This window comes from Meriones unguiculatus, chromosome 1 (genome assembly GCF_030254825.1).
Source record: "Meriones unguiculatus strain TT.TT164.6M chromosome 1, Bangor_MerUng_6.1, whole genome shotgun sequence".
In the NCBI taxonomy this organism is placed as follows: domain Eukaryota; kingdom Metazoa; phylum Chordata; class Mammalia; order Rodentia; family Muridae; genus Meriones; species Meriones unguiculatus.
The window spans coordinates 150022994-150167172 of NC_083349.1; the positions used below are offsets into that span (position 1 = coordinate 150022994).

General features: G+C 42.3%; 1 long non-coding RNA gene, 1 other non-coding gene and 1 pseudogene across 2 annotated transcripts; 2 read left to right on the forward strand and 1 right to left on the reverse strand.

Annotated features, from left to right (window-relative positions):
- Positions 1-3775: 3775 nt before the first annotated feature.
- LOC110552200 (small ribosomal subunit protein uS2-like) lies at positions 3776-5120 on the forward strand (annotated as a pseudogene).
- An 18133-nt stretch (positions 5121-23253) lies between these two features.
- On the forward strand, positions 23254-65212 carry LOC132652160 (uncharacterized). Its single transcript, XR_009589640.1, has 5 exons — positions 23254-23888; positions 43507-43615; positions 45073-45175; positions 45812-46015; positions 64899-65212. It is a non-coding gene; the product is annotated as an uncharacterized LOC132652160 (long non-coding RNA).
- Positions 65213-101553: 36341 nt separating this feature from the next.
- On the reverse strand, positions 101554-101682 carry LOC132651999 (small nucleolar RNA SNORA17). Its single transcript, XR_009589509.1, has one exon. It is a non-coding gene; the product is annotated as a small nucleolar RNA SNORA17 (small nucleolar RNA).
- Between the last annotated feature and the right edge of the window lie 42497 nt (positions 101683-144179).

Genomic DNA, 144179 nt, shown 5'->3' on the forward strand with positions numbered 1-144179 from the left:
ATAAAGAAATACATAAACAAATGTGAGGTGGCCTAACATTTGGAGAAAGTCTCCTGGCAAATGCTAGGATTGTAATTGTGTGTGGCCTCTACTACCCAGTATCGTGTTGACATTTAACTGCCATCACTCTAGTGTTCAGTGGTGAGACATTGTTGAAGTTTGAGTGTGCAGTATCCCCCAAAGTCTCAATGTGTTTGAACATTTGACCTCCAGCTGTTTCTGGAGGCTTTGGGACCTGGGTGGGAGAAGCTCAAGGAAGCTGATAACTGGGGAAAGTTCATAGGTGTTACAACCCAACCTTCCCACTGTGAGATATGTTTATATGTATGTAAATATAACATATATGTATGTATATATCTATTCATATCTCTGTACCATGTGAACAAACAGCATCACATTCCTAGTGATATATCTATGAGCTACCCTGTTGTCATGCCTTCTACTTCCTGACAGATTACATCCTCACTCGGTGAGCTAAAACAATCCTTCCTTCTTTAAGTTCTTTCTTGTCAGGTATTTGGTCCCACCAACAAGCACTACCAGATACAACTGTTAGGACGTGGTGGCATTAACACTGTTACAAAAGGGAAAGCTTGGATCTCTTTCCTTTCTTGAACATGTGCGAAAGTGCTCAAAGCACTGTCTTGGTTCAGAAACTCGGATCTGCCCACATGCCTCAACACTTGACTGTGTGGATTTTCTTTTTCTTTTAGGATTTAGTTATTTATTTTGTGTATGAGTGCTGTATCTTCCGGTGCACCTGCATACCAGAAGAAGGCAGCAGAACCCAGTATAGATGATTATGGGCCACCACATGGTTGCTGGGAATTGAACTCAGGACCTCTGGAAGAGAAGAGGTCTAAACCACTCTAAATGGCCAAGCCATCTCTCCAGCCCAATTTTGTGGATTTTCAGGTGAATAAGTTTCTGCTTACTGTGAGTCACCCAGTCAGCAGCATTCAGCTACACAGTATGGCAGTGATGTCCTTTATGGAGAATCCTGTGTCAGTAGAAGCTCTAATACTTACAAGCTATATGTCTTGAGGAAAACTCCCTGACTGTACTATGTTCAGTTTTCTAAGTCACGAGATGGAAACATTACACATAGAGACCGAATGGTGTGAACTGTTTTATCATAAAGGTTTAGTTTGTGACTCTGGTAAGATGGAGTGAGTCCTAATTAATAGAGTCACCGGGAAAACAAAGCAAGGTTTTCTGAGACACTGCTAGCATACTCAGAGGTAGGTTTAACCTCAGGCCATCAAAGTCTGGTTTCTGGGCTTACCTCTTGGCTTACTTCACCTTGAAGCAATGACTAGAGCTAAGAGGGCCACGCCTGTAATTTCATGTAATCCACGTTGGAACCCTAAACAGATGAGAACATCAGTGTCCCAGCGTGAGTGCCCTCCTGAAGCATTCCTACCAAGCAGGCAGGTTTCCTTTCTCAGAGATGAAGCTTGCCTGGCGAGGCCTCTCCAGCCTCAGATGCTAATCTCTCGCACAGTTCTTTGTTCTCCTCCCCTTTTGGCTGTATGTCGCTCAGGAGGCTTGGTTAGGGTCAGGGTTATATATGTACATTTGAGATTCACAGCTAGATTGGCCTCGAGCTTGCTCTATATCCAAAGCTGGACTCAAACTTGTGATTCCCCTGCCTCTGCCTTCCTGAGTACTGGAATTAATCACATGTACCACCACACCTGGCAATATTTTTTTTTAAGTTAAAAACATTTTTTGAAGGCCTTTATTTAAATCAATTAATTTTTAAAAATCTTTGTCACTCTTTCCTTTTACAATAATCACTGGAGGACTTTCATGGGCTTGTATTAATTATATATGGCTCTGCATACATATATATATACCATAAGTAAATATTTCAAACAGTAAGGGGTATGTTAATCTTTCTCATATGTAAATACAGTGGTGAAGAAAAAGATGATCACATCAAAACTTCATATTGCTAAGAAAATCCATAATTGCTCTAGAAAAAGAGCTGGTTTTAAATTTGTTTGTTCCCTTCCTTCCTTTCTTCCTTCCTTCCTTCCTTCCTTCCTTCCTTCCTTCCTTCCTTCCTTCCTTCCTTCCTTCCTTCCTTCCTTCTTTTTAGTTTTTCAAGACAGGGTTTCTCTGTGTAGCTGTGGCTGTCCTGGTCTGGCTTTGTAGCCCTGGCTGGCCTTCAACTCACAGAGATCTGCCTGCCTCTGCCTCCCAGAGTGCTGCAATTATAGGCGTGTGCCATTGCTACCAGCTATATATTTTTTATTGTGGCAAAAAATAAAATTTCTCTGCTGGGCATAGTAAGGTAGTGTCAATCCCAGCATCCCGGAAGCAGAGGCAGGTAGATGATCCCTGTGAGTTCCAAGCCAGCCTGTGCTACATAGTAACACAACATACTGATGAGCAATTTAGGAAGAAAGATACATTTGGTCCAGCGTTTGAAGGAATCTCAGCAGCAGGAGCTTGGGAGAACTGGTCAGAGAGCAAGAAATATGCTCAGCTCCTTTTCTCCACCTGACACAGTCCCAGATCCTGCTCAAGGACCAGTCCCAAGCACTGTTAAAGAAGGTCTTTCCACATCAAGAACCTGGTCAATACAATCCTTCACTGGTGCACCTAGCTCAGTGGTTCTCAACCTTCCTAATGCCTTTAATACAGTTAGTACTTCAAGCTGTAATTTTGCTACTGTTATGATTGGTAATGTAAATATCTCTGTTTTCTGATAGTCTTGGGCAACCCCTGTGAAAGGATCATTAGGCTCCTTAAGGGGTCAAGACCCACAGGTTGAGAACTGACGTAGATGCTTGTCTCCTGGGTGACTCCAGATCCTGCCAACTTGGCAGCTAACACCAGCCGTCACATCAGCTTAAACATTTCTTTATATTGGGTCAGAGTGATGACTCAGGGATTATAAAGAGCACCTGCTGCTCTTTATACAGGTCTGCTCTTCCCTATACAATCCAGCCATTTTGGTTACCTGCTCTTTTGTACCTTTGCCCTCTTGGCTGCTGCACCTGTTTTCTTGCTCTCCCCTCTTTTTTCTTCACCCTGAGCCGGAGAGTTCAAGGTAGGAGGCAGGGTATGCAAGCCAGGAGACCTTGTCACAGGTAGAGACTAAAGGATGCTGAGAGAACCTGCAGTCCAGGTTCACTTTGATATGTTAAAGTGGATCAGCCATTTTGTCAGCCATTTGTCCCAGGATTTGAGACTTAATACATCATTAACAGGGATAGATCATAGAATGTTACTCAGTTCGTGGTTCTCAAGCTAGAGAGCCCAAGATGAAGGAGTTGTGTTCTAGAGTTCCTTTTTGCAGTGTGTAAGTCATAACATGGTGGGTAGATATTGTATGGACATGGAAGTGAGTAGGACACATACTCACTTCTGTAGCCCACCTCTGTAGTCAAGCCCCATAACCCTTTCCTCCAGAAGGGCAATAGTCCGACAGGTGGAGCCTTCATGACCCAGTTTTAGCTTTGACACCCCTCCTCCACCATCACCGAGGTATATAAATTTTTGAGGATGGTTTTGTTTATATCAGAATTTCTTCTCTGCTCCCCCCTCAACAGGGTTTCTCTGTGTAGCCTTGGCTGTCTTGGACAGATTTTGTAGACCAGGCTGTCCTTGAACTCACAGAGATCTTCTTGCCTCTGCCTCCCGAGAGCTGGGATTAAAGATGTGCCCAACCACGCCAGGCCATCAGAATTTTCATGATGTGCACGGACCAGTCCATATGGCGTTGTTCTTCATGCCTGTCACAACTTAAAGGGAAACTTACATAATGTCCGGAGCCATTGATGTCCTGCAGATGAAGGAAAAGGATGTCCTCGAATTCATTGCCTGAGGAACCCAGTTAAGGGGCACCAACCTTGACTTTGAGATGGAGCAATACAACTACAAAAGGATGAGTGATGGAATCTACATCATAAATCTGAAGAGGACCTGGGAGAAACTGTTGCTTGAGGCTCTGGCTATTTCACCATTGAGAGCCCTGCTGATGTGAGCATCATCTCCTCCAGGAACACTGGTCAGTGAGCTCTGCTGAAGTTTGCTGCTGCCAGTGGAGCCACTCCCAATTGCTGGTGAGAGACCAAAAGATTAAAAATCGGCTATTATTAATCAAGGCGTGAACTAGCTGGGTGGAGAAGTCCGGTAATGCCCTGAGGGGAAGAACTGCCTTACTGCATTCTTTCCCCACCCTCTAGAGTTACAATTGCTAGGAAACTGGCCCATCCCCCTAGGGAGGGACACTAGGTCATTAATGGTCTGGGGACCTTCCTATAGCCAATCAATTCAAAATGTAGCATTTTGACCAATAGATGCTTGCCAGGCAGGAATCGCCCCTGCCTTGGGAATGCTGGGAGGGACCAGAATCTGTAAATCACCCTACTAATCCAAGCACCGGGCAATAGGCTCTCATTGCTTTGGCATTTGGGGGTGTGGGCCCATGCCGAAGCTTGTAATTTACAATAAAAAGAACCTCATGTATTTACAGCGGAGTCTGTTTATTCCTGGTCTTTTGGGGTTCGTGAACTGGGCAGAACACTGGCTGCTTCACACCTGGGACCTTCATGAACCAGATCCAAGCAGCCTTCAGGGAGCCACGGTTTCTAATGGTGACTGGTCCCAGGGCTGACCACCAGCCCCTCACAGGGGCCTCTTATGTCAACCTGCCCACCATCGCTCTGTGCAACACAGATTCTTCTCTGCACTATGTGGACATTGCCATCCATGCAACAACAAGGCAGCTCACTCAGTGGTCTGATGTGGTGGATGCTGGCCCGGAGAGTACTCTGCATGAATGGCGCTATCTTCCATGAGCACCCATGGGAGATTATACCTGATCTTTACTTCTACAGAGACCCAGAGGAGATTGAGGAGGAGGAGTAGGCTGCTGCTGAGAAGTACTTGACCAAGGAGGAATTCCAGGACAAATGGACTGCGCAAGCCCCTGAGTTGACTGCTGCTCAGCCAGAGGTGGCAGACTGGTCTGAGGATGTGCAGGTGCCCTCTGTGTCCATCCAGTACTTCCTACTGAAGACTGGTGTGCCCATCCAGCCACTGAGGACTGGTCAGCAGCTCCCTCAGGGCAGGCCACCGAGTGGGGTGGAGCCACCACCGAGTAGCCCTGAGCTACTCTGCAGACACCCGAGGAAAGGGAAAAAAAGATGGAAGGAAAATAAAGTTCCTAAAAGCTAAAAAGGAAAAAAAAAAAAATGTCTTTACCCACTCATCTATGGATGTTTTGCTTCTGGGGAAATGGAGTACTTTGAGTGTGTGTGTGTGGGGGGGGTTCTTAATCTTTGACATAAAAGAAATAAGACACAGATGGTTTTTTGTTTTTGTTTTTTAAGCATAAGAACAATTTTATTAGACTTTAAGAAAGAAACAATAAAGGAGCTGTAAATTTTGACAGTTGCCTGGAAAAGGGATAATGGAAAATGTTGGGATCTGTAAGCAGGCATCTCTACAGCCAGCCCTAGGGGACCTGACAAACCGTATGTCAGATATCTGTAAAGCCACCTACTGACCACCTGAAACCATCTGCACATGCTTTGGGTCACCTTGTAAGAGAACTCACACTACCTCCAATCTCTCTCTCCTACCCTGCCCAGAGACAGTCTCTGTGACCCCATCCCCCCCTTCCTTTAATAAACCTCCCACATGGAACCAGTTGCATGGCGTGATTTGCGAACCCGCCATGTAACTTTGCTGCACAGTCCTCACAGAAAAGAAAGCCATGCTGCTTGCAGTGGAGGTCCTTAAGGGAGACGTGGACTTTAGGAGTGAGAAAGCCCAGAATTCCAGGGAAAGCATACTCAGACTTTGATATTATCTTCCTTCCTCCACAAAAAAAGGGGGGGTGGATAAAGAAAAGTTACACTTTTTCTGTCAGTCAGTCCACATGGCAGAGGCCCACACCGCTTGCTGCCAGGCAGAACAGGCTACTAGCATGTGCCCTGAGAACGGCCTTCTGGAAAGAAAAACCACAGTATCTCATAAGGGCAGTAATCCCCTCTCCCGTAGCTTGGAATGTCCACCCAGAGCAAGAGATGGAACTCAGGACAAAGCTGAGACAATCAGCCTTTCATATGGTAACGCATATTCCTCGGAATGTCACCAGCTGTTTACATTTCAAGTGGTACCGGCGCGAGGTGGAGCCCAAACCTTCCGGAGCCTGGAGTTACTGTAGCCGCCATTTCTGCTTCCTAGCTGTAAGAGATCCCTCTGCTTCGGATTATTTGGGATGTATGTACTGAGATCAAGCTACCCTAAACTTCATGTAGTAACTGTATTTTTAGCTCCTTGGAGTGGGAAGTGCCCCGCACCGTTTTCTGAATTCTCTGCACTGTAGAGGAAAGCCTGTAAGGCTTTCTGTTGCCCACATCATTCGTTTTGTTTTGTCTTGTTTTGTTTTGTTTTCAGCACAGGGTTTCTCTGTGTAGCCCTGGTTGTCCTGGAACTTGTTCGGTAGAGCAGGCTGGCCTTGAAATCAAAGATTCTCCTGTCCCTGGCTCCCTTTGGAATGCTAGGAGCAAAGGTGTGTGCCACCACCCAGAACATTTCATTTCTCATACTTATTATCTTTTTTCTTTCTGTAGTGGTCAGAATTGAAGGGGCTTTAGCCAGCCCTAGCACTGCAAACATGGCTCTGACAGGCCTTGTCTTTACCCCAGTTTCCTCTCCCATTCCCTCTGCCTTGCTAACAACAGTAGGATTTTATTCCTAATGCTAGGCACTGTTAGGGTCTGGAAGACACTGAAAGAAGGACCCCAGACTAAAGCAGCATGCAAGCAACAATATTTATTCTGCAGAAGACCAGCATGCTGGGGCCACCATCCAGGCAGAATGGTGGCCCTTGACAAAGAAAGGCACACAGGCCTTTTTATAGGAAAGTAGGGGAATTCTAGCAAGGGTATGAGTGCATCCATGATTGGCTAGGGTTAGCTAGGGCTTGATTAGCAATTAAGTCTCTCTAAACTGGTTCAAACTAGCCCAAACTGGTGGGTGCCAGGGAAGTTACAAGGGTCAACTCCTTACTGGTTTGCATCCAGGTGGCTGGTGGGCTGCATTCCTGTGCCAAGAATGTTCTACTACAAGAGAAGGGCTGCCCAGCACAGATGTCCCACCCTGAGATAATGTACCTTTCTAATTTTGTGGTCATCTCCAGGCTATTCCTTGGGTAGAGAGTTTTATGGTCTTGTTCCTGGAACTGGTGACCTATGGCCTAATTCCTGGGACTAATGATTTTTTTTTTTGGGGGGGGGGGTCAGGCCTGGTCCTCTCAGTACCAAGGTGCTGTCTGATGATATTCTTGACCTTTAGGTTAGTAGGATCTAGGGATCTGTGTGGACTTTCCAAAGTAGCTACCTAACGTCACCAGTATGCTAGCTCACGTTCGGTGCAGGGGTTCCCACTTCTACTGTTCTTGGGAGGAGATTTTTGGGGTTGAACGAAGCTCGACCCTATTCCTGCAATGGACTGGCCCCACACCCACCCTTTTTAGAAACTGCTGCTTTGGTCGTATTTTGGAATTTGGAAGTAGGGGGCTTCCACTTTGTCGTCTTTTAAGAAAGTTTTTATTATAGTTTTTGATGTTTTCTTGTTAGATTCTGGGAGGATGATGACGGAAGAGATGCTGTGTTCTCAGGACATCACGTGCTGTCATTCACTTCACTATGGACACTAACTCTGCTGTCTGCTGGGCGTTAGGACTCATCCTTGACAGTTTATTTTTGCTTTTCATGCTTATCCAATCCGTTACTTCCTCTTCTGGATTTCACTCTCTAAATATTTCTCAGCTCCATCTGTTTTTTTCCTCTGTGTCTTTGAACCAACATCCATAAAACATACTGTTCTTTCTCCCAGGAATACAGCTTCTTCTTGACATTGTGGCCCTCAGACTATTTCCATCTTTTTCATTTTTCCACATGTCAGATCAAACATCACCTCTTCCAGGAAGCCACCCCTGACCTTCACAGACAACCGATGGCCTAGCTCCTAGTTCTCACAGTCCTGAGCCTGGCATTCCTACAGCTATCACTATAGTGGATTGGCTTGTGTGGATTCTGGATGGACCTTATTTCTCAATGAATGACAAGCTCCCTAGCATGAAACAGTACCTCCACGTCTGTGTCAGTGTAAAACTGGCTGCAGCATTCAAAACAGTCACATGATAGACAGTCACCCATGGCAGCATGCCTTGTGAGTGCTCATACTTTCCAGCAACTCAGCTAAGTTCTCATCATTTCTTAATAGCTAAGAAAAGAAGTGGGAAGGAAAGGCAGTTCACAAGAACACTGTGCTTGAAAGCCACTGAATTTTCCATTTGTATCATCTCCAAAAACATCTTATGTTCTGTATCTGCTTTTGGTAACTTGCTGCCTGAACAACAACAAAATCACAATAACTCACCTCCCCTCTCCCACAAAGAATCACAATAAAACAGATATAATTCACAGAGATTTTATAAATAATTGCCACTGTCTAAAGTAATGTTGATACAGATGCGACAGGTCCTGACTTTTGTTTGTAAATGGTGTAAGCTCAGATCTCAGGTAGGAGTCTTGTAAATGGAGCTGTGAGCAGCAGAGGACACAGGAAGTAAGAACTATTACCTCATGATGGAACTGTGCAAGCTCTATAATTTTGTTTTGTCGTTGTTGTTGTTTTGTTTAGAGACAGGCTTTCTCTGTGTAGCCCTGGTTGTCCTGGAACTTACTCTGTACACCAGGCCAGCCTCAAACCTACAGAGATCCTCCAGCCTCTGCCTTGGGGGTGCTAGGATTAAAGCTGTGTACCACCACCACCACCACCACCACCACCACCACCACCACCACCGCCCTTCGAGGGCTCAGTATTTTTTAAATGGATGAGGTTGGAGAAAGAAAGAAAGCATACTCAAACTAACTCTAGAAACAGTGTCACCTTTTTATTTTATTTAAAAAAATATCAATGAACTAATTTTAAAATATTTATTTTTATTGGTGTGTGTGTGTGTGTGTGTGTGTGCATGTGCGTGTGTGTTTTCTGTATGAATGTATGCTACATGTGCAGCTGACTACAGAGGCCAGAACTGGCTGTCAGATCCCCTGGAGCTGGAGTTCGAGGTGATTGTGAGCCAACTGATGTGGGTTCTAAGAACTGAACCTTGGTCTTGATTTGATGAGCAACAATTGCTCTGGAATGCTGAGCTGTGTATCTGTCTGTCTATCTAACTCTCTCTTTTTAAAACTACATCAAGTTTGTGTGTGCGTGTACATGTGTATGTTTGCGTGTGTGTGTGTGTGTGTGTGTGTGTGTGTGTGTGTGTACAGCAGTGCCAACTTGGGGAGGTTGGTTTTCTCCTTCCACCATGTGGGTATTTGGAATCAACTCTGGTCATCAGGCTTGGCAGCAAGTGCCTTTATCCAACGAGACGTCTTGCTGGACTGATCCATCAGCTTTTATTGCTCAAGCCCTCTTTTGTGGCTTTTGACTTCCATCACCCAGAATGCATTCTCCGTGGTTTTGTCTGTAGGGAAACACTTGCTTTGTATAAGCTTTAGCAAAAGAAGGAACTGTATTCCATTTATTTACATATTTATCTTTGTTATTTTGAGACAGGGTCTTGATGTGTAGCCCTGGCTGGCTTTAAATTTGAAAGCAAAGATTCTCCTTGCTACAGCTAAGATTTAAATTTATCGTCCACCCGCCTGGTGGTTTATTATTTAACTCAAGGGGCTGAGCGATAACTCAGTGGATAAAAGCACTGGCTTCTTTTCCAAAGGACCAGCGTTTGGTTCTAATCACCTACATTGTGGTTCAAAGCTGTCTGTAACTATAGTTCCAGGGGATCTGAGGCAACGTTTTAGCCTCCATAGACATTACCAGACACATATGCAGTACACATACATTTATGTAAGCACTCATGCACATAAAATAAAAACAAAATAAATCTTTTTTCTTTTTTTTTTTTTTTCCTGTGTAGCCTTGGTGGTCCTGGGACTCACTTTGTAGACCAGGCTGGCCTCAAACTCACAGTGATCCGTCTGCCTCGGCCTCCCTGAGTGCTGGGATTACAGGCATGTGCCACTGTTCCTTGCTCAAATAAATCTTAAAAACAAAATAAAACTGTTTAATTATAATTGGAATGAAAATAACTTTGAGAGGTTTATTTTTTGTTGTTTTGTTTTGTTTACAGTATATCTATTCCCCCTACACACACACACACACACAGTGCTCACACACAGAAGAGTCACTTTGCTTCTCTTGAAACTGTGCCCAGTGGCTGACATTAGCCTGTAAGTTAAGGAATGGTGTCTGTTGCCCGGCTTTGACAGAAAGGGTTGAAATATACATATACTAGGATATTTGGTGAGATCTTCCTGAACTCTTCATCTTCTGGGATGCATGTTTTTTACAGCAGCAGAGCAGTCAGTCTGTCTGCTTAAGTGAGAGGTGCACACATATTTATCTTCTCACAGGGTGGGGTGGCTTTGGAGAGTCCTTATTCTCTTAGGAAAGATTAAGAAGAAACTCAAGTATGCTAGCTCAGGCCTATAATCCCAGCACTTGGGAGGCTGAGGCTGGGGAGTTATGGAGTGGGACTATTACTCAAAAATAAGACACAATTAATGAGATTTTGTCAGTGTGTAGTAACAGTCCTGAGTTCTACAAATCCAAACTCCTAGGGAGGAGGGTGTATTAGTGAATTTGAAACCCCCAGGGGAAAATAGTCTTTCATTTTTTAATCTCACTGAGAAGAATTTATTTTATTTATGTATTTGGGGGAAGGGGCTAGAGGTTGCATCCTCACAAGCCAAACAAGCTCTCTCTGCCGTGCCACGTGACACCCTGAAGTACAGCTCTTGGAGTCTAACTGGAAACGACCCTGAGACCAGTACACTCTCTAGGAAGCACTGCCATTAAAGACAGAGGACACTGTTTTAAAAAAAGAAGCAAAATGTGCTTTTTTTTGAATTATAGAGTTGAATAAATAGTTGAAGTACTGATTTTTCCTTATAAAATTAAAAGCATAAATATGTTCTAGAAAGTACAGAGAATCTGAATATAAACACATTCTTGATAATATTGTCCCAGTTTCTTTACAGATACAGTTATATACATTTCTAAAAACCAAGTATAGAGGCTGCCGAGATTGCTCAGCCGTCAAAAGCATATGCTGCTCTTGCAGAGAACACAGATCAGGTGACTCCCAACTGTCTGTAAACTCCAGTTCCAGGGACTCCGGAAACCTCTTCTGGCCTCCTAGAGTGCCTGGAACACATGGTGCATGTCAGTTCATGTCTGTACACACCACACAAACACACACACACACAGCTCTTACAAGAATAAGATCCAATTTCATGTATTGTGTCCTAAATTGGTTTTGTTAGGAGCTATTGTATCGTGACTAATGAAGATTTTTAATATTCCTCTGTGAGAATTGTTTGATGGCTACTTTTTAAAAGATGGCTGTAGTCGGCTTTTGTATTAGCGTTTAAAAGGCTATAACTATCTGTTAGAAAAGGGACTATAGCTCATACTTTGGTAATCCTGCGGCCCCCATGCAGGTACACGAGTTTTGTAGTGTGTTTCTTATTGTATGAGACTTCCTGAGACGATGTGGCATTGTCATACTCACTAAAGAATGGAGACAAAGAACGGACAGTGTTGGTGTGTGCTGACTAATCAAAGCTGCATCCCAGTGCTCTATGAACAACAGCTGAACAGGTTGGAGACTTCGTTCTGCTCAGCAGGCCTTACTGTTCATGTAACATGGGGAGAGGGGAGCACTGTGCGTCTGATAAGTTTCAGGGACTTCCTGAGACTTCCCGTTTACTTCCTGAGTCACTATGCACCGCTCTTTAGAGACATAAGGGAGATTTAAATTAGGAGGAAACATGCTCCCACATCATTTCAAATGGAAGCACAGTATCCCTCGTAAGACGTAGCATGTTATACAACATGTTCTAGATCTTTAAGTACTACCTTGCTCCAAATGTCTCCTTATTGGGTACCACATTGTAAACATCATCCTTGAAAGCAAATTTACAAGTATGTATCTGATCTCTTTTTTGAGTTCATTCCTTACAAATAGAATTTCCAGTGAGTTCTGCAGTTTTAGACCTTTTTTTTCACGTGGATACCAGTGTCTTAGGAGTAAGTTTGGAGCTCTCAGCTTTGCTGCAACATTGACATACGTGTTCTAGAGCTATGGAAAAAAATGAATTGCTAAGTGAAGAATGTGCTTTACCACAGACAAACGTTGAAAGCATTACGCTTAATGAAATGAGTTAGTCACAAAAGACCACATGTTATATGAACTGTCCAAAACAGGCTAATTCACAGAGACAAAAAATAAATTAGTGGTTTCCAGGAGTTGGGAAGACTTGATAGTGACTCTCAGTGGATGCTGGCTTTCTATGGGGGGCAATAAGATGATTCTAAAATTAGATAGTGGTGAAGCTTGCATAACTCTGTGCATATACTGGAATCACTGAAAAAGAATGAGCTGGAGGGATGGTTCTGCAGCAAAGAGTGCTTACTCTTCTTTCAGAGGACCCAATTTCTGTTCCCAGTACCCACACAGTATCTCATAGCCCCTACAATTTCAAATCCAGGAGACCCAATGCCCTTTTATAGCCTCCATGCAAACCTACTCACATAGGCACACACTCCACACAGAAACATATGCATACATGCAATTAGAGTAAAAACACATCTCCAAAAGGGTGACATAACTCAATAACACTATTTTTTAAAGCTTTAGTCGAAGTCATCTCCAGTGAAACATCACATGATTGTGGTGGTAGTTGGCTTTAATTAGTAGTGATTTGTACTATTCATTTCCCTCAGGTAAGGTATTTATATTTGCTTAGTTTCTGTCATGTCTCTTTTCTCCTTTTGACGACTCATCTTTTTTTTTTTTTTTTGGAATGATTTGTAATAGATAATGATTCCTGGTTTTTATCCATTTGTTTTACTATTTTTATTTTTAATTTAAAGTATTTATTTATGAACTTTGTGTGTGTGCACACGCCTGAGTATGTGTGTGTACTATGTGCATGCAGTGCCTGCAAAGATCAGAAGAGAGTATCAGATCCCCTGGAACTGGATTTGCAGGCAATTGTTGACAGGCATGAAGTTACTGGGAATCAACTCCAGGTCCTCTTAAAGAGCAGCCAATGTGCTTAACCACTGAGCCATCTTTCCAGCCCAAATACATGCTTTTTTTTCCCCAAATATTTAAAGTATTTATTCTCTGTAAGTTACAGATATTAATTATACACTATGGAAAACACTGATACTTGTGACCACTGGAAACTGTGTGTAGATATGTGGCCAACTGAGGGACATACTCTAAAGTACATCACTTTATTAAAGTAAAGTTGTTTAGAATTTTGAGTACTTAAGTGCTTGTACTTACAAAATTTTGTTCTCTTAGATTTTTATTACACAAATCCCAATAGATAATAGACACATTCCTACAGACTGCTACAGACAGAACCATCATTCAAAATTATTAAATTAGTTGCATAGTTTGAACTACTCTTTTTATTAAGTTTTTTTTTTTATTTATTCACTTGAACTACTCTCAATGAAGACAAATGAATTTTAGCATTGATAAGGCAGCAGTGAGTTGGTTTAGCGATTCTCAGCTATTCTATGATGTTGGTGTGGTTATTGGAGATAACCTTCCTTTCAGCAAGACTGTTTATGCTGATGTGATCTGAGTCTAGGTAGCACTGGCAGGCAGTGATGTCCCTTTCGAGAGGTGGTCCTAGCATGGCTAGGTAGATGTCTGCTTATTCATCTCACAGTTGATAAAATCAGTGGGCAAAACTCATTTCAAAGAATAGCAACTCAATCTCTGGAGCCTTCTTCCTGTCATTGATAGCAGCAATCGTGAGACTCCAGTTGGTACACTCAGAACTGTGTACTCACGAGATAGTCCCGGAAGTCCTTGCTTTGGACATAGCCACTTTTCTTACCAGCATTGCAGCCAGGCCCTGAGGTTCATGAGATAGATGACCTGGCTGAACCCTCAGTGCTCTCACCTGGCCTCACAGCACCCTCCAGATATATGTGCCTTTCTACACACAAAGAGAAAAATATTTGAAAAACGTTGACACCATGTTTAAGATTCTGACCACTGCACAACTGTTTCATATCAGTGAGAGGCGAGGATAGAATCACCACACCTGAATTTAATTCTAGACTCTTGGTAACCTTTTTTTCTTTTCCTCTTTCTCAAGACAGGGTTTCTCTGTGTGCTGGCCTCGAAGTCACAGAGAGCCACCGAGTGCTGGGATTAAAAGCGTTAAAGGAATAAAGGCACGTGCCACCACTGCACAGCAGTGACTGTTGGTGATCTGGACGATGGTCTAGAAGATGAAAAGCAGGAGATAAGGATTTGAACTGAGTTAGTTTCAATCTCGCAGGTCACATAGCTTGCTGCTGCTTGTATCTGCTCAACTCCTAAATCACAAACCATGTTAAACGTAGCTTTAGAAAGAATTCGATCCGGCAAGTCTCCTTCGGTATGTAGTTTAGTTTCACTTTGGAAAGTTCGAAAATGCTGAAACATTTGGTAGCATTAGGCGGAAAATGCATCCTTGGGTATTTTAGACTGCACAGACTTACTTCATTTTGTACAAGTATCATCTCCCGTAGCCCAGGCTGGCCTCAGACTCACCGCGTAGCTGAGGATGCCCTTGAATTCTGATCTTCCTGCCTCCCCCTCCTAAGTTCTGGAATGCAAGTGTGCACTGCTATGTGCAGCTCATGATCGTTCTTACTTCCAGAGCATATGAATGAAAGAAGACTGTTGTGATGCACCGAATCCAAAGTCCATGAGGTTCATTCTCTACCTTATTATAGAAAACACTCCTAGTATCTGAGGTGAGAACCAAACCCTCCCACATTAAATATATATGTAAATATCAATTATGAAAGTCATCAGAATTTTAGAAGTGGTTTGTTTTTGTGTTTTTGAGTCAGTCTCCTTCTGTAGCCCAGGCTATCCTAAACCTCACTACATAGCCTAGGCTGACCTCAAACTCTCAGCGGTATTTCTGCCGTAGCTTCCTCAGTCTTAGAGTCACACGCATGTGTCATCAGGCCCAGTTCTATATTTTCAATACACAAAAGTATTATAAATAATCAACCAGCAGGAGACTGTGGGTCCAGGAGAGGAGCTCACATTCTTTGTTTTCTTAGTGTTTGAAAGTCTGTTGTTGGCAGCAGAATCAGGAGATGGCTCATCACATGCAAATGTGATGTTGTAATGAAAGAGCAGAGCTGAAGAGACCAGACTGCAATCTCCATTGTCTACTTTATTGTGAACTTTCTCATCTGGTCAAAACAACGCCTCCGACCTGGTCCCAGAACTAATTAACCCTGAATCAGTACTTGCAAGCGGCTGTGGAGGGAGCTTCTGGGAGTCGCATTGCGAGAGAGACTTGCTCATTGTTCCTGCTCCCCTCCCTGGAAGGAGGGTGCTTAATAAACCTGTTTTTCCATTTGCTTTGGGAGGCTGGAAGAGTTTCCCTCACTGCCAGTGTAGAAAGGGGTGGTCTCCCTGTATCCTGACTACTTACAGATGACTGCGTAGGACTATCGACTGGACATGTTCCAGTAGATTGTAACTGCTCTTATCCCAGACACAAAAGAAGGGTTCACTGTGTGAAATAATGGATTTAATTTGCTTGGTGATGGCAACCATTTTCCTATGTATAAGTATATCAAAATGTCACGTTGGGCATCCAAAATATACACAAGAACCAGCCATCACTAAGGACCTATAGGCAGTTAGTATTTCTGGGGTGTGGAGAGGCATGGTCTTTGTGACGTATCCATTTGTAGGCTGTTCACACTCCTGTAAATAATCCCTCAGCCACGAGCCTGCAAGTAATCCTAATTAAACTCAATGGCCCGCAATGAAAGGCATGAAATTTCAAGGGGACTAGTAATGAAGAGGAAGGAAATAAGGAGTGGGAGGAGGCAAGAGAGAGTAATCCAGGGAGAATATGATCAAAATGTATTATATTGTGAATAAAAATGTCACCATGAAAGCCATTCCCATGCATAAATTAATATGTGCTAGTAAAGCACTTACTAATAGTAGGTACAAGGTAGGGAGAAAGAGTAGGGAAGTTTCAGACCTCGGCGAAAAGATAGGAAGGGATGGAAGACAGGAAATGGGAGACTGCAGAGCAGATGCTGGGCTGGGGGATGGCTGGGGAGGGGGCAGCTCAGGACCTCCAGGTCAGGGGCAGGTCAGCTCTCCCAGATTCACATGAGAGTGGAGACAGCCTTTGCAGTGGGAAAAAGGATGATGCATCACGACGTAAATAAACAAGCCTCCCGGGGATCAAGTCACATGTCCAGAGAGATGAAAAACAAGAGCGGGCAGGCTCTACAGAGAGCCCTGGCTGCGATGAAGGAAGCCTGCGCCCTGGGAATCGGTCAGGATTGTGTAGAAAGTTTGTATGTAAACACATTTTTCAGGCTCATCTAAAGCATGTGTTTACCTAACACCTCTCTTGTTAGTGTTGGGGAGTTTCACAGGCATACGTGTCCATAGCTGTCTTGGATTCCGTGAGACATGAACAGAATTGGTCCCCATGAATGCAACAGAGACCATCAGCTGGACACAGAGGTTACATTAACAAGAGGCAGCAATAAAGAGAGTGGGATATTAGAACCTTTTTAGAACTGAGTTTTATGGGACAATTAGGAAGTGAGCAGGCTGGGCAGAACGATGACTGGGAAGCTCTGCAATGCTCTGGTAGTCAGTGAGATCCATTCTGCACTCAACTCCACAAAGTTTAGCAATACCAGGCACTGTGTAAAATAACTGTGGAATGTCAGCATTTGTTTTCACACAACCAAGTGAGTGAGGGATGGGTTTCTGTGGCCAAATAGGATCTGTTGATTTGGGAAGCAATTTTATAAAATATTACTTGTTCTCTCTGCTTCACATACATGCATGGTGTACACATGCCAGCATACGTGTATATAATTTCTTACTCTAAAGCTGGGCATGATGATGCGCATCTTGAATGCTAGCATTAGAGAGGAAGAGGCAAAAGCAGGAGGTTACTGGTGTGAGGCCAGCTAGCTCTAGGTCAGCCAAGTCTACATGGTGAGACTTTCTCTTTCTCTATCTCCTTTTCCCCACCTTCTGACTCCTTCTCAGAAGCAAACTTCTTCTTACAGTGAATGCGAACAACTAAACACATTTCTTAAAATAGTATTGGAAAAAAGACAGCATCTTCAACAAATGGTGCTGGTTTAACTGGATGTCTACATGCAGAAAAATGAAAATAGATCCATGTTTATCACCCTGCACAAAACTGAAGTCCAAGTGGATCAAAGACCTCAACATAAAACCAGACATGCTAAATTGGTTAGAGTGGGGAAGAGCCTAGAACTCATTGGCACAGGAGATAATTTCCTGAACAGAATACCAACAGCATAGGCTCTAAGAGCAACAATTAATAAATGGGACCTCATGAAACTGAAAAGCTTCTGTAAAGCAAAAGTTATAGTCATCAGAACAAAACGACAGCCTACAGACTGGGAAAGGATCTTCACTAACTCTATATCTGACAGAGGGCTAATATTCAGAACATATAAAGAACTAAAGAAGTTAAAAAGCAACAAATCAGGTAATCCAATTTAAAAAAATGGGATACGGAGCTAAACAGAGAATTCTTTGTAGAGGAATACAGAATGGCAGAGAAATACTTAAAGAAACGCTCAATGCTATTAGCCATCGGGGAGATGCAAATCAAAACGACCCTGAGATTTCACCTTACACCCATCAGAATGGCTAAGATCAAAAACTCAAGTGAGAACACATACTGGAGAGGATGTGGAGAAAGAGGAACCCTCCTCCATTGCTGGTGGGAATGTAAACTTGTACAACCACTTTGGAAATCAATCTGGCATTTTCTCAGACAATTAGGAATACTGCTTCCTCAAGATCCAGCTATACCACTCCTAGGCATATATCCAAAATATGCTCAAGTACACAACAAGGATATTTGCTCAACCATGTTCATATCAGCTTTTTTGTAATAGAACACGGAAATGACCTAGATGTCCCTCAGTGGATACAGAAATTGTGGTACATTTACACAATGGAATACTACTCAGCAAGTAAAAACAAGGAAATCATTAAATTTGCAGGCAAATGGTGGGATCTAGAAAAGATCATTCTGAATGAGGTATCCCAGAAGCAGAAAGACACACACGGTATATACTCACTTAAAGGAGGATACTAGACCTATAAGACAGGATAAACATACTAAGATCTGTACACCTAAAGAAGATAAACAAGGAGGAGGACCCGGGGATGATCAATCCTCACTTAGAAAAACAAATGGGATGGATTGGACATTGGAAGTAGAAGAAAATAAGAAACAGGACAGGAGCCTACCACAGAGGGCCTCTGAAAGACTACCTAGCAGTGTATCAAAGCAGATGCTGAGGCTCATAAGCAAACCTAGGGCAGAGTGCAGGGAATCATATGAAAGAAGAGAAAGTTAGTAAGACCTGGAAAGGACAGGAGCTCCACAAGGACCAAATATATGTGGGCACAGGGGTCTTTTCTGAGACTGATTCTCCAACCAAGAGATTATCTAGAACCCCTGCTTGGACATAGCCCATGGCAGCTCAGTCTCCAAGTGGGTGCCCTAGTAAGGGGAACTGGGACTGTCTCTGACATGAACTCAGTGGCTGACTCTTTGACCTCCCTGAGGGAGGATCAGCCTTGCTAGGACACAGAGGAGGACATTGCAGCCAGTCCTGATGAGACCTGATAAGCTAGGGTCAGAAGGAAGGGGAGGAGGACCTCCCCTATCAGTGGACTTAGAGCGGGGCAGGGAGGAGATGAGAGAGGGAAGATGGGATTGGGAGGAAATGAGGGAGGGAGCTACAGTTGGGATACAAAGTAAATAAACTGTAATTAATATAAAAATAAAAATTTAATAAAAATGTTAGAAAGTAAGAGATAGTCCTCTAAGCTGGGCACAGTGGTATACTCCTGTAATCCCAGCACTCAGGGAAGCCAAAGCAAGTGTAAGATATCTGTGAGTTTGAGGCCAGCCTTGTCTACAAAGCAAGTTCAGGACAGCCAGGCTACACAGAAAAACCCTGCCTAGAAAAACAAACAAACAAAAATCTCCTACTACTCAGTCAAATTTATATAAAAGTTATTTTTTTGGGGGGGTTATATGCAATTTTAACCTTTCTATGTTCTAAATACATTCTAAATAAATGCATTTAATTATAATATAATGACTACTTTACAGTAGGTAATTTGAGATAAAATTTATTATATTTTTATTTGTTTACTTATTTACCTATTTTGTGTGTGTATGTGTGTACGTGTGAACATGCATTTATACCACAATGTGTATGAAAGTCAGAGAACAATTTCCAGAAGTCTGTTCTATTTTTCCACCCCGCACCTCTGGAGGATAGAGCTCACAGCCTCAAGTCTGGCAGCAGGCACCTTTTCCTGCTGAGCCATGTAGAAAAATGTTGTGATGGAATGAATGTATCTGTGTTGTTTTATTAACATAGCTTTCCCATGCAGCGCCGCATCTTACATAGGAGAACGAACCCTCCTGTGTAAAAGCACATTCTTGGGCTATCAGGACATCTGAGAACAACAGATGTCAGAGCAGTGGGAGGGGGCGGATAGGATAAGACAGGGGCTGAGTAGGAGAGGCATGGGACACACATGGGAACTGAGCCGCAAGGGGCCAAAGTGTCCCTGGGGGCACAAGGGAGGCAGACCTTGAGACTTCAGAGACAGCGTGCTTCAAAGCCTGACCTTCTGCAAGCCAGGCAGTCAGGCGACATGTCTGAGGTCACGCAGCCCCAGCGTCGTGCTGCAGTCTTCTCATTTCTTTTTTAGCAACTGTTTTCACAAGCCATGTGGAAGACTCTGCTTCTCCGGCTCAGCGGTCAGAACCCCAAACTGTGCCCTTTTCATAAGAGGAACCCCCATCTAAGACAATCTAAGAATCCTGCGGACAGCGAAGAACCTTGGGGTGTTCAATAAGCGTTAGCAATTATTTTCAGGTGTAATCCTTTGAATGCTGTTGTCTTCTGCACAAACGACCAATTCTACTTCACTTAGCTCCTCTGAAGCATATCCACATCTCCCCACCACCACTTCTCTCCTGCCCATTTGAACTTATACATGTATTCCTAAGAGCCATGAAACTGAGCAGTACAAAATCAAAACAAACAAACAGAAAAAAATCAGACTCACAGTTTAAACCCAAATGATTCAGGGCCACTTCTGCTTAGGGACCATGGCTGAAGCATATCACACTGCTCTCTCTGGAGAAGATAAGGATGGGCCTTGGCGAACAGATTTTCTTTAGTTAAAATGTTGATCACATGTTGGCTAAGGGCCCTGGATGTTCAGAGGTAGACCCTGGTAGGCAGTGCTACCGGAGATGGAGCGTTTTGAGGAATCACACTGCATTGCCATAGGTAGTCTGTCTCTGATGGGAGAAGCCGGCTGGCAGGAGGCAAGGACAGGGAGAATCGAAGGTTCGTGAGGTGGTTGTGAGCGTCTCGACTTAAACACACTCCTCGCAGTCTGTACAAATGCCACCAGTTAATTGATGTATGCCTTGGAGAGAAGGAAACGGTCTGGAGTTTGTAGCTGGGTGTACTGGTGTTGAATCATGGTTCTCCTATAGCATTATCACAACTACTGATGAGACAAAGCCGTGTTTCGTGCTTGCTACAGTAAGGGAACAGACTACTTCCATCAAGCGTTGGCTCCGTCTTGATGCACAGAAAGCAAAATCAGAATTTATCAGGAGTTGAAGCTTGCTCAGGATAGTGAAAAGATCTGTACAGTCAACGAGCAATGCAGCTAGACACTTAGAGAGACAGGTCACTGGGGGCTTGTCAGCAACGCTGGCATGCTCTGAAATACTGGAAGAGATACAAGACTGAACAGGTGGTATTGGACTCAAGGCACTTAAGCCTTCTGCAGTGTGTCTTTTCCCTCCCCACTGACAGGTTAGCAGTGACTTCAATGCTCACACCAGTGTATGCTTACTGGGTGCTCTATTTGCTCCCCGATTGCTGTCAGCAGCTGGAGACTTTCCATCACTCTCCTGAACACCTGCTGCAGTTCCTAGGTGTCCTCTCTCTTCATCAGACATCCTATAACTTGTTCCTGACAGGGCTTCTATTCGGTCATATTACTTGGAAGTGCAAACAATGTACCACTTACAAAGTTTTCTGAGGTCTCTCTACAGCTTTAAGCCGTTCTTGGGCATTGTTACCTCTGCCCTCTCTCGTGGTGTGCTCTGAGTCTTGGCCTTGAGTTTCTACTGTGCAGAGCACCGTCAGCGGGCATTCTCTGCTGGGAGATCTCCCTCTCAGGCTTTCCTCTGGGCTTCCCAATGGAGCTGGCCTTCTAGTTTACTAGTGAGCCCAGAATAAAGACAGAAAGTAGAACAGAGGCAGTCTGATGACTGGGGAAGGATATGGGAAGGCTGATTTTGTTTTGGTATTAAGCTCATTTGCGATGATGAGCACATTTTAGAAATGTATTGTGATGATAGATATTATCCAACATTGTGACTGTCTCGTCTGGAGATGGCTCAGTAGATGAGAGCGTGTATTGCTTTCCCAGAGGACTGAGGTTTGGTTCAGAGCTGCCTCAATTCCAGTATCAGGGATTCTGAAATCTTCTGGCCTCCTCAGGCACTGCACTAATGTTAAACACACACACACACACACACACACACACACACACACACACACACACACACCACACGCACATACACAGGCACATGCACAATTAAATGTTTTTAAAAAATACTTTAAAAGACTTGTCCTATCTGCATGTGGTGGCACACACCTTTAATCCCACCACTTGAGAGGCTGAGGCAGGCGGCTCTCTGTGAGTTTAAGGCTAGCCTGGACTACAAAGAGAGTTCAGGAAAGCCAGGGCTACACACAGAGAAACCCTGTCTTGGAAAAGTAAAAGTTAGTAACTGTGGGCGGTACAGTTCAGACTGCAGAGGGCTTGCCTAGCATGCAGGAAGCCCCAGCTTTGGTCACAGCTCCACATAAAATTGGATGTGCTATCCTGTAGTCCCAGTATTTGCGATGTGGAGGCAGGAGGATCAGAAGTTCAACGACATCTTTGGCGACTTAGTGAGCCTGAAACGAGCCTGGACTAAATTAAACCCTATCTCAAAAAAATATTGTAAGTATGGTTATATTCAGTTGTGTTTTTCCACAATCATGTGGTGTTTATGCTATGCACATTTCAGCACAAATTATTCCTACCAGAAATAGTTTTATAAAAACATAGTACATCAAACCTAGCAGTGTCCTTCCTAAGTATCTTTAAATTTTTATATCACCACCACCATCATCTTCATCACCATGTTCACCATTACGTACATGTATAGAGGCAGATGTACTCATGCCATGGTGTCTGTGTGGTGCTCGGGGCGGGGGGTGGGCAGGTGTCAGCACACCTCTGCCCTCCAGAGTCAGCACTCTTCCTTTCACGTTGGCCTCTGGAGTTGAACTCAGCTGTCCACAGCCAAAGGCTTTACATCCTGAGCCATCATGGCCTGAAAGCACCTGCCCACCTTCCAGTTTCACCCTATGGAGGTAGCTGTTTTTTTTTTTTTCTTCTAATATTCAACTTTGTATGTCCAAACAAGTGTCTGTCTTTCCTTCCTCCTTTTTCTCTCTCTCAAACTCACCCCCACCCCTTTCAGAAATAAGATCTTGCTTTGTGTCCTCAGCTTGCTCGGAACTTTGGAACTTGCTTTTTAGACCATGCTGGCCATGAACTCTGATCTTTCCTCTCTCTCATTTCCTCTCTTCCTCCCTCTTTCTCCAGCATTGGGTGATAAACCCAGGGCTGTTTCCATGCTAGGTCATCACTCTATCAAAAAGTCTCATTCAAAGCTCTCTAATTATTCCTTTTTTTTTTTTTTCCACAAGAACTCTTGGCTTATATTTTGCTCATCTGAATTCCCTATCTTTTCAATATTTTTCTCTGTGTTTCTTTTTTCCCCTTGTGCATTTTGATCAACCTCTGTACATGTTGGAACTTGAACTCTGTATCATGTGTTCTTGGAGTGGATGTTGGCTTCAGGCCCTCACTGAGTGGACAGTCACAGCCTTTGTTTTCCTCCTTGTACCCTTTGCCCAGGTTCAGCTGGCACACTGCTCTGAACACCCTGTCATTTGTCTGAGGTCTGACAGCACACCAAGCTGTGCCAGCTCTCCTCTATGGCTGAACTGGAGTCTGTATGTTCCCAGCTGCCTGCTCTGGCTGGGGGCCTGCTCCCAGAAGACGGAGCTTATAAACCCTGACAATCTACCCATCCTTCTGCTGAAGATGCCTGCTGCCATTCTCTACATGCCAAAATGAGCTCCATGGACACAGCTAGCAGACAGAATCAAGGGCAGGTTCACTATGTCTTTTGTGCCCCACAATTAGGATTGTTGCTTCTCCAGCCCTTGGCACCCTAGTGCATACTTCCTTCCCATGGGCTGTGACCCTGAGGTTCCGAAATGGCTCACAGACATGACTTCCTATGGTTATGACAAAGCAACCCTTGGTAAGAAGCCAAAATAAAGAAAAACACCCGATCTGCAGAGAGCCAGATGGGGAGCTGAGTGGGGTTCCTGGAGGAAGTGGCTGAGAAGAAGAAAAAAGGAAAAAAGAAGAGGAAGTTTAGCAGAGTTCGGGGTTTCACCTAGATTGTTCCGTGCTATACCATCTTCAGCTTCCGCTGTTTCCTCTCGAAACCAGTTGTAACCATACAACCTGCCACACGTTTCCTCACAGACTTGCAATAAGCAACAACTGAACTGCCACACAGGAGCTCCAGGTATGGGGGAGCACATGGGCAGGATAGAGAGAGGGGAGACCAGGAATTCAGGGCCATTCTTAGTTATACAGTAAGCAGGCTAGCCTTGGGTACATTAGAGCTGGCCTCAAAACAGCAGAAAAAAAAAAGAGGAAACCATATATATATTTACATATTAAAGGATTGTAGCAGGTGTGAATCTCAGCCCCAAATGTTAAGACATGGGGCAATACATTCAACTTTTTAAGAAATCGAATTTATTTATTTATGTATTTATGTGTGTGTGTGTGTGTGTGTGTGTGTGTGCGCTTGAGTGTGGAGGTCAGAGTTTAGTCTCTCCTTCTACCATGTAGTTCTTGGGGATTGAACTCAGGTCATCTAGCTTGGCAGCAAGCTCTTTTACCCACTGAGCCATCTTGCCCATTCTTAAATTACATTATATATCTAAAACTATAAAAATATGTATATTTAATATTGAAAGCCTAATTGTCTCCAATAAAAAAAAAAACAACTTGATCTCAATCAGTTTAGAGTTCTTTCCATTTTTCCTTGGTTGCAGCAGCGCTCCTGAAGATTCCTGGCATGAGATACATTAGTATTACCTTGTTGGGTCTGTTTAACAAATATGAAGGCTGACCATGTGCAAGAGGGCTCACTCTGCAAAAGCTTAGGTCCTCCTTTACCAAGCAGCAGATTCCCGCACGGAGACCCAGTTTTCTTTCTTTCTTGAAACTGTATCTTGAGCCTTTCATGTTCATCAGGACACACAACTTCCTCTCCTAGAACATTTCCCACGGTTTCTCTCACAGGCTCTGTTTTTCATAATGCAGTCAGACTCCTTGTACATCAGCTGCAGAGGCTGTGCTGCCGGCCTCATCATTGAACGCCGGCGAGCTGCATGCGATGCACTTTATACTTTAACATGCGTTACGACCTCCATGTATTCTGGCCGGAATGCTATCTTTGGAATGTATGAGACGCTTCACAAATAGGTTTATGACTTATGATTTCTCTCTGCCAGAGGGGAGAAAGAAATAGCATGAAGGAAGCTGGAGGAGCAGCGCTTCCAGCGGCAGCACTCCTCAGTTTCTGTGGCTTGTGTTCTGGGGGTCGGCTTTTAATATTCAGCAAATGTTCACAGAGTGTGTGCATGAATAAAAAGGGGTACAAGAGCGAACCAGGGGAAATTCACATTGGTTAGCTTTGCCATTGAATGGAGAGTGGTGGTTTTAAATGATTCATCTCATGCCTTCCCTACTCTCTGAGCAATCCCCCACTGGCTGTTAACAAAAATTGGCTCGTTCTCAGAGTGTCCGCTCAGAGTTTACTGTGTGGGACACAACGGTATCTCACCCTCTTCTGATTCGTTGCCTAGGCTCGACCGCCTACTGAAACACCTGCCTGGTTACTGCTCCCAGGCTGCCTTTTCCCATTAAAAATCTCTTGGAACTGTTCTACTCCAGATGGGTTAAAACAGGCCAGGAAGAGGAGCCTCCTGGGGACAGCCAGAAGATGCTCACTTAGTCATGAGACGAGTAGAAAGAGGCTCTCCGGAGGACTGAAGAGATTGGAGAATAGCAGAGGGAGGCTTGGGGGTATTGAGTCAGCCATGGTATTACTTAGAAGCCTGTGGCCATTAGCTCAAAGGTGACTGGTAATTTTCTGTGTGGGGTTCTTGTCTGCCTTACCTTTTACTTATAGAGCCACAGCCTGGCTATTTCCACATGCTATTTTTTCTTGTAGCTTAGTATTTCTGTTCCCTTCTATCTTGGTTACTTTTCTACTGTTGTGATTTAACACCATGACCAAAAGTAACTCAGAGAGGAAGGGTTTATTTGGCTTATGTGTCCACATCCCTGTTGATCTTTGAAGGAAGTCAGAGCAGGAACTCAAACAGGGCAGGGTCCTGGAGGCAGGAGCTGATGCAGAGGCCATGGAGGGGTGCTACTTACTGGCTTGCTCCTCATGGTTTTCTAAGCCGGGTATTGCATATGAAGCTGGATATTGTTCTTTCAAGGTCTGTAAAGAATTGTGTTGGATTTTAATGGGAATTGCATTGAATCTGTAGATTTCTTTTGGTAAGATGGCCATGTTTACTATGCTAATTCTACTGATCTATGAGCATGGGAGATCTTTCCATCTCCTGATACCTTTTTCAATTTCTTTCTTCACACACACACACACACACACACACACACACACACACACACACACAGTGTTTCTTTCCAAGACAGGTTTTTATGTGTAACCTTAACTGTCCTGGACTCACTTTGCAGGCTGGCCTTAAACTCACTGAGATCCGTCTACCTCTGCTTGCAGGCCAGAAGGGGGTGCCTTATCTCATTATAGATGGTTGTGAGCTACCATGTGTTTGCTGGAAATTTAATTCAGGACCTCTGGAAGATCAGCCAGTGCTCTTAACCTCTGAGCCACTTCTCCAGACCATCAAATATTTAAAGTTCTTGTCATATAAGTCTTTCACTTGCGTGGGTATAGTTATATCAAGATATTTTATATTGTTTGTGCTATTGTGAAGGGTGTTGTTCCCCTATTTTCTTTCTTGTCCTACTTATCAGTTTAATAAAGGAGGGTTACTATTTTTTTTTTTAGTTCTTTTTTCTTTCAACCACTATGCTAAATGTATTTATCAGTTCTCTGTAAGAAATTTTTTGGGGTCACCTATGTATTGTATCATATCATTTGCAAATACAGATACTTTGACTTCTTCCTTTCCAAATTGTATCTCCTTGATTTCCTTTACTTGTCTTATTACTCTACCTAGAACATCAAATAGTATATTGAATAGATATGGAGAGAGTGGACAACACTGTTTTGTCTGAAGCAATTTTAGTGAAATTGGTTTAACTTTCCATTTAATTTGATGTTGGCTATTGAATTGTTGTGTATTGATTTTATTATGTTTAGGTATGGGCCTTGTAATTTCTGACTTTCCAAAAGTTTATCATGAAGAGGTGTTGGATTTTGTCAAAGGCCTTTTCAGCATCTAATGAGATGATCACGTGATTTTTTTTTTCAGTTTGTTTATATGGTGGATTACATAGATGGGTTTTCATTTGTTGGACCAATCCTGAATCCCTGGGATGAAGCCTATTTGGTCATGGTAGATGATTTTTTTTAGATGATGTTTTTGATGTGTTCTTGGATTCAGCTTGAGAGTATTTTAAGTATTTGTGCATCAATGTTTATAAAATAAATTGATCTGAAATTCTCTTTCTTTGTTAAGTCTTCATGTGATTTAGGAATCAGGGTGACTTGGCTTCAGAAGATGAATTTGGCAATGTCCTTCTGTTTATATTTTGTGGAATAGTTTGAGGACTATTTGTTTGTTTGCTTATTTATTTATTTATCGACACAAGGTCTCTGTATGGAGTGTTGGCTATCCAGGACCGGCTTCGTAGACCAGGCTGCCCTAGAACTCACAGATGTCTTCCTGTCTCTGCCTCCCAGAGTGCTGGGATTACAGGTGTGCACCACCATGCCTGGCTGTGAGGGCTGTTGTTATTAGCTCTTTTTTGAAGGTCTGGTAAATTTCTGTGCTAAACCCATCTGGTCCTGGACATTTTTTTGGTTGTGAGTCTTTTAATAACTGTTTTTATTTTCTTAGGGGTTATAGGTTTATTTAAGCTGTTTACCTAATCTTGATTTAACTTTGTGGTAAGTGGTATCTATCAAGAAAATCATCCATTTCATTTAGATTTTCTAATTTTGTAGAGTACAGGTTTATTTTTTCAAGTAAGACCTAGTGATTATTTGTATTTCCTCAGGGTCTGTTGTTATGGCTCCCTTTTAATTTCTGACTTTGGTAATTTGGACATTGTCTCCCTGCCTTTTAATTAGTTTGGCTAAGGGTTTGTCTATCTTGTTGATTTTCCACAAATAATCAACTCTTGGTTTCATTGATTATTTTTATTATTTTCTTTCTTTCTTTCTTTCTTTCTTTCTTTCTTTCTTTCTTTCTTTCTTTCTTTCTTTCTTTCTTTCTTTCTTTCTTTCTTCTGTCTCCACGATCCCCTCTGTTTTTAATTTGTTTCTTCTACTCCTACTTCCAGGTCTTGAATAGTTTTATTCATTTCTTTAGCTGCTTTCTTTAAGGTATTTATTTATTTACTTTTTAAAGGCCTCTATCATCAGTATAAGAATGGATTTAAGGTCATTTCCTTGTGCTTCAGCTGTGTTAGAATATTTGGGGCTTGTTGTAGTAGGTTAGCTTTGTGGTGCCTGTTATTGATTGTGTTCTTATGCTGGCCTCTAGTCTTCTGGGTTTTGCTGTTATTATAGGTTGTTATAGGTTTAGGTGATGCTTTCAAAGTTTATCTTTGTGGGGTGGGTGTTTTTTTTTTTTTTTGGATGTTCCTCCCGCTTAGGTTTCTGTTTTTTCCTAGTCTTCTAGCCTGAGTGGCCTGAGGTTCTGGTGAGCAGTGAGTCTTCAGTTCCAGTGTGTCGTTTCCACTGGGGTTTTGTGGCCTGGGTGGCCTCTGGGGTTTTGGGTATTAATGCTCTCTCTGGGGGCTTCAGTACCAGCATGGTCTGCTGGACCTGATGCCTGTGTGGGCTCCAGGAAAGCAGGCATTGTTGTGGGCTGAAAACTGGAGTCCAAGCGAATGGGAGGTAGTTTACTGCTGTTGGGTATGCTTTTTTTGGGGGGTGGGGAGTGGGGAAGGGAGTATAATCTTGATGGCATCTGGAACATGGCTTCTGCGTGCGAATTCTGAGGAAATACTTCCTAGGTTGCCGTTGGCCTATCTACCTCTAGAGTGCTAGGAATGTGTGTGCCATCATGTCTGGTCCATTCACTTTAATTTTTGAGACAGAGTTCCTGAGTAGGTGAAGTTAAGTCAGCAAGGCAGATTCTTGAGTCCTGTCCAAGCCCTGAGGCCTTGCACTGACCCACTGAACACAGCCTTCGTGCCCATGAGCCAATGGATCAGTGACCATGCAGAAGACTAGCTAAATTTAAAGTCGACACACATACTTCCTGCATTTCCATGTCCACAGGGAGTAGGGTGCCGCTAAGTATTTAACCAGACTTAAGACATAAACAATCCCAACTTAGGTCATACAACAATTTCTGTGGTATAAATACATCATCCTTGATCCCAAGCCAACCAGCATGACAACCCTGAAAGCAGATGTCATGTAAGCCTTCTTCTTTCACAAAATTTAACTGTGTATTCCAAGTTAAAAAGGCACAGGGCAGTGGCCAACAGCCTCAGTGAGCTTCATGTAATGATAGATTATGATGCTGGGAACTGACATCATAAACTGGTGCACCACATGACAAACACAGAACCTCCCCCTGCTCTGGGTTAATACATGAATCAACACTGTCACCCACCAATCTTTTGCTTCTAATAGCTTCTAGTGGTTCTCAACCTTCCTAATGCAGTGACCCTTTCATACAGTCCCCCATTTGGTGGGGACCTTATTTCATTGTTACTTTAAACTGTAGTTCCACCGTTATGAATCGTCATGTAAATATGATATGCAAGATAGCCAGTATGTGAACCCCCACCGGGCTGAGACCCACAGGTTGAGAACCACTGTAAGCCTTGCCACTTTAGGCCACTTCCCAAGATCCAATTTTTCTTCTCCTTTTCGGTTCTCTCTTGGGTGGCTAATATTGATCTTCACTGATGTACTGCTTTTAATATTTCTGAGCTGCACCTCCAGTCTGGAAAAACCTACGTCATTTAATCAATATGCATTTTGTTCATTTCCCCTTTCTTCTGTTGCAAAAACGCACACACACACACACACACGCACACACACTAAACTCACTCTGTTTAGAAGCCAATGTGCTGCTGTAACTGTCAAACCAGTCTCTATGTTCCAACTTGATCTTTCCATACTTGGCTGACATCTAAGTGCTATGTTTGTGCATTTCATCTTTAGTTCCATTCTCCTTCCCTCAACTCTAGTTTAAACACTTGTGACCCTGTTTCTAATAGGTTTTGAACAATAATTTTCATTTTACTTAAAACGTTTTGTTGTTGTTGTTGTTTTGAGACAGGGTTTCTCTGTGCAGTCCTCGCTGCCCTGGAACTCCCTCTGTAGACCAGGCTGTCTCTACTGTCCATGTGCTGGGATCAAGTTATGTGCTGTTTTTGTTGCTCAGATTCTGTGCGGGAAAATTGTTCCAAGATCCTCACCCCACATGACAATAACAAAATCTATGGGCACTAAAGTGTTTTGACTGGCCAGCTGGCTCAGTAGGTAAAAGTTCTTGCCACACAAGAATGATGCCTGAGTTTGGTTCCAGTAACTTGTGAGAGAAAGAATGATGGCTTTTGATAGGTGTTCTCTGACCCCCACATGTGCATGGTGGGACTCACACATCTACATATAGCACACACACGTACACACACATCCAGAGAGAGAGAGAGAGAGAGAGAGAGAGAGATAATTTAAAAACTAAAAATTAAAAAATTAAAAATTAAAATTAACTATTTAAAACAGTATATTTTCACACACTTATGTCTCCCAATATTTTAAAATATCCGCTGTATTATCTAGAGTACTCTGTACAATACAAATGCCCTGCAGCTGTAACATCTGTACATGTTAAGAGTGTTGCAGCCTTTTCTTAAATAATTTTGATCTATGGTTGGTCAGTTGGAGGCAGAGTCCACGGACATGGAGAGAAAAATCAAGCCAACCAAGCAAGAAGACCCAAAATAAACCCCGAAATTCCACTTCTCAGAGACAATGTTGTTAACATCTTGGCCAGCCTTAGTCTAAATATTTTGTGTATGCATTGTTGGTGTGTGTGTGAATGGAAAATGTTTTCATCGTGTATAAATACAACCCACATAACACAACCATTTATAATATTCATATGTTAAATTAACCAGTCCTTTTCTAGATACACAGGATAGTTACAATTTCCTTTTGGGCTTGGCTATCCATCGCTGACAGCCTTTTCTCTGTGTATACAGGACAATGGGCTTCGTTGTGACATTTTGTGCAGCGTTGTACGCTGTTGTGTTTTGCTCACAGTCAGCCCACACCACCTCCTCTTGTCTCCCATTCCACTTCCCACTAATCTCTTCTTCCCACAAAACTGTTCCTCTTTGTTTCAGTCACATGCTTATACATATGTGTGCATTTATGCATACCAGTCAGCCTTTCATCAGTACAATGATACTACTTCATGTTAAATACATACTTTATAATTATAAGATTACAACATATATACACCACATTTCAATTCAGTAATATGAATATTTTGTTTTCTTATTAATTATTATTGTTTGTATGTATATATGGTGTATGTACGTGATTGTGGGTATACATTTGGAGGTCAGAAGACAGCTTTTGGAAGTCAATTCTCTCCATCGTGGATTCTGAGAATCAAACATTAGGATTAGCAACAAGCGTTTTTACCCAATAAACCATCTCGCTAGCATGAGTATAAATTTTATTTTATTTTTCTACATTTGAGATGGTTCCCACTATGCAGCCCTGGCTAGCCTAGAACTCACTATGTAGACGAGGTGATTTTAAACTCACAGACAGCCACCAGCTTCTGGCTCTCAGGAGCTAACATATAGGGGTGCACTACCATGGTGGTTTATGAGGTGCTAGGGATCAAACCCAGGGCTTCAGGCATGCTACAAAAACATACTACCTCTGCTCCTAATATATCCACAGAATGGCTGTGTATGTTTCATGAATATAAGCTTCAATTAGGTAATATTCAGCTTTTCCCCATTTTGTACTACAAGAAACAAATATTTGTGTGTATATGTCTCCCCATGGATTACCAGAACTTTAAGCTTAGTTAAAAGCTTGAATAGTAAACACACACACACACACCCGACATTGTACTGTTAAATGGAATCAAGAATGGCGTGGGAACCAGGGCTGGGCTATGGCTTTCAGTGTGGGAGCCAGGGTCCAGGTCTCTTGTTGCAAACACAAAGAATGAGATTTCAAAATGCAAGTCTGACCTTCTGGGGCTTACGTGAAGTGATATTTCACAAAGGTCAGAAAAGAAAACAAGAAAGAAGACAGTTTGAGCCCCCAGGCTCTGCTAACCTGAGAATGAATGCGTGCCAGCCCGAGCTCATACTTCTCCTGTTCTACCTTAAATATTTCAGGGCTCAGAACAGATGTGTACCCACATACCTACAGTTCGGCAGCCAATTATAATAAAAAGTTATCTTTTTACTCCTGCTCCACTCCGTCTTCTGAAGTAGTTTGTACTGGTGCATATCACGTCAGCCTGAGAAGGCGAGCTCCATCCATTTCCTTTTCTGGGGATCCCCAGGTCTGGTGCCCACCTTGACATGTCTGTCAGGTGACTGTGAGGAATGATTTGAGGGGCACAGGTATGGATGATTTGATTTCCACCTGGGGAGGGGGGCACCTTTGCAAACAAGGCATTTAAACCACAGACTCCACAGGTGACAGTGGGGAAGAAGGGAGACTGCGTGTGAAGTGCATGTAGCCAGCAGCATGGTGTGTGGGAAGGAAGTTGTCAGAAGGGGGGGGGCACAGACGGACAGGAAGAGCTTCTGTAATGTGGGAGGAGGGACAGATGCTATTCTCTAAGTGATGAGAAGTTGCACAGAGTTTTAGCACATGAACAAATGTGTTTGGTTAGAACTATATTCACAATAACCAAGTTTGGCAGTAAAGTTGACGGTCAAGTGTTCCTGTTTGTAGACCAGTGGAGAAACGGAGTATTCCTCCACGTTTTCTGCCTCCGAACCTTAGCTTATAGTGTTGTCTCAAGGAGCCGGAATGGAAATTATTAGCTTCAACAAAGTCTGTAATGGATTGTAGAGGGACATGTGATGAGCTTAGCTGGCTCCTGGGTCCATCCACAGCACAGAAAGCAAGCTGGTCACTATGTCAGCGAAGACCCCAGATGCCAAAGGCCTTGCCCAGCCTGACCTCAGTGTCGCCAATGATTTTCAGTCTTGGGTTGTATTGGCACTAGGCTTTTTGACGTCTGTGTCTCTCTGTGTGTGGTGTTGATTGCATTGATTTTTGAACATCTGAACCCTTTTTACAGTTAGTAGTTTACATTATTTAGAAAGTAGCAGGGAGCAAAGATCCCATGAATATTTCTAAATATTCCTAAAAAACAAAATAACAAAAACCCAAACTGGTTGAAAGGAGAAAGCAGCATAAAAACATTACTTTTCGTATCTAATTTTGGCATCTGGAAGATATTCAAAACAAAATCAAGTATACATAAGAAAAATAGAGTAAAATAGTGATAATGCTGTGCTACCCAGGCATAATTGTGGACTTTTAAAAGCCCTTGAGGAAAGCTATAATTTTAATCTTCCCACCAAATACACCATTGCCTGGATTTTGTAACAGCGCCTTTGAGGTCATCTGTGGAAGGTCAAATTATTGGTCTAATTTTGGTCTGCTGGTCACAGCATAGAACAGGGTTGGTGGCAATCACACAGGCTGTTAAGCACAAAGTCACACTTGGGCAGAAAACCTGAAGGCATTTTTAGAGTAAAGTTCAAATAGTGTACATCAAACTCTTAAAATAAAAAGAACCGGTTTGGGTGTGCTGTTCTAACTTGGTGACTTTGAATGTGGAGCGTGAGGTCATTTGGGTTTTGTCTCTCGTTAATTCTATTCTTATATTTTGGTGTGTAGGGACACCATCTCCTTTTAAAAATAAATCTATGTATGTGTGTGTGCAGGTGCCCACTGGATCTAGAAAACGGTGTTGGATCCCCTGGATCTGTAGGTACTGGTGCTTGTGAGCCACCCACCTGATGTGTGTGCTAGGAACAGAACTCACGTCCTCTGTAAGAGCGGCCAGCATTGTTAACCTCCGAACCATCTCTGTAGCCCAGCAGTATTTTCTTTTTCCCTTGTCTTGATCCTCTGGACTTCATTCTGTCTCTCAGATTTCACTGCTGGCCTCCTTTGTGCCTCTTGATTCCTATCTGGACAAGTCTTTTAACCTCTCCAGTCTCTGTTCCCCTGATGAGTACAACACAGATGGAGCAGATAGACGACTTCTGCTGTATTCATCACCACTGTCATTTGTGCCTCTCACAAACAGGGGATGTAATTATTGTAATCACAGTAACTGGAGATGTAATTAAAGGAGCACATGCCAAAAATACCAAGTGTTTTTGTGGTCCTGTTGTGGTGACATCACAGATGCTGACAGCATTGTATTTGATGTTCTCATTCTGCCTAGCCCCTCCTCCACAACTGTTTGTCACCGATATTACTGTCTCCTCTTCTTCCTACCTCTCCTCTTTTTTTTCTTCTGTGTTTTCGAGACAGGGCTTCTCTATGTGGTTCTGGCTGGCTTAGAACTCACTAGCTAGACCAAGCTGCACTCAAACTCACAGAGATCCTCCTGCCTCTGACTCTGGAGTGCTGGAATTAAAGGTGTGTACCACCACACCCAGTTCCATTATTGCCTTTAATCAAATATTCATATTTGAAGTTTTCCCACCCACTAAGAATGAGTGTAATCTCTTTCCTTCCTTTCTTTTGCTTCCTCATTTCTTTCTTTTTTCCCTGCCTGTCTCCTCCCCTTTCTCTCTCCCTCTTTTTCTCTTCCTCCCACCTTTTCTTTGTCTTCCTTGCTTGCTCCTTCCACAGCTTTCTATTATTTTTTTCTGTTTGTATTTTTGAGACCAGATTTTACTGTGTAGATTAGGCTGATCTGAAAGCCACAACTCCCCTGCCTCATATCTCAAGTGCTGTGATTCCAGGCATGTGAAACTCTTTTTTTAATCAAAGACTATCCTGAGAGTTGGTTGCTGCTGTGATTACTCAGTCCCCACAGACAGGGTCCAGAACAGATTTGATTTATGCTAGATTCTCTTCCACATCAAACGGTATGAGTCATGGGCAAGAGTTATACAAAAAGTTGGTAGTTAGTAAAAACTGAGATTTGTAGCCTGAAACCTGGATTTTAATACTGATTCAGCAATGAAATTCTACCAAGACTAAAAGATTAATAATGTAAATATCTTGCCACATTTATTGACTTCTCCACAACAAAAATTCTCCAAATTATACATGATGGCAACCTGGGCATGATGGTAGGTCATATGCTTATAATCTCAGAACACATTAAACTGAGGCAGGAGGAGTGCAGGATAGTTTGAGGCTATCCTGGAATACATAGTATGACATCCAGGGATATGTTGGAAGAGGCTATATGAAAAAAAAAGAAAAAAAGAAAAAACAAAACAAAAACAGCATGGCACTGTTGCAGAAACAGGTACAAATAGAACAGGACAAAGAAATAAACCACATGGCCACAGCCATTCAATGTTTGATAAAACTGTCAAAAGAAAGTCCTTATCCTGGGGAAAACAGCTTCTTCAGCAAACGGTACTTAGGAAACCAGATATTCATAGGAGGATGAACTTATACCCATATTCTCACCTTATACAAATATTAATTCAAAATGGATCAAAGACCCTGTAGGTGCAGGGACCAAAGCTAGGTCTTCTGTAAGAAAATCCCTCTTAAGCACTGAACCAGATATCTAGGCCCAAATCCAATTTTATTATGAAAGGCAATGTTTTCCTTGCCTTACTTAAAAATGTTTTATTTTGCAACATTATGGAGTCACAACAATTTACAAAGAAACTACAAAGAATTACTACATACTCACCACCCATATTCCCCCAAAGGCCACATTTTTACAGTTACAGAACAGTCTCAAAAGTAGGAACTCAGTATTGGTATATTTATAATTCTATACCATTTTGCCACAAGTCCATGAATATTTGCATAGAAGCCGTATCAGCGAGGAACAGAACAATTTCTATTCCATGAATACTGCTATCATACTAACACTTTATAATCCCATTTTAATGTCCTTTTTATTGCTGTGTTAATACACTCTGACCAGAAGCAACTTAGGGAGGTTTATTTCATCTTCTAGTTACAGCCTGTTATTGAGGAACACCAAGACAGGAATTGAACGAGGAATTTGAAGTCAGATCAGCCTCTGATTCCACACAGCATTACCTCCCGGCAATGAATTCACATCTCAGCTGAGGAAGTGGAGCTGGGAGCATTAAAGACGCTGCTTGCTAGCTGACAGAATGGCTTATGATCAGGTAGCTTTCTTACCGAGCTCAGCGCTACCTTCCCAGGGGATAGCGCTGCCCACGGTGGCCTGGCTCCTCTCATATGAATTAGCAATCCAGAGAGTCCCCCTACGGACATGCCCACAAACATCCTGAGCGAGGCAATCCTCCGCTGACTCTAGGTTGTGTCAAGTTGACAATTAAAGGTAACGAGGCTGGTCCCAAGAGCTCTGGATAGGAATTCTACTAAGGAGCACCCTACTCCCATTTTCCTTAAGCTTTGGTAGCCACAGCTTTCTTTCCTGTCTCTGTTCACCTGTCTTGAGCAGCTGGAAATTCCTGTCAATAGAATCCTGAAGGTTGAACCTAGAACTGCGCTTCTTTTCAGTCAATATAATGACACTTAGATCAATTCAAGTGGCTGCATGCATCTCTAATGTTGGCGCTTTCCAGGAAGACAGAAAAAACCAAGAAACTATTTCCCATTGATACCTTCTAGGAGAAAGAAAGTTGTCTTCAACAGAGTGACGCTGGTCGTGTCAACCACACTTCAGATTTTAGGCCCCGTGCTCAGGGGTAGTTGACCAACACAAAGTGTCAGTGTGCACACACATCTGGGCGTGTCCTCTCTTTCTCTCTCTGCGTGTTAAGGTTATTTTTATAAAACTGTTTGTTTCTCAGTTTCTTTCTTAACCCAGCTTTCACCCAAACAATTGAGACTCTGCTATATTATTTTAACAAGCTTCACAGCACAAGAACTGAACAGTTTTAACTCTATCCTTAACTCTGCAAACTAATTCCTCCCAGCACGTGTCCCAGAGATACTTGCACTTTGTAGCTTTCTTTGTAGTGTTCTCTATCCAGTCCCTTCTGGAATCTGCCCTTGGCAGAATCCCCTGGATGGCAGGAAGTCCAGCCCTATTCTCCCTTCTGCTCAGCGAGCAGCTTCATTGGCATATCAGGGGACAACTGGGGAGCAGTCTTTATGCAACCTCGAGACAGAAGATTGTCAGAATAAGGATTGCAACCAGATATGGGCGGGTACAGAAATCACCATTTAAACTACACAATAGCCTTGTGTGTATGTGTGTGTTGTATATGCATGTGTGTGTTTAAGAGAGGGAGAAAGAACATGAAGTTGGGTGAGTTAGAGGGTCTTGAAAGTGTTGAAAGAAAAAAAAAGAAATAAAAATATATTGTATGGAAGCATTTTTAAGTAAACTAAAAACAAGTTCCACAAAAAAACATGTGATTCTATCCATTTCTTTTACCACTGCTTTAGCTTCACTGCTTTTGATATAGTATCACCTTATTTATTTATTGGATGTGTGGGGATGTTTGGCCTGCATGTATGTATGTGTTCTACATGTGTACCTGGTGCCCACGATGGCCGGAAGAGGGCAACAGATCCTCTGGAGCTGGAGCTACAGATGATTGTGAACTTTGGGTGCTGGGAACCAAACCTGGGCCCTCTACAAGAGCAGCAAGTGTTCTTAATCTCCAGCTGCTTGATATAGTGTGTTTCATTTTCTTTAGGTTTAATGTATGTTTTAAATTTCTTTTAGACTACTTTAAAATTTTTATTTTTGCTTTTAAGGTCACTTATTTATTTAGAGACAGGATCTCACCACAGAGCTCTGGCCAGCCTGGAAGTTGCTTTGCAGATAAGATTGGCCTTGAATTCACAGTGGTGCACCCGCCTCTGCTCCTTAGTGCTGGGATTAAAGTTGTGTTCAATCACACCCATCTCTTTCTTTCTTAATAAAAAAAAAAAAAAATTATGCATATGTGTGAGCACCTGTGTGTATGTGAATGTGCTCAGAGTTCGAAGGGCTGTGTCAGATGCCTTGGGATTGGAGTTCTGGATTGCTGAGAGCCACCATGCAGATTCTGGGTCTTTTGCGAGAGTAACAATTGCTCTGAACCATTGAGCACAGCCTCAGGTCACATTATTTTCATCTGATCTCTCAAGCTTTACTATTCCCCTTGTTTTGTTTTTTTTTGGGGGGGGGGGGCGAGGGTGTCTTTCAAGACAGGTTGTCTATATAGCCCTGGCTGTCCTGGAACTTGCTTTGTAGACCAGGCTGGCCTCAAACTCTCAAAGATCTGCCTGCCACTGTCTCATGAGTGCTGGGATTATAGGCATGTGTCACTACACCCAGATTTTTCTCTTGCTTTTTGAGAAATTTTTTTTTTGTTCTTTTTGGGTTTTTGAGACAAGGTTTCCCTATGTAGTTTTGTCTGTCTTAGCACTTGCTTTGTAGACCAGGTTGGCCTAGAACTCATAAAGATCTGCCTGCCTTTGCTTTCCAAGTGCTGGAATTAAAGTTGTGTGCCATCACCAAGCTTGAGGTTTTTTTTTTTTTCTCTCTCTCTTTATTCTTCTCTTACACAAAACATCCTGGCTGCAGCCACCCCTCACTCCCCTCCTCCAATATCCTCTACCTCTTTTCTACCCCAGAGCCACTGCTTCCTTCCTTTCAGACAAATGCAGGGCTCCCAGTGGTATCAACCTAAGACTGCATAACAAGATGATAACACTAGGCATAAGCTCTCAGATCAAGGCTGGACAAGACAACGAACACAGTGGGAAGAAAAGGTCCCATGAACAGGCAAAGAGTCAGAGATGTCCCCACACCCACTGCTATGAGTCTCACAGAAATCCCAAGCTACACAACCACAGCATGCATGCTAGCTGTGTAATTGCTATTTCAGTCTCTGTGAGGCTTGATGAGCCCTGTTGGGCTGATTCTGTGGGCCACGTTCTCTTGGTGTCCTCAACCCCTCTGGCTCCTACATTCCTTCCTCTCCCTCTTCTGTGGTTTCCCTGAGCTCTGACTAATGTTTGGCTGTGGGTCTCAGTCTCTGCTGTCATCAGCTGCTGGAGGAAGCCTCTCTGATGATGATTGGATTAGGTACCTATAAAAGAAGAGATTATACATACATACATACATACAGTTGTGGCTCAGCCTCTAGATTATAGGTGAGTGCCACCACACCAGGCCCATCTCTTATCTCTTTATTGGTGTTTTAAAGCTGTACATATTGTCCTGGTTGGGTTGCCAATGCAATGTAACCTAGTTATCTGCAAAGCCTCAAATGCGGAATTTCCTAGGTAATACTGAGTGTGTCCGGTGGAAGGGATATATTGATCATTAATTAGTGCAGGAGGGGGCTCAGCCTGCTGGTGGTGCCATCCCTTGGTAAAGTGCTCCTGGGTTATCTAGCTAAGCATGAGGCTGGGAATGAAAGAACCAGAGAGCAAGCCAGCCAGCAACCTTCCTCCATGGTTCATGCTGGGAGCTCCTACGTGCCTCCCTGACGTCACCCCATGATTGTTACCTGGAAGTGCGAGTTGAAATAAACTCTCTCTTTTGTCTAATTTATTTTTTTGTCAGCAAATGTTTTATCACAGCAACAGAGTGAAATTAGACATATGTGCAATACAATTATCGGTATGTTTGATGGAAGTGTGTTATTTTATTTCGGGTTTCTATTTGTTCTGCTTTTGCAGAAGAGGATTTCTCTAGGGATTAAACCAGTTCATGGGTAAGGTAATCATCTTATCTACCACTGAGCTACAATCCTGAATTTTTAAATTTTTTTAATTTTTTTTAAGGCCATTGCATTGGACAGAGAATTTGGAGGGTGACAGCTCTTCTATTTCAGCCCTTGACAAAAGGGTCAACCGCTGGCCCTCACAGTTCCTAATGAGGAGCCTCCTATATGGATTTCACCGTTTGGATGATGGAATTCCTTCTCTTTGCTTTCAAGGTTGATTTATTTGTTTATGTTCCTGATTTGTGATGTTTGCCTCTAGTGTTAGTTTCTTCAGTATTACAGTATTCGGGTTTTGTTCAGCTTCTTGAATTTGGAAGTTTATCACCTGTGAAACTTGGGGGAAAATTGTCATTATTTCTATGAATATTTTGTTCAACCTTACCCAACTAAGTACCAACTGAGCACCAACTGACTACTTTCCCCCATAAAAGCATTCACATTTTCTTCTTTCCTTCTGATTGAGTCTACCCTGTTCCACACCGTAGTTAAGGAAATGAAAAATGCACATAAATAAGTTTATAATTCTTGGTTAAATAATAATTGTATCTGGGTCTAGCAAGATGCCTCAGAGGCTAAAGGTGACAGCCACTAGCCTTACAACCTGAGCTTAATTCTTGAAACCCAAATGGTGGAAGGAGGGAAATTACTCTCACAAATTGTCCTCTTACCTTCATACCTGCACTATGGCACATGCATGCTGCCCATCCACATTCTCTCTCTCTCTCTCTCTCTCTCTCTCTCTCTCTCTCTGTGTGTGTGTGTGTGTGTGTGTGTGTGTCTGTGTGTGTAAAGGTAAAAACTGAGTTTTTTTTATAATAATGCTCACTTATCATGTTAAGCTGTTTCAGAAGCCTTATAGCTCCCCCACCCATATAGGTACCTTATAGCTCTACAGACTTCCACCATATTTGGTAATGGTGTTGTACTGTGGCCTTCCTGGCAACGTCATCCATGTCAGTTTGCATGTCAGACTCTGTTTACCCTCCCTGGGATGCTCAGAGATCCCCACATCTGCTTGTTTGCCTTTCCTTTTAGCAGTTGGCATGCGGTATGCTTGTCTTGCAGATAAAAGAACATTTGCCATATTCGTTTTGTGCACTGCATCTTCCAGATTATTTTAGAAAGAGCCCACAATTCATGATTATTAAATTACAAGAAGAAAGAGAGAGAGAGAGGAAAGAAAGAGGGAGGGAGGGAGAGACAGAGGGAGGGAAGGAGACAGAGACACAGAGAGACAGAGATTAGGAATCATGATGCCTTCCTCATACTTATCCTTTTCAGAAGTCAGAGTGATTCTCCACATGTGCGCGTGTGAAAGGGTGCTACCGAAGCTGGACACACCTAACAAACATGTCTTCCAACATTTGCATTTCTTTGGAGCACTCTTGCCTGTGACAGTCTTTTCCCATGTCTTAACCACTGCCTCCCACTCTTATCACCGTGGCCATGTTGAACTCATTCACGTAGGTCGGTAAATCTGTTAACTGTTTTTCTATCCAGACTCCAGAAAATCACAGTATTGCAGTCTTGCTTTAGACCTGACCCCCTAGAGGCTCTGAGATATTGCCATTGAGACATGGAACGGAAGAAGTATTAGGATAGGGGTCGAGGAAAACCCTGTTGACTAGCATTCTTCAAATGGAAAGACATATTCTAGACCTTCTTACGTAGCTCTTGCTTGCAGTTAAAAACACTTTCGTAATTACAGGTGTGCACCACCACACTGAGCTCTGATTCTTTTCTGCACGTGACAATAAGCAGGCTAATTGGAGGCAGGTGAGTGACTGTAAATATTCTCAGCACACAGTCATGTTAAGTAAAATGGTTAGTAGACAGTATGGCCTTTACTGAAATATAAATATGATTCAGTAAACATCAGTAAATGAATACCTGCCTCCCTCCCTGCCGTCAACCATGCAAAACATTAAGAGTGAACAATCCACATATGTTATGTGTCATTCTTCATAGTGTGAAGCTTTGTACTTTCCTACCCAAGCCCCTCAAGTCCCAAATCACCCCTTGCACAGTGTATGTATCCATGCTTCATATGTCCCTGGGCTGTTAGTCATGTAGTAGCTGTCTTGGTCATCAGATCAATTTGCAGTGTTTTCAAGCAGCTGTTACCTTACTTAAGATTGGACTTGTAGCTGGGCGTGGTAGTATACTCCTTTAATCCCAGCACTTGAGGAGGCAGAGGCAGGTGGATCTCTGTGAGTTCAAGGCTAGACAGGTCTACAAATCAAGTCCAGGACAGCTAAGGCTACACAGAGAAAAACCAAAACCAAAAACAAACAAAAAAAATTAAGAAAGAATCAAATGGAAGAGAATCTCAGTTGAGTTGATTAGATCAGATTGGCCTTTTGACATGTCTATGGGATTCTCTTGATTGCTAATTGATCAAGGGGGCCCCTCCAATGTGGGAAGTACCTCTCTCTGGGGAGGCAGTCCTAAGCTATAAGGTTCTAAGTATAAAGAAGCTAGCTGAGCATGTACCTGCCATCTGGCAGCCAGCATTCTCCGTGGTCCCTCCTGTGCTACTGTTGCCGTGGAGGGAATTGGTTGAAGGTGAGGCTATGTGGAACAAGGAGGCCATCATCTTCATCTTTCCTGCCCTGAGCTCCTGTCTTGATCTCTCTCAGTGATGGACTGTAACCTCGAAGTGTAAGCTGCAACAAAATTTTCTTCCCTTAAGGTGCTTTTTGTCAAGTTATTTGCCACTGCATCAGAATGAAGGCAGAGTTGGATTCTAGCATAGCAGCTGTAATGCTGGTCATTCAGATGTGCAGAGACAAAGCCATAATTTATTTTCTTTAAGTGAAAAAGTATAAGTTCTTACTTAATAAAAACAAAGAATCTCATTATTGAGGTTACTTAGATTTTTAATAAGGAATCATGAAACTGTGGAGATAAACAAGTGTATCTTAGCTGTAACTCTCAGCTCAGACTGTAGAATCATAGCAATTGTTTGTAGTAAGTGTTCAGGTGAGAGGGGAACTTCTCTAAATGTGAGTGTGTCCATGTATAAGCAGCAGTGAGCCTGGGAATGGAACTCAGTTGGCAGAGTGATTGACTGGCATATAGCAAGCTCTGGGTTTGATCCTCAGCCCTGAATAAACAGGGCATGGGAGTAAATGCATTTGGAAGGAGGAGACAGCATGATTAGAAGGTCAAGGTAATCCTCTATTTAATAGTTAGTTTGAGGCTAGCCTGGGCTAAATGAGAATCTGTATCAAAAATAAAGATTGGCTAAAGACATGGCTCAGTAGTTAAGAGCACTGGCTGCTCTTCCACAGGACCTGGGTTTGATTTCAGCACCCACATGGCAGCTCACAACTGCTCGTTACTCCGTTTCCAAGTGATCCAGTGCCCTCTTCTGACTTCCCTGGTCACCAGGCACACAAAAGGTTTATAGACATACATGTAGACAAAATATCCATACACATAAATAATAAAAAAAATTATAAGCCAATAAGTGACCAAAGGAGTAAATAACTAACTGAATGAAAGTCTTTGAGGTTAATCCCTCTGATGACAGTGTTCTGTCCTGGCAGATCTGCTGGCCGTCATGGCCTAACGGCATGTATGTTGTAGTTAGTCCTTGACACTTGCTGCTGTTGAGAGCAGCCCACTCGGAGCTGAATACTAGACATGAGGGACACTGCAGAGGGGTAGACTAGCAGACACCAGGGGCACAGGTTAGAGCCTCAACTTCAGTCCTAGGACCATGAGCTTCTATCTGGAGTAACTTCCCAGGATCTCTGACACAGGGATACTCAGATACCTACACTATTTTTATTCCCTTTGATGCTGTTTTTATTATTGCCTAATGTTAGTGCACTGTAGGATTTTTTTTTTTTTTTTTTTTTTGAGACAGGGTTCCTCCCTGTAGCCCAGCCTGGCCTAGAAACCACAGCTATTCTCCTGCCTCAGCCTCCCAAAGTGTTAGGGTTAGAGTAGTGTATTGCCACATCTGGTATTTTCTTTGTTTTGATGATATTTGTCGTTTCCTACTGCAGACTTTCTCACATCAAGAGACACTCGTAGGATGCAAGGGGACTTTTCTTCTCAGAATGCAGCAGCCATCGGGACTGCATGTGACTGGGGGCAAGAAGAGCTCTGAGGAAGGTAGGAGAAAGAGAATTCCAGTCCTCGATAATGTTATTGACTTGGCGCTCATCAACCGAGGGGCCTTAGCACATGCCATCTGTGCCCCACCTTAACCCACATCTTTGATTCTGAAGGGTATCTGAAAAAAGTGGCCAGGACCGGGCCCTGTAGCAAGTTTCTGCAGCTACCCCTAGCATGCTTTGAGTTAGAAAAAGACCAATAGACCTAGAACTAAAAGTATTTTCAGGCTTTTATAGATTTGTTTTATCATCGTCATCATCATCATTGTGTGTGTGTGTGTGTGTGTGTGTGTGTACGTGTGTACATATGGCGCCTGCTAAGGCACTGGATTTCCAGGAGTTGAAGTGAGAATGGTTGTGATCTGCCTGATACAGGGGCTGGGACGGAAACCCTGTCCCCTGCAGGAGCAGCAAGCCCTATGTTACATAAGCCATCTCTCCAGCCCCTTGCGAATATTCTTGTAATGAAAATTCGGGGACTGAAATCTAGGTTGCTCGCGTTGCTTCTCCATTAGCTTTGAGAAGTGGAGAGTGTTTGGGGTAGCTTGGTGGTCCACAAGGAGAAGTGAGGGCTGCCCCTGGGTGGGTTAGGCTTTGCAGTGTGGAAGGTGCTAGTTCACATACACTGCTTATAAGATGGCGGTAGCAGCATGGGAAGACATAACTGGACACAATCTTTTGCTGGTTTTTGCCCAAGGCTCTTAACTGATTTCACTTCCCTCACCATTTCTCTTCTCTGTCCTCCAACTCGTGCAAGTATAGGCCATACCGGAAAATGTCCTTCGTTAGACATATTGAATTCTCTGTGTTATTGAAGTTTTGTGATTTGTGTTTTCTTCCCTTTGAACTCAAATGTAACCTTACTGGTAAAATATTTTAACACATTGAAAAAAAAAAAAACCCAAAACGAAACAAAGCAGCAACAACAACTAAACAAAGCCACACTAGCAGGATCTACAACGTAGAATGCTTGCCTGTCATGCAGGAAGCCCTGGGTTTGATCCTAGCATCATATGCACTGAGAATGGCAGCAAATGTCGGTAGTTTCAGGCAGAAGCATTAGAAGTTCAAAATCATCCTTAGCTACACGGTGGGTTCAGGGTCAGTCTGGGCACATGAGGTCCTGCCTGGACAAAAAGTGTTGCTAGACTCTTCAATGAAAGTGTATATGTGTGTGTGTTTATACACATATATAGACACACACATGAACAAAAACACACACTTTGGCCAAGTAGATTTGAATGAATTGGCAGTTGGAGACCCATTTGGTAAGTTTCCCAGGAAGAATAGTAATGTGCTTTTTTAAACCAACGTAGAATCCTTTGACAAACAATTTTGGAAGCAATTCAAGAGTCCAAGTCACAACTACTAGATTGTTTTACAGTCGTCTGGGAAATCTTGTATTTTTTTGGATTAGTTTGCTTTGTGAAAGTATGTTCTTCCATCAATTCACAGAAATAAAAGATGAAAGATGAGGCCAGGTGTGATGGTGCATGTCTGTAAGCCTAGATCTTGGGAGGTGGAAGCAAGAGGATCAGAAGCTCCAGGACACTCTCAGGTATATTTGGCTTGGTGCGCTTGGCAGGAAAGAGAGAAAGAATGGCAGTGGGTGGGCAGGATAGCTCTGAAGAAAACACCACCTACACCCCAACCACACCACCTTGCTGCTGCCTGGGTGGGAAACTTCCGTGTTTATCTGCCTCTGCCATTTCCTTACCAGAATTTCCTTCTATAAAAACTTCGAACATATAACAGAGAAAACTAAGTTCAAATGCTTCATTTGGCAGCCTTCCTGGGCCCATATCAAGAGTAGATCCATCTCATTTCTGAATGAGTCTAATGCTATGGGTTATATGTTAGAAGGACTAGTTAACCTCTTTGCACTTCTACTTCATGATTATAAAATAGAAGCGATAACAACTTGAAGGATTCATTAGGAAGATTAGAAATAATTCAGGGCCAGCAAGATGCTCGGCGCATAAAGGACTTGTTGCCAAACTCTGTGACCCAGGACTCATACATGGTGGAAAGAGGGAACTAACCAATAAAATGTGTTTTGATCTCTTTGTGTGCACATGCACACACAATCACACTAAATAAATAAATGTAAAAATGTAAACATTGTAGTGAAAATCTTGACAAACAGTGAACCATAGTTGTGCTTACTATTCATCTTAATGTCTCTTGTACTTAGAGAACCAAATGCACGTTACCTAGCTTACACAGTGGCGAGAGGACTTCCTCCACCCCCAAAAGCCAGTGGCCTGCTTACATCCACAGCTGCTTTGTTTATGGTCTGGCCTTGGATGCAGTGGCAGACAGCACGATGCTGGGAGAAGGCTCCATGAGGACATCAGGTGCTGTTAACTTCGCTGCTTCAGGAAAGTGCTTATCCAAGGTGCGCAGGAACCTCTCAAAAGCGGCTCCGTGCACAGATGGTCTGGGCTTCACTTCACTCGACTTGTAGAGCTAAGCGCAGCCAGCCTGTCACAGGGAATAATCATACCCTCACCAGATGGAGGAATCGGTTCACCATGCCTGTCACAGTCCCATTTCCAATGACTGTAACTACTTGAAGTAATCTTTCTATCATGCAAATGCCCTTTATGCTCAAAATAAAACTCATGGGTGATCCAGAGGAATTCTTTTTAGGAGCAATTTTTTTTTTGAGCAAATTAATGAAATCATACTGGGTGAACATCAGAGAACAGAGGCCTGTTGTCCAAGATGGAGGCAGGCCAGAGTGCAATGGGATAACCGGAGAGTGTATTCCTGGAGCCCCCAGGTTGCCAAGGAGACATGTACTGTGATGCACATGTTTAGAATAGAGGAAGTGTTTTGGGGACAGTAAATATATCCAATTCTATCTCGCTAGACACCATTTGTAAATACCTTTCTACTTGGGGATGAACGATGATATGCAAGCGCGATGCCTGTAACTCTTTCAGAAGTCACTTGTCTAAACTTGGCCAAGAAACGTAGCACTGTCCGCAAGCTGCACATGGCATGTTGCTCTTTACTGACATCAAGCAGGCCCGGGACAGTGACACCTAGCTTTCTTTGCAGCTGCTTTCTGGGAAATGTGTGGCCAGGAACCTGGATTCCCACAAGTTCTGAGATGACATTACCAGAGGTGGTGGCAGCTTGAGTAGTAGTGGTGCCTGGCGTCTCTGAAGGTCTGCCTCAGACTCCTTTCTTCTCTGCTCACCTCTCAATTCTGTTCTGGCACCCTCTGAATGTCAGTCATTCTCAACTCCTTGATGAATGTACGGCTGACCACATTTCTTTCTCTGCCAGGTTCCTCCTGCCCGAACACCCCTGTGCAATTCCCTTTGGAGTAATTCTGTTTCCCTTCCGATCTTAGTCTTGACATCAGTCTCTTTAAAAGTTGTTCCAGAGCACACCTGAATCTGTTCCTCTTTGTTTGGTGCCATGTCACATGTTAACCACTTTCTTTGCTTCCTTGGACACAGGTGCTGAGTCTTGTTCAGTCAGGTCCATGCCCAGCACATGACTTGGGATATAATATGTATTTAGTATTTGCTTATTTACTAGATGAATGAATAGATAAAGGGATAGATATAATCTCACACAGGTTAAGCATGTCAGACACACGTAGAATTGTCAATATAATAGGAAATAGTTAAGGAACAATAAACGTGAAAGAAATCATTGTGTAGAGAAGTTTCACTTTAAAATAATTTTATTTAAAAATACTCTTCCTTTACAAAAGGTTTCAAGAATAATATAAGAAATACAAGGAACTTTCTGAACATTTTTTAATTTCCTGAGCTGTTGGTGATGGTTAATATTCATTGTTAGTTTTACTGGCTTTAAGATCATCTAGGAGACACACCTCTAGGCATGTCTCTGAAGATATTTCCAGAGAGATTTACCCAGGAAAGGAAGACTCTTCATCTCATGAGCTGAGGTCCAGAGTGAATCAAAATGGAAGATAAGAGGAAGTGGCCGGAGTGCCAGCGCTCAGCTCTCTGCTTTCTGAGGGCAGATGCAGTATGACCAGCTGCCTCACTCTCGTGCCATCACAGCTCAAGCCACGTTCTCTCCATTCCGTCTGTGCCACAATCTCTACAAACTGTGAGCCAAAGCATGCTTTCCTTCAAAGCCTCATTAATCAAGCATTTTGTTATGGCAGTGAGAAAACTAACATGGTGAGCTCATCCTTCCGATAGGCACCTTTCTTCGACTTCCTGGACTCTGCCTCATTGGTTGGGCCTGTGTTGGAGCTGTTGTTTTCTACATTGCACCAGGATTGGCGGAATATGGAAGGGTACCCACTTCTGTCATTAGATAATGAAGCCACCTTTGTCTCCATCTTGATCATTTGCTCCAGGGACTCTTGTGTCAGATCATGAAAAGAGGCTGATGACTTAGAAAGCACATTGGTGAGCCATCTTCAGAACAAATCCTTTATCTGTTGAGAATTCAGTTGATCTAGGCCTGGAGACACCATGAGAAACTCTGTGTCTGAACCTACTGGTCATTCCTGTGTGCATGACCATTAGGAACTGAGATACGTCAATAACCATTGCTTTTGGCCACTGAGTTTTGGGATAATTTGTTATGCAGCAGGTGATAACCAACATAGCTCCTAACATTCCTAGTTTTAGTACGAAAAGCCTCACATCCTGGAAAACCTCCCAATTCTGCACAAAAAGCACATGTGTCAGACAAAATGTAACTTATGTTAACATTATAGAGTCATAAGCTCATGGACAACAGTAATGGCTTGATCATAGTCCCATTTCCTTCAAGATGATGTGACTGAAATACTTTACTTCTAAATTCTTTCCCACCACCAAATCACTAAACTTTTCTCTCCCTACCTCTCATCTTCTTCTCCTGCCTCCTCTCCCTCCCTCTTTCCTTCTTTATTGGTATGGCAGCTGTGGAGATCATGTCCAAGCAGACAGGTTGTGGCTGCCCAGTAAACATTAATGTGAGCACTGAATTTGCAAGCTGCAACAAAGAGAGTCTTATGTCAGTTCTTGACATAAAAGCATCTCTGAAAGCATTCGGTTTTAATTCTGGCTTCTGTCTAGCAGAATAGGATTTATACTGCAATCTCTGTCTTTGATCCTTTTCCTTCATTCTAGAGGACACAGGATTTTCCCAAAGCATGAGTTGACAACCTCAGTCACCTGTCATTTAAACAAAAGAAGACTTATTATTTTTGTCCATGAACAAAGTGTTACCTTGCACAGTAGTGTTTTGTGAGCTGTCTTTGGGGTGATTTTTATTTTCTTTTTTTGTTGTGAGAGGTGCTGCTGTGTGTCACTCTCCCTATCACTGTAATAACAAGAGGAAGCTGGCGTCCTTATTGTGGTGATTGTGTGAACCGGCTACTGTATGGCATTAAGGTTATAATTATGGTATGGCTCACAGGGAGGGTCTCCTGAGCCAGAACCTTTCAGAGAATGTATAGGATGTTAAAAATCCCTGGGGGAGGGAGAAGAATTTTCCTCAGTGTATAGCTGCTGAGAGAATGACCATGGTCTTTTTTCTTCTTTCTTTCTTTCTTTCTTTCTTTCTTTCTTTCTTTCTTTCTTTCTTTCTTTCTTTTTCCTTCCTTCCTTCCTTCCTTCCTTCCTTCCTTCTTTCTTTCTTTCTTTCTTTCTTTCTTTCTTTCTTTCTTTCTTTCTCTCCTTCTTCCATTTTATTTTATTATTTTGTTGTTGTTCATGTTTTTTTAAAGAACCCCTCACCCAGGATCTTGTTAAAAACAAAAAATGATGCCAGGTGGTGGTGGCACACACCTTTAATCCTGACACTTGGGAAGCAGAGGAAGTCAGATCTCTGAGTTTGAGGCCAACCTGGTCTACAGAATGAGTTGGGGGGGGGGGGTTGACAAGATGGTGGCACCAGGAGAACACTGTGTCTGAGGAGCAGGACAATATTTTCCATACAGCGACCAAGAGACTGAACTCTGGGCCCTAAAACAACAGCGATCGTGTTTCCCAGGTGAGAGGAAACCCCCAAGGCGTGGGAATCAGTCCACTCTCAGGTCACCCATCCAGAACCTGGAAGTGATCCCGGGTTGCGCAGGAACTAGTTTGCCAGACCAGAGCCACATGCCTGCGTGTCTTGATCACCTTCCCAGGCTGAATGGTGGGCACAAAAACACCAGAGACTTGGAGTCGTAGTCGTGAGAAAAACCCACAGGGAAGGAAGGAAACGGGACTGACCTCAGGTCACCCAATCTTTCTCTGGAAAAGGTCTCGTGGAATGGCGGGTGCGAGCTGCCAGCACTGAACTGGGCTCCAGCTTCGAGCACAAAGACTTGCTGGGTGTCCACCTAACTCTCCTCTGCATCACAGACAGAACTGTGCACCCCAGGGCAACAGAGACTGGGAGTCCCTGTCGGGAGAAAACCCCACAGGGAAAGAAGCAAACAGGAACCGAATTAGGTCACCCATTATATCCCTGGAAAAGGTCACACGGACCGGTGGGCATGCACATCACCAGCCCAGAGACCTGCTGTGTACCTACTATTAGTCACAGACAGAGCTGTGAGCCCCAGGGCACCAAAGACTTGGAGTCCCTGTCGGGAGAAATCCCCACAGGGAAGGAAGCAAACTGGGATTGACTTAGGTCACCCTGTATATCCCTGGAAAAGGTCCTGCAGCCCTGCCAAACCCAGGGACCAGCTGTGCACGAGGAGAGCAGTACTCACCTGCCACAGATTACCCCTTGGGTACTGAGGCACAGAACCCCAACCTTAGAACTACAGAAGCCTGGGATCACTGAGATCCACCCCCAGATACAGTTCCAAGGGGCAACCAATTATCTCTAACAAAACTGACCAAACCAGGGGACACCCAGGTTATAGTAGCAGCTCAAGAAACCCAGAAGCAAGGCAGCTGTCTCCAGGACTTCTCCTGGTGAGAGGAGAGCCCCCTCGACTAACAAGGACCACAGTTACCACTCAGGTCTATATGCCTGAGGTGAGCTGTGGCAACTCCTGAAAAATACCAACCATACAGTGACCATACCCAAAAAGCTGAGGAAGCTTCCTTCAGGAAAAACCATCTTCCTGCCAAGGGGATTCTTTCCACCACAGGATTCCAGGAACCACCAGAAACTAACACCCAAAACCTAAGATAACCCAATGGGTAGAGGCCAGCATAAAAGCTCAACCAACAAAAGACAGAGCAATAAGGCATCTACAGGGGCAAGTAGCCCTGGACACCCCAGAATAATTGAAATTTAAGAAGATGACTCAACATCTATGCTCATGAAGAGGATAACAGAGGAAACAAATAAAATGTGTAAAGACCTAGAAGAAGATAAAGTCAAACAGATTATGGACATCCATAAAGAAATACAGGAAGTTGCAACCAAACAGTTTGCAGCCTTTAGAGAGGAAATACTTACATCACTGAAAAAAATAGAAGGAACAGAGGATTGTTCAAACAAACAGCTGAAGGAATTGATGGAAAAACATGAAAATACAGTCAGACAGGTGAAGGAAACCAACAAAATGGCTCAAGATCTGAAGATAGAATTGGAAAAATTAAAGAAAACACAAATGGAGGAAATTGTGGAGAGAAAGAACTTAGGGAAGAAAACAGGAACTACAGAGGTAAGCATAACCACTAGACTACAAGAGATGGAAGAAAGAATCTCAGGTGTGAAGATACAATGGGAGAAATTGATGTATCTGTCAAAGAAAATGTTAAATCTAAAAAATTCCTGACACAGACTGTCCAAGAAATTCAAGACAACATAAAAAGACAAAACCTAAGAATAATAGGAATAGAGGAAAAAGAAGATTCCCTCCTCCAAGGCCCAGAAAATATTTTCAACAAAATCATTGAAGAAAATTTCCCCAACTTAAAGAGGAGGCCTATAAGAATACAAGAGGCCTACAGAACACCTAGTAAATTAGACCAGAAAAGAAAATCCTCCCGCCACATAATAATCAAAACAGTAAGTATACAGAACAAAGAAAAAAATACTAAAAGCTGCAAGGGAAAAAGGCCAAGTAACATATAATGGCACACCCATCAGAATCACACCTGACTTCTCAACAGAGACTATGAAAGCCAGAAGGGCCTGCATGGATATCATGCAGGCCCTAAGAGAACACAGATGTCAGCCTAGGCTACTATACCCAGCAAAACTCTCAGTCTTCATAGATGGAGAAAACAAGATATTCAATGACAAAAACAAATTTCAACAATACCTACACACAAATCCAGTGTTACAGAAGACACTAGAAGGAAAAATACAACCCAAGAAAACTAGCTACTTTCAAGAAAACACAGGAAATAATTAACCTCACTACAGTAAAACAAAAAGCAACCAAGCACACAACCTATGACCACAGCCAACATCAAAATCAAAGGTTCTAACAGCCACTGGTCATTAATCTCTCTCAACATCAAAGGAATCAATTCTCCAATAAAGACACAGACTAACAGAATGGATGTGTAGACAAGACCCAGCAATCTGTTGCATACAAGAAACACACCTAAGTCACAAAGATAGACATTACCTGAGGGCAAAGGCATGGAAGATGGCTTTCCAAGCAAATGGACCCAAGAAGCAAGCAGGAGTAGCCATTCTAATATCTGATAAAATAGACTTTCAACCAAAATTAATCAAAAGAGATGGGGAAGGACACTTCATACTCATCAAGAGAAAATTCCACCAGGAAGACATCACAATCCTGAACATCTATGCCCCAAATACAAGATCACCCACATTTGTAAAAGAAACATTGATAAAACTTAAACCACACATAGATCCCCACACATTAATAGTGGGACACTTCAACACCCCCTTCTCAACAAAGGACAGGTCAACAAAACAGAAATTAAACAAAGAAACAATGTCTCTAACAGAGGTCATGAGTCAAATGGACCTAACAGACATCTACAGAACCTTACACCCAAACACAGAAGAATTTACCTTCTCAGCACTTCATGGAACCTTCTCCAAAATAGACCACATGGTTGGTCACAAAGCGAGCCTCAAAAGATACAGGAAGATTTAAATAATCCCTTGTATCCTATTTGATCACCATGGAAAAAATCTGGACCTCAACAACAACAGAAATAGCAAAAAGCCTACACACACATGGAAACTGAAAAACTCACTACTCAATGACAGCTGGGTCAGGGAAGAAATAAAGAAATTAAATTCTTCCTAGAATTCAATGAAAATGAAGGCACAACATACCCAAACTTGTGGGATACAATGAATGTCGTGCTAAGAGGAAAGTTCATAACACTAAGTGCCTTCAAAAAGAAATTCGAGAGAGATCATTCAAGCAACTTAATGGCTCACCTAAAAATTCTAGGTGAGCAGACACACCAAAAAGGAGTAGATGGCTGGAAATAATCAAACTCAGGGCTGAAATCAATAAAGTAGAAACAAATAAAACAATTCAAAGAATCAATGAAACCAAGAGCTGGTTCTTTGAGAAAATCAGAAATGAAAAGGGGGACATAACTACAGACACTGAGGAAATCCAAACAATCATTACTTCAAAACTCTATATGCCACAAAATTTGAAAATCTAAATGAAATGTACAATTTTATTGATCGATTCCATTTACCAAAGCTGAATCAAGACCAGTAAATCAATTAAATAGTCCTATATCTCCTAAGGAAATAGAAGCGGTCATAGAAAGTCTCCCATCCAAAAAAAAAAAAAAAAAAGCGCAGGACCAGATGGTTTCAGCACAGAATTCGAACAGACCTTCAAAGGAGAGTTAACTCCAGTTCTCTTCAAAGTATTCCACAAAATAAAAACAGAATGAACACTACCAAACTCATTCTATGAAGCCACGGTCTCTTTGGTACCTAAACCTCACAAAGACCCAACAAATAAACAGCATTTCAGGCCAATCTCCCTTATGAACACTGATGCAAAAATACTCAACAAAATACTTGCAAACCAAATGCAGAATGAGTTCCAGGACAGCCAAGGCTACACAGAGAAACCCTGTCTTGAGAAACCAAAAAAAAAAAAAAAAAAAAAAAAAAAAAACAAACCAAAAAACAACAAAACAAAACAAAACAAAACAAAAAAAAAAACCCAAAAAAAACAAAACCAAACCAAACAAACAAAAATCAACCCTCCCAAAACAAGCAAAAAATGAATAAAATTTAAGGGATCACACACACACACACACACACACACACACACAAGAAACAAGATAGAGGATTGTCTGGGAAGAGGAAGGGGTTCAGTGGGAGTGGGTGAGAGAGGGTAATGAGGGTGAATATCATGAAATGCATTCTATACATGTATTAAATGTTATGCTGAACTGCATTACTATGGAAAACTAATATAGGCAAAAGTAGGAAGAAAAACAAAGATCATAACTGTGAGGCACCATGAGAAAAGCTTCCCTCTTTCTCTCTCATCTCCTGCCTTTCCTCTCACCTGCTCTACTGTCTCTTCCAGTCCCCTCCTTTCTGTTTCCTTCCCCCTCATATCCCTTTCTTCCCTCTCCTCTTCCTCTTTTCCTCTCTTGTCTTTCACTCCCTCTCTACTTTTCTCTCCTTTTGCCACCCTCTTTCCCCCTTGCTCCTCCTCCTTTCTCTCCCCTGTACCTCCCTTCCTCCCTCCCTTATTTTTTCCTATTTTACTCTCATCCTCTTTCTCCTCACTTCTTTTCTCAGATCTGTCCCTCTTTTCTTTCTGTCAAAAATGAAGTAAATGTGTAACATGTGAAAACAGGGGCTTTCTCCAGGCAGAGGATAGATGAGATCTTCACATCCCAGAGATGATGATGAAATCTCTTTCTCCGTAGAGATCCAAATGCCAGACGGAGGCAGTAGCTGAGGGTCCAAGAACGGAGGACTTCTCTGAATCTCAGGAGTCTAAGTTCAGCAGATAGACCTTCAAGGCAGTGGACTTTTGCCTGAAGGAGTGACAGGCAGCAGAGACTCATGGAGAGATCTCAAGTAATTTTCAGCATTCCCTATCACTGCTGGGGCCTGTACCTGGGATGTCACATGTCCAGTGACATTTTCCCACTGAGCTACACCTGCAGCCCGAGTTAGTAATGAAAACAGTGAGAAGAGCTGTATCTGTGCAGACACATGTGACTAGATCTTTCCTGAACTTTGTATTCAGGTGGCATTAAATCCTTTTGTGGTTTTTGAAACATGGGACCAGGGTTGGGTCCAATAAAGAGCGGAAACATGGATCTTCTGTTGTGATGATTTTCCATTAAGTCATCAAATTCTCTAATGCCTGTCCATTAAAAAAGGTGGAATCTAATTAACATTCTCTTAATATTGACCATGAAGTGGACGCAGAGCAGTGCCTTGCATTTCGTGAAAGGTAGAAGGAATAATACGTGATGTCTGAGAATATGTTATAGTGGGCATTGTGGTTCTCTCTCTGTCTCCTCTCTGAGATAAATTTATCACTATACTCTGTACCTTTTCATTGCGATAGCAAGGTCTGTTGGCCAGGCTTGCCAGACACCTGCTGACAGCCAGCAAGCAGCGGAGGCATCCTGTCAGCCACGTGGGGAGCCCACTATATGCAAATCTTGCTGTTCATCAAGGCTTCATGAGGGCTGCAGACCTGCCCAAGCATATTGACTGCAACTTCGTGAGAGGTGTCAGAGTAGAACTACAGCTAAGCTCTTCTGCATTCTTGGCCCTGAGAAACTGTGAAATGAGGACAGTGTTTATGATTTTTACATAATTTGTAATATATTTTAATATAATTAATATCTCTGCCTACCTTCTGTGTTACAAATCTTTTTAGCATAATAGGGATAGTTTCTTTTTTGGATGAGGAGGTTTGTACTAGGGATTGGACACATGTCTAGGGCTCGAGCACAACTGGCAAACACCCTTTCTCCATTGAACATGATCTGCAGCTGACATGTTATATAACCAGATGCCAGGGCACATCTGGCTTCTGAGCTATGTAGGCTGCCAGAACTCACCACACATGTCCTCTTCTGTCCTACTTCGTGGTCATGGGGCATCTGGATTCTGATGACATAAAACCCCGGAACTATTGTGTACTAAAATGGAAGATCTGGGATTATATTCCATTGTCAAACCAATGTGGAAAACCTGGCATGTGGATATAAGCATGGACAATGGAGCAGAGGGTGAGAAAAGACATTTGCTGTCTTCCTAGGAAAATACCGATACCAAGATCTTACTTTTTAGGTGGATCAATCATAATTATTAATTTGGATCTGGTGAGACTCACTGTATCCTTCTGATTATTCCTTTTAGTTTTAAGCTGTTTTGGAGAGCTTGCCTTTCTTTGCAATCAAGTGATTCCTTTCCAGACAGTGTCCCGAGGCCTTATTACTTGGTCCCTTATTTCCACTCTGGAATAGCGAATGTGGAGTAAAAGCAATACCTTGTGTCCACATTTTCAGCAAGATGAGTTTTTGCAACACAAGATTGTTCAAAGTGAATGGAACCATTGCTGTCACAAGCTAACTCTTAACAATACACTCACTTCTGGGGGATCCCACACATAAGCCCAGAGTGGAGGGCAACCCTGTCATAGCCAGGGTTAAGAATAGGGAAAAAGGCTGGAGAAGAACCACAACTGGTGGACAGCCTGGCTGATGTACATGGATCCCTGGGTTTGAAGACAGCACTGTATAAACTGGGGCAAAGATTAAGGCTTGGAATTTCAGTGCTTGCAAGAGAGGCAGGCTGAAGGACCAGAAATCCAAGGACATCTTAACATACACAAGTCGGAGGCCAATGCAGAATACAGAGGATCCTTCAAAAAACAAACACAAACAAACAAACAAACATAAAGGGCTCAGTCTGGAAAGTGCTTCCCCTGAAAGCAGGAGAGCTTGAGTTCAGTCTCTAGACCCCATGCAAAAAAGAACAAAAAGCCAGGGCTGGTGGCACATGCTTGGAATCCCAGTACAGCACAGGTGGAGACAAGAGGATCCTTGGATGCTTGAAGTTCACTCAGCCTTGCCAAGTTGCAGAGCAGTGAGAGGCTCTGTCAAAAAACCGAACAAGGTTTCTTTTGCTCTCCTTGTGGAGCTCCTGTCCTCTCCAGGTCTTTCCCACTTCTTTCATAAGATTCCATGCACTCTGCCCAAAGTTTGCCTATGAGTCTCAGCATCTGCTTTGATACCCTGCAGGGTAAAGCCTTTCAGAGGCCCTCTGTGGTAGGCTCCTGTCCTATTCCCTGTTTTCTCTCTCTTCTGATGTCAATCCTCTTTGCCTTTCTGAATGAGGATTGAGCATCTTAGCCAGAGTTCCTGAATAGTTTCTTCAGGTGTACAGATTTCAGAACCAAAAAATCTGAGCACAGGGGTCTTTTCTGAGACTGATACTCCAACCAAGGACCATTCATGGAGATAACCTGCATAGATGTAGTCCATGGCAGTTCAGGGTCCAAGTGGGTTCCATAGTAATGGGACAGGGACTGCCTCTGACATAAACTCATTGGCCTGCTCTTTGATCACCTCCCCCTTCGGGAGCAGCAGCCTTACCAGGCCACAGAGGAAAACAATGTGGCCACTACTGATGAGACCTGATAGACTAGGATCAGAAGGAAGGGGAGGAAGACCTCCCCTATCAGTGGACTAGGGGAGGGGCATGGCTGGAGAAGGAAAGAGGGTGGGATTGGGAAGGGAGGAGGGAGGAAGCTACAGGTGGGAAACAGTGAATAAACTGTAATTAATAAAGATATAAATAAAAAAGAAAAAGAAAAAAAACCCAAACAAACAAGGTACATGGAGTTCCAAGGAGTAACAGCCAAACTTCTCAGCCCTCCACACAAGTATGTGTATATATCTATACATATGTTCACACAGAAGAATATTTGCACATATACACACCAAAGAAAATAAAACGTTCCTTTGAATAAAGATTTATTTTATTTTTGTTCCTGTGCTTATGTGGGTGTCGGTGTGTTTATTGTGTATGTATGTGTGGGTACCTCTTGAACCCAGACGATGGCACCCAGTCCCTGGCCCTGGAGTAACAGGTAGTTTTGAGCTGCTGTAGCCTTGGCTGGGGAACCACACTCTGGTCTTTGGAAACAGCAGGAAGCACTCTTTTATTTGTTTTTCAAGACAGGGTTTCTCTGTGTAGCAACTTGGTTGTCCTGCAACTTGCTTTCTAGACTGGGCTGGTCTCAAACTCAGAAATCTGCCTACTTCTGCATCCTGAGTACAGGAAGCACTCTTAACCAGCCATCTCTTCATCCCCTTCTGTTCCACTGAATAAACATATTATTTGTATCATATTTGTGACATTTAGATACATTTGTGACATGAATCTGGATCCCTGCTACATTGTGTGTCTTTTGTGATATCAGTAGCTTTTTTTTTTTTTCTTCTTCTTCTTCTGGGTTTCTAATAAATGTTGGTTTGACATGACTGGAGCTACAATAAGGAGTAAGGAAAGGAAAGAGGAGAAGTGGTAAACAGGCAAATGAAATTAATCATTTGTAACATAATTGGGTACCACCCTTATCAAGCTTCCCTGGCAAAGAACAGAGTCAACATTTAATTTTTTCCCATCAGTTTCACAGAGGCATATCTGCATGAGCTGGCAAGAGTGGCTGCATTCCTAAAGCAAAGCACAGATAGGTCATCCTAACTGCTCCGAAAATGCAAATGATCTCTCCTAAGACAAGGGATCTCCAGCTGGGAATCTGTCATCTCACTCCCCCCTTTCAGCACACACACACACACACACACACACAAAACCCACAGAAGAAATGTGTCTTTTTTTTTACAACTTTTCATGAAATTCCTGATCCTTGTTAGAATTATAGCAGCAAATCAACCTAAAGTTTAATTTGTTTTTAAAGACCAGTCATGTATGGTTTTACCCTAGATATCTGGGCTATATCTAGTCTCCAGTTCTCGGTCACTCACACGGTATCAGGTGAGACATCTTCTCATGGAGTGGGTCTTAAGCCAAACTAGATATTGGTTAGTGCTCCTGTATGTCTTGTGCCGCCACTGCCCTAGTGTACTTTGCAGGCAGGACGGATTCTGGGTCAAAGGTTTTGTGGCTGGTTTGGTGTCCATGTTTTTTGTTTCAGTGCCTGCAGAGTACCTTCCTGTACCAAAGAGATTTGTACCTAGGGTGAAGACTCTCTGCAGGCTCCAGCTTGGCTTCTCCATGTTCAATGAATTAGGTGAATGATGCACAGTGGAGCTCCATTGTCAGTTTGCAGAGAGCAGTTTTTTTTTTTTAAATTTTAATTTAATTTAATTTTTTGCCTTAGCACTAGCCTTCATTATTTAGGGAATTTTATGGTACCCCCTGGCTAGCAACTCAATTGACAGAGTCCCTCTACTTGAAGGCTTGCCTGGTGTAGAGCTGGCCAGTTGAGATTTCCTACTCCCAATTAGGAAGAGTCCTCATTAGGATCATCTTCATAGATTCCAGGAAGTTTCCACCTCACTAGGTTTACACACCACTGCCAATTTGAGCCTTCTCCGCCCATAATCTCTCCCTCTACCTCGTCTCCTCCCCAACCTGATCCTTCCAGCTCCTATTCCCACAAGCCCACAGTCCACCTATGAAATCTATTCTACTTCCTTTTCTCAGGGAGATCCATATGTCCCCTCTAGAAAACTCCTCTTTACTTAACCTCCTTGTGTCTACAGAATAGCCAAGTAGCTTGGCTATTTACATAATGGCTATTTATATAATTGGCTTACATAAGTGGCTATCCACTTATAAGCGTATACCATATTTATCTTTCTGGCTCTGGGTTATCTCATTCAAGATGACCTTATCTCATTTAAGAAACAGTACTAAGAGAAATTGGTCTGTAATTATTATTATTATTTTTTGAGTCTTTATGCGGCTTGAATACCAGGGTGACTGGCCTCATAAAATGAACTGGGAAATATTTCTCTTTTATGGAATGGTTTGAGGAGTGTTGGTAGAGTTTTCTCTTCCGGTCCCAGACACTGCAAGAGCCGCGGGTTACTGTGCAAACATGGCCAAGTCCGAGAACCATAGCATCAAGAAACCCCGGTCACAAAGATACGAATGTCTTAAGGGAGTGGACCCGAAGTTTTTGAGGAACATGCGCTTTGCCAAGAAGCACAACAAGAAAGGCCTGAAGAAGATGCAGCCAACGCAAAGAGTGCGCAAGCAGAGGCCATCAAAGCCTTTGTGAAGCCTGGGGCCATTAAACCCAAGATGCCAAAGGACCCCAGCAGCAAACCCAGCCATCTGGCTTTCATCGCTCATCCCAAGCTTGGGAAGCAGAATCGAAGCTACATGGCTAAGGGTCGTAGGCTCTGCAAACCAAACCCCAAGGTTCAAACCAAGGCCCAGGCCACAGCTCCAGCTAAGGCCCAGGCTTCAGGCTCCCAAAAGTGCCCAGGCGCCTGTGAAGGTCCCATAGGAAAGGCTTCTGCTAATGTGAAGACAGACGGACTGGGGTGACACACCCATCTACACACTGGAGCTCCGCTGTACATCATTCACCTAATTCATGACCTTTGTCCTATGCTGTTTTTACAAATAAACCTGAGGCAAGATCTGTTTAAAAAAAAAAGTCAGGTAGAATTCTTCACTAAAACCAACCTGGCCTGGGGTTTTGTGATTGTGAGACTTTTATTTCTCCTTCCTTCCTTCCTTCCTTCCTTCCTTCCTTCCTTCCTTCCTTCCTTCCTTCCTTCCTTCCTTCCTTCCTTCCTTCCTTCCTTTTTCTTTCTTTCTTAAGTTTTTAGAGACAAGATTTCTCTGTTTCACTGACCTGGCTATTCTGGAACTTATTTTGTAAACCAGGCTGGCCTTAAACTCACAGAGACTGAGTGCTGAGATTAAATGTCCACTTTATTGGGAAAGATTGCTTCTAGTTCCTTAAGGGTTATAGGTCTCTTAAACTGCTTATCTGATCTTGGTTTAGCTTTGGTAAGCGGAATGTGTTGAGAAAATTATCCATTTTTTTTAGATTTGCAATTTTGTGGAGTATAGGTTTTTAAAGTATGGCCATATGATTCTCTGGATTTCTTCAGTATCTGTTGTTGTTATATCCTTCTTTTCATTTCTGATTTTGTTTATTTGGATATTATCTCATCCTAAATAATGCGATATTGTCTCATCTTTTAGTTAGTTTGAATAAAGGTTGGTCTATCTTGTTGATTTTCTCAAAGAACCATCTCTTTATTTCTCCTTCCTTCTGATCTTAGTCTATCAAATCTCATCAGGAGTGGCTGCATTGTCATCTTCTGTGTCCTAGTAAGGCTGCTCCCCCCCTCAGAGGGAGGTGATGAAAGAGCAGACCAATCAGTTTATGTCAGAGGCAGTCTGTTGATATCCAGCTTCAGTCCACAATTGTGAGATAGGATATAAGGATTTATTTCAATGTCTTGTTTTTTGAAAACTTGATCTGTGTTCCAATATGTGTTAGAATTTGGGAAAAATTTCATGAGGTTCTTAGAAAAAAGTATACTCTTTTGTGTTTATGTGAAACGTTCTGTAGATATCTCTTTGGTCCATTTGGTTCATGGCATCTATTAGCTATTAATTTAGTTTTGTCTGGATGACCGGTCTATTGGAGAGAGCGTGGAATTGAAGCCTTCCTTATCAGTGTGGGAGGATCGATATGTGACAAAAGCTGTTGTAATATTTCTTTCATGAACTTGGATGCCTTTGTGTTTGGGAAGTAGTCGTTTTGATGGATTTTTTCTTTAATGGTATGTAGTGTTCTTCTCCATCTCTTTCGATTAGTTTTGGTTTGAAGTCTATTTTGTTAGGTATTATAGCTATACCAGATTGCTTCTTATGTCCATTTGCTTGGCATACCTCCTTCCAAACCTTTATTCTGAGATAATGTCTATCCTTGATGTTAAAGTATGTTTTTTTTTATGTTTTTTGTTTTTGTGTGTGTGTGTGTGTGTGTGTATGTTTTGGATGCACTATAAGTATGGGTCCTGTTTCCACATACATACTGTTATGTTTGTGTCTTTTGGGGAGGAAATTGAGACCATTCAAATTGAGAGCTATTAATGGCCAATGAATTGGTTTTTTTCTGTTGTTGTTGTTGGTGGTGGTGGTATGTGTCTGTGTGTGAGTGTGCATGTGTGTGGTGTTTGTGTGTTTGCTTCCCTTCTTTTGGCCTTGCTTGTGTGAGAATATTTCCAGTGTTTTTATAAGTATAGTTAACCTCCTTAGGTTGGAGTTTATCTTCTATCACCTTCTGTAGTGCTGGATTTATAGATATTGTTTAGATTTGACTTCATCATGGAATATCTTATTTTCTCCATCTATAGTTTTGCTGTGTATAGGAGTCTGGGCTGGTATCTGTGGTCTCTTAGAGACACAGCACATCTGTCCAAGCCCTTCTGGCTTTTAGCATCTTCAGTGAGAAGTCAGGTATAATTCTAATAGGTCTGGCATTATTTATTATTTGGTCTTTTCCCCTTGCAGTTTTTATATTCTTTTTTTTTCTTCTATGTATTTTGGTGCTTTGATTATTATGTGGTTGGGAGACTTTCTTTTTCTGGTCCAATTTATTTGGTGTTCTTTGTGCTTCTTGTGCCTTTAAAGGAATATTCTTCTTTAGGTTAGAAAAATTTTCTTCTATGATTTTTGTTGAAAATATTTCCTGGGCCTTTATGCTGAGATTCTTCTTTTTCCTCTATTCCTATTATTCTTAAGTTTGATTTTTTCATACTGTCCCGGATTTTCTGGATATTTTGTGTCAGGAATATTTTAGATTTATGATTTTATTTGGCAAATGTAATAATAATTTCTTCTATCATATCTTCTACTCCTGAGATTATCTATTTTGTTTCTTATATTTTGTTGGTGAGGCTTGCTTGTGCAGTTCCTGTTTAAATTCCTTAATTTTTCATTTCTAGAATTTCCTCAGTTTGTGTTTTCTTTGTTGCTTCTAGTTCCATTTTTAGGTGTTGAACAGTTTTATGTTTCCTTCACCGGTTTTGCTTGTATGTTCTTAGCTTTCCTTAAGGAATTTATTCATTTCCTCCAATTGTTTGTGTTTTCTTTAAGGGATTTATTAATTTCCTCCTTAAGAATCTCTATCATCTTAGTATGGGTGGTTTTAAGGTCTTTTTTTTTGTGCTTCAGCTATGCTGTAATATTCAGGGCCTTCTGTCGCAGGACAACTGGGCTCTAGTAAAAACATATTGTTCTGGCTGTTACTAATTGTGTTCTTACGCTGGCATCTAGACATCTGGGTTTGGGATGATTATAGGTCGAGTTGCTGATTTTTGTGTTTTTCTGTGTTGGGTGGGTATTTTGTTCCTTGTTTTATGTTTCCTCTCTGGAGTTTTGGAGTGTGTGGTGGCTGTGTTGCCTGTTTTATTGGCCTGCTCAGTTGGTATATTCACAGGGAATGCTTGCTGATGTTGAAGAAGGGGATGCAGGCATACATGGGGGAGGGGCTTAGCAGGGGGGTGGCCTGTGGGATCCACAGAAGATGTGGGCAGAGAGGGAAGGGGGGCTGCAGCTGGTGGTTGTTTTCGTCTTCATTACCTTATTTATTTATTTTACAACCCAAATGGGAACTTCTGCTCCCTCCTCTATTCCCAGTCCCTCCCTCTCACTTCCCCTTCCTTCCTCCTATGCCTCCCTTTCCTTATTCTCAGAGAAGGGAATACCTCCCATGAATATCAACCCACCTTGGTGTGTCAAGTAGGACTGGCACATCTTCTTCCGTTAAGGCTAGATGTTCAGTTAAGGGAAAGGGATGCAAAGGCTGGCGACAGAGTTGGAGGCAGCCCTGATCTTGCTGTTAGAGGTCCCACATGAGGACTAACCTGTCCATCTGTTGTGTATGTGTGGGAGTCCTAAATCCATCCAGTGGATACTCTCTGGTTGGTGGTTCAGTCTCTGTGAGCCTCTATGGGTCCAGGTTAGTTGAAATTACCTTGTTCTGAGGAAATAAATTTCCAGTCTCAAACAAACAAACAAACAACAATGTAATATAGTTCTGGTTATTTAGAAAATCTTTGGATTTCTCATTACATGTATAAATCACACACATTCCACAGCTGAGAATACGACACAAGCCTTTAACCCCAGCACTAAAGGGGGCAGACTTAGATAGAGTTTAAGGCCACACTGGTCCACACAGAGAGTTCCAGGTCAGCCAGGGGTATGTAGTAAGACCTTATCTTAAACAAATAAACAAACAAAACCCTAAACAACAACAACAAAACAAATTTGTGGACACCCTAATTGGAGGTGCTTTTAAAACACATTGAGCACTCAGTTGACAATTAAAAGTAAGTGAGATAACTGCAAGAAGACAGAAAAGAGAAGCATCCTCTCAGGAAGGAAAATCCGTACAGCGTCTAGGGGAGGAGCTAACCCTGTGAGTTGCCGAGGGTGCTCACCACCACTGTTTTCCTGACTGTGACCTGAGGGGATGCCACTGAGAAAAGCCACTGTATCGGACAGGGAAAAGCAGCCGTGAGGTCCGCCGAGGCAGAGTTGATGCTACTGTTCCAAACCAGCCGTTGGCAGGTGAAGATGTGCCGTTGCTGCTCCCGGTTCAGTGCTTTCACTGGAATCTTCAAGGTTTTACTTGCTGCTTCAATCATGACCTGATTTGGGCCTCTGGGACTATGCCTTGCCAGCTCCTTTCCTGAATTTAATTTTAGTTCAGAGATGATTTGAATAAAAACTGATTGCTTAGGTAATCATTGCTAAGGAAACATATGGGAGAGAGTCGCACACACAGAACACACACGGTGGTCAAATATTCACTAGGAAGTCATGGCTACATTTTTGGCAAAGTTAACGTAAAGTTACAATTTCTGTGCTTAATGCCTTTTTCTATATACAGAATAACTTCCCAGGATACCTACTAGACAATTTTTCTAATTTTTATTTTTATATTACTTCGTCCTATACTTTAGGTGTATTGTGTGTGGGCCTGAGTGAGTACATGTGTGTCATATGAACACGGGTCCTTACGGAGGCCAGGGCTTTGGATTCCATGCTCTAGAGTTACAGGTAATTGTGAACCACCTGATGTAGGTGCTTGAAATTGAACCCAAGAGCAAGAGCTGGAGCAGCCAGTGATCCTAAGCACTGAGCCATTTTCACAGCCACTACTGTGTGGGTGCACGTGTGTGCATGTATGTGTGACACATGCACATGAGTGCAGGTTCTTCTGAAGGGTAGAAGAGGATGTTGAATCTCCTAGCATTGGTGTTACAGGCAGCTGCGCGCTGCCTCATGTGGGAGCTGGGGACTGAAACTGGGTCTGTGGTAAGAGCTGCATGGTCTCTGAAGCACCGAGTCATCTCTCCAGCTCCTGTCTCTGTTCATGTTTGCAGGTTCTGAGAAGCTGGGGTTCTGCGCAGAGACAGTAAAACTGATTCAAATGGATTATTTCTGAAGTCTCAATGAGGCGGCACGGTCCCTGTCCTGCCAAGGTGCCCCGATTCCTGGGATTCCTGTGAAGCCTTGAACTTTTGGAGGTCTCCGTGGGAATGAAGAACACACTGGTATTTGGGGTTTGGTAAAACATCTTGGACTGTTTCTGAAACAGGACATCAAATGCCTTTTTTGATCTTGTGGGACTTGAGTGTACCCCAAGGGACATTTAATCCCTGTGCCTTTCAGAAGATCGTTCTTAAGTCATGAAGTGGTTGTCCTGAAACTGTTGATTAATAAAAAGAAAAATGATTAAGTCTTCTGAATCATTTAATGAAGCACCGTGAGGTCTTCCGTGCACCTCATTTCATTTCCTTCTCTCCCAAGGGCCAAAACAAGGTGGTTCCAACAGTAAGTCAAGCCAGAGTTTTGGTGCATTTGTCTGTTGTTTTTGATGTACAAACCTGAGACTGTGCGACTGTCCTAAAATTATCCGAAAATACTGTGTATTGTTTCTGCCTACAGTGATCACAGGATAATATTTTGAGCTCAACTATTACTGCTACTACTGTTGCTATGGTAAGAGTCCTTTCTCTGCTCTTTTGGGCAACCACTCACAGTTCTCATCAGCACTCACAGGACACAGTCCTCCCTGTTGCTGGGTAGTTCATGGTAGAGAAGTTGTCCTTATCTAGGGACACTATGTGACAGTAACTTGAGCAAGGTCAGCCTTCCTTGGAGTGTATTTTGAGGATTATTTCTACACACCTAGCTGTATCAGAATAATGCTAATTCATGCCCTCAACTGACGCAGAGGCTCATGGGGCTAATAAAGTCTTCGGCTTATAAATTGCTATAATTTCACAGGCACACAAATCTGCGAGATGGGTACACTTTTAGAGAAGTGGCATTGTAGAGGACACAGAGATAATTTGGGAGCTGGCACAGGCAGGGGTCAAGGAGCATACATAGGTGAGGCAGACCTCAGGGGACAGTGATACTTTTCTTGGTTTGTAAAGAGGCAGCGTTAGTGGTGAAGTCAAGAGTCTTACGCTGGGCTTGAAGCATCTAGTTCTGAAGGAAACCTGTCCTCATGCTTGAGTGCAAGCATTTCCTGCAGCTTCACTCTGTGCTCAGACATATGGGTCACATGTCGTAGTTACTTTTCCTGCTGCTAGAACCAAATATCAAATCAGAAACATCTCAAGGAGGAGATGGGCACATTTTGACTCATGGTTTCAGGGCAGAGTCCATCATGGTGGGCAAGAGTGGTCTCACAGCTGTGGCAGTGCGGGCCCTGGGGCTGTTTGTGGGGCTCCCACATTTGGGAGGATTGTGAAGCAGACGAGATCATTATTGTCCTTTTGTCCTTAGATCCTTTTGTCTCTAACGGAAAAAAACTGAGGCCAGGACACATGCACCGTGGGGACAGGGATGATGTCATCATTTCCAAGCATCCGCTTGGCTTCCCTTTCCCTGACTTCATTTTCTCTTTCTTTGTTTCTTTCTTTCTCCTCTTCCTCCTCTTATTCTTCTTCTTTGGTATTTGGAGACAGGGTTTCTTTGTGTAGCCTTAGATGTCCTGGATTCGCTTTCTAGACCAGGCTGGCCCAAACTCACAGAGATCTGCCTGCCTCTCCCTCCTTGAGTGCTGGGATTACAGGCGTGCACCATTGTGTCTGGCGATTCATTTTCTTCTTCTGTTCAGTCTGGGACCCTGGCCCCTGGGATTTACTATCCATATTCAGGTAGTCTCCATTGTCCGTTAATCATCTGCACACTCAGCACAGCACACTCACTGGTGTATCTCACTAATGCCCGAGGTGCTTCTCAACCCAGTCCGACGGATAACCACACCAACCATCACACATACTTTGTCATGAGCCTCCATGCTAAAAATTACATGACAGCTGTGTGTATTTTTATAGTTTAAACTATTTGGAAAGTCAGATGCTGTAATGGAGAACATGACATAAGCATGAGCAAAATTATAACGAGTATCTCTAGTAAAGGCACTCAGAGAGATAGTAACCAGTCCCAGAGTCTGTACAAACAGCTAGCAGTCATCACAGAAGAAAGGATCAAAGCAGAAAGACATTCAGGACAGAGGTGTCATCATGGGTCAGGACATGCAGACAGGAGGGAAGAGTTTGCTCACAAGCCAGAATTCACCACTGAAAGGAAGGAAGGAGAGTGAAAGCTGAGGCTGCAGAGGTTATTTAAGAATTACCTCACATTTGGTTTCTATCTAATGAGACGTAGGAATCTTCAAAGATTCACATGATTGGATTTGCACTTTAGGATACTGGGATGGTGTGTTCCCAAGACTTTGTAGGGCAGTCTGCAGAAAATGGCACCCATTTCAAGGCTGTTTCAGACATCCACTAAAGGCGTTTTGAAGGCCTGAAGTGAAGGAAGTGAAAACTTGAGTGCAAAGTGGACTGGTTTAATGACCCATCGCATGTGGCTGGTTAGGGACATGGAGGTCCAAGAATCACTCTCATTCCCGTAACTGTGGCTGGAGAGATGGATCAGCAGTTAAGAGCATTTGCTTCTTTTGCAGAGAACCAGAGTTCTGTTCCCAGCATCCATACTGGACAGTTCACAACCACTCATAACTCTATTTCCAGTATCCATCACCCTCTTCTGGCCTCTGTGGGCACCCACACTTGTGTGGAGTTCACTCACACCTACTCATATATAAGTATAATAAAAGCAAATCTTTTAAAAAGTACTGAGCCAGGGATGGTACCTCTGGAGAGTTCAGTATTAGCAAAGACGCTAAGGGGTTGCTGGGTACCAAATGACCATGAGTGGAAATCTGAAGCTGTGATCTAAAAGAAATCTTTCTTCCCTTAAGTAATTTCTCTCACATGTTTGCCCCAGTGACAAAAAGTCTAACAGATGATCTGTGATTGGTTCTTGTTATATGATTTGATTACTTAACTGATGGCCAGAGGACCACCTTGGATAGTCTCAGAAGCCAAAGAATATTCAAAGAGTGATGTGGGTAAAAGAAGAGAAGTGTTGGGATCTGAGATACAGAACAAGCCATGGAGATGGCAGGGAGACATTTCCCAGGACTGGCCTGGCCATTTTTTCTAGAAAGAGCCATTGCCCTTAGGGCGGTGCTTGTAGGACACAGTAGAGGCTATCAGCGCTCCTGGGCATTGTCACTGTGTGGATCACTCCCTGACACCATCCTGTGTCTCCCAGAAGGTCAGCAGCCATGCTGCTGTGTGTGGCCTTTCTGCCTAGAGTGTTTCCATTCAATAGAAAGCCTAGGCTTGCTTTCTCTTCAGCCTGTCTCTGATGGGAGCTGTTGAACTCAACTCTGGCCAGACACAAATACTTGACGTGTGTGACTGAAATCAAACTGCCTGTGAAGGCTGGTGTATACAGGGGGACAAGGGCACAGTCGGAGGAGCAACTGTATTTACGGCGAAACGGTAACCACTGAACAAGCCATCAAACAACACTCTGCTGCTTTCTTCCCTACCCAGCTTTCCTAGTCCTTGGTACTCAGCCCCACCATTGCTTTGTCAGTAGTTAATTTTATCCTGGAAACTGTTGGAGTAGCTTGTAGCTGCGAGCAAATTGATATGACAGAGGCTGGAGTGTAAAGATCCTTTTGTCTCTAACGGTAAAAACTGAGAGGCCAGGACACATGCACCGTGGGGACAGGGATGATGTCATCGTTTTGAGGCATCCGCTTGGCTTCCCTTTTAAACTGGGTCAGCCCCTCATCACACATTTAAAGGTGAAAAATCACTCTAGGGTTTCGCTGTTTCCTGACACAACCCTGATGTGTTCTCTGAGGACAGAGGAAGAAGGCCTTTGCTGTGGTCCTCTGGATTTTGTGGGTCTCCAGGGTTTGTGGGTTTGCCAGAACATTCGATTTGTACCTTGCGGCAGGTGTCTGTGATGCTGGAGGAGTTTGGTGTTTCTCTAGCTCTGAGCAATTGCAATAGAATGAAAGATTGAGAAAGTAAAAATAAAACATTATTTGAGAATTTCATCCATCCCAATGTTGTAAGTAAATAGTTTTTTTTTTTTTTTTTTTTAAAGAAATCAAGAGTATGCTTGAGGCCATGTCAATATCTGTGGGCCATGCTGCTGCCGGAAGCCATATTGATCTGAGTGGCTGTATTGCCACCTGATGCTATGGAGAATGTCTGGCCTATGCTGCCGCCGTCGAGGATTTGTCTGGGTCTGTTGTCCTACTGTAGCCAAGGTCTGTTGATGACCATGGCCCATGTTACCACTGAAGGCCATGTGGATGTCAGCAGTCTGCACCACCACCTGAGGCTACAGTGAGGTCTGTGGTCAGGGCCTACTAGGGCCTTCTCTGTGTCTGTGGTCCTGCTGCAGCAGGGGGCTGTGTTTGTGGCCCGTGCTCCCGCTGACTGTGAAGAGTAAGGAGGCTGCCTTTGCTGTGCTATCCATGTCTGCAGATGCAGCTGAGAGGGACGGACATGGAAGGCTTCTATAACAATCCCTACCCCTTCCAACAGCCCCCAGAGTAACAGCCTAGACAGGAGGCCACCAAAGAGAACTCTTAAAAAAGTGTGACAAAGTTGCAGAAGCACTCCACAGTTGATGGCTTCTGGTAGAGTGTGGGAGCGGAAGGATTCAGTTTTGTTTAGGGGGCAGGCCAGTAAGAATTTGACCATGCTCCAGTGAGTATATGGATAACACAAAGTAGAGTTTCTTTCTTTCTCTTTCTTTTTAACTTCTTTTTTTGGGGAGGCCGGCAGAGGCCACAAGGTGGGGTACATGGAAGGACTGGGAAGGGATTGTGATTGGGGTGTATGACATGAAACTCGCTGAGAATCAATAAAAATGTTATGTGTGTGTGGGGGAATAAATCAAGAATACAATACTTTATGCCAGAAAGTACCTTAAATGTTCAAACTAGAGACACAGGATGACCAAGATCCATTCTTGAATGTATGTTTAGTAGAGAACAAAGATTGCTCCATTCCACTTGGAGAGACATCTTGTAACCACAGAAAGAAAAGAGGCAGGACAGAGGGACAGGGTGAGGAGAGGAAAAAGAAGAGAGGCAAGGAGAGAGAAAAAGAGAGATGCGAGTAGGACATTGGGGAGGGGGAGATGGGAGGAGATAAGGAAGATGAGGAAGATAAGGGAGGGAGGAGGGGAGACAGAGAAACAAAGGGGAAGGTACAAGAGAAGAAAGGAGAGAGCAGAGAGGGACAGAGGAGCGAGAGAGGAGATAGGAAAAGGACACAGGGGAAGGGAGAGAGGGGAAGGGAAAGGGAGAAAGACTATGGAACGGAGGGGAAGAAGGCAGAGATTTCATAACTCACAACATCCTCCCCGGCTGAATTCTCCTTCCTTCTCCAATGCCCAATTGTTGGTTTGTAATTACACATCAACTTTTAAAATGTAGGCAGGTGCAGTCGCAAATACAACTTGATGCATAATTGCCATTATTATGCTTGGCATTTCCAAATTTAATTCTAATTACAGAATTAGCTGCTGTATTGTATCAGAAAGAAAAGAAAGTGTTTTAATTTAACATTTTAATAGGATGCGAGCGCATATTTACTAACTTCATTATAAAGCCATCATCAAGCAGTGTTTGACTGTCTATGCCGTGAAACACAGTGAGCTTTTTGATGGACGATGCTGTAGTCTTCATAGAAACACGTTTTATTCACGGCGCACACCCTTCAGTCAGTCCTCGGGTGCCCTCTAGTGGACTTAAGTAGTAAGTAACTAGTAAAGCAGGTGAAAGCAAAGTGCTTTGCACATATGTTCTGACATAAATACAGTGACAAAAATGTAGAATGTTTTTTTTTCTTACCAACTTAATGCGATGACCACATAATATGTCATATAATTTTCTTTTTTCTTCCTTCCTTCCTTCCTTCCTTTTTTTCTTTCTTTTCTTGAGACAGAGTCTCACTACATAATTTTGGCTGGACTGGAACTCACTGGATGGCCTCAAACTCACAGAAATCCACCTGCTTCTGCCTCCTGAGTATTGGAATTCAAAACTCAGCCAGTGTCACTATAAATGAAAAATATGTCACATATCAGTATAGGGAAGAGTCAATTAACAAATATGATGACTGTATAACATACAGACAGATATAATTGTTATATTAGATGGAATAAAAGACATCATGTACCAACAATGTCCCTCAAGACAGGAGAAGCACCAGCTGCTCTTGCAGAACACCAGAGTAAGATCCCCGAACCCACACTGGGTGGCTCACAGCTGTCTGAACTCCTGGACGAGGACATCTGACGCCCTCTTCTGGCTGCAGAGGACTCTGTGCTCAGGTGCACATCCCACCTCCCCGTAATGATTTTTAAAAAGCATTAAAAAATATGAAAGAAAACAGCAACATGGAAACAAGAAAAACAAACAGAAAAACTAGGCTGTGTTTCAGTTTGTCATTTTTCCCCCCTCAGGGGCAAACTGCACCCCAAAAGTCAGAATAGTAGAGCCCTGTGAGCCCCACCCGCTCTCAGCCTTCTAAGCTGCCTTTCCTAGCCAGCTAGTCAGGTTTGCAGGTCTTCCTGAGGCGAAGCAAAGCAGCGCTTCCGGGGTCTTGTCCAAACTGCATGCTCAATAAAGATTTATGCTCCAGCTTCTAACTGTCCAAAGAGTTCTGAGCCTTTGGAAAGACGTCCTGCGGAATACGAGCTTTGTATGCAAAAGAGTACTTTCTATCTGCTTTCAAAGTAAATTATCCCACAGCACCCCCCTTCCCTTCTAAAACAGAGACAATCGCTTTCTCAAACTTTATTGTCTTAAACACCTACACGAAGGATCACTTCTCCCCGAACCATCAATTTACACTCAATTCTGAAACATTTTGCTATTTTACTAGAAATTGACATGTGACTCTTGAGTTTGTCAATCTGTGTGTTAATGGTCTGAACTTTAAATTTGAATAAAAAAAGTTCTCACTTTTTAAATAGAAAAGTTATGTTTGAAGTACTCAGAACCATGCAGACCCAGCAAGTTTGCTCCACAAGATGTCACTATGGGACCAAGAAAATGCAGTCACAGGGGTGCATTTATCTGACTCTGACCTTATTTTTCAAAATTGATCCAAAGACATTTACACATAGGGATATGATCTTAGGCCTAAGGGTACCTATGAATTGATTCAATTTATAGATCCTAAATAGCTCCTCTACCTGTATGCCAGCAAACATACCTGTTTAGCTCTGTGCCAAAACCTTAATTGGATGCTTCCAAAGGGAAAAGTAAAACTGGTCATGTAAAAATACACAGAAGACTGCAGTTGAGATTATTTATTAGACACATTTTCTGAGGGTGGTGTCATGCTGTTGGCAGCCTGATCATCTTGATGGGTATGTGGGATGCTCAGATTGAGTTTGTTAGTGGACTTAGGGGTCTAACAAGGCAGGTCTGGCCATCCACCCTCACTATGCCACATAGAAAATGAAGATTGATTCAGTGTGGCTGTACTGAAAAGAGGGACAATGGGATCCAGTGGCCTCCCAAGTCAATCTTCTGTAAAGGGTCAGGATGCCCACCTCCGAGTCTCTTCTGTAGGTCATGTGGTAAATTGTGAAATCTTCTCCATGGACACAGGTTTTTCTTGTGCTAATCGCAGGATCAGCCTTCTCCCAGCAGGAGCTTCCTGGGGGATTTCTGATTTCTTGGGGTCTATTCTTAATAGTCTGATAGCCAATGAGGGAAGCACAAATGTCTCTTGTGAATACATCTATTCCTGCCAGACAGGCTCATTACAACTACATAGGCATCTAATGAGGGTGACAATTAAGGACAAATTCTGAGAGACATCTGATGATGAACAAGATGATGCTTATTTGTTCTCTGTTTCTGTTTTTACGTGAGCCCCAGGCTAAGGAAGAAGCTGTGAGGGAGATCAGAGCCCAGAATCCACCTCAGCCACTGGGGCGATATCTGGCAGCTTAACTAACCAGTGTGAGTCAGCTTTGTAAGTGTGGATGTAATCGCTCATGGTTTCTGCTGGAGTAAGCTAAGACCACAGATGCAAGGCAACTAGATGGAAGAGGTTGGGGCTCTAGGGATGGCTCGGTGTTAAAGAGCACCTGCTGCTGTTCCAGAGTACTCAGGGTTGATTAAGCACCCACAAGGCTGCTCACAGGGAGTAAGTCCAGTCCTAGGGAACCAATGCCCTCTTCTGGCCTCCTCAGGCACTGCATCCATGCCATATACAGTCATCCATGAAGGCAAAACTTCCACACACAAAATAACAAGAAACAAGAAAACATTCAGCAAGCCGTGGTGCTTCTTATTAATTCAGAAAAAGGAGTGTTAATGAGAGTCACATTGAATGCGTTGAGCATAGCCATAGCAAATGCTAAGAATTGAGTTATGGAATTCCTGTTTTAAAACTTAAATGTAGGCACAATGGTTTAAGTGTTTGGAATAACTGATAGTCTGTCATGGCCTCTAATCAAGATTGTGTTTGTTGAACTCAGCTACTCGTGTGAAGAATAAACAGCTCTGGCCCTGCTTTTGTCATGATTCTCCTCAGCTGGTGACTGGAACCAAAATTTGCCTTCAGCCTGGCAGCTGCACCTAGTTAAACAGCATTTGGCCAATTGTTACTCAAACTGTGGGATTTCCTCTCATCCCCTCCTGTTGATCTGGCCATGCTGCATAGTATGCTTCTTCTATTTTTAGGTCTCCACTAGCTCCCCAAGGCTCCTAGGATAAACTGAAAACATGGCTGACATCTGCAGCTTGCCCAATTAGTAGAATCAGCCTCAGATGTCGAAGCCAGGGTGTTCTCCCAACAGCTCATCAGCCACACTTCACCAGAGGAGGATCTGATCGCCTCGCAGCTGGAACCAACTTCCTCTCTGCAGAACTTCTCCCGAGGTACTGAGCCAGGGCCACAGTCCAAGTCTCTTTGCTCTCTGGCATCAGTTCTGGGTCAGGTGGAGGATGGGCTACTTCCTTCCACTCATGTGCTCTTAAAGACAAAGGCCAGGCTCCATCAGAGAATTGCAGAGAAGCCAGTTACCCAAAACATCTACCTTGTGTCTGTACAAAGACTTCACAGGGATAAAGAAACTTTCATTTTATTTTTAATTTAATACTTTTTACTTTTTAACATTCTTTTTTCTTTTTAACCTTTGCCAATAGGGTTTTAGACTGAAGCCCAGGCAAGCCTGGAACTCACTATGTCACCAGCTTGACCTTACCTTGATTCTCCTGCCTCTGCCTCCTGAGTTCTGGAATGGCAGGCATGCACTGCCATGACTGACTTCTCTAGAAGTTTTTTAAGTATGACAATTAAGTACAATAAGAGTCCAATATTGCTAATAACTCTTATACTCCAGAGTGTGCTCTGCAGCAGGGCAAATCTGTCTCACTGCTTTGAAATGCAGAATTCCAGGCCTTATCTGTTCAGACTTCCTTGGCTGGAACCTGCATTATACAAGAGTCTCATGGCTCTCCTGTGAAGAGACACTGAAGACTGAGGAACAATTTCCCCCTCGTTGTGCTGGGATCAAACCTGGGGCTTTGCATATAGTAGGCAAACACTCCACCAGTGAGGTTCCGCTGGCTTGCGCACTGAGGAGCACCTCCTGAAGCTGCGTGGCAAAGAGCCTTTTGCAAGCAGCATGCACAGCTCTGGTGCATTTCCCAATGCCCAGATGGAGCTCCACGAGTGACGATTTCCAGTGCCTTTCTTAGAAGTGTGTTGGCTTGAGTTTGTTTGACAAGAGCTTCATTTTATAAAATGGGATGGAGAGAGATTTTCACTTTATTATTGTTTGTAGTTTAGGAATACATCCATTGGCGAAAATCTGAAGAATGCATGTAACGAAAAGGAAATATTTGTCAATAAATAGGCTAGCTTTGCCATTTGTTCTATTGTATTTCAGTTGCATACATGTCTCCCCCTCCCCCCAAGCAAACGTAACATATCCACTGGGTTAACAAAAAGGGAGAGATGCATAGAACACTTGGACTGTCTTGATAACCCATCTGCACAGTGACATTTTCCGTGTATCCTTCCAGAGAAGTTCATGCATATTCCTGCTTGCACCTATGATGATGTTTATGTAGCTATTAAAAGGTCCACAGCTATGATAGATTCTGTAAATTGATTTTTTTGCTTTTTATTTTTCCCCAAGCTTTCAATTTGTTTTTCAGACTTTTTATAAGCGGCCAAAAAATGTTTGTAAAATTTGATGATTATGAAGTTAACAAGTAGGAGTTACTTTGCAAAATTTAGTCCTCCCTCTCATTACAGATAATCTTGTGATTTTTTCTTCTCACAGAATCACTACCCAGTAGGTGCTGTGTAGAGCCTGGGGAGACATGATGAACATACACCCTAGATGTCAGGGTGTATGCTACACTCTCCTTTCCAAAGCCTCGGCTATTCGGTTCATTTTCAAGTCTGTGGACTCTTCTGTAAGCTACTGATGTAATCTCCTTCTTGAAAATGCTAAGGAGGCATTTCTAGTTTACAACAAATAAGACTTAATCACTACGCAAACAATGAGGAAGAGAAGATGGCATTTCTATCTGGTTAGGCGATGGTTCCAAGCGTGGTAGAAAGGAATGCAGTCCCCTATTGAGGAAAGCAAAAGCAAAGAATAAGAAAATGACAAAGGGCTGTTGATAGGACATGAACACTGAAGGAAAGCTCGTTCTCACTGCGGGAGGGAGGGAAGGAGCACATTGCAGGGAAAAGCTTCCCAAAGGCAACCACTTGAGGAAAAATTCATGGAGAAGAGCACTAGTCTACCTTCCATCTCCAATACAATGGGCTGGGAAAGAATCAAATAGAAGCATTTTTTATCAAACACAAAACACACTTTAAGTTAGATCCCAACCAGGCAGACCCAGAGTGCGAGAGCTTGTCTGCAGAGATGGTTGAGTGTAGAAGGAGGCTGGCCACTGTCATGCAAGGAACTGAGGAAGGATGGCTCAGGATTGCAGAAATACACAGAGAAAATTGTAATCCTGACACTGTAAAAGTAACTTTTATTTGCCTGATGTAATTGTCATCTCTGAGGCTTCCTGCCTTTGTCTGCTAACTTAGGCCTAGTCCTGGAAGCTTCTAGCCTCCATACAATCTTATCTAGACCTAGAATGTTATCAGATTTTGAGACTTACTGCTGAATAAGCTCACCTGTTCTCATTCTTTTTCAACTCTGGCTGCCTGGTTCAATTCAGCTGTTCTGGCTCCTCTCCAAGCTGACTGATTCAATCTGGCTTATCTTAGCTTCTGACTGAACTGCTCTGCTTGGCCTTATACTAACTTTGGCAATGTGTTCTAATCTTTTGGCTCCTTTTCATCCTCTCGCTTACTCTGTCTTCACCTGTGTCTAGCTTGTTCTGTCTTTGCAATCTGTCAGATCTTTCTCTGACTTCACACTTTGTCTGACTCTCAATTAGAAATCGCTTTCAAATGTGGGTGCTTCCTTCCACCAACTAAGTTTACTTTCATTGTTTGGAATTAAAGGTGTGTACTAAAGGTGCGTCTGCATTCCAGCCAAATCACCCAGACCCAGAGGGTCTTTGGATGTGAGCAGAGCAACCAAGTTACTAGATTAAAATTCATCTACATGACACAATTGGGGAAGGTCCACTCTTGAGGTAAGGTTTGGTGAACAGCACTGAATAATCCCTTCACACAAGGTGGTACAATCACTCTCTACAAACTCAAAGTTGAATTCAGTCTCATTGAGTCAGTTCATCAAGGTTTCATTGACAATTAAAGCCTTGATTATTTGTGATAGCCTTCAAAGTAAGGAGAAGCAGTTCAGAAAAGATCTGGACATAGCTAGACTTGAGTTTCATCTGTAGTTAACAGCTAGCATACTGAAACAGCAGGACTTGGAGGAAGCCATCAGAAAGAAGCACAAGCATTTTCTCAGGTTTTCACATGAGCCATAAGAAAGTGGACCTTCAGTTGCTGTGAGTTGGAGTTTACTTGTTCCCAAAACATGTACCTTTACAAAGAAATTCAGCCATCTTTTCACACCATGTATTTCTTAGTCCGCAGAGGTACCAGAGCACTATCTCCCCAGCCCCAAAGTACATTTTTATGTTAAAGCATTTGAGTGCTTTTGGAGATTTAAACCTTTACCTTAGAAGTGTTCTTTTTTTTGAAAGGAAAAACGGCCATAGTGTTTCCTAGAGGAATAACAAAATGAAATGTCACAACCGAGGAGACAATTTAGCTGGAGATTTTGTATGTATGTGTACCTTTCTGTATGTCTGAGAGATAAATCTATAAGGGGAAATGTCATTTGGGCACTACATTTTTATGTTCTGGAAAAATGGTAGAAAAGAGATGAATAATTGACCTTGGCCATTTTCTGTTTTCCTTGCTTTCTCACGCCTGCAAATAAAAGGCATAAATATTAAAAGAACTGAGTCAAGCTGCCTCGGAAGAGGTTATACTGTAATGGGCACACACATTGAAGAACATTGGCCAAATCGCTCGTTATCTTCATCCCCTAAGAGTGCCTTGGTGTGGCTCTGTGACATCATCATGTGGTGTCACAGGACTCTCTGACATTGCTGTCTTGCTGGCTTAACCCTGGGTAAGCCACACTTTGAACAAACCTATATGACTCAGCTTGGGTAAATTTATACATTAGGGTTGGAGTGTTTTTTTGCCTAGCATGGACTAACTCTTCTCCTGACAGACAGTCATCAGGAATTTCCCCTGCTATGAAGCTGTCTGCAGTGTGATTTGAAAAGAATAAATTTACACAAAATGGATCCAAATAACACATTTTCACCAGCCCAGTGTTTCCTCTGAGGGTGCTTGTGGTACACAATATTATTTAGTTGCCTCTGGAGTAATCTAGGCTGTGGAGGCCCCTGGAAGGGAGGAATGCTAGCAGACCTGCTTCATTCAAAGGCTTACTTTACCTCTGAGAGTTGGCACCAGGAGTTAGGGAGACAGTTAATGAGAAGGCAGAGGATGTGAGTTAAAAACAAGTTGTTGAAGACACAAGATGCTATCTTATCTGGCTTTTGTGTTTGTGTGCTCTGGGAAGCTAGAGGTCAGCTTCATAGCAGAGGAAATTCCTGAAGACTGTTTGTAAGAGGAAGAGTTAGTCCTTGCTAGGCAAACAACACTCCAACTCTAATGCATAATTTTCCCAAACTGAGCCATATAGATTTGTTACCCAGGGTTAAGCCAGCAAGACAGCAATGACAGAGAGTCCTGTGACACCACATGATGATGTCACAGAGCCACACCAAGGCACTCTTAGGGGATGAAGATAATGAGCGATTTGGCCAATGTTCTTCGATGTTTGTGCCCATTACAGTATAACCTCTTCTGAGGCAGCTTGAGTACATCAGGTGCCGTCTTCTTTATTTTGAGACATGCTGTGTCACCAGCCTGGGACTCACCAGGTAGGCTAAGTGGCTGTCAGCCTGTCTCTACATCTTCTCTGCTGGCATAATCTGCTTGTGGCCCTGTTGTGGTTTGAGTAAAATATGTCCCCCATAGGCTCATGTATTTGAATAACTGGTTCCCAGTTTGTGGTGTTACTTATGAAGGTTATGGTACCTTTAGGAATTGAGTCCTTCATAGAGGAAGTACATCATTGAGGGGCAGGCTTTGAAGGTTTACAACCTCATCTCACTTTCTGTTTTGCTTCTCTTTCTCCTTCTGGTCTGTGGATGACAACATGGTCAGACAGCCTCCTGTTCCTGTCACCATGCTCTCTCTGACTGTCGCCGTGCCTTCTCTGCCACAAATGACTCTATCTACCTGGAACTGCAAGTCACAAGATACCTTTTTGTCCTCAAAACTGCTTTTTGTCAGAGCATTTTATCACAGCAGTGAAAGGAGACTAGACAAATACTATGCCTGATATTTTAGATTAGAACTGGATCTCAGCTTCATGATTTTCTAGCAAGTGTTTTACTGCCTGAGCTGCCTCCAGAATGCCTAAATTGGATTCTTATCCCTATAATTATCCATCTAATACATGTTTCTTATTGAAGAATTACTAGCTGGCTGTGGGGGGTCTCATGCCTACAATTCTAGCACTTGGGAGAAGAAAGTTGGGGATCAAGAATTCAAAGTCATTGTCATTTATGTAGGAAGTTTATGGCCAGCCTGGGCTACATGATCCAATAAAATCAAAGAGGAAAGACGTCTCAAGCTAGGGATGTAGCTCAATGGTAGAATACTTGCCAATCGAGCACAAGCTTTGGATTAAAATCCCCAGCATTAAAAATACAGAATGACAGAGTCAAATACCACACAGTAGGCAGTCCAATAAGATAGCAGTTTGAACTGGGTGTGCAGTGTTCTTGGAATATGAGTTTTTGTTGGTACCTGCCCACAGGTACCTTAGAAGATTGTATGCCTCTGCTAAGGCTGATACATAATTGTTTAGGATAATTGGATTAAAATCAGTTACTTTTGTTTGCTAATAACCTGACAAAAAGCAACTTAGAAAAGCAAGTGGGTTTTGTTTGTTTGTTTGCTTTCTTATTTATTTATTTATTTATTTATTGTTGTTTTTGCTTATGGTTTCAGAGGAAAGAGTTCATCACACCATCATGTAAGGCATGTTGGAAGAATTAGAAACTGGTTGACTTCATTGTCCCCAGAAAGCAGAGAGAACAGGAATTAGGGTGAGGCTATAAATACTTAAATCTCACTCCTAGTGACTTACTTTCTCGAGCAAAATTCTACCTCCTAAATGTTCCATAACCTTCCCAAATGGTTTTTTAAAATGTGTTAAAATACATGAACATGAACACGTATGAGAGATAATTCATTCAAAACAGTATAAAACTGACAAATCGAAGAGAAACCTCTCCACAGTGGCTGTTGAGACAACAAGACAATAGATACTTCTGTTTGTGAAAATGAGACCACATGGTTATATTTTATTGTTTGTATCCTGTATTTCTTTTACAGAAAACTATGGCTATCTTTGCTGTAGTGCGATTATAGACATACTGTGTTAATGGATTATTTTTTTTATGCCTTTTGAGACCATGAAATAATGAGCAGCTACCTTCCTGCTCCTAACAAGTCATTTTCATTTATTATTCCTTCAGATCCAGCAAATAATGTCAGTTCTTCATAAGACTCAGAAAAGAATGGCTTCTGTTGGATGACACCATTCCTGGGGAAAATTATGAACACCTACTTACCACAGTTAGGCAAGCAACAACAGACCAAAGAAACAATAATAATAAAGACCAACTTAGTGAACCAAGACTTTGCTGGATTTACTTACAGAAACTTGTGTGAGGGATAACTTACAGAACCACAGGTGACTCCAAGACAGTTGCATCAAGAGCCCACCTCGACACAGATGACAGCTCATTAAAGCTGCAACTCTGGAGCTCTCTTTATGACTTGGTAGCTTGGCAGGTCATGGAGTCTTTCTCATTGACAGTTCTTACTGCTTATATAACCTTGGAGAGCGAGAGACTTTGTGAATCTGGTAATTTTTAGGAATTTTCTGAGACTTGTGAGTTGTCTAGATTTTTAATTAAAGTGAGCCTCCGTCCAGGTGGGATGTTTCAATGGCTTTTAACGTATTCATCGAGTTGTGACTTCATCATGCCCAGCTAATTGCAGAGCATTTCATCACTGGAAAATGGAGTCTTGTACCTGAAGCAATCTCCTTATCTTCTTCTTGCCCCAGTGTTAACAACCACTCAACTATATGTTTTCCTGTTCTAAGCTCATCATGTAAGTGAGTGATTCAGTGTGTGGCACTTTGAGACAAACTTCCCTCCCTCAGCTTCATTTCTTTTCATAGTGAATGGTGTACGCAGTCTCACACTTTATCTATCAGTTCATTAGGTGGTGAGTGGACTCTAGTTCTGACTATTATGAATCAAGCTGCTATGCACATCTGTAGCGATATTTTCATAATGGATCTTCAGTTTCTTGGAGAGTTTGATGAGTTGGAATGCCCTTTTAAACGAAAATGCACTGAGTGGGAAATTGCAGTACATTTTCTGCTACTTTTTTTTTTAAGACTAAGACTTTTTTTCTGTACAAATAAAGGTGAATTAACTTTTAAGATGTGCAAAGCATCACCCTATGGGTGAATGTGATCTGAATTTGCTTGCAGAAGGACACAACAAGAATTTGGACTTCTCAGCCCCGAGGAGAGCGAGCTGTAGCCCTGTGTTGCAGCCAGGCATGAGGAAAGGCTGGGCACGAGACTGAGAATTTACTCGGTTCTGTAGGGCTCTGTGTCCTCCACCGAGCGCCAGTCTTTGAGTAAAGAAGACAGGGCAGCCAGTAAGATAAGTGAGTGCTCCTTCCTCTCCATTCAGAAACCAGGGCACAAATGGGAAGAAGAGACACCCTCCCTTAAAATATTAAAAATTATACAGTAACAGGGGTTGATTTGAGTAAATTAGGAAACAGATGAACACAAGAGTAATTAAAATTTTCTACGTAAATTTTAATAGAATGGTTGTTAAATGCCCACACACATAGTGGTTATTTATTATTAGTCTCTGCATCTATTATTTCTATCTATCCATCATCTATCTATATAGGGCTTCTTAGGGGATGGAGCTTTCCAGGACAGAGTTTTCCAGGGTGAGGATTGGTGGGATTTCATGTCCTGAGCTTGCGGGAGCTCAGAGATTGGTAGGTTTTCCTGTTTAAGGACTGGTGGGTTTTTGTGGCAAGCTCAGGGATTTTGTCTTATAGTGTGGCTCCTCTCCTGCCATGGAGCTAGGAATGATCATCACAGCCATTAGAAAATGACAGGGCTTTTAGAGAAGTCGGGGGTTAGGCCTACTGGAGCTCCTCATGTGAGGGCCTGGCCCGTTTTCTGCCTTGAGGGTTTATAAAGTATACAAAGTTTACAAAGGGAGTCCACAGGTGGGAAGGCTTTTCCTGCTGGGAGAGTTGGCCTGAGTAGCTTACTGTCTTGCTTATCAGGTGCTGCTAACTGGCTGGCTTATTATGGCTTGCTCAGACTGCTTTTTCATAGTACCGAAGGCCACCAGTCCAGTGTGACACTACCCACAATGGGCTGGGCCCACCCATATCAATCATTAGTTAGGAAAACATACCACAGGCTTGCTCGAGGGCCAAACTGTGGGAACATTTTCTCGGTTGAGGTTCCTCTTCCAAAACGACTCTAGCTTGTGTCAAGATGACCTAAATCTAGACAGCATAAGTTAAAAAAAAATACCTGAGAGGAAAGCAAACATTTAATAAGGATATTTGTAAGTGGCTAGGGGGCCACTTATCTAATAACCAATAAAAGGTCTGGTAATTGAAAAAGCAGAATTAATAAGTTCACTTTTAAAGGTATGATTTTAGCTTCTGGCCTTTTAAAGTGACACAAATAATACTGATTTGCTTAAGAAAAACAGAGAAAACAAATAATTGGACTAAATGATGATAATCAATTGCTTTTTTATGATAACCCTTAGGGTATGTTACCCCCCAAATATGACTGCACATGAGACAAAAGCAGAAGCAGTAAGGGTGCCCCCCACCTTCTCCCTGCTCCTGTTTCCTGAAGCAAGCCATAAAACCAGAAATACCACTCTGACCTTTTTCATGCCTCCCCCTCTGGAGACCTTCTGAGAGTCCTGTCTTGTGCCTAAAGGGACAGAATGTTTCTCGGGGGCACCAAAGACCTCTTCAGTAAACAGGATCTTCAAATATCCCTTGGTTTATTATTGCTATCTCATACATCTTTGCCCCAACCATGCTTCCTCATGACTCCATAGAATACACACATTTTCTAATTCCTTTAAGCCTTCACTTCTGAAGTCTCCCCGCTTAAAATTCACATTTGTCAACACAAAGTACCTTACTTCAAAGCAGTAGTTTATTCTGAGCTAAATCTGAGGGACCGTGGCACAGGACCATGAATTCAGCTTGTTCTGAATAACGTGTTCTATTAGGGAAGTGCTTAAGAGAATGCTTTATAGTCATCTCTCTGTCATCTTTGAGTCTTGGATACCTCGACTGCAGACTGTTATCTCTTTCTCATCAATGGGAACAGTATCACTCATACCTTCTCATTCCCCTTTGGGATGCCTCTTAGAAAACCTCCTCCCCTTTCACCTGGCACCTTACCTAAAGAGCCCCAAACTTATTTGCCTTTGCAATAGAATGTTGCCTCAATCACTCAGACAACTAGTCAAGTGGACACTGAATGGCACCCAGTATCATTCGAGATCTTTACAATTACTGTGAGCAGTGGGGAAATGGAGACTCCCCGCACCTGCACATTCTCCAGTCTCCACCCCAATCCCTCTCTCTGTTCTTCCCATTTCCCCACCAACTCTTCACAGCTATGAAGCCTAAACCGTGACTCCTCCACTACTCTTCATCCCGCTAATGAACCTCCCCTTATTGGCCTCAGCCCACAGCCCCTTCTCTTCTTCAAGCCTCTCTGGTCTCCCCTTCTCCTCCAGCTACAGGCTACCCTAATCCTCCTTCTGGTGCCCTCTTTCAGCCCACTGGTACCTTTCAGTCCTCCTACCCTTGTCTCTGCTCTACCATATGACCTACTCTACTTCCCTCTATTCAGCCTGTTCTGGCCCTGGTTCTTTCTAGTACAGGAGGGTGCCCCAGTGGGTGGTTGGTCATGGTACATGTTACCCTCTCATAAATGAACTCTCTCAAATAGAAAAGAGACTGGAGTCTTATACCACCTTCATTAAAAAGTTCCACTCTATCACCCAATCTTACAACCTCATCTTCTGTGACATTTACATGATCCTTACTAACAGCCTTTGCCATAAGGAGCACAGGAGAGTCTGGGCACTGGCTACAGCACACGTGGAGAAAATCCACCAAACTAATGCTGCCCACCCAAACAGGCCCGAGGCAGTTCCAGCAGAGATCACTAACGGAATTACAGTACCTTCAGGGGCATTTTAGCTAGAGATCCATTTAGAACTTGCCTCCTGGCTGGTCTCTGTAAGGCCATCCTTAAATTAGTAAATTATGGCCAGCATGAAAGATTACATACAGTCTAAAGCTTCCTCAAAGCTGAGGCTGGAGCTGGTTTGGGGAGGATATGTGGCAAAGGCACAGTCTCCATCCTTGTTCTTCTTGACACAGTTTTGTGCACTGTGTGGTCAAGACAACACCCACACCAGCTGCATGTCAGTACACTTATATTTGTCAGGATTCTGTCTGGCCAATGAGTGCTGCAGGCACCTACAGCCCCTGCGGGGGACCTAGAGGTGAGACAAAGCCAAGGTGGGTTGCATCTGCTTCCACCCTGTGCTGCTCGCCTTCATTATTCCTGAGCTCTTGGCTGGTCCAATGGAGATACAGAAGGGAGTCATCTTACCTTTTTAAAAAAATGCTTGAAGTAATCAGAGTAGCACTGGTTTGTTTAAGGCGAAAACAGCCATGGCATCAAGAACCAGGAAATATGGATTTGGGGCATGGAAAATTTTGGTGACCCGTATTAAAGATGGCAATGTAAGTGTGTGTTACAAATGGAGTCATCTTGTATATATGGTCATGTTCTGGCTTTTTTTTTTTAATATTATGGGCTAAGAGAATGTTTCCCTGGCATCTGGTTAGACTTGTACTCTAGTATGAAGCTGGTGGTTCTTTGTTCTGTACTCAGTATCACCCAGTGTAAAATTTTCTCTTCCTGGTGAGACAGTCATAATTCTGTTCCTTGTTCCATGAAAGGTAATGACACCCATTGTTTTTAAGATGCAGCGAAACAATTTTAGGGGAAATGTGATTTCCTGGAAATGAATTTTGGTGAGAATTGAATGTAAACAGGCCGAGAAAACCAGGGGGATCCAGAGCAGGAAGAGGCAGTTCCTCATGTAGAAGGAGAGAGAGGCAGAGAAAATGCTGGCTTTCCTCCCCTTGAGTGGTGTGCATGTGTGCGTGCATGTTTCTGTGTGTGTGCATGTTAAATTCCAGATAACATAAGGTTGCAGAGACAACATATAAAAACAAACAAACAAACAAACAAAAAGCTTAAATACTGGAAACAGGCTTTCTTGTCTGTCTTGAGTGAGGCCAGGAGTTAAGGATCCCTTATGGATGATTATGGAGAACAATTCATTCAAAGAAGTCATTTATTCATAACCCCACAATAGGAACACACTTTTTTTTAGGATTGCCAAAGTCACACAAGTAATGAATACTAATTAGTGCACAGAGAAAGGTGGTGGAGGAGGTCATTAGTCTGCTGTTCACTGACAGTAATACAGTTTTCTCTCTGCTTACTCTCTCCATCTGTCATCTGTTTTCACCTCTTGACTGTGTTTTCATCAGTTGCATTGAAACTCATCTTCCATTTGACCATCAAAGTAATGACTGAGACCACAAATTCCAGCTGCTGCTGTGTCTCCAGCTACCCCAATGTCCCAAATGCCCCATCCATCTCCTCTAGTCTAGGAAGAGCTCAGGACTCTTTCAGTACAGTCTTTCCACAGATAATGTATGGAGCCTCTTTTTGGTATTTGAAACCAAGTAAAACTCAAACAACACTGTGAAATCTGACCTCCAGTTCCAGGAGAAGAGGAAAGTTGAGTCACAGGCAGATATTTTGTTTAGTAGCATATAGGCCAGAAGGCAGGCAGATGCCATCAGGCACCCAGGCACAGGCCAGCATCTATGGGTGGCACAGACATAGACATAGGTTGTACACTGGCAGGCACAGCTTTAGGAGGATAGACATGCAGGCCTACAGACATACATACAAACAGACAGACAGACACAGGGAAGCTGGTGATGGTAAAGGCCAAAATCTCTGACATCAAGGTCATATTTATAGAATCACACAAAAGTCACAGAAATAATTATTTAACAAGTTACATTCTGTTTACTTTAGGTTCCCTGGACATCTTGTCAGCTTTTTTGTGCTGACTCACAGTGCACAGATGTCCAGTCTTAACCATCTTGGCCCACATTTGATAGACATATGATCACCAGGTTGTCTAAACATAAATTGGTCCTTATGGCCCTCTGTTTTCTGCAAATATTTGGAAATATTATGAAAGAGATAATATAACATACAAAGTGGCGCTGGGTTCTAGTAATTGACAGCCAGTGTCCCAGGCTGTGTGAAGGTAAGACAGGAAACAGACCTTCATCTGAAACTCTGAAATGGAAGGAAACAGAGAACATTGGCTACTCCTGCTGCAGGGAGAGATTACAGTAAAACTATAGAACTCTGTAATTTTATTGACAGCAAGTGTCACCCAAAGCCTATAACAGCCTCCAGGACTCACTAAGAACCATGCAGCTGTAATTCTACCTTGCCCACTGTGTGAGGATTTCTAGCTGGAAAAACCTCCCACTCTAGAGACTGTCACCGTATTGAGAACCAAGGAAGAGGAGCTGGAGAGACGAATCTCTGATTAAGAGCATGCACTGCTCTTGCAGAGGATTAGAGTTTGGTGGGATCAGGCAGCACGTGCAGAGGACAGCATATGAATGCATCACTGATGGGACTCCATACAGCCAGGTCCATGGAAACCCTTTCCCACTTGTCAAGGACCTGTGGTGAATTTTGGTGGCCTCCATGCGTATTACCTAGATCGCGTGTGCTACAAGCTCTCCTTGCTTTCGCTATGCTGTTGATGCGTATATGGATATTTAGTTTCCCTTTGTCATGGGCAAGGCCAGGATCAGGCAGAATGAAAGCCTCATTCATGTCTGTCTCTAAACTTTTTTGAGGAGTAAAGCCCTCTTCCCCTCCTTTTTTTGATTCTATAATGGTGGCCATTAATCCTGGGTATTTTGGGACACAACCACGTCTCTAAAGAAACAGCTACCGTCACACTGAATAAGCCTGTAGCAGCGTGGAGAGCAATGGGTCCTATCTGTGTGAATTCTGGGAAGTGTTTCTGATCAATAGAGACTTAAGAAATTGTTCTTGGAAAGATGGTATCAGAAGTTGATGGGTGCATATCAAGAAAGGTTGCTTGGTACAATGAGCACATGTCTGTCTGCAATTAAATATGAAGAGATCATTGAGACAGAAGCTAAATAGAGAAATAAATAATTAAACTAATGGATGTCACAAATCAAATGGACCTAATAGATGTCTTCAGAACTTTTCACCCAAACACAAAAGAATATATTTTCTTCTCAGCACCACAGAGAACCTTCTCCAAAATCAACCATATGGTCGGTCACAAAGCAAACCTCAACCAATACAAGAAAATGAAATTAATCCATTATACTTTATCAGATCACCATGGATTAAAGCTGGACTTCAACACAACAAAAAACCTACACACTCATGGAAACTGAATAACTCCCTACTCAATGATCACTGGGTCAGAGAAGAAATAAGAAAGAAATTAAAGACTTCCTAAACTTCAATGAAAATCAGGGCACAACATACCCAAACTTAATGGGGCACAATGGAAGCAGTACTAAGAGGAAAGTTCATAGTACTAAGTGACTTCATAAAGAAATTAGAGAGATTCTATACTAGCAGCTTAACAACTCACTGGAAAGCTTTAGAAAAAAAAGATGCACACACACCCAAAAGGAGTAGATGGCAGGAAATAATCAAAATCAGGGCTGAAATCAATAAATTAGAACAAAAAGAACAATGCAAAGAGTCAACAAAACCAAAATCAACAAGATAGACAAACCATTAGCCAAACTAACTAATAGGCAGAAAGACAATATCCAAATCAACCAAATCAGAAATGAAAAGAAATATGTAACAATAGACACTAAGGAAGTCCAAAGAATCATTTGGTCTTACTTCAAAAGCCTGTACTCTACAAAATTGGAAAATATAAATGAAATGAACAATTTTCTTGATAGATTCCAATTACCATAGGTAAATCAATATCAAGTAAACAAGTTAAATAGTTCCATAACCCCTAAGGAAATAGAAGCAGTCATCAAAAGTCTACCATCCAAAAAAAGCCCAAGGCCATGTGGTTTCAGTGCAGAATTCTACCAGACTTTCAAAAAAGAGCTAATACCAATATTCCTCAAACTATCCCACAAAGTAGAAACAGAAGGAACTTTGCCAAACTCATTCTATGAGGCCACAGTCAAGTGATACGCCACAAAAAGACCCAACAAAGAAGGAGAATTTCAGATTAATTTCCCTTTTGTGTTAGGTACTTTTCTCACTAGTGCGACCAACTAACTGCCAATAGGCAACCCGGGCGGGGTGGGGGGAGTGCTTACTTTTCTCAGGGTTTGAAGAAGCTGCTCACCATAGTGTGAAAACCACAGCAGCAGAGTGACAGGCTGCTGGCGCAGCTCTGCTGACCAGAAGCGCAGAAGGGAACAGGCCAGAGCTCTGCTGCCTCTCCACCATTCCCCCTTTTATCCATTCTGTGATCTCAGTTCAAGAGATGGTGACATCCACATTCAAGGCATGGCTTCCTCTGCGATCAGTCCTCTAGAAATGTCCTTTAAGACATGTGCAAAGGACATCTTTCTGATGCTTTAGGCATTTGGGAAAAAAATTAGATTGACGATGGAAACAAACCATTGTACCATCCCAGTGAGGACCTTATCTGAGGGGTTCAACTCCAGCCTCAGTGTGGTCAACTATCAGAAGACTTGGTTCTTGCATAAAAAGTAGTTTAAATTCAAATAAAAATAATACATATAACTTTACATATAGAATTGCTCCATAGCTGGCAGAAATTCAGAAGAAATGCAAATATTTGAACAAGGTATTTAGAATACTGTGGAAATTCATTCAGACAAAGTCCTTTATCAGCTGCTCCATGAAAGCACATTTGCACATTCGGCTTCCCTTTGTCCCCCCTCAACAGAACACTATGGTTGTGTACCCTTGAAGCCCGTGTGCTTACATCCAATGGCTTCCTTTGAAAGGCAGAATGGTGTCATGGCAGGGAACTAAACTTCAGGGTCAGACTTGAGCTGCGATTTTACATTAAGCTGGCTTTGCAACTTGAGCAACCCTCTTGACCTCTCTGGCCAAGATTTTATTAAGATGGAGTAAGTGACATCTTTTATGACGATGGCCTTCTTCAGCACGCTCATTTCTGAACTGCAGAAGCCTACCTGAGTCAGGTCATCTCCAATTTTGAACCCTCTCACCCAACACTGAAGTATTTATTGCTCTCGGTGAACTTTAGACTCGGACATCTGAAGCCAAGCTTAGTGTTCTTGTAGTCTAATGCTGGACTAGCCCAGACCACTGCAGTGGCAAGGCTGGGCCACCCAAACACTGGCCACATAGGCTTAGGCTGCTTGGTCACCAGAGCATGTCTATCAGTTCTAGCTCTGCTCACAAACATCAGATGTCTGATCACATCCTGAATTCAAGTAAGTAGCAGTCCAGTAGTCTTTTGTCCGACTTTAAAATCAAGACATCTTTTAAGTATAAAAAAAGTTGCCAAGATTTGTGTCACAGTTCACTGGGGGAAACAAAATGGAGAAAGCGCATGTGTCTTCCAGGTGTAACCCTCAGCGGATAGCAGTACTTTTAATCACACAAAGGAGACTTTTAAGCAAGAGGTTGTCTTTGCTTTTTCCTTTCGGGTAAATAAAAATAACCTCAAAATTCTCATCCCTAGCGAGTAAAGGCACTTGTCACCAAACTAGTGACCCAAGGTCTTTCCCCAGAACCCACATGTCAGAAAGGGAGAAACTACTTCTGTGAGTTGTCCTCTGACCTCCACATTTGCCGTGGCATTTGTTCTCTCTTTCTCACCCCTCCCTTCACACACACACACTAAATGTATACGAATTTAAAGTTTTCCATCTATAAAAACCTGAAAGAAGCAATAAGTCATCACGTTTGCAAGCTTAAAATCTGCCCCAATTTGATATTCTATCAGTAACAAAATATATTCATATGTTTAAAAATTTCTGTTTGATACATATTGGCCTCTCATCATTCTAGCAACATTTCTGAATGTGGTATGCCTGCTTTCATTTCTTATGTCATTTTTAAAGTTATGAGCAAAACAGAATGATAATCACATACATATTTCAGTAGACTAATTGTTTTGTTGCAGTAGCTACCAACTTCCTGCACAAAGCGACAGGTAACTGATACATTTACTTTCTGTGTTATACTATTTTATTTTAGTTATGTATAAACCAGAATCCTTTATATATAAATGTGCCATAGCCATGTTATAGCTGCACAGATTTGGAGACATAACATGATAGTTTAATGTGTACATACAAGGTGTAATGACTTTAGGAGAACACTTAGTTTTTCTCTTTGTTTAGATGTTTTGTACTGGAAATCTTTGAGCTTTCCTAGTTCCTCATAAAGTATATTCAAAGTCATTATGAATTGTAGCATTTCAGAAGTTAGACTCTTGTATCATGAAATGACAAAGTTCCAGCCAGAAAAGCTCTCTCCGTATGGGCCACCAGCATAAGGGTATATTTAAAAATGTCACACATATACAACAGATCTGTTATAAAAGAATTTTATTGGATGGAGGTGGAGAGAGGAGGAGAGAGGGAAGGGACATGATAGAGACCCCCAGGAGAGAAACCAAGGCAGAGAGAGTGCAGAGAGAAGAGAGAGATGGCGAAGGGTGCCCAGGAAAAGGGGAGAAATCAAGGCAGAGGGAAAAGCAGAGAGAGAGTGGGTGGGAGTGGCAGACCAGTTATATCTGAAGATCTCCCATGCTCATGGCTCGACAGGATTAACATAGTAAAAATGGCATCTTACCAAAAGCAATCTACACATTTAATGCAATTTCCATCAAATCACCAATGCAGTTCTTTACAGACCCTGAAAGAAAACTTCTCAACTTCATATGGAATAACAAGAAACCCAGAATTGCTAAAACAATCCTATCCTGTACAATAAAAGATCTTTTGGAGGAATCTCCATCCCTCATCTCAAGCTGTACTATAGAGCAACAATACTAAAAACTGCATGGTACTGGCAAAGAAACAGACTGTTGGATCAATGGAATAGAACAGAAGACCCTGGCTGCAGGATTCCAGAAGTGTGCGCTCCCCCACCTTCTAAATGTTAAAACTTAAGATGACAACATGGAATGAAACAACATTTATAAGTCTTCTTAGTCATAATTAAAACTCTGTTTATCATGTCATCTCCCTTTAGACTAACAAAACAAGTCTCATTTTACATTGGTATGGATTTTTATCTAAAGTTGAAATTATATTTTTACAACATGTTACATGTATGATTCAACCCTGGCTCAAAACTATTTTATACGGTGCTGAAATTTCAAGCCTATAAAGGTCTTTTCAGATTAACAAATTAATTTAAAGTGTATGTATGACAACCTATATTTTTTACTAGTTCTTGGATGCATAAACAAATGGATGTTGCTTCTCCCGCCTGTGATCTTGGCTCACCACTAGGCTTTCTGGCCAATGGACTTGGTATAATAAATTCCAATGTAATTTTGAAACTATTCCACGCTGTTCTACTGTATTGCTGGTTCTAAAACTTGTAACTCAGGGTTACTACATAAAAAGCTTTTTGCCTTGATACCCTTAAACTATATGATATGCCTTGAGATCTACTAATTTTAGAGACATTCATTTTTTTTTTTACAGTATTAAAGTGTGGTCATTATGCTCTACCTTCACTCTCAAAAAGGTTAAAATATATTTGGTCTTGTTTTCTGAATAAGGCAATAGTATATATAGCCTTAGACTTTTATAAGCTATAGACTTTTTATAAGCTAAATCATACAGAAAACTGTTATGCTCTCTCTCTTTATGGACTACATTTATGACTTTTAAGGCTCCAACTTAACAGGATGAAATCTAAAGTCCTAATATTTGATGGCTAAAAAATGAAAATTAATAGTCCATCATCTTGTAGATGATCGTGTCCTTTAACGTGTACAAAAATATATTTATAGCCCTACAGATGCAAACACGATCTCACTGCAATCTTAACTAAATAGCTGAGGATGTTCCCTGAACCCCCATACAGGAGTTGGTAAAAAATGATTTTTAAAGCTCAAGAGCAGCCTTCGTGACAGGTTCAGCTACAGTGGAAAAATATGCTCCAGGCCTTGGTCAACTCTGACAGGGACCTGTTGCAAATGTAGCCAGGAAGAACAAGCCATGCTCTTCCTGCCAGTAGACTGGCCTCCGGAAGTCAAAATGTTCCCATGCAGGCTTGTCCTCTGTGCCCAGCCATGGAGGCCCAACTAGAACAAGCACCACAGACACTTGCAGCCTTTGAACTCCTTGGCCTGGTGGAGGACTGATGGCTCCTAGATTTGATGACCTCCACCACCCTTGCCAAACCCAGGGTAATGCTGCAGGTCTGTTTTAACCTCACACTCAGGTCCTGTGGCCATATTGCCAACTTCTGTCTTAGAAGGCTTCAGATGCCTTCTCAGTCCTTGTCACGTGTAGGAGGCCAGGCCTAGAGCTGCTACTGTGAAGTCTAGACACACTTTACTTTATTACCAGATTAAAAAAAAAAAAGAAAAAAAGAAAACCAAACCAAACCAAACAAACCAAAACAACTCCAAAACCAAAAACCAAAAAACAGGTCTCAGATGTAACCTTTTACGATTCTTTTAGCTAAAGGACAACGAATGCTCACAGCAGTCTTACCCATGTTTCATTGTAAATAAAAAAGCTTCTAAGAAAATGTTTGAGGGCCTAAGAAGATTGTTTTAAAGGTGATAGATGCAAGTTATGAAGGTTGGAAGGTCTAAGGTGATTTAAGGCATCCTAAATAAACAAAAATGTTTCACATTTCCTCCTGTTGCTATGCTACTGTTGTATTAACTGTCCAGAGATTTGACATTTATCACTAGAGCTCTGATTTATTAACATAACTGATAAAAACATTCTCTCTATATGATCCACTATCATGGTTCCAAGCTGAAGATTTTAAATCTCCTTTGATTTGTTCTTTAAATATAGACTTAAGAATTTCTCATCGTAGTAGATTTATATCTGTTCAGTCTTCTGGACAGAGAGAATAAGCATCTCTTGCATGACGTGTAATCATTCTAAAAGTCAAGATCAAGTGAGTTTTTGCCCCTTCTATCTCAGGGAAGGCATCTCCTTTTCCAGAGCTCACCTCAAAGAATGTTCATGCTTTTAACCCAGGGTTATTTCCCAAGCCTCTCCTATGCTAAAACACAAAGCTGTATATTTACTGCCTTTTTCTACAATGTATATTTCACTACAGATTACAATGATAATGCTAATATGTCTGAAGTTTTATCTCCTTTGTAAAATTATAAAGGGATTATTGTAAGCTGCAGGAAATCCACCTGAATCCACCTCTCAGTTCAAGTGGAATCCAGATAAGTCCTGCCAATCAACAGCCTAAGTTTCCCACCTATTGTCTATTTCAGAGGAGAGGATTCCTCACCCCCTCTCCTGCTTTTGGGAGTCCCCTTTACTGGCTACCTGCACCCAACACTGGCTGATTGGTGAGTCTTTCCATCTGGTTGGCATAAATACTTCCTACAGTTCTCACCAACCTACATCCAAAACCTTCATCTAGGACCTTTTCCCTTTGAGTGAGATCTCTACCAGAATGGTTCTTCTTTCTCTCTCTCCTTGTCTGCAAAATCCTATCACAAGGTAGCTGTGTCTGCTATGGGCAACTATGTCCTTGGTCTCTGACAAGTGCTGATGAACTGTTGGAACAGATTGTGCCAATATATTGAGTCAAACCTTGCTCTTGGGCTTCCTTGACAGGTCACCGACTCTTACTTGTCCAATGGGAATAGTCCATTCACCCATCCCTCCAGACACTCCTCTGGGATGCCTTCTGGAGAATTTCAGATTTCTTATACCTAGTGCTCGCATTAAGGGCTTCTAAGTTCACATGCCTCTGAAACCAAACTTAGCCTCAGTATCCCTTAGATGACAAATCCAAAGCAAACCTTTTTAATTACTGCCAGTGATTGGGTAAATGGAATTTCCCTATGTTCAAGCTTCGCTTCTTTGTTCTAAAACCTTCCCTCTCTGCTCACTCTCCCAAAAAGTTTCAAATGTACACCTAAAAAGAATTTTCTCCCTAACCAACTTAACTTTGTCTTGTGCCCATATACATGTTTCAGTATCCTGCCAGCCCCAGGTGTTTCCTACATCCAAGACAGCGCTAAAGCAGCGACTCACAGGTTGTGCCAGCTGGACCTTCACTTTCCCTCCCAGCTGCACATGTTCTCAGATCCTGGACAGCAAACACAACAGCCTGCTCTTCCTGGACATGGCCAACATTTCAGCCTTTTGGCCTCCCTATCGCTGCCCCAGTGTGAGCAGGAAGTAGCCAGAAAATTATTCTTCTCCCCTTTTCCATTTATTATCAACAAAAGGCTGGAATGGTATGCTTCAGGACAAACAGCTCCAGGTTCTCCCAGCATCCCTCAGTCCCTGTCTGCTGCGGATGGCTGGCAAACCACACCCTGATCTTTCCAGGGCAGGGGCTTCCCCTTCTCTTCACCATGTAATCCATACATTTTGGTTCTCTCTGTCTGTCTCTCTCTGTGTGTCTCTGTCTCTCTGTCTCTCCCTTACATGGCAGCCAAGAGCTGCTTGCAGTGAACCTACATTTACAGTGAACTTGCCTTGCATGAGAAGCAGTCCAACATCCTCATTCCTTCCTTACCACCCTGCCCTAGTTCCTTATTTTTTAATTAAAGACAAAGGGAGGAATGTTATGTTCTGTGGGCAATTCAACTGGTCTGCCCTTAGGGGCCTTTAGGGTCCTGACAACATCCCCTGTCACCACCTGCATCCTATATCATCACCTGGGCCAGGTGCTTCAGATATAACTGGTCTGCCACTCCCACCCACTCTCTCTCTCTCTCTCTCTCTCTCTCTCTCTCTGCTCCTCCCTCTGCCTTGATTTCCCCCTCTTTCCTGGGCACCCTTCACCATCTCTCTCTTCTCTCTGCACTCTCTCTGCCTCAGTTTCTCTCCTGGATGTCTCTACTATGTCTACCCTTCTCTCTCCATCTCCATCCAGTAAAATTATTTCATATCAGATCTATTGTATATGTGGCATTTTTCAATATATCCTAAGAATAACAAGGTACTGTAGGGTGTAGGCCTACTTTTAGACAGAACCCCTTATTATTTGTCAGCCACAAGAAAAACAAATTTCAGAGCAATGGAAAATCAGTTTTGTGTGGCTGTTGCCATGGGTCTCAGAATACTAAGAGAGAATGCCAGAGAGTGGAATGGGGGGAAAAAGCCGTTAAATTATTTCTTATTTGTTTCACTCAGGAAAAACAGAGCCACTCTGTAGATATAGTTCTGATCTCTCCAGATTAGGTGCAAAGTTTGGGCTGCAGGGAGAAAGAAAAGGTGAGGCATAGACAGGACCATAGGGAATTTTCTAGAAAGCAGTAGGGTTCCGCGATGCATGAGCTAGAAAAGCAGCAAAGACAAAGGCCAGCTTTTCACTAGTGCATCCTAAGCAGAACAGGCTGCAATCCACCACAACACAGAGGCAGCTAGTTGCTGGCATGGAAGATTAGCAAGTGGAATGAAATCAAAAGCAGAGTTCTTTCTAGAGGTCACTGGGAGGCATTCTCTTTGGATGAATCCATAAACTTGACAATTGTAAAGGATGAATACATAAAAAAAAAAAAAAAAAAAAAAACTTCAGAGAGCTGCATACCACCTTGAAAAATCATTGCTTGTTTATAAATTGGCCGTTTTTGGCTTGCCCTTTTCTGAAAAGTCATGTTGACCTTCCCACCATGCCAGTTAAAGCTCTTCCATCTTGAATTTTAGGGTCAATTTATTCTTCTCTTTATGTCTCCTTATTCCAAGTGTATGTGAGGAAGGACTTTCCCTCTGTCCTAGTTAGACAGTCCTGTCTATGAACAAGCCAACTCAGGCAGAGCAACAGGGCACGGAGCATACAGTTTTATTATGTTTTACTGTTGCATTTCCCTATATGAATAGGATATCACAGAAACAAAGTGAAGGCTGGAGAGATAGAAAAAGTTGGTAAAGTATTTTACCAACTCCTGAGCAAGGGGACCCAAGTTCAGTCTCCAGAACTCTTCTGAGAAGCTGAGCTTGTTGGTGGGTGCTTGTAAACCCTTTTCTGGGGAGGCAGAGACATGCAGAGACCTGGGGCTCATGGGACAGCCAGCCTGGCCTAATGGGTGAACTAACAAACTGGATGGCCTTCCTGTTTTGAAGAATGACATCTAAGGTTGTCTTTTGGACTACACACACACACACACACACACACACACACACACACACACACACACACAGAGCAAGTGCCCTGAATCTGGAACAATCTACCATAGGTGAGAAAAAGTACGACTCTTTCTCAGATATTGCAAGGCATAAGCATCTGTGAAGAAGGACTAACAAGCAGGTAAACACACATGTAGTTAATGTATGCTGTAAGTGCCAGCTGTGCTTCCAAAAGGGGCAAGTCAGAGAAACAGGGGACTCTGTGTGTTGCTCTATTAAGTGTGATGCAGAGCTCGGTAGTCCAAAGGCCTTTGAATGTAAACTCCATTCAGCTTAGCAAGGCTGTGCTCCAGATGTTCCCCACATCTGTTCTTCAGAGGCAAGGGCATCATTTTCTTTTGGCAGTAGGAGGGCCTCTCTGGACCGTGTCATTATGCCCTCCATTGTGAAATGTCGGTTGTGTTTTATAGTCTGCTTTTGGGGAAAGAAGGGATGAAAAGAGTATGATTTTCCAGCTTTTCTTTCTCAAACGTCAGTGTATTTGAGGAGTTCTATCATGTCTTGATCACCTTCAGACCTTATTTCTTATCTCAGCAAGGGAAACAGTGGCAGGTTCAAACATGTGTTCACTTGTGGGAAATAGGTCTTTCCTGGAAGAAATGAATGTTCCTTAGAGGAACAGATGGGAGGTACAATAGTCAGTAAAGAGCTGGTCTAGTTTTACTCTTGTGACAGATAGGAGTTGAATTTTTCCTGGTTGATGCTAGGATTATCTTTTGGAGAATCCATCTTTCAATGAGGGGCATCTTGAGACAGACTGTTCCTCATCATTCTTGTTTCTCAACTGCCTTCAGCTCAAAACAATAAGAACAGTAATATCTTGTTTTGAGGGCACTGTCTGCACTGAGGACATTTCTGTGTAACAAATCTGCACTTTTTTCTGAAAGAGGTATTTTTCTTTACATTTTTTTTGTGCTACCACTTGATTTAAAATCATGCATCTTTAACTCTTTGTTCCCTTAGTTATTATTTGAATGTGTGTGTGTGCCCCTGAAGGACACAGGTGTCAGTAACCCCTCAGTAGAGTTGTGAGCTTTGTGAGCTATCTGCCATGAATGCTGAACTTGGCTCCATTGCAAGAGCAGTGTATACTGTTGTCGGCTGAGCCATATCTCCAAGCTTGAAGCTTAAGGGTGATTCTGAGTCTTCTCTAGGCCTCAGGGCAAATCATCCTCTGTCTGTGGCTGACCACCTTTGCTGGCTTCCACGCCTCTGCCGAGCCTGACTCTGCACAAAACAGCATCTTTCTAAACCTACCAGCCAGTAAGTTTACTGTTCCATAGCTTTGGAGGTGGGAGTTAGCAGGCTTGAAGCTCATGGAAGTTCAGTGTTCTTCCTCATAATCAGCTTTGGCCTCCAATTTCCACATCCCTAGGCAAGCACAGTAAATTTACGAAAGGGGAAATATCACTCTAGTCCCTCCTTAGCATTTGAAATATCATGTAAAGGATGGAAGAATAACCACAACTTTGCCTCACTTAGGATCTGAGAAGACGTTAAGCTAGAAACCATCATAATATATATGCAAAGGACTTGTGGGGGTAAACAGAGAGAGAGAGAGAGAGAGAGAGAGAGAGAGAGAGAGAGAGATAAAAAAATTATAAAGGGAAAGAAAGACAAGCTCCCTGACATGACATTGTGAGACGAGCCTTCAAAGATGCCATTGAGTTATTTTTCTATTGGCCATCTACTGCTGGGAATGCAGTCTGACCTTAAGGTAGTTCGTTTCCCCAGTGAGATTCCCTTGGAGAAAACTGAATTTTCATTTGCAAGTGGATATCAACCTGAAATAACTTTCACATTAGGGATGGGGAGTGTATCCTCTTCTCCTTTTGGTTCTAGGGCATCATCTGACGCAGACACATGCAGGCCCTGTGTAGGCTGCTGTCCTGGTAGTCTTAGACGGCCCCATTTTCTTGGTGTTCTCCATACTCTCTGGCTTTTGTACTCTTTCTGCCTTTTCTTCCATAGAGTTCCCTAAGGCCTAAGGGGAAGGATTAGAGAATCCCATTTAGAGCTAAGTGTCTCATATTGTTTAGCTGTGATTCTCTATATTTGTTCCCGTCTACTGCAGGAGAAACTTCTCTGGCACTGATTTATGAATGTAGCAGAATGTCATTGTAGTCACGTTATTATATTCCTTTAGTAGAATAGTAGAATTTGGTTTTAACTTAGGTTCCCAAGATACCTAGTCTCAGGGTCTTGGTCACCCATGCAGCATTAACAGTGGGTTCCATCTTGTGGAGTAGGCCTTCAATCAGATAGTGGGTGGTTGCTCTACAAGGTTTGTGCCACCATTACACTAGCGTGCCTTGCAGGCAGGTACCACTGTAGATCAAAGTGTTTGTAGCTGGGTTGGTGGTTACATTTCTCTTTTGGTAGAATGCAGAGCACTTCCCAGGACCAAGAATACTAGCCTGTATGGGTAGATTGGTTTCCGTGTGGAGAGGACAGGAGTAACAGAACCAAAAAATCTGGGCACAGGGGTCTTTTCTGAGACTGATACTCCAACCAAGGACCATTCATGGAGATAACCTAGAACCCCTGCATAGATGTAGTCCATGGCAGTTCAGTGTCCAAGTGGGTTCCATAGTAGTGGGAAGAGGGACTGCCTCTGACATAAACTGATTGGCCTGCTCTTTGATCACCTCCCCCTGAGGAGGGAGCAGCCTTTCCAGGCCACAGAGGAAGACAATGCAGCCATTCCTGATGTGATCTGATAGACTATGATCAGAAGGAAGGAGAGGAAGACCTCCCCTATCACTGGACTGGGGGAGGGGCACAGGTGGAGAAAGGGAAGGAAGGATGGAGTTGGGAGGGAGTGGGAGGGAGCTACAGGGGTAATACAAAGTGAATAAATTGTAGTTAATAAAAATAAAAATTTAAAAATGGATTATTTGTTTTCTTTTTATTTTTTAAATTTTTTTGTTAGTTATTTGTGAATTTCACGTCATATATCCCAATTCCACTCATCTCCCTTTCCCTTATTTGCCTTTCATCCTTGCCACCTCCCCCATAACAGAGGGGGAAAAATCTCTTGGAAGTTGTAGTGTGTCACAGTGTGTCCCACTCTTTTTTAACTTTTTTAACTTTTATTAATTACACTCTATTCACTTTGTGTCCCCCCATAAGCCCCTCCCTCCTCCCCTCCTAATCTCCCCTCCCCTCCCCCTTCTTCACGCATGCCCTTCCCCAAGTCCACTGATAGGGGAGGTCCTCCTCTCCTTCCTTCTGATCTTAGTCTATCAGATCTCATCAGGAGTGGCTGCATTGTCATCTTCTGTGGCCTGGTAAGGCTGCTCCTCCCTCATGGGGAGGTGATCAAAGAGCAGGTCAGTCAGATTATGTCAGAGGCAGTCCCTCTTCCCATTACTATGGAACCCACTTGGACACTGAACTCCTAATGCTACATCTGTGCAGGGGTTCTAGGTTATTTCCATGAATGGTCCTTGGAGTATGAGTTTCTGGGAAGACCCCTGTGTTCAAATTTTCTGGTTCTGTTGCTCTCCTTGTGGAGCTCCTGTCCTCTCCGGATCTTACTATTTCTCACTTCTTTCATAAGATTCCATGCATACTGCAAACATTTGGCCATAAGTCTCAGCATCTGCTTTGACAGTCTGCAGGGCAGAGCCTTTCAGAGGCCCTCTGTGGCAGGTTCCTAACTTGTTTCCTGTTTCCTTCTTCTCATATCCATCCTCTTTGCCTTTTGGGATGGGGATTGAGCATTTTAGTCAGGGTCCTGGTCCTCCCTCTTGATTAGTTTCTTTAGATGTTCAGATTTTAGTAGGTATATTATATGTCTATATGAGTGAGTATATACCCTGTGTGTCTTTCTCCAAACTTCTTTATTTGCAAATGTTCACTACAATGACTTATTGGTTTGGTATGAGGCCTCTGGCTTCTGCTACTCTATCAATACTAGGACCTTACTGGAACTCCTCTAAGATATCCTATTTTTACTCTGAGTAATGGAGATCCTGTAGCTTTGGATATGTAGGACTGGCCCCTTTATGCTCCAGCAGTTAATTAATGGGGTAGATGTTGGGACCAATTGGAAGCCCTGGATCTGGGTCTGAGAGCTGTCTGAGCTGGTCAGCCTGTCAGCTCTCATGCTCACATCATAGGGGCCAGGTCTACTTCCCCACTAGCCCATCCGTTATTGCCACATATAAAAGGCAGAGCAAGCTCTCTAGTTGTCATGCCCGTAGGGCTAACCCATCAGGGTCAGCTCCACTGTGCTGCCCAGGTGAGGTGCAGAACCATTCTCCCAAGTGCTGCAGCAGGCAAGAGATAGGGTCAATTCTCCCACTCTCATAACTTCAGGGCCAGCTCTCCCACCTGCCATAGGTAGCAAGGGACGAGAGAGGGGAGAAAGGCATTTTTCCTTTATACACTCCACTACGCAGTAAAGAGTCAAGGCTGGCTTTCACTCGCTCACGTCTTTCGGGCTGCCTCGCCTGTGCCCCCACTGCTGTCCTGCCCAGGCAGTGTGCAGGGTGCACTCTCCAGAGTGCTGCAGCTGCTGAGGGACAGGGAAAGCTCTCCTTCCCTACGGCCAGGTCTCCTACCTGCCATAGACGGAGAGTCAAGCAGGGAGGAGCATATCTCTTCCTCATCCATGCCACTGCACAAGGGATGAGTGGCAGGCCAACTCTCCCAGGCTCATGCCCTCAGGGCTGCCTCACCTACAACTCCTGCAATGAGGGCCATCTCTACTGTGGTTCCTGGACCATGCGCAGGGCCTGCTCTACTACATACTGCAGTTGGCTCAAGGCAGGGTCAGCTCTCTTGCTCTCATGCCTGCTCTCCCAGGATGCCTAGGTAAGGAGTAGGTTTGCACAGCTGAGCAGGTCTCAACATATCCCCAAGCTGCAGCCCAGATCAGTGACATCTGCCTGGCCTTTGGTGGTAACAGAGCCCTGCTGCTCCAGGGGTCTCAGACTTGGCCCTCTGACACAGGCCAGGACCCCACCATGCTCACAGGAGGCATCACCAGCTTCTTACATCAGGCTGTTCCCCACTACCCTCAAGTCTCCAGTTATGCCTCTCTTCATTGTGCCCATATCCTTCTGTTTCTCTTTCTCTTCCATTTCTCCACCACTTGCTTGCCAGGGTCTCTATGTATCTGGGGTTGTCTCAGGAGCTGTCTCAGGATTGCTATGCCTCGCCTGTGAAATATAGCGTGGGGCAGGGATCATCTCAGGCATGGTCTTATCCACCACCCCACCTGCTGCCAGCTCAGGCCAGCTCAGCCCTAGACTGGTGACCATCTCAGGCTTGCTCTCTGTTTGGACCCCATGGTGTGAGACTGGTGGTCATCTTGGGCTTGCTTCTCTCCTGAGCCCTACAGGGTGGGGTGGGTTGTGTCTTCTGTCTCCAGCTTGCTTCCTACCCTGGAAGTCTGTTTGGGCCTTCGTGCCTCCATAGCAGTGGGCTGATGGTTGTCTCGGGCTCGCCTTTTCCAGAGAATGTCAGTCTACTGATCATCCAGATATTCACACTGATTGTGAATATCTTGAGTGTAGGCATAACTTCTCTCCTCTCTGTCACCTACTGACACACACATTGCCACTCCTGCAATGCTTCTAGTAGCAGGGTATTTGTTTTCTTGATATCCACTTTTTAAAGTTCTTTATATCATTTGAATATTAGACCTCTATTGGATGTAGATCTGGTAAAAATCTTTTCCAACCTATAGGCTGCCTCTTTGTCCTTTGGATGGTGTCCTTTGCCTTATAGAAGCTTTTAAGTTTCAAGAGGTCCCATTTATTGATTGTTGATCTTAGTGCCTATGCTAATGGTGTTCTGTTCAGAAAGTTGTCTCCTGTGTCAAAGAGTTCAAGGTTATTCCCCACTTTATCTTCTACCAAGTTCAGTGTATCTGGTTTCATATTGAGATCTTTGATTCATTTGAAGTTGAGTTTTGTGTAGGGTAATAAATATGGATCTATTTGGAGTCTTCTAAATGTAGCCACCTAGTTTAACCAGCAACATTTGTTGAAGATGCTTTTTTTTTAAGAGTGTATTTCAGCACACTCCTTTAATCCTAACACTCAGGAGGCAGAGGCAGGCAGATCTCTGTGAAGTCTAGGCCAACTTGGTCTACAGAGCTAGTTTAGCGCCATGACAGCCAAGGCTACACTCATACACACAAAACCTATCTCGAAAAAACCAAAACTAAAGCCAACAACAACAAAACAAGCAAACAACAACAACAAAACAAAAACAAAAGCACAAAAACAAAAATCCTGAACTGAAAGCTGTGTTTGGGAGCTCAGGCCTGTAATCTCAGCTACTCAAGTATAAAAGTAACTTTTATTCACCTGATTCAATTGTTGTCTTGGAGGCTTATTTCCTCTGTCTCCTAACCTAGGCCTAGTCCCAGAAGATTCTAGCCTTCATACAATCTAATCTAGGCCTAGAATGTTTTTAGCCTCTGAAATTTACTGCTCAACCTTTCTAACTCTTTCTGAATTCTGGCTGGCTGGTTCAACTCAACTGTTCTGGCTCAAACTCCTTTCCAAGCTGACTGATTCGATCTGGCTTCTCTCACTTCTGACTGAATTGTTCTGCTTGGTATTAAACTAATTCTAGCAATGTGTTCTAATCTTCTGGCACTTTCTCATCCTTTGGCTCATTCTATCTTCACCTGTGTCTAGTTTGTTCTCTCTTCAGCCTGTCTCTGTAAAACTCTCCCAATAAAACAGCCCCCTCTCAATCTCTCTCTGTGCTGCTTTCCCCTGTTGTGAGAGTGGGACATATGCTATTCTGTCAAATCTTTCTCTCATTTGTCACCTTGTTTCTCAATTAGACATCACTTTCAAATATGGGTGCTAACTTTACCTTCATTGTTTTGGATTAAAGGTGTGTACTAAGAGTGTGTGTGTATTTCATCCAGAAGCACTAAAGCCATGTGCTAGGTGCACACCTGTATTTCAGCCAGAGTAGTCATGTTTCTGGATTTTAATATGTAATTGTATATTTCTGCCTTCTTTACAAAAAAATCAGGTGTTTATAGGAGTGTGGATTTATGTTTGGATCTTCAGTTTGATTCCACTGATCAATATGTCTGCTTCCTGTCAGTACCATGCTGTTTTTATTACTATAGCTCTGCATTGTCATTTGAGGTTGGGGATGGTGATACTTCCAGAAGTTTGTTTAAAACTATCCCTTCTCTGTCTCTCTCTCTCTCTCTCTTTCTTTATGTTTCCATATAAAGGTGAAAATTGTCCTTTCAGGCTCTGTGAAGAATTGTGTTAAATTTTGATAAAGATTATATTGAATCTACAAATTGTTTTTGGTAGGATGAACATTTTTACTGTATTAATATTACTGATTCATGAACGTGGGAAATCCTTCTGGTATGTTCTTCAGTGTCAAAACTGCTATCATATAAGTCTTTCAGTTTTTTGGTTAAGTTACCTCAATATATTTTATATTGTTTGAAGTTATTGTGAAAGGTATTCTTTCCTTGATTCCATCTCAGTCCTTTTGTGACTTGTATATTAAAAAGCTACTGATTTTTCAGAGTTAATTTTGAATCCTGCCACTTTGCTGAAAGTGTTTATCAGCTGTTTATCCATTTCCCCTGTAGAATTTTCAGGGTCACGTATGTATACTATCATATCATTTACAAATAAAGATACTTGGATTTCTTTCTTTCCAATTCGTAGCTCCCTATTTCTTTCAGTTATCTTATTACTTTAACTAAGACTTCAAATACTATATTTAACAGGTATCAAGAAAGTAGACAACCTTTGTTTTGTTTCTAATTTTTCAGTGGAATTGCTTTGAGTTTTTTCATTTAAGTTGATGCTGTCTATGGACTGTAAACTACTTGTATTATGTTGAGGTATGTACTTTGTCTCTAGAACTTTTATCATGAATGGGTGTTGGACTTTGGTCAAAAATCTTTTCTGCATCAAATGAGATGATTGCGTGTGTGTGTGTGTGTGTGTGTTTTGTCCTTCAGTTTGTTTATATGGTGGCTTATATTTATTGGCCTACATATATTGAGCCATCCCTTCATGTCTGGGATGAAGCCTTTTTAAATCACAATGAATGACCAGTTTGATGTGTTCTTGGATGTGGTTTGCATGTACTTTGTTGAGAAATTTTGCATCTATGTTCATAAAAGAATCTGATCTGTAGTTGTGTTTGTGTGGTTTGGGTATCAGAGTAGCTGTGGCCTCATAAAATAAGTTGGGTAATATTTCTTCTGTTTCTGTTTTGTGTAATAGTTTGAGGAATATCAGCATTAAGTCTTTTTTAAAAGTCTGATAGTATTTTGTGTTAATTCCATCTGGCCTTGAGCTTTTATTTGGCTTAGAAACTTTTAATGACTCCTTATCTTCCAGTAGGAGTTATAAGTCTGTTTAAATTACTTATTTGATCTTGATTTAACTTTGGCAAGTAGTATGTATTGAGAAAATTATCCATTTGTTTTAATTTTCCAATTTTGTGGAGTACAGGTTTTAATGTATGGCCTTAGGATTCTCTGTATTTTCTTAGTGTCTGTTATTATATGTCCTTCCTCTCCACCCTTTAATTTTTTTTATTCCTTCAGAAAAGGGGAGCTCCCTTTGCCATCCACTGCAGCTCATCAAGTTGTGTCAGGATTGAGCATGTCCTCTTCCCTGTGGCCTGGCAAGGCACTCCTGCCAGGGGGAAGTGATCAAAAAGCTGACAAGAGAGTCCTTGTCTGATGCAGTCCCCACTTCCCTTACTAGAGGACCCACAATGAAGCCTATGCTGCCTATCTGGTACATCTTTGCCTAGGTCCAGTTTGTGCAAGGTCCTTGGTTGATGCTTCAGTCTCAGCAAGTCCCCCTGGGCCCTGGCTAGTTGACTCTGTTGGTCTTGTGGAGCTCCTGTCACCTCCAAGTCCTTTTCTCTCCCCTCCCACTTATGATAATTATTAATATTATTATTGATTTATCTTTTAGTTAAAGTGTGATTATTCCTAAACCAGCTGTATACCCAAGTCACTACATAGAGACTATGATTTACTTAATTAACTTAGAGCACAATGCTGGGCAATAATTACTCCACCCTGAACCTCCAAGCTTGCTCACCTCTGACCCCTCCCTTGGTCTCATATTTGTCTCTCCCAGATCTGCCCTCCTCCGAAATCCAGCCTCGGAGTCTCCATTATAGACCCTTCTCCCCAGTGTGGGAGACAGTGGCCACCACACTCCCCCTTCTCCAGCAGTGCCTGGTGTCACAGAGATGCAGTCCAGAGATGCAGTCCAGCTTCCTCTCATTCAGATTTCCCACGTTACACTTGCTTTTTAGTCATATCTTAGGTCCAGTTCATTTATCCTAATGTTTCTAGGTCCTGGCCTCTCTGATATCTCTCTCAGCCTTTCTTCCCATGGGCTTCTTTCTCCTCCCCTCCAGACCAGGATGTCCCACCCTTTTCTCTCCATTGTTCAGAATTGGCTGGTTGTTTTGTTGGCAATGCAGATAACAAATGGTAGCATGTTTACACAAATTTGAGATAGGTGATGCTTAGAATAAGCATTGCAATGCAATGTCCAGATTGAAACCAGATAGTGGGGCAGAGAAATCAGCTTGTGGATGAATAAGGGTAAATTGTACACATTCCACAAAAACATTATATCAACATTCTACTTTTCTACGAGACTTCCTATGGATTGCCCACTGTTTGCCTATGAGTGTCAGCATCTGTTTTGAGGCGCTGCTGGGCAGAGTCTCTCAGGAAAACTCTGACAGGCTCCTGTCTACAAGCTTAGGAAAGTGTCCTTCATAGTGTCAGGGGTTGGCACTTTCTGATAGGGTGGGTCTTTTCTTGGACTAGGCATTGGTTGGACATTTCCTCAATCTTTGTTCTATCTGCTCTGTCTTTATCAATGCACATCCTGTAAGCAGGGTAAATTTAGGGTCAATGTTTTTGTAGGTGGGTGGTGTTCCCCTCCCTCTGCTAGAGGACTAGTCTAGCTAGAGGGTGTCCTCTTCGGTCCCTATGGCTTCTGCTACTAGAAGTCTCTGCTAGAGTTCCCCTCATATTCTCCAATGAACCTACCCTAACTTAGGGCTCCAGCTTGTCACAGAGATATCCACCCCTCAGATCCTCATTTTTTCTACAGGCCTTCTGTCCTCTCACCCTCAATCTCCCCAGGTCTGATCACCACCCTCTTAACACTCTGTGTTGCCTTTCCTACCTTGTCCTCTCTCTTCAGCCATTACCTCTATCTAATCTATTTCTCCTTCCATGTGAAATGCAAACATCTTCTCTTAGGTCCCCCACCCCTTTTCTATTCTGATTTTGTTAATTTGGATCTTTTCTCTCCACTTTTTGGTTATTTTTTTACTAAACACTCATCTTACTGACCTTCTCAAAGAACAAACTCTTTGTTTCATTGTTTTTTTTTTTTTGTTTGTTTGTTTGCTTGTTTTTATTTTATTGATTTCAGCTCTGATTTGAAATTTTTTCCCTGTCTACTCCTTTTGGGTATTTATTCTTTCTGTTCTAGAGCTTTCATATGCTTTTAGCTTTCTAGTATGAGAACTCTAAAAATTTTTAATGTGGCACTTAGTGCTATGAACTTGTCTCTTAGAACAGCTTTCATTGAGTGCAATAAATTTGGGTATTTTTGTTTTTGCTTTTCTCCAATTCTTGAAAGTCTAATTTATTTCTGAACTTCTATCTTGCTCCATTTTTCATTCAGTAGTGAGCTGTTCAGTTTCCACGAGTTTGTAAGGTTCCTGTTGTTGTTGGTATCCCAATCTGTGGCTATCTGATAGAATTCAGGGGGTTATTTCAAATTTCACATAGCCATTGAGACTTGCTTTGTGTCTGAGTATGTTAATCAACTTTGTAGAAAGTTCCATGAGGTGCTGAGAAGGTATATTTTATTGTGTTTGGTGAAATGTTCTGTAAATATCTGTTATGTCCACTTGGTTTATGACCTCATTTAGCTCTAGCATTTCTCTCGTTAATTTTTGTCCAAATGACTGGTCTACTGGTTGGAAATTAGAGTCTCCCCCTGTCAGTGTGTGAGGGTTAGTATATGATGTCAGCTGTAGCAGTATCTCTTTTATGAACTTGGTTGCTCCTGGGTTTGTGCATAGATTTTACAAATTTCAATGTTCTCTTGGTGGATTTTTCCTTTGATGAGGAGGTAGTGTCCTTCCCTGCTCTTTTGAAGTCTAGTATGTCGTATATTAAAATGGCTACAAATGGTTTGCTTCATAGTTCCATGTCAAAGTCCACCTTCAACACCACAGGGTAAACTGAGTCAGGCTGTAGAGCGATTGCTGGCTAATGTCACCCAGCAGACTTTTTCTGAAGGTAGTTTTTTAGGCCAGGAGTAATAATTACCAACCATTGCTTCCTCTGATAGTGGCAAAATGAAGGGCCAGAACTTAATTGTTCTTGGTGGCCAGCCAGTGCTGCTAGCTTCCTGGCACAGGCTTACAACTCAATTTTGGTAAATGGGAGGGTAGGAGACTAGCTCTATTGGGGGCTTTCTACTGGTGGTGGCAAAGCATCTAAAAATCAAAAGGAAAGAAGGAGAGAAACACACACACACACACACACACACACACACACACACACACACATACACAGACACATACACTTGATAAAGGAAGACAGACTCCAGTAGGTAGGTTCTAACAAGCTTCTTTATTTTTTTCCTCACAGTTTATATACCGCAGCAAAATCTTTCAAGCAGTATAAAAGTTACAGTGTGATTACACTTTATTTTTCTTTTAGTAAATGATTATAAAGAATCCAAATGTTTTCCCAACATCATTAGTGAAAAACATTTTACATATTATATAAAAGGATAAAAGTATTATTTCTAAAACCTCATGTATATTTGTAACTAAACAACTAGTTATAGATTAATAAGGTATGAGCAAGTAAGGTAATTTCTCAGGCAGTTTTTCTTTTATTTATTTATTGAATTTTATATTAGTTTATTTACATTATATTTCTGGGGTGCCCCCTGCTTCTACTCTTCCCAGTCCCTCCCCCTTCTTCTCCTTCCCCCTTCTGCTCTCCCTTTCCCCCCAAAAAAGGGGAGCTCTCCCTGCCCCTGTATCAACCTTCCCCAGCACATCATGTCACATCAGGACTGAGCATATCTTCATCCCCTAAGGCCAGAAAAGGTAGCACTGACTGGAGGAAGTGATCCAAAAGCAGCTGATAGAGTCCATGTTAGAAACAGCCCCCCTCACACACACTCTTGTCAGGCCCCTCATATGAAGACCAAGCTGCCCCTTGGCTACATGTGTGCAGGGGGCCTAGGTCCATATCATGCCTTCTCCTTAGCTGATATCTCAGTCTCTATAAGCCCCCATGGAACTGAGTTAGTTGTCTCTATTGGTCTTCTTGTAGGGTTCCTCTCCTCTCCAGATCCTTCCATCTTTCCCCCAACACTTCCACAAGACCCCCAGAGATCCCCTCCCCCTATGCTTGGTTGCAAGTCCCAGCATCTGTCTGCATCAGCTGCTGGCTGGAGCCTCCCAGACAAGTCAACTTAGGCTTCTGTCTGCAAGCACAGCAGAGGACATTATTAGTGTCAGGGTCTGGCTCTCTACCATGGGGTAGGTTGATCAGACTTTCCCTCAAACTTTGTTTCATCATCCTCCCTGCACTTGTTGTGAGCAGGGTAATTTTAGGATCACAGGTATTGTCAGTGGGTTATAGTTCCCTTCCTTCCACTAGTCCTGTCTGGATAGGAGGTGGTCCCTTCAGTTTTCATGTCCCCCCCTGTTAGGAGTCTTAGCTAGAGTCACATCCATATCCTCCCAGGAGCCTACCTTGTTGCAGGCCTCCAGCTTGACAAAGAGATGGCCCCACACTCCAGTTTCCCTTCTTGTTCCCAGCCTTCCCTCTTCCCAACCTTGTTCACCCTACATCTGATTCCCACACTTGTTTCCCTCCCCATTCCATCTCCTGGCCAGCATCCTCTCTTCATCCACCTCTGTTGTCTATTCTATTTTCCCTTCTGGGTCCTCCTTATTAGCGTTTTTGGGTCTGTGGATTGCAGTATGGTTATCCTGTACTATAGGTCTAATATCCACTTACAAATGAATACATATCATGTATGCCTTTCTAGATCTGGGTTATCTCACTTAGGATGATCTTTTGTAGTTCCATCCATTTGCCTGCAAATTTCATGATTTCTTTGTTTTTAATAGCTGAGTAGTATTCCATTGTGTAAATGTACCATAATTTCTGTATCCATACTTCGATTGAGCAACATCTAGGTTGTTTCCAGTTTCTGGCTATTATGAATAAAGCTGCTCTGAACATAGTTGAGCAAATGTCCTTGTTATATGGTTGAACATCTTTTGGGTCTATGCCCAGGAGTAGTATAGCTGAGGTACAACTATTCCCAATTTTCTGAAGTACCAGATTGATTTCCAGAGAGGTTGTACAAGTGTGCACTCCCACCAGCAATGGAGGAGGGTTCTTCTTTCTCCACATCCTTTCCAGCTGTGTTGTCACTTGAGTTTTTGATCTTAGTCATTCTGATTGGTGTAAGATAGAATCTTAGAGTCTTTTGATTTGCATTTCTGTGATGACTAAGAACACTGAGTGTTTCTTTAAGTGTTCCTCAGCCATTTGGCATTCTTCTGTTGTGAATTCTCGGTTTAGCTCTGTTCCCGTTTTTTTTTTAAGTAATTTTTTTAAATTTTTATTAATTACAGATTATTCACTTTGTATCACTCCTGTGTTCCCTCCCTTCTCCCCTCCCAATCCTGCCCTCCCTCCCTCTTCTCCATCCATGCACCTCCCCAAGTCCACTGATAGGGGAGGACTTCTTCCCCTTCCTTCTGATCCTAGTCTATCAGGTCTCATTAGGAGTGGCTGCATTGTCTTCCTCTGTGGCCTGGTAAGGATGCTCCTCTCTCAGGGGAGGTGATCAAAAAGCCAATCAGTTCATGTCAGAGATAGTCTCTGTTCCCATTACTATGGCACCCATTTGGACACTGAACTGCCATGGGCTACATCTGTGCAGGGGTCCTAGGTTATCTCCATGAAGGTTCCTGGTTGGAGTATCAGTCTCAGAAAAGACCCCTGTGCCCAGATTTTTTGGTTGTGTTGCTCCTTGTGGAGCTCCTGTCCTCTCCAGGTCTTATTATCTCCCCCTTCTTTCATACGATTCCCTGCACTCTGCTCAAAGTTTGGCTATAAGTCTCAGTATCTGCTTTGATACCCTGCAGGTTAGAGCCTTTCAGAGGCCCTCTGTGGCAGGCTCCTGTCCTGTTCCCTGTTTTCTCCCTCTTCTGATGTCCATCCTCTTTGCGTTTCTGTATGGGGATTGAGCATCTTAGCCAGAGTCCTCCTTCTTGATTAGCTTCTTTAGGTGTACAGATTTTAATATGTTTATCCTATATTATATGGCCTTATCCACTTATAAGTGAGTATATACTGTGTATGTCTTTCTGCTTCTCGAATAGCTCACTCAGGATGATCTTTTCCAGTTCCCACCATTTGCCTGAAAATTTCATGATTTCCTTTACAAAAGCAATCTACAGATTCAATGCAATTCCCATCAAAGTACCAACACAATTCTTTACAGACCTTGAAAGAAAAATTCTCAACTTCATATGGAATAACAAAAACCCCAGAATTGCTAAAACAATCCTCTACAATAAAAAAATCTTCTGGAGGTATCTCCATCCCCGATCTCAAGCTATACTATAGAGCAACAATACTAAAAACTGCATGGTACTGGCATAGAAACAGAATGGTGGATCAATGGAATAGAATAGAAGATCCTGAAATAAACACACACAGGCTTTTGAACACCTGATTTTTGGCAAAGATGCCAAAACTGTACAATGGAAAAAAGATAGCATCTTCAACAAATGGTGCTGGTCTAACTGGATGTCTAGATGTAGAAAAATGCAAATAGATCCATAGTTATCACTCTGCAGAAACCTAAAGTCCAAGTGCATCAAAGACTTCAATATAAAACCAGACACACTAAATCTGTTAGAAGAAAAAGTGGGAACGAGTCTTGAACTCATTGGCACAGGAGACAACTTCCTGAACAGAACATCAACAGCACAGGCTCTAAGAGCAACAATCAATAAATAGGACCTTATGAAACTGAAAAGCTTCTGTAAAGCAAAGGACACTGCCATCAAAACAAAACGACTGCCTACAGATTAGGAAAGAATCTTCACCAACCCTATATCTGACAGAGGGCTTATGTCCAGTAAATATAAAGAACTCAAGTTAAAAAGCAACAAATCAAGTAATCTAATAAAAAAAATGGGGTACAGAGCTCAACAGAGAATTCTTTTTTTTTTTTTTTCAATGCAGTTTATTCAGGAACCTTGAACAATCCTCAGACACTGGGAAAAGCCAGCCCACAGCTTAAATAGCCTCTGGGTAGCCAACCCAGGCGTGCCACGTGGGCAATGCAGATAGGTCCACATACATGGAAGCAAGCCAGATCCTCAGCCTTAGCCAAATGTGGAATTGTTCGTGACAGAGAGCACTCACCATCGGGAAGGTGGAAGGCGGAAACCAGCTCCATCTTTAAGGCATAGCATTCCACAGCTCTCTACAGTTCCCCCTTTTTGTTTTAGATGCATCAGGCAAGAGTAGAGGTCTGATCTCTGATATTAGAAATAAATTGGGACTTTGTACCGATGTTCATTTAGGTGTCATCCACCCAAAGAGCATCAGACCCGTCCGATACCTTTTTCTCAGAGGCGGGACCTGGGGCATCAACCCGCATGCAATCAGACATGCTCTTCTCTGGGTCGAAAGCGGCTGACCCTGAGTGCAGTGCTTAGCCTCGCATTCTGAGCGTAACATTTTAGCTTTTTATGGTATCCAACCATGCTTGGGGAGACTGTCCTGCTTCAATGGCTGTAAAGGCCTGAATGATCATGGCTGCATCACACTGTTGTGAGACTCTAATCTTGCATATATACCACAGGCAAACCAAGGAGACCAACACCAGAAGGCCTGCTAACGCTCCCATGCCCGCCCATTCCTTCAGATGATTCATGGCTGCAGCAATCCATGTTGATAATCCCAACAGAGAATTCTTAATAGAGGAACATTGAATGGGAGAGAAACACTTAAAGAAATGCTCAATGTCCTTAGCCATCAGGGAAATGCAAATCAAAACCACCCTGAGTATTCACCTTATACCCATGAGAATGGCCAAGATTAAAAACTCGAGTGACAACACATGCTGGAGAGGTTGTGAAGAAAGGGGAACCCTCCTCCACTGCTGGTGGGAATGTCAATTGTACAACCACTTTGGAAATCAATCTGGTGCTTTCTCAGACAATTAGGAATAGCGCTACCTCAAGATCTACTCCCAGACATATATCCAAAAGTTGCTCAAGTATACAACAAGGACATTTGCTCATCCATGTTTGTAGCAGCTTTATTTTTAATAGCCAGAAGCTGCAAACAGCCCAGATACCCCTCAGTTGAAGAATAGATACAGAAATTGTGGCACATCTACACAATGGAATATTGTTCTTCTTTTTTAAATTGGATTATTTGATTTGTTGGTGTTTAATTTCTTAAGTTCTTTGTATATTTTAGATGTCAGCCCTCTTCCTGATGCAAGGTTAGTGAGGATCTTTTCCCAATCTGCCAGCTGTCTTTTTGTTCTAATGACAGTGTCGTTTGATTTACAGAGGCTTCTAAGTTTCATGAGATCCCATTATTGATTATTGATCTTGGAGCCTGTGCTGTTGGTGTTCTGTTCAGGAAGTTGTCTCCTGTGCCAACAAGTGCCAGACTTCTCCTCACTTTGCCCTCTAATAGATTTAGAGTCTCTGTTTTTTTGTTGAGGTCTTTGATCCACTTGGACATGAATTTTGTGTTGGGTAAAACATATGGGTCTATTTTCATTTTTCTACACGCAGACATCCAGTTAGACCAGTACCATTTGTTAAAGATGCTGTTTTTTTCCCATTTTGTGCTTTTGGCTTCTTTGTTGAAAATCAAGTGCCCATAGGAGTGTGGGTTCTTTTCTGGGTCTTCAATTCGGTTCCATTTATCAACCTGTCTGTTTCTATGCCAGTACCAGGCAGTTTTTATTACTATTGCTCTGTAGGATTGCTTGAGATTAAGGATGTTGGTATCACCAGAAGTTCTTTTATTTTACAGAATTGTTCTGGATATCCTGGGTCTTTTATTTTTCCATATGAAGTTAATGGTTGCTCTTTCTAGTTCTGTAATGAACTGTATTGGAGTTTTGGTGGGAATTGCATTGAATTTGTAGATGGCTTTTGGCAGAATGGCGATTTTTACTATGTTAATCCCACCAATCCATGAGCAAGGAAGATCTTTCTGCTTCTTAAAATCTTCTTCAATTTCTTTCTTCAAAGACTTGAAGTTCATGTCATACAGGTCTTTCACTTGCTTGGTTAAGTTCCAAGATATTTTATATTATTTGTTGGTATTGTGAAGGGTGTTGCTTCCCTAATTACTTTTTCACCCTTTATTTTCTCTTGTATCAGACAGTTTTTCTTTACTGGCAAACTAAACTTTGTGGTTACAAATGAAAAAAATAAATTATCTTAAAAAGTAATCTTATAAAAATCTTAAAAGCATCACAAACCTAAAATTTTATATAAAAAGTAATCAGCCATCTCTACTTTAATTATTTAAAGTGTGCATCTACCCATCAATAATTTTTATTAAATCATATCGGGAAGCTGAGGGCAAAAACAATATAAGGAAATTAATTGTTGTCTTAGCCACCGGCACAGCTTGAGAGTGTCATGTCAGCCAGTGCTATTCCATGTTATTGTCTTTGTTCTCCAACCTTGAAAAGTCTCTAGCTTTATTTAAGAATGTACATTTCTTAAATTCAAAATTTTCCTTGAGATTTTCTGCATCAGAGCCAATAGCAAAAACATCTTTACCTAACCTTGCTAAACAACCTATTATTCCTAAGATTTTCTACATCAGAACCACTAGCAAAAACATTTTTCCCCAACCTTGTTAAAAAATCTTTTTCTTTTTTTTTTTTTCCCAAATTCTTTCTAAGGGTAGTGGTCACCGCTAGCAATGTGCATCTGCAGATTCCTTTCAAGGGTGACGATTGAATCATAAATCTGCTTCAAAAATTGTGTGTGAAAGATCTCAAACACTGTTAATTGTAAGTGCCAGTGATACTGCCTAGCGAGGGACTAGAAGTTCCCCTTTTAGTACTTACACAATTTATATATTATGAGGACTACAAGGACAACAAGCAGATCTATGCTCCAGAACAGCACGAAGTCCCCAGGACACATACTTCTCACATAGTTGCCACACCGAGACACCCACACCATGGGTTTGCTAACTGGCGGGCTCCGTTCCATGAGTTCTAGAGCCATTTGGTGTTCCTCTTGCATGGACCTTGGCAGTTCCGTTTGCTTGGAATATCTTTTTTCATCCTTTTAACCTGACATGATGTCTATTCTGGATATTAAGGTGTGTTTCTTGAAGGCAACAGAAGGATGGATCCTGTTTCCCCACCCATTCTGTTTAGTCTATGTCTCTTTATTGGGTAATTGAGACAATAAGAAGTATTTGTTTTCTGTTATTTTGTTATTTTGCTGTGGTGGTCGTGGTGGTTGTAGTGATGGTGGTGATGATATGTGTGCCTGTGTGCATGTATGTGTGTTTTCCCTCTTTTGATTTGCTGTCTTGGATTATTTATTCCTGTGTTCTTTTTAGTTTGGAGTTTTTCTGCTGGCATCTTTTGTAGTAGTGGATTTGTAGGTAGATATTACTTAAACTTGCTTTTAAAATCATGGGATGTATTATTTTCTCTAGTTAATTTGATTGAAAGTTTTGTTGGCTAGAGTAGTCTGTGCTGGCATCTATGATCTGTAATCTCTTTGTAGAACACCTAACTAGGCCCTTCTTACTTCTAAAGTCTCCTTTGAGAAATCTGGTGTTATTCTAATAGGTCTGTCTTTAAATATTATTTGGCTTTTCTCTTTCGCAGTTTTAATATTTTTCTTTGTTCTTTATGTTCAATGTTTTTTTCTTTTTGTTTATCCCAGACATGGTTTCCCTGTGTAGCTTTCACTGTAGTGGAACTTACTCTGTAGATCAGGCTGGCTTTGAACTCAGAGATCTGCCTGCCTCTGCCCCCTGAGTGCTGAGATTAAAGGTGTGTGCAACTACCACTCAGCTAGATATTTTTCTTACTATGTGCCAAGAGGATTTTCTTTTTTTGGTCTAGTCTATTTGTTCTGTATGCTTCTTGTACATAGAAGGAGATAGGCATCTTCTTTGGGTTAAGGAAATTTTCTTCTATAAATTTGATGAAAACATTTTCCATGCCTTTGATTTAGGCATCATCTTCTGTCTCCATTATTTGTAGAATAGATCCTTTCATAGTGTCCCATATTTTCTTGGTATTTTATGTCTGGAGTTTTTCAGGTTAAACATTTTCTTTCACTGCAGTGTCCACTTTTTGTTGTTGTTGTTATGTCTTTAATGACTGAAAATCTGTCTTTTGTCTCTTGTATTCTGTTAGTGAGGTCTGCCTCTGAGGTCCCTATTTGATTTTCTAAATTTTCATTTCCAGTTTTTCTTCAGTTTGGGTTTTCCTTACTGAGTCTATTTATATTTTCAGGCTTTGAACAGTTTTATTCTTTCTCTTTCACTATTTGTTAGTATTTCATAGATATTTTTTGTTTGTCTTTTTGAGACAGGGTTTCTCTGTGTTGCCTTGGCTGTCCCTTGTATCCTTTGTAGACTAGGCTGGCCTTGAACTCACAGAGATCTGCCTGCCTCTGCCTCCCTGAGTTCTGGGATTACAGGCATGTACCACCTCACCTGGATTAGTGTGTCATAGATATTAAAGGACATATTCATTCCTTCTTTAAGAGCCTCCACTGTGTTCATGAAGTCTGTATTAAGGTTTTTGTCTAGTGCTGCGGTTATGTTGCAGTTCTCAGGGCCTATTGTGATAGGTTTACTACATTCCAGTGTAGACATATTTTTCTTGTTGCTATTTATTGGGTCTAAGTGTTTGGGTTTGAATTGATCATAATTCTAGGTGCTGATATCTGCTCCTATCTTTGTTGGGTGACTGCTTTGTTTTTTAGTTTTTGTTGTGTTTTCTTGTTCTTAGGAGGGTGTGGTGGCTGTGTGTTGCCTGTTAGAAATTTTTTCTGGTATTCTGCTAGGTGTAGACATTAGAGTTTCTGGAAAATTGTGTTTCTAATTGTTGGGAACTGACATCTAGGAATGGGGATGGGGTAGAAGTGAGATGGATAAGGGATCCACAGGAGGGAGAGAAGCAGGGTGTGCCATAAGGATCTGCCTAGCCCTCTGGAGATGGGGTCAGAGAATGAGGGGAGCCCACAGCAGCTGGTCTGCTGCAGACTTGGGAATGAGACTGGGGACTGGATTTGAAGGACAGGAGGGAGAATGAAGATCTGATATTGGCCTACCTGCCTGGCTGGCCTAGTTGCTTCTCTGGTAGCCTTGGTTGTTGGCTTCTCTGGAAATCCCTGCTAGAGCTGAGGCCTGAGATCACAGGGTGAATGGCTGGAGGAATGTTGGAGAGGGAGACAGCAGCAGGGAGGCCACAGGAGGTATGCTACAGACCTGGAGGTGAGTCTGGAGGATTGGATTTGAAGGGGAGGAAGGAGAGGTGAAGGTTTTCAGTTAGCCTACCAGCTTACCTGGTTCAATGAGATGAGATCCTTCTAATATCTTGAAACATCTCATCTGCCATGGCTGTTACAACATTAAGTTTTTTTTTTTTCTAGAGAAAAGAAATTACAATCCATATTCATGTCACTGAGATCTCAAGCAAAAGCCATAAAATTGCAAAGGATGCCCTTCTTTCATCAGAATCTGCTTCTAAGCTGTGACTCACACACTAAATTAAGGAGGGTGAAGGTCTGAATTGGAGCACAGCTCTGTTCATCTCAGCAGCAGGAAGAAAAGGGTTTTGAAAAACCCACATTGAAATGTGCATTATATCAGGGCATAGGGATACATGTCTCTAGCTTAGCATTCATGAAGCTGAATTAGGATGGTTAGGAGTTCAAGGCCATTTGCCAATAAGTGGTGATTTGAAGCCAGCCTGGGCTATCGGAGCTCTTGTCTCTAAAACAAGCAAATAGACAAAACAAAAATAATAACTAACCCACCCACCAACCAAATAAGACCCTAAAACCAAAACCAAAACACAACAACAAAGAAAACAGTCATACAACAGATCTTACAGAGAAGCATAGAATTAGTAAAATTCTGATTTGAATTAGCTGAGTGTTGTTTAAGAACTCAGAGATAGACCATCAAGATGATGCAGCAGGCACAAGATTTTGCCATCCAAGGTTGACCATCTGAGTTCCAACTCTGGTACCCATGGTGGAAGGAGAGGACTGAATCCTGAAAGGTATCCTCTGATGTCCACACATGGTTTATGGCATGCACCAACCAAACACACACACACACACACACACACACACACACACACACACACACACACACACACAGCGAGAATGAGAGCTACAGCAGCAATAACTACTGCTCCTTACTGATAAATAAAAATCTAGTTGATGGAGTTAAATGTGGAGCAGCCCCACCCAGAAGCAAGAGTGAGTGTTCTATCCAGAGGGATATCTTGATTTCCCCTCCACGGTGTCTGGTTTGAGTCCTGTAAAGGCCACGTTACTAATGCGTGGAAAGCGATTTTCTGGGTCAGGCACTGCGTTACAATAAATATGGATTCAACCAGAGAAGTGAGCCTCCAATTGCTTACTCTCTTTTGCAGTTCTTTCTGCTATGGCCCATGTCATTACACAAGCACATAAATCCTTTTAATTGGCCCACTCCCCTGGGGGGCAAACAGCCCACCTCACCAGCCATGGTGGGGAGGAATGGAGCTGCTCAAGTGGGGTGCCTCCTGCTGAACAAGTTTTTTGCTTTTATTTTTACCAACTGATTTTAAAAGGCAGCATTGTAATTTGACATTAAATATTTAAGAATGATATTAAGGTAAGATTGATTCATTTAGCAGGCATAATGGAGTGAGAAAGCCACACGGAGCGACTAAAGGGCTTCACAGTGGGAAATCTATGCTAGCAGGCATCAATCCGCACCTGGTAATGGTCGTGAATAGGCTCGCCCTCTTGCTATTTAAATAAATTGATGTGCAATTCATCTGCTGCTTAGAGCCTCTGGAAACATGCTGTAGTAACGTTGTTCGCTGGCAAGCATCCCAATGAAGTGCCCAGGCCATTTATCAGCGTGCGGAGTGTTGTTCAAGTTGCTGCCAAGCTTCCAGCATTTACCAAAATGGCAATTTGTTCTGGAAGGGACTCCAGTGGGTGGGTCGGGACAGCACGATGTAGTTAAGGGAGTGGACTAGGGCAACTGCAGTTCAAGCCCTGACTTCTCCACTGACATAGATGCCATGGAACCGCCCACAGATTGTGCCATTATCTCTGCAATGAGAAGAAAAACATGCCCACTTGACTTAGCACAATCCAAGATGAAAATGAAAGCACATTTCACTTTAAAAGTGCTGTTCCAATTATGAGTTATCTTTAGGAGCATGATTCTTGCAGGGGTGTCTAAATACCCGCCATTTATTTATTTTAGTATTCTATACTGTTCCCTCGTCTCTCTGTTTTTATCTTGATCAGCCCATGTTAGAGTGCGGAGGAGAATAAAAGTGTCCACAGTTTAAAAGGCTCACACCTTGTGAGTTACATAGGTTTGTATTTCTTGGTGCTAAAATGCTCAGACAAGTCTTGTGGTTTTATTAGCCACTTCCTAGTGACATATAAATCAATAAGAGAGCACTTTAAAGCACTTGAAATAGGTATGATCGCGAGGAGCAGCCAGCTAATTTGAGACTTTTAATAGACTGCTGTTGATTTCCATCTCTTTAAAGCATGCTGCTCTTTGTTCAGTCTTTCTCTGTCAGATGTTCTGGCAGATTGGTTGCAGAAAATACATAGCTGATTTATGCTTTTTAATTTTAGAGGAATGTATCTCAACAAATTAAGTGCATGTTTTGCATCAAAGTAGGAGTTCAGTAAGACAAAGCATGTACTGAGGGGAAAAAAAAGGTCTTGTTCTATTTTCGTGTGTCTCTCCGAGTGGGTATATGCGTGTTTGAGAGCTGGTGCCCACAGAGCCCAGAAAGAGGCTCTGGTCACCTGGGGCTGGAGGTCCTGGCAGTTTTCAGCTGCCTGACATGGTGCTGGCAGCTGACTTGGGTCCTCCGCAAGAGCTACATGCTCTTAGCCACTGAGCCTTCTCTCCAAGTGCTAACATTTTATTTTCTTGGCTTACATTGTCTTCCAGAGAAAACTTTGAGACAAGCAGTAAGAAAGTTTACAAGTGGGCTGGAGAGATGGCTCAGCCGTTACAGGATAGGCTCACAGCCATAAATATAAGAAAGTTTACAAGTATTGTATTTGTGTTCTACAGGTCTCTGTTGATTCAATTAACAAAAAGCTCACAGTAACCCGCTTAAACGCCTTGAGAGAGGCTATGTTCTAGCAACTGTGTTGACTTAACTTGTTTACTATTCTGATGCTTTTATCATTTGCTTTTCTAATTATCTTTCCCACATTATTAAATATAGTAATTAATACGATGGCTGACTATGGTTGCTGAACATTACTTAATCATTAGCATCTAATATACTTCAGTATCCTCTCTGATTAAACATGATGGCTGACTTAATCAAACCAAGTTATTACATTTAAGGGCAAGCAGAGCGGCGCTGGCTTAGCTACCCAGTGAGCTTCTATGTGATGTCAGGTTTTATGTAGCAAGGTGATACTTTCCAAGCCCTTGAAGGCAATTGCTATCCTATGCTCTATAACTCATCTGTCTGTGAGCCTTCCTCTACGAATATTCAACTTTCCTGGGTGATCTCCCCGGAATGTAGGTTTCAGCAAGAGTCAAATAGATATCAAGGTCTTCTTGTATAGAAATCGGCATGTAAAAAAAGAAGTGTTGGTTCTATGTGCTAGCCTCTTGTCAGCTTTGCTTAGAATTTCTGACATATTAATATTATAACATAAAACCTGTAGGTTTTGTACATACCTATCTGTGTATTCTCCATAAGACATTAAGGCAGAAACAGCAGAAATATGTTGCTGTGCATTGCATGTTCATGGCTCTTTCCCTCAAGTCATATAATGAAGCCACAACTCCAATGGTATGCAATAGAGGTAGCCAGGAACTATTTAGTGCCCTCTTAAGGCTACAACCAGGGTACGGATGTCTAAAAATCAGGAAAATGCAGCTGTCAGACTCTGATTCTCTCAGTCCCTTGATTCTAGATTTCCAGCGTCCCCATCTGTTCACTCCCAGCTTCTTTTTTCTTTTTAAATTTTTATTAATTACACTTTATTCACTTTGTCTCCCCCCATAAACCCCTCCCTCCTCCTCTTCCAGTTCCACCATCCCTCCCCCTTCTCCACCCATGCCCCTCCCCAAGTCCACTGATAGAAGAGGTCCTCTTCTCCTTCCTTCTGATCCTAGCTCTAGTCTATCAGGTCTCATCAGGAGTCGCTGCATTGTCTTCCTTTGTGGCCTGGTAAGGCTGCTCTCCCCTTAGGGGGAGGTGATCAAAGAGCAGGCCAATCAGTTTATGTCAGAGACAGGCCCTGTTCCCATTAGTATGGAACCCACTTGGACCCTGAACTGCCATGGGCTATATCTGTCCAAGGGTTCTATGTTACCTCCATGCATGGTCCTTGGTTGGAGTATCGGTCTCAGAAAAGACCCCTGTGCCCAGATTTTTTGGTTCTGTTGGTCTCCTTGTGGAGCTCCTGTTCTCTTCAGGACTTACTATCTCTCCCTTCTTTCATAAGATTCCCTGCACTCTGCCCAAAGGTTGCCCATAAATCTCAGCATCTGCTTTGATAGTCAGCAGGGTAGAGCCTTTCAGAGGCCCACTGTGGCAGGTTCTTGTCCTGTTCCCTGTTTTCTTCTTCTTCTGATGTCCATCCTCTTTGCCTTTCTGATTGGGGATTGAGCATTTTAGCAAGGTTGCAAAAATTCTGGACATGGGACAAGGTATCTGAACTGCAAGGACTAGAAATTAATTGAAAATCTATGCAGTGGGTCTGAAGTGTTTCTGGCAAGGCCCACCTCTGTGCGAGGCCCAGCCTCAGGGCAGCACAATAGGTCCAGTAGGTGAGCACTTTACTGAGCACCATGCATCACGCTGCACAGTGTCAATCCGTACACCTAACAAGCTCAGCTCAGATTCCGACCCTTGCACGAACTGCAGTGTTTTCAATTGTGCATACAAAGGTTTCAGTTCTTACAGGAACACAATGGATTAACTGCAGGAAAGAAATACTTCATACTTTCTATTTATTTATTTATTTATTTATTTATTTATTTATTTTTTTACTGTCAGTCTTCAGCATGTATCATAGTTTATTTTGAATTGTGTCATTTAGAACACTCGATTTTTTGAGTTGGTGACAAGTTTCATAATAAGTGGATTTTGGGTTGGGATTATGACAGACTTTCCAACAATTTCTATTATTGCCCTAAGTATCTTTGTGCTTTGAATTCATGTGAAGTGGAGGTCTCAGCACTGGAGGCTATTAACGCAAAATGTTCTTCAGTTCTACAAGACTGAAGGCTCTTTACATCCTGTGTATACAATATTCAGGTGAACTAATGTTCAAATTAATTCTTGTAAAAATATACATGCACAACTGTTTTATTAGTATAAAATTTGCTTTTATGTTTAACACATGGTAATATATGCATATGAAAGAATAGTGTTTTAAAACAAATCTCCTTATGATTTATTAAAAGTCAGGGTCTGAGCTATTTACTGTTTTATTTGCGTATTTATCTAGGCCTGAGTAAATGTGTGTTAGGTGAAAACTGATCACTGCTGAAAGGCACTTAAGAACCCTGCTTTAAACCACTTCACGTATGACATTTTTGTAGCAGCCCAAACTTAAATATACACACTCTTGTGGTAGTGAATAACGAAATTGACAAGAAAAAAAAAATAAAGCAAGAGTTAAGACAGATAAATTCTGACTAGGCAAGTTTTGAGTGTATAGAAAATAACACTGTAATATCAACAATCAACTATTCCTGTTGCAGGAGTTTCAAGGAATCTCTGCCCTAGTTGGGCCAGAAACATTTAAAAATCTGCATGTCTCTTTTCCAGCTTTAAAAATAGATTTTCAAATATCTTCTCCTCTGGAAAATCTTCTCATACAGTTGCTTTGCATTTCCCAGCAACAGGAGGGCCAAGATCCAGAGCTCATGAGCTTGGAGTTTGAAGTGCAGCTGAGAGAAGAGACAGAGAGAGTAAGCAGTTTAGAGTGACAGTAGGGCGCTTCAGGCTCCATCACTGTGAGCTCAGGGCTGACCTGTGACAGCTCATGATAGCCACACAAATGTATGTAATATTAGAAAATATAGTTCCTCAGGCTGGGGCTATATCTCAGTTGGTAAAGAGACTGCCTAGCATGTGTGAAAGTCTCAGTTCAATCCCTACCATTGCATAATCTGGGGTGGTGGTACATATATGTAATCTCAGGACTAAGGGGGTAGGGGCAGGAAGATCAAAAAGTTTAAGGTCATCCTTGGTTACATAGTGAATTTGAGGTTGCCCTGGGAAACATGAAACACTGTCTCAAAAAAACAAACAAACACATAGAAAAGGTATAGGTTTCCTCCCAAGAGATAGTTGAAATGAAGCTAAACTTTTGTCAAAAATATTCTTTTATCATACTAAACATGAGCTTTATCTCTATTAAGTAGTGGGTATTGATGAAGCTACCCCATATTTGGTGTAGCATTATAAAAGATTTATAACTGGAACAATCGGTTATAACTCCCAAGATCGAGTGTTTAAACAAAATTGGCTCTTTCACGATTTTTTTTTTTTAAAAATGAAATCATTTAATCTATGGAGTAAACAACTTTTGGTGAAAAGCAGTTATTTTGAAATAGTACCTAAAATTACCTTTAAAGGAAGTGTATCTATAATCTCTTCATCTAAGCTTACTGAGGTAGATGTATGCATTAGGTAATTTCTCAATGTGATGAACATACATGAGAAAATACTATACAAATTATAAATGTATTCTATTACCTCCATTACTTATGCCATATAAATAGATTGAGAGCTGGCTAACTTGCTGTTTCTTTAATAATAATGTGTGTCAATTTGATAATATGACATCAGTGATCATGTCTTAATCATCACAAGAGTTAAGAGTTTCCTGCAAGCCTTAGATTTTTTTATTCATGACTTGAAGTTATTTAGCTGATACTTGGCATATAGGACTACTGTGTGAATTAAATAAAGAAATAATTGTGTTAGTATATATTCCAATAACTGTTCATCAAGTGTCTTTTGCTATTATCCCTAGACATTACTGTTGGCTCCATTAAACTCCACTTGAATACCTAGATTTCAGCATTTGCTCCAAATTTTCAGTTTTTTTCTTCTGTGTGAAAAATAGCCTCATTTCATGGTTCTAGAGCTAAAAAAATGTATTTTCTGAGCTGAGGCTATCCTCTCATGATTCTGCAGGTTGTGATTTTCCTAGGTTCAGGAGCTGCCCATAATCTACACGTTAGAGTCATGACAACAATGTTCTAGCAAAATCTAGTGACTCGAGGAAAGACACTACCATTGCCTTAGTGGAGAGCAACTGCTAATCACATCAAGCTAGCTTTAACTTTCGGGTAGAGCTGATAGAAATGCTAGAATTGGCTCATCCAGTTCTGGGGAGCGGGGAAGGTAGGCAGACAAAAATATTTGTTAAATGATTAAGAAGACGTTCATGCAGCAAGTCACATCAAGTTTTGGTGTGTTGGGGTAGAGGTTAGCCTGCTGGTTGGGCTGTACCTGAGAACGTGGAGTGCAGCCATTGGAAGGAATGGTATCATGACTCCAAAGATGTTATCCTAAGGTGCTTTGAACCAAAGGCCAGAGAGAGGCACAGGTGTCTGACTCTCTTCCATCTCCTCCCTTTTCCAAGATGGGTCATGCAGTGCAGAATTTCTCTTCTCCCTGGTCAGACGCAGAAATGAAAACTTGTATCTTCCAGAGCAAACCACATGATTTTAAAAGGTCACTCTCTGCTTGCTTCCTTCCCCTGAAAGTGGGTTATAAAACCTCTATTCCCCAGCGCGCTGGCAGTCTACTGAAGGGACAGGAACGCTATGCAGAGAGGCCAAGTGGAAGATTAGCAAGGACTTCCTGCTGTTTTTCCCTGAGTCTATTACCCCAGGGTCAGACCTTTTTTGTCCAGTCACATTTTTCTAAGATTGCCCACTTCTGTGAGACTGAGCACAATAATCCCTTCTCCCGAGTCCTGAGGATGTCCTTTCAGATTTTCATGTCACAGTAGACACAGTTAAGTAAATTTACCTTGCTTCCCTCTTGCTGGCCTGTCTTTTCTTGTGTCAGCATTGGCCACCACATTCTCTGCCCCTGTACTGACCTGCATGGAGCACCAAGAGCTGTGGTTCTCTCATTTTAAGGTTGGGCTAACAGCACTTGCCTGCCCAAGTCTGTGAAACGAAACAGAATGTGTGGGTGAGTACTAAATGTAAGACGATATTGCATTCTGCATGTCTTCCGGCAGAAAATCCCCCCGATTTCCTTTCTCTTTTACTTGTGTCTGCCTTGTGTCTGGCTCCGTATCTGATCTTCTTCACTTTCTTCTCATCTCAGGCCCACAGGGAGCATGAGTTGGATGGTGTTGTTCTACACAGTAGTCCATGGTGCCAGAGAGGCTAGTAACACAAGCTCGACCACATGGAAAGGGTTGTACCAGAGCAGGCTAACAGAAGATGCAGGTGGATGAGACATCCTATGAATGTAGCTAATGAGAAAAGAGAGAGTGGTTTGAAGATGTCCATGCAAAGGAGCCCTAGGGGAACCTGACATTGCTGGTCATGCTCTGATTTTTAGGTTTTGTGGTTACACCTATGAGGGTAGTCAGAGTAAGCGAGGGGCTCTTGAAGGCATAATTTAAGTGGACACAAGCCAGACGATTTAAGCTCATATACACTGAGATTCAAACTCACACTCGAGGAATCTTCATATTTGGCTTTGGATGGAGAGAGACAGATTTCTTCTTCTCAGCAGCACATGGCATCCTAGACTAGAGACAGAGCAGCCCAGATTTAGTAAGTAGTGCCCAGGGGAGCATAAGCTGATGCTTATAAAATGAGGCCCACGCTTCTGCCTCCTACGCTCCTCTTTCTGTTTACCTTTTCTCAGGGAGGAAACCAGTCTTTCTGGAAGTGAGGAGCGGAACTGAATTTCTAGCTCCGAGTCGTGAGTCAGGTGTCTGTGGCGGTGTCAAACAGTTCAGTGTATCTGAACCATCAGGTCAAGCCCTCAGGTAATTTTAGTTTAAAACCTGATGAAAGCCTAGTAACTTAGGTTTTCACTATATGGCTTTAAATTTCTTTTTCTAGAGTACATTTGTTCTTTGACAATTTTATACAAATATGTAGTGCATTTCAGTTGATCTCATGCCTACCCTTTCTCCTTTCTTTCTTTTTTTAATGTGGTGATAGTGTTACTCACACACTAACCAACTGAAACTCCCCCTAGCCTGTATTTTTGGGGAGGCCTCTGGGGCATCCCTGATGGGTCGTTATTAGTGAGGTATCTCCCACCTGGTACTGGGATTTTTTTTTTTTTTTTCATTTAATAACGTTAGGTTTCTGGGAGGAAAATTATCTACCCATACAAGTACTTTAAAATTTAAAGTTTGTAAAAAAATTATGTATTTTAAAAATAGACTTAAATCTTGTACATTTCTACAGGGCTTTCTTATATTTCTTACTTTTGGCAACTATCATTAAACATAATGATTCAAAAATGATGACAACAACAACAAAAACAAGACAAACCCCCAAAACCCACAATACCGAAAGGGACAGCAAAAAGAATTTCAGAGGGACACAGAGTGGGTGAGACAGTAGTTGGGGGCAGGGGGATTGTAAATGACCAAAATCCAGCATGCACATGTATGTAATTGTAGAAGGATAAACAAATTGAAATCATAGATCTCTACAGCCAAGGAGGGTCTTAGTCACCAAATAACCAAGTCCCTTCCCTCTCACAATGGGCTCCCAAGGCTTGGAGTGACAAGAAGATAGTCTGAAAAACTCAACCTTAGTGCTAGACCCTCCTTTTCCGTCTTTCTCCCCTCTAGTCCCTGACCCTTTGAGCTAGAGTGAGCAATTCCTTCATGAGATGTGTTTGTCAGGTATTTTGACTCAGCAGGGAGACAAATAACTAACTAGGCTAACAGGAGGAGAATGGTTCCATGAGTGAGCCATTCGGTGCCCTGGCTTGTGTCCCTTTGTCTTTGACCAAAGACCTAACCTTTTTAAGTTGCAGTTTTCTCTTCACACAAAGTTAAAAACAATTAACAGCACATATCTGCACATCTCACTCACTAAAGGACTGGCATAACATGCAACACGCCGTGCCAGAGGACAAGCTACTAGGTCTATATGTGCATTTATACTTTTTACTTATAGTTTCTGGGGCCAGAACGTTTTTCATTATAAATATGTGACCATTAGGGGTCCCCTGGGCTCCAAGTAATTTTGGAATCTTGATGAGCAAACAGAGGTATTTAAAAAGCAAATACCATTTGCACAATGCTTCAGCTTTCTTTAGGAAAGCTCCCTGGAGCCTTTCCAGTCTTTGCCTGTGGCACTTCCTCAGTGTGGAAAGTCATTCTCCTTCCTACAGGCTCGGTTTCCATTCAGCCTTGTTAGCTGTGGCTACAATGCAACAGGGATCCCATGGTAACTCCCCAAGGGTGCCCATATGTGTGTGCATGTGAGCATCATTCATGTGAGTGCAGGTACATGCGACAACTTGGAGTGCGCTCCAGCAGGTGTCATCCACTTTTTTGTTTGTTCATTTTGAGACAGTCTCCTCCTGGCCTGGCACTTGCTAAGTGGACTAGACAGGCTGTCCAGAAAGCCCCAGGATAAGCTTGTCTGCATCTTCCTAGCAGGGAGTTTATAGACTTGTTGCACAACCATGCCTGGCTTTTAAAAAGTAACTGAGACTGAGCTCAGAATCTTGAGCTCACAAGGCAAGCACTGTACCAACTGAGCTATGTGCCCAGCCTCACATATTTGCCTTTTAAAAAGCATGTATCACTCTGGTGTTAACAACTTCAACATGGATGCCAATTTTTTTCCATGTAGATTTTAATGCTTTCCCAATTAAATGGTTCTGAGCTCTACTCTCTAGAACCCTGTTATGTATTCACAGAACTGGAAGCAGTGATGTGTACTTAGAAAATCTCTGCAATGCTCTGGCAGCACAGGCCCTGAGTTCATCCACTTTCAATTCTACTGTTTCCTAGACATTTGGGTTTCCACAGGGTATGCCCTCTCTCCACACTCATTTTCTCTCTTCTAAAACAACCCTTAAAACCCAGCCTACCTTGCTAGGTCACAGAGGAAGACAATGCAACCAGTCCTGATGAGACCTGATAAACTAGGGTCAGATGGAAGGAGAGGAGGACCTTCCCTTATCAATGGACTTAAGAGAGAGGCAGAGAGGAGATGAGGGAAGGTGGGAGGGGATTGGGAGGGAAAAGGGAGGGGGCTACAGCTGGGATACAAAGTGAACAAACTGTAATTAATATAAAAATAAAAATTGAGAAAAAAAAACAAAACAAACAAGCAAACAAAACAAAACAAAACAAAAACCCAGCCTACCTCACGTGGTCATTATAAGGCTTAAGGGGTTAATTCAAACCCATAAATGCTTAGTAACTATTACTGTCACAAGGGAATAGAGGACCCTTTGGCAAATGGTTTTTGTTTTATTGATAAGGGAATCTTAGGATAGACTCTGAAAGAAACTCAGGCACACTTTTATTCAAGTGTGAGAATGAAACCAGCAGGGCAGGCAAGCTGGAGTTCTTGGCAGCTGTCTGGAGGAGAGAGAGAAAAGACAGGAAAAGAGAAAGTTAGACTCAGGGGGCACAGTAGGAGTCACAGCAGGTGACCCCTTGGAGTTACTTTTATGGCATTTAAGTGCGTCCCTCTTTAGGAAGATAGCTGTTCCTTGTATCTTCTTCTCATGTCCTCGGTGAATCATGTTTCCACTTTCTGGCCTGAGGCTGCTCTTTAGATTGCAAAAGATGAAGTTTTTTTTTTTTTTTTTTTTTTTTTGGTTGTTGTTGTTTTTTTTTTCCTCTTACAGTAGGAGGTATTCAGCCTTGTGTGGGCAAGAAAAGGACCTGTCATATACACCAAAGAACATGGTTGTTCACAGGTAGAGCATCTGTACAGGGAGCACTTGACCATCGAACTTGATATTTATGTCACAGAATGTCACCGTATAGATGTTCATATATCTCAAAATCGAATGCTCAGCATGGGAGGCATCCACTGTCTACAAAGAAAAGGCAATGGCTGTGGTTCATGCTATGTGAACCAGGAAAGTCGACATGGACAGGCATTAAGTCTAAGCGTGTTCTGGGAAGGAGCTGGCTAGGACCTTCTATTTCCTTCTCTTTCTCCCTGTCCTCCTGTTGCCTGTTGTCAGTACCTTATAATACAATGATTATCCTTTGTTATAACACCATGTCTCTCCAAATTATAAACTCCACCAAAATCTGAATCCTGACTGCTTTGTCATTGTGTTCTCCGAGACCAAGCAACATTCCAATAGGATAGAGGAGAGACTCAGCTCTTAAAGGGCGTTGGATGGGTAAATCATTGGCTCAGTGGTGAAGGGAATGTGTCGCTCTTACAAACCTGAGTTTGGTTTCCAGGGCCCCTATCAGGCGGCTCACACTGTTGGCTCCCCAGCTTCAGGGGATCCGACTCTTCTTATCTGGCCTCCTTGGGCACCTGTGCTCACGTGCACCTTGCACTCCTCACCCCATAATTAAAAACAAAATCTGAAAGGATAAGGACTGTATTTTACCCATTTTTATCCATAGTATGTAGTAGGGACTGGAATCATCATTTATGCTCATCAGTATCTGCTGAATGATTGAATGCGCATTCTTCCAAAAACCTTCTCCATACTTCCTTTGCCATGCTCTGGAGTAAATTTGTGCACTTGGCTTCTTAACACACTCAGCTGGTTAGTCTGTTGTACATGGCTGCCTGTAGTGTGTCCTTGCTTCTGTTTCTCTTTCCTTGACCAGGGTGTGAGCTCTGGGAAGGTAAGCTATGGGGTGTGTTCAGTGTGCCTAAAAACTCAGCTCTGCATTTAGGAGCCTGGTTCTTGTTTGCTGGAACAAGACTCCAGAAAGCGGTATCTTTGTTCCATCCAGGGTGACCTGGGACAAACAGGTGGCAAATGCTGTTCTTTGCTGAGTCCCTGGCACCATCACACTTTTGCTCCAAAAGTTTTTTTTTTTTTTAAATGAACTTACCTTTTAAATATATTTAAAAGTTTTATTGGTTAATGTCAGTGTGTTTGCGTATGTGTGTGCGCGTGTGCGCATGCGTGTGGTGTGCATATGTGTGTGTGTGTGTGTGTGTGTGTGTGTGTGGTGTGTATGTGTATGAGTGTGTGCCTGAGGATGCATGAACAAGTGTCTGGTCTTCTGGAGCAGGGGTTACAGGAGGTTGTAAACTCCTCAGTGTGAGTGCTAAGAATTTAGGCCCCCTGAAAACGCAGCAAGTACTCCTAACTGATGAGCTTTCCCTCCAGCTCCAGGAACTTATTATTATTACTTTTTAAAGAGCTATATAACCCACCTCAGAAAAATCTAGAAATTGTTTCGGTTTGCTTTGAATTCCATAATCTATTATTTAAAACTACATATTATATTTGTTTTTCCTTTCTTCAGCACACTGTTTTATATATACATCAGGGCTTATTTAGAAGAGAATGGGTACTTTATCTTAATTTGAGGCTCTAAACTTTCCTGCTACTCTCTGGGGGTGGCAAGACAGCCTGTTATAATACAGACACTGAAATCATTTGAATCAGCAACATCTGGGAAATGCATGTTGTGCCTGCACACAGCATCTAGAGTTATTTGTGCTTCTTTTTCAAAACCTCACATGTCAGGGTTGGAGCATAGTTTCGTTTCCTGGGTTGTGAATTCTGCCGAGGCGCCATTTTTGTCAAAGTATTTCCAGAGGCCCATGGTAGATGTTACAAATGGAGCGTCCTGGCAAATTGCGGCTAATGTGATTTAGCTTTTGCAGTCAAGATCCTAGTCTAAGAGTTTTGGTTTTTGTCATACCTCAGCAGGAATACTTTAATGGGTGCTTGCCTTCATAAAGGAATTAATTTGTTGAAATACTGCCACACAACCACTGATTAGGCATTAAGATTGTCCCTCAATCCCACTGGCGCTCTGAGGGTCACATAGGTTTATATAGGCCTTGCTAATGAGTTAGACTCATTTAAAAATTTCATTTGTCATGCTTATTAGAATGAACCTATATTCCTTTATTACCCAGTACAAATCCTTTGCACATCAGGCCCAGAGCATAAAATTAAAATTGCATGAAACTTTGATCTCCTCCTTCATTAATCACGGAGGATAATTACACGCAGGTGCCAGCCCCTGTCTAACAGCAGATGCTTTCTGACCCTCAATATAATGCTGCATATTTGCTATGTATACATAAAAGGGAACCAAGGTGTGTACAATACAAACTACAGCCCTTTCATTAAGCCACAAGACATGAAAGTCTACCTGCACGATACTTGGGGATAATTTTAATTAGAAATCTCTGACAGTTAATCCAATGATAATGAATGAAAGAACTTCAATGAACAAAAGGATAGAAGAGGGTAAAAATAGGTCAAATTAATTTTTACAAAATTAAATATTCATTTAGATCATTTTGGAACCTTGATTTGAATTTCTTTGTTTAGCTTACCCAATGCTACCTGAAATAAATAACCAAGAATTATCACTATAATTTTATAAATGTGTAGTGTTGTACCCAGGAAAGCAGACAGCACACAACAGCAGTTTGTCAAGTATTATGAGGTGACAGTTAAGAAAGCCCTGTGTAACAAAACTTATCTGCTCTGAGACAAAATCTGCCATCCATTGACTCCCCATAATTAACTATTATTTCTCTTTTAACTTTCCACCTGTATAAGATGCTGGGGATGATGAAGTGAGGATGATCTTGAACAGCTGATGTTCCTGCTCTGCCCCGCCTCCTGGGTCCTGGGATTCAGATGGGTGTCACCAAGCCTGGTTTATTCAGTGTTGGTGACTGAGCTCAGAGCATTCAAGGCAAGCACTCTGTCAGCTAAGGCACAGCCTAACCCTCATCCACTGTGCTAGATATATGATACAGAGAATTCACTTTACTTAGGTAGCAGTAAATATGTGATTATGCATTAAGGTAAGAATTTCTAATGGCCACTAGTTACAGATCATGCTAGGATCTAAAGATGCACAGAGTTTCAGAGGTTAAGGACAGCACCAAGTAGAGAGGAAACAGAGAAATAACCACGACAGTGTCCTAGAGAGTAGTAACCGTCACTCACCACTATGGGCACCTAAGAAGAAAGTCCTAACTGAGTCATTGTCTTTATCAGGTTGGTTTGTTGACATATCTGTGAAGGAGTGTCTTGGTTGTTATTGACACAGGGGCTTCGAACCCAGAGTGTGCGGCACCATTTCTTGGCTTGTGTAAGAAAAAGCTAGCTGAGGTAAGACCACAGGTGAGGGCTGCAGAGATGGCTCAGGAGTTAAGAGTTCTGCCAGAGATCCTGCTTCAATTCCTAGCAATCCTGAAAGACAGCGTGTGACCGGGAAGGGTAAGCCAAATAAAGCCTCCTTCTTCTAAGTGACTCAGAGAGTTTATCCTAAAGAGAAGGGAGCCTAGAATAAACACAGTGTGTGGAATGCTGCATACCCCAGAAAGGAGTTTCTCAGAGGCCTAAGGGAAATTCCCTTGGAGAAGCGAGGCCACAGGAGAGTCTGAAGGGACAAGTGTGCCCAATAAGAGAATATTAGAACAACAGAGTTCTAGAAAGTGGGACTAGCATGGACAAAGACAGGAAAATTAACACTGCAGTGTTTCTGACCTGGCTTTGGGGTGAGAATGTTTCGAGACATCTCAGGGATTATGCGGGTCCAGGAGAGGGCAGATAAGCAGGCTCATGGGCTAGGCCACGTGCGTGCTTTTTAATTTTGAAAGCAGTTCGGAGGTTTGGGAACATTCCAGGCAGGCTAGTGGCATGGAGGTAACCAGTTTTTATGTTGGAGGATGCTCTCTGATGAGTATGTTAGGGAAAGACACAGCATTTCAGGTAAGGCATGAAACAGCTCCGGATCACACAGTGGCGTTGGGATGAAGGAGAAGCAGGATCAGAGATGTGAAGAATCAGTAACTGGTTGTCCATAGCCACACTAACAAAGTCAAAGTGAGACTGGACCACTGGTGAGGGGTTTCTCTTCCTGTGTCCATTTCTCCATTTCACGTTTCCGTGCAGGTGTGGTCTCTGTGCTCTTTGTCCTTCATGGAGGTACGGGTTTTGAAAGTAGGAGTTATCAATATATTTTATTACTTTTCAAAAGCCTGGGGCTTAGGAGAGGTTAGAGGAGATGGCAGAGCTTATAAAAAGAAATGATAGGCATCAGGGAAATCTCATTAGAAAATGGTGGGAGAATCCCTTGCATTAAAAGGCTGTCACTCTACAATGGAAAGAAGAGATCACGGATGGTGTGGGTGAGTGGGTGAGGTTCCAGTTTTGCATACTGATTTCGGTGGTGAAAATAATCAATCTTAAAATGTAAGGATGTCGTTCAATTGGTAGAGCACTTGCCTAGCATGCCCAAAGTCTGTCAGCGTTGAAAGTTCAATTCTTAGCACAGCATAAGCTGGGGTAGTGAAAGTCACCAGTAGTCCCACGGCTAGGGAGATGGAGGCCGGGAGATCTGCAGCTCAGAGTCATTCGTGACTACATATTGAGTTCATGTCACCTTGGGCTGAAAAAAAAATGGATTCGCAAAGAGAGAGAACTTTGTAGGCACTGTCTCTGTCACTTGTCTTCAAAACCAATGTTTGTTAAACTATAAAACTAAGGTGGCTACAGTGGTTCCAAAGGCAGAGGTGGGTAGGTGACTGTTAGGAAAACAGAAGGGGAGAGTCAAGGTTAGCAGACATGTTATAGCCTATAGCAAACTGTGAACTTGCTGAGGCACCATGGCAGCTGCTGACAGGAAGACATGGTTCAGACAATGCTCACATGTATGGCCAGTAAGTACATGCAAAAATGGTGAGGAAAAGAAACAAGGAAAAGAAGAAAAAAAAAAAAAAAACCCTGGGAGAAATAAAAAGAAATCCCCCAAACCAAGCCAGTCAAAGAATTACTTGTTTGTTAAAATGGTTTCTGCTGGGGCTGTTTCCATGGGGCCAGCACTGGGTTTGGTCCCCAGCACTGACGAAATGACTGTTGGCATTTCCTGCATAAAAATGGAAAGTGAGAATGCAGTTTGGGAGGTGAGTTGTCCATTATCATGCGCAATCAGTAAATGATGCAATTCTCAGCTAAAACCTGTCTGTGTACCTATAACAAGAGCATATGATAAGCATAACAAACTATTTTCTAGTAGTTTGAAATATTCGCCTAGTGTTGTCTTATACCTCACAGCTGATTAAAAACTTTAACTCTGCAGGCTTAGAAAGCATAGCTCATAGCTGTTGTGAGCTTGATCTTTATAACCGTGACACCATAGGAATTAGAATTTGGTGATGAACAGAGTCACCAAGGAGATACTGTCCTTGGAGCAAGGGACTTGGGTAGTGCCAGGTGACGAGAAGTGACAACACAGGGCTGAGCCCTTAGCAACGGGGTCTGGAGTGTGGCATGTATGGAGAATTTTTTTTAACTGTTATTTGCTGTTGATGCAGTTGTTATGAAATGGGGGAAAGGGGTCACTGAGCTGTCCAGTTTGGTATTTGCTATATTGTTTTGAATTTGGGTTTCTTGTAATTGTTCCATGTTCAGGTAAATCACTTGTTCACCAACCCCACAACCTGCCTGGCATTAGGGGGACTTGCCTGGGAGAAGTCCTGTCAGGTGCCCTTCATCTGAACTGAAGGATGGATTGCTGGTAGTCACTTTCTACTTGTCAACACAAGATGTGGCTATCCATCATCCCATGGACAAATCTAACAGTGATTTTGTGAATAAAGTAAAGATGACCAGGTTGATAGGGAATTTTCTGCTGACAACCCGATTAGCAGTTCCTGCTCACAGCATCAAGTGTTAAATAAACCTGAAAAGAAAACAAAGATGTGTGCATAAGCAGCAGCAATGAAAGGCTGCAGTTTATGCAGGAACCTCCTGGGGTTCCACGGAGCCAGATGGGAGAATAGCAGCTATGACTTCTGGTGTGTGTGTGTGTGTGTGTGTGTGTGTGTGCAGAGGTGTTCACATGTGGATATGGAAGCCAACGGTCGGCTGTCATTGTCTGTATTATTCTCTTGGGCCAGGCTCTCTCACTAGACCTGGAGTTAGACTAGTGGCCTGCAAGCCCAGCAATCTGCCTGCCTCTACTCCTCGCAACTGTGGGTTTCAGGCACATGAATGGTTGAACTCTGGTACTCATGCTAACGCAGCAACCACTCTTGCCCATTGAGCTACCTCTCCGGCTCTTCTGTTCTGCTTTGAGGGTAAAATGGCACCAGAACCTTTTATGCTTAAACACGTGGTCTGCGTCTGGTGGTGCTGTTTTTGAAGGCCATGGAACCTGTGGGCAGTGGAGCTGTGTTGGAGAAGACTGATCACAGAGGGTTGATAACCCATCCCCAGTCCCCTGTTCTCTGCTCCCAGACTGCAGACTCAGTGTGACTCGATGCTCCCTCTTTCACTCCATGTCTTTTTTGTCCATGATGGACCACGTCCCATCAAACGGTAAGCCCAAACAAATCCTTCCTAATGTTTTTGCATGTGTCACAGCAGCAAGGGAAGCAACTCTAGAGAATACAGATTGCAGCCTATAGCAGTATTTTAACCTGTGGGTCACGGCTCCTTTGTAGCTCATATGACTCTTTCACAGGGGTCATATGTCATATATCCTGCATATCAGATATTTGTACCACAGTTCATAACACGAGCAAAATTACAGTTATAAAGGAGCAACAAAAATAATTTTATGGTTGGGGTCACCACAACACAAGGAACTGTATTAAAAGGACACAGCATTAGGAAGCTTGAGAACTACTGACTTAGAGCCTGATTATGGGTATTAATCCAGAATATCCTCCCTGAGGTTTGGGAACAAAGCTCAGTGGGTAGTGGTTTCTGGCCTTCAGATTTCATAGAAGGCAAACATAAAGAAAAGAAAGAATAACTATGTGGCTTTCTTTTTGTTTTTCAGAGACAGGAAAGGGTAACTAAAAAGGTTATCGACCTACTGGCATCAACATTTTACAAAAGAAAGAACATTTTTAAATGCCAAAACGTTAGGAAGGGCATCACCACGGGATAGAGCACATCTGTCTGAATAGGATTAATTTTAAAAATAAACCCTTCCTACCTTGTCCTTATTTGTCTCATTTCTAGGCACTTTGTCATGAATTAATACTAGTCAGATATTATTGTTTAGTAATTTCACAATGAACCTTCCCAGAATGCTTTATGAGAGCCTTTTACACAGTGAATAATTTTCAGTCTCCATTCTGTTGCTCAACTGTACTGGAAAGGCTCAGTTAGAAGGCAGGACATAACAAATCATGCTAAGACTGAGTACCATGTGTGGCCGGAGACAATGAATAGTTCACATATTTAAATCTTACATGTTAAATCATCAGATGTCATCAGACACAGGCTAAATGACCTGTCAGGGATGACTAGAAAAAGCCTGTTTCTTAATCTGAACTTTCTAGAAAGCTGTTCCCGGGGCACAATTAATACATTAATGCTATTTTTGAGAGATGCCAATCTAAGACAGAGAGAGAAACATGAAATCAGAAGCATGGAAGGACAGGCTGTAATCCAGCAAAAATCTGTGTAAGACAGAACACAGAAAACACAAAGGACACTAGGTATGTGAGGCTCTTCTGTCTAAGGAGCTTTCTAAGATGGGTTAGACAGTAATGCTGTATTTTTTCATAGCTTTGTGAAGCAAAGGAATTATAAGACAACATTTGCTGTATAAATTAACTTCCTGTATTTCAGTGTTCTGACATTAGGTATTTTTGAAGGTGGCTTTAGTAACTATATTGGTTTTAGAAGGTCAGTGTGCCTTCGAAAGAGCTGGGACTGTAAGACAAAGAGTTTAATGACCCCAGACAAAGAAGCTCAAATGGGTGGGAAGAAACTAGGACAAGACAAGAGACTTAATGGCCCCAAGGGAGAAACAATGGGGGATACAACACTGTCTTAGCTGCTTTTCTCTTGCTGTGGTTAAACATCAGGACTCAAGCAACTTATAGAAGACAGGGCTTATTGAGGAGTTACCTTTCCAGAAGACTGGAGTGTTTAACAGCAGCAACCCAGAGAGCTCACACCCTTAACCACAGCAGGAGGCAGAGGGAGTGCAATGGAAATGTCAGGGTTTTTTTTTTAGAGCCTCAAGCCTGCTTCCAGAAGCATGTCTCCTCCAACAAGGCCACACCTCCTAATCCTTCCCAAACGGTTCCACCAACTGGGGTTCAAGCATTCAAATGTATGAGTTCATAAGGGGTCATTCTCATTCACACCGGCACAACAGTCTGAATGAGACTACTGATTCAATGACTGAATGACCGAAGTTGTCAGAGCAGCTGAGGGTCAAAAGAACTGCTGCTGAGGGAAGCTTTATGAGAGCATTTACTGTGCATGTCCAGTGGTATTCACGGATGGAGCTGATTAGACCGATCTTTTCCACAGTAACAATTACTGCTGGTGGTACTCAGGAAATTTTGGTTCTGACACAAGTTCGTACGTAGCCCAGATTAGCCTCGAGCTCTCCATGTAGCTGTGGCTGACCTTGAATTCCTAATGGTTTTGTCTTTACCCACAAAGTGCTGAGATTATGAGCATGCACTACCACACAACGCGTTCAAGATAATTTTATGTGTGCTGAGTGTGTGATTTTAAAGTGACATTTATTTTAATATTTATTATAATACAATAACTCGTTCATAACTATGATATGATACATTTTAAAGATAGTGTAAGTTTTCATTTGAACATGATGTTGGAAAACAAAGAATTTAGTCAATGTATAGAAAATTAAGATAAATTTGTGTATAGTCACATAGAAATATGACTAAAACTACAACAGAATGGTCAAACTTGAGAGATGACATGTCAGACATCATTTTAGCTGGGTGTCCAGGATCGTACAGATTCCTGTGTCAGCAGCAGCTGAAGCTCAAGATTCTGAAAACCAGGCTCCTCTGTTCAGTGTGTGAATGGACTTTGCTTAGGACTGGATTTTAGAACCTTGTACTTTTTCTCAATAATGCTTCACTAGATTCACTGTCTGGTTTTATCGAGTCTCATTTCTTTCTTTCATTAAATATTTATTTTCTCCACTCCCTCAAAGGAAGGAAAGGATAAGCCTAATAGTCATTTGTAGGCATCTTCCTTCTCTCTCTCTGTGCTGTGGCATTGCCTCTAACTAAGGTGATTCATCTTCATCCCTCATTCGAGGGTGTGATTTACCGAGGTGCTTTGTGACCAAATAGAGTTGCCGGCCTTGCAGATTCTCTTTGGGGTGGCGCTGAATCAAATGTGTTCCTGCTGCCTGTGTGAATTACGCCCCAGATGCTCTTGGTTGAATCTGTGTTAATTTCCAATGCTAACTGTCAAGGAGACGAAGGCCTCACCAGCAAAGCACATCGACATTTAGCCACTCCGATTCAGTTTTCCATCCAACACATTGCACCTTGCATGCATACAACAAATGGATAATGAAAACACTTCACTCTCATCAATACTAAAAATCAAAAGCTATATATAACTAAAAAACGGGGACATGCCTTTGATGGCAAAACTGCAAAAACTTTATACAAGAATAAAGCAGATGCGGGAGAATAATAAGGCCAGGATCGCCAATTAGAAATCACCAGTAACCAGCTCTAGGTTACTATAACATATACATACTATATGTTATACTATATGTTATAGTATATATATGAAATGGTTAGCAAAATCAAGTGGATTAATATATCTACCTTCTCAAATGTCTGTTGACTTTCTGGGTGTGTGTGTGATGGGAACATTGATGCTACACCATCACTGTAAATCTCAAACGTAGCACACATTATGATCTGGTAGCATCATGCTATATGTTACTGCTTTACAACATCCTACAAAACTGGAGCTGCGCTCGTTAACTTAGTAACTTGGTGTGCTATGGCACTGGCCAGGGCATTCCTACCATCCCTTGGTGTGCCATGATGCTCACCAGAGCAGTCACAGCAGCCTTTGGTGTGCTATGGTGCTCACCAGGGTATTCTCACCAGCCTTTGGAGTGCCATGAATCTCACCAATATATCTTCACTGACCAAGTTCTGGAATTACTACTTTTTCCACAATCTTATCAGCTCTATTTCTTAGTAACTATTCTGACAGGTGTGAACTAGTAGGTTGTTGTGGTTTTGCCATTTTCTTGATGGTTCATGATGGTGAGCACGTTTTCATAAATTATTGATTATTTGTGTGGTATTTTTGGGAAACTATCTACTTAGATCTTTTGCTTATTTTTAATTAGGTTATTTGATTGCAGCTGGGTTCTTTTTTCTTATATATTTCAGATATTTATCCCTTTTGGAATATGGTTTGCAAATATCTTCTTTTGAAAATATCTTCTCCACTTCTGTAGGTTTTCTCTTTATTTTTTATTGTGTACTGTGCTGTATAGAAAATTTCGGATTGGTGTAATCTCACTGCTGAGTGTTTCCTTCCACTGTGTTTGTCTTGGAGGTTTACATAAAACAGTGGCTGGCACTAACAGCAAGAAACTGCCACTGTGTTTTTGTCTAGGTGTTGTATAATTTCAGGCCTTACATTTAAGTCTAAAAATGATTTTGCATTGGTTTCCCCCTGCCCCCACATGATGTGAGTGAGGGCAGACTTTTATTCTTTTGCATGTAAGCAGAGTTTTCCTGGTGCCTTTGTCCTTAGAGTGTTCTTGGCTCCTTGGTCTGTGATGAGCTGGCTGTCTGTATGACTGTGCATTCTGTCCTCTACATGAGCTCAATTTTAGGCCAATGTTCTATCATTTTGATCAGTACAACTTTGGACCTAAAGACTTGTTCCTTCTGAAGCATGGAAGTTGCATTATCTAATGATTAGGGATGAAATGCAATTGCTTGTTTTGTAGCCTTCAACCCTTTTTCCTTAAGCTTGGCATCCATGCCTCCTATCTGAAGAAGACACTGTTATAAATAATGGAGCCGTTCCCCCCAAGAACTGCATATGATGTTATTATTAGTCAATTTGTCCTTATTATTATCTTCTGACAGTTCATACATATAAATGCAAATAATTATTTCTGTGGATCTTGAAGCCTGCAACTTTGCTGAACTTGTTGATCATTTCTTACTGATTTTTTTTTTGTTGTTGTTTCTTTTTTCATGCCATCCAGCTTTTCAATATGTTAGATCATGCATTCTGAAGACTGACATATCTTCCTTTTCATTGTGCATGCTTTTTGTTTCTTTTTCTTGTCTCTATGTTTTATTCTACTGTTGTTACAGTACACACATGCACACATTTATATAAGCTGAACACATTAAAATTATTGAGCTACAGTTATTTTGATATTTTTGTAGTTGAACTTCTACAATGTAGTTGATGGTGATTTATGTATCACCATTAGAGTATTAGAGCTTTTCAAATTTGATACTATACTTTTATCAATGAATCTATACTTTCTTGTGTTTAATTAAATCATCATTATTTTGCTTTTACTCTAGGGTTCTGGTAAAATAGCTTTCTTAGTGAAAAAATTCTTAGCTTTTGTTTTTCTCAGAAAACCTTTATTTCTTCTTGTAAAGGTGGCTTACTGGATTTGGTATTCTTGGTTGGTTAGGTGTTTTAAAAATTACTTTGACTATATCATTTCTCTTTCTTCTGGCAGGCTCTGCTGACAGGTTGACTTACATTCTGAGAGATAATCCCTTGTGTATCAGGCAAAGAAAAAAATAGAAGTAATATAATAGTCTGTCTTTCTGTCTGTCTACCTACCTATCTCTCTCTCTCTCTCTCTCTCTCTCTCTCTCATCTACCTGCCATCTAATTATCAAAGGTGATTTATTTGACTGGCTTCCATGAGTAGAGACTAAATACTGACCCCATGGTCATTGCTTAGAGAGCCAAGGGAACTTGGAGCTGTTCAGCAAGAAGCCGAACACCTCAGAACAGGAAAGAGGGCGGTGATGCAGCCCCATTTGGAATAGACATCGGGGAGGTCCCCGGAGAGCCGCAACTGGATGTCTATGTTCACAGGCTAAAAAAGGCTGAGGACCAAAGTGGTAATTGGAAGTAGCCATCACTCCTATGTCTAATAAGTTGCTGCTTTCTTTCTGAATTTAAAATCCTTTAAATTGCTAGTGCAAGTGAGGGAAAGACATTGAGCCAAAGTCTTGCTGTGTAGCCTAGGCTGGTCTAAACTGCTGATTCTGACTCAGAGTCCCAAGTACTGAAATTTCAGGCATCTACTGTGTGTGGCTGGTTGTCTTTGATAACCTGATTATAGTAATTCTTGGTGTAATATATTTAGATTGATCCTATTTGTAGACTTTTGGGTTCCATAAACTGGAATGACTGTGCCTATCTGAAGATTTTGAAAAGTTCTTGCCATTGTTCTGTTTTTGTGAATAAAAAAAAAAATCATTTTAGAAAGCATCGTGAAGGCATCAAAGTTATACAAATTTGTGGGGCAATGTGATAATTTGATAGTGAGGATAAGCAGGGCTGATTCCTCAAATATCTACCGCTATGTTGTGGTGAAAGACTCAAAATTGTTTCATTTAGTGTTTTGAAATGAACCCATTTTCATTCTCTACAGAGTTACATTGATGTTCAGTAATAAACTAGAACTTCTATATAATTCTAATTATCAACCAGTTATAGATTTTTGATCCTACCTCAAGAGATTTGTCCAGAAATTTGTTTTTATTATTTATCTATTTATTTGTTTTTTACAATTTATTCATTTTATATCCTGATTGTAGCCCCTCCCTTAACTCCTCCAAGCCTCACTCTCCCTCCCTCTTCCCCTCATCACCTTCCCCTAGTGGAGAGTTCTCCACTGTTACCAGCTGTTCATAGCTTATCAAGTCTCATCCGGACTGCCTGGACCTCTTCCTCTGTGGCTTGGCAAGGCCACATCACCAGGGGCAAGTGATTAAAGAGCAGGCAACAGAGTTCATAACAGAGGTAGCCCCTGCTCCCCTTACTCAGAGACAGAGCTGCCTATGGGCTACATCTGAGCAGGAGGTTTAACGCCTCTCAATGCATGGTTTTTGGTTGATGCATCAGTCTGTGGAGGAGCCCCTGAACTCAGAATTTTTTAGCTTTGTTGATCTCCTTGTGGGACTCCTGTCCACTCCTTGTCCTTCTATCCCCCCTTCTTTCATGAGACTCCCTGTACTCTTTCCAAAGATTGGCAGTGATGTCTCTTTCATCTGCTGCAATCCTCTGTTGTGTAGAACATTTCAGAAGACCCTCTATAGTAGGCTCCCATCATGTTTCCTCTCTTCCACTGCTTCTGATGTCTATACTGTTTGCCATTCCGAATAAGATCTAAGAGTCCTCCTTAGGGTCCTCTTTGTTGTTTATTTAGCTTCTTTAGGTCTGTCCATTTTAGTATAGTTATCCTACATTATACAGCTAATATCTGCTTATAAAGTGAGTATATACCATCCATGTCTTTCTGTTTATGGCTAACCTCACTCAGGATGATCTTTTTTAGTTCCATCCATTTGCCTGCAAATTTCATAATTTCTTTGTTTTTAATAGCTGAGTAATATTCCATTGTGTAAATGTGCCACAATTTCTGTACCCATTTCTCCGCTGAGGGACATCTAACTTGTTTCCAGATCCTGGCTATAACAAATAAACTTCCTACGGACATAGTTGAGCAAATGTCCTTGTTGAATGGTAGGGCTTCTTTCGGGTATATGCCCAGGAGTGGGATAGCAGAGTCTTGAGGTTGTGCTAGTCCCATTTTCTGATAAAGAGCCAGATTGATTTCCAAAGTGGTTGTGGAAGTTTGTACTCCCACCAGCAATGGAAAAGGGTTCCCCTTTCTCCACATACTCTAGAGCATGTGTTGTCATTTGAGTTTTTGACCTTAGCCATTCTGATGGGTGTAAAGTGGAATCTCAGAGTTGTTTTGATTTGCATTTCCCTGATGACTAAGTACGTTGAGTATTTCTTTAAGTGTTTCTCCACTATTCAATATTTCTCTGTTGAGAACTCTCTGCTTAGCTCTGTACTCAATTTTTTAAAAAATTCTTTATTAATTACACTTTATTCACTTTGTATCCCCCCTGTGGTTCCCTCCCTCTTCCTGTCCCAATTCCTTCCTTCCTCCCTCCTCTGCATGCATGCCACTCCCCAAGTCCACTGATAGGGGAGGTCTGCTTTTCCTTCCTTCTGATCCTAGTCATTTAGGTCTCATCAGGAGTGGCTGGATTCTCTTGTTCTGTGGCCTGGTAATGCTGGTCTCCCCTCAGGGGGAGGTAATTAAAGAGCAGGCCAATCAGTTCATGTCAGAGACAGTCCCTGTTCCTATTACTATGGAACCCACTTGGATACTCCATTTTTTTAATTGGATTATTTGGTTTGTTGGTATTTAATTTCTTGAGTTCTTTATATATTTTGGATATTAGCCTTCTATCAGATGTAGGGTTGGTGAAAAACTTTTATCAGTCTGTAGGTTGTTGTTTTGTTCTGTTGATGGTGTCCTTTGCTTAACAGAAGCTTTTCAGTTTCATGAGGTCCCATTTATTAATTGTTGATTTTAGAGCCAGAGCTGTTGTTCTGTTCAGGAAGTTGTCTCCTGTGCCAATGAGTTCAATGCTCTTCACCTCTTTTTCTTCCAACAGATTTAGTGTGTCTGGTTTTATATTGAGATCTTTGATCCACTTGGACTTTAGTTTTGTGCAGGGTGATAAGTATGGGTCTATTTGCATTTTTTTACATGTAGACATCCAGTTAGAGCAGCACCATTTGTTGAAGATGCTATCTTTTTTCCATTGTATGGTTTTGACATCTTTGTCAAAAATCAGGTGTTCATAGATGTGTGGGTTTATTTCTGGTTCTTTGATTCAATTCCATTGAGCCACCAGTCTGTTTCTATGCCAGTATCATGTAGTTTTTATTACTGTTGTTCTACAGTACAGCTTGAGATGAGGATTGTTTTAGCTATTCTGAGATTTTTGTTTATCCACATGAAGTTGAGAGTTGTTCTTTCAAGGCCTGTAAAGAATTGTGTTAGTATTTTAATGGGAATTTCTTTGAATCTGTAGATTGCCTTTGTTAGGATGTCCTGTGAGAACCCAGGAACCTTTCCAGGGATCAGCTGGGTGCCCTGTGGTTGGACATGATTTTTTTCTTCACTGTGGAATTTTCTTATGACTGGGAGATCCTGTCTGTAGTGTTTTGAGGTTCACAGTTCAGTCTGGGATGGTGAGAAGAGTATGCAGGCATATGGCTCTGAGCTGGTCACTGAACACCTGCAGGAACCTAGGAACTTTTCTGGGGGAGGGGTGGCTGGGTTACTTGAAGTTGGGCCTGATTGCTTCCTTCACAGTGGGGTTTCCTCTTGACTGGGAAACCCAATCTCTGGTGTTGTGGGGTCTACAGTTCAGTCTGGGAAGGTGATTAGAGCACACAGTTCTGTGGCTCTGCACTGGTGAACGAGTGCCTTTATGGAACCCAGGAGCTGTTCTGGGACTTAGCTGGGTGACCTGAGATCGGACTGAATTGCTTCCTACACTGTCGGGTTTCCTTTCACCTGGGGAACACAATTGCTTGTTTTGGAGTCCACAGTTCTGTCTGTTGGTCACTGTGTAGTCACTGCTGCCCTGCTGCTCAGACACACTGTGCTATTGGCACCACCCTCTTGGATTTCTCTAGAAATGAGTGTTAATAATCTTAGATTCCTCATCGAATAAACACTAAAATGAAGGTTTGTGTTAGTAATATT